The 139658-nt window shown below is 40.3% G+C and overlaps 14 protein-coding genes across 25 annotated transcripts in view; 7 read left to right on the forward strand and 7 right to left on the reverse strand.

Annotated features, from left to right (window-relative positions):
* znf367 (zinc finger protein 367) overlaps positions 1-884 on the forward strand; it is a 4783-nt gene extending 3899 nt beyond the window's left edge. The window contains exon 5 of the mRNA XM_069699582.1: positions 1-884. This exon is cut by the window's left edge and continues 1258 nt beyond it. The gene's annotated coding sequence lies outside the window, so the exon portion shown is untranslated.
* slc35d2 (solute carrier family 35 member D2) lies at positions 371-5924 on the reverse strand. Its single transcript, XM_069699581.1, has 12 exons — positions 5714-5924; positions 5534-5567; positions 5373-5459; positions 5198-5265; positions 5038-5109; positions 4642-4710; positions 4432-4534; positions 3733-3825; positions 3577-3644; positions 3364-3442; positions 2423-2505; positions 371-1313 (listed from the first exon to the last, which is right to left on the reverse strand). The coding sequence occupies exons 1-12, from the start codon at positions 5839-5841 to the stop codon at positions 1175-1177; spliced, it is 1023 nt and encodes a 340-aa protein (XP_069555682.1). The 5' UTR covers positions 5842-5924; the 3' UTR covers positions 371-1174.
* Positions 5925-12512: 6588 nt separating this feature from the next.
* On the reverse strand, positions 12513-13767 carry ccl27a (chemokine (C-C motif) ligand 27a). The gene is made up of 3 exons (XM_069699358.1): positions 13698-13767; positions 12921-13038; positions 12513-12653 (listed from the first exon to the last, which is right to left on the reverse strand). Exons 1-3 carry the CDS (start codon positions 13759-13761, stop codon positions 12542-12544), a joined length of 294 nt encoding a protein of 97 aa, XP_069555459.1. The 5' UTR covers positions 13762-13767; the 3' UTR covers positions 12513-12541.
* A 4396-nt stretch (positions 13768-18163) lies between these two features.
* On the reverse strand, positions 18164-21161 carry avp (arginine vasopressin). The gene is made up of 4 exons (XM_069699598.1): positions 21073-21161; positions 20489-20676; positions 19390-19594; positions 18164-19273 (listed from the first exon to the last, which is right to left on the reverse strand). Exons 2-4 carry the CDS (start codon positions 20672-20674, stop codon positions 19146-19148), a joined length of 519 nt encoding a protein of 172 aa, XP_069555699.1. The 5' UTR covers positions 20675-20676; positions 21073-21161; the 3' UTR covers positions 18164-19145.
* Position 21162: 1 nt separating this feature from the next.
* On the reverse strand, positions 21163-28995 carry ubox5 (U-box domain containing 5). 5 transcript variants are annotated; one of them, XM_069699593.1, is made up of 9 exons: positions 28881-28995; positions 27905-28032; positions 27715-27778; positions 26950-27051; positions 25000-25736; positions 24187-24800; positions 23901-24086; positions 22624-22885; positions 21163-21246 (listed from the first exon to the last, which is right to left on the reverse strand). In XM_069699593.1, the coding sequence occupies exons 3-8, from the start codon at positions 27766-27768 to the stop codon at positions 22665-22667; spliced, it is 1914 nt and encodes a 637-aa protein (XP_069555694.1). In that variant the 5' UTR covers positions 27769-27778; positions 27905-28032; positions 28881-28995; the 3' UTR covers positions 21163-21246; positions 22624-22664. The 5 variants fall into 5 exon arrangements, with proteins under 5 accessions (XP_069555694.1, XP_069555696.1, XP_069555697.1 ...); XM_069699595.1 differs by having other exon boundaries at positions 21173-21246; positions 22652-22885; XM_069699596.1 differs by lacking the exon at positions 21163-21246 and adding an exon at positions 22146-22530 and having other exon boundaries at positions 22652-22885.
* A 2331-nt stretch (positions 28996-31326) lies between these two features.
* On the reverse strand, positions 31327-43459 carry lzts3b (leucine zipper, putative tumor suppressor family member 3b). 5 transcript variants are annotated; one of them, XM_069699603.1, is made up of 8 exons: positions 43245-43459; positions 39309-40197; positions 38238-38708; positions 37998-38165; positions 37651-37779; positions 37036-37227; positions 35679-35909; positions 31327-34419 (listed from the first exon to the last, which is right to left on the reverse strand). In XM_069699603.1, exons 2-8 carry the CDS (start codon positions 40158-40160, stop codon positions 33352-33354), a joined length of 3111 nt encoding a protein of 1036 aa, XP_069555704.1. In that variant the 5' UTR covers positions 40161-40197; positions 43245-43459; the 3' UTR covers positions 31327-33351. The 5 variants fall into 5 exon arrangements, with proteins under 5 accessions (XP_069555704.1, XP_069555702.1, XP_069555703.1 ...); XM_069699601.1 differs by having other exon boundaries at positions 39309-40322; XM_069699602.1 differs by having other exon boundaries at positions 43203-43459.
* Positions 43460-46243: 2784 nt separating this feature from the next.
* Positions 46244-48112, forward strand: sprb (sepiapterin reductase b). Its single transcript, XM_069699344.1, is given in 6 exon segments — positions 46244-46342; positions 46438-46666; positions 46765-46870; positions 46872-47044; positions 47962-48027; positions 48030-48112. Coding segments are annotated over 6 exon segments (756 nt in total).
* Positions 48113-49414: 1302 nt separating this feature from the next.
* smyd1b (SET and MYND domain containing 1b) lies at positions 49415-58317 on the forward strand. 2 transcript variants are annotated; one of them, XM_069699606.1, is made up of 10 exons: positions 49415-49652; positions 51353-51529; positions 51896-52109; positions 52485-52615; positions 52806-52844; positions 53489-53684; positions 54532-54624; positions 54759-54922; positions 55068-55236; positions 55605-58317. In XM_069699606.1, the coding sequence occupies exons 1-10, from the start codon at positions 49531-49533 to the stop codon at positions 55767-55769; spliced, it is 1470 nt and encodes a 489-aa protein (XP_069555707.1). In that variant the 5' UTR covers positions 49415-49530; the 3' UTR covers positions 55770-58317. The 2 variants fall into 2 exon arrangements, with proteins under 2 accessions (XP_069555707.1, XP_069555706.1); XM_069699605.1 differs by lacking the exon at positions 52806-52844 and having other exon boundaries at positions 49441-49652.
* LOC138621491 (fatty acid-binding protein, liver-type-like) lies at positions 57004-57744 on the reverse strand. Its single transcript, XM_069699607.1, has 4 exons — positions 57678-57744; positions 57366-57538; positions 57138-57230; positions 57004-57054 (listed from the first exon to the last, which is right to left on the reverse strand). The coding sequence occupies exons 1-4, from the start codon at positions 57742-57744 to the stop codon at positions 57004-57006; spliced, it is 384 nt and encodes a 127-aa protein (XP_069555708.1).
* An 830-nt stretch (positions 58318-59147) lies between the features above and the next one.
* LOC138621372 (isotocin-neurophysin IT 1-like) lies at positions 59148-61130 on the reverse strand. 2 transcript variants are annotated; one of them, XM_069699361.1, is made up of 4 exons: positions 61051-61130; positions 60840-60964; positions 60161-60365; positions 59148-59394 (listed from the first exon to the last, which is right to left on the reverse strand). In XM_069699361.1, the coding sequence occupies exons 2-4, from the start codon at positions 60957-60959 to the stop codon at positions 59249-59251; spliced, it is 471 nt and encodes a 156-aa protein (XP_069555462.1). In that variant the 5' UTR covers positions 60960-60964; positions 61051-61130; the 3' UTR covers positions 59148-59248. The 2 variants fall into 2 exon arrangements, with proteins under 2 accessions (XP_069555462.1, XP_069555461.1); XM_069699360.1 differs by having other exon boundaries at positions 60840-60961; positions 61051-61115.
* A 1741-nt stretch (positions 61131-62871) lies between these two features.
* Positions 62872-72634, forward strand: znf366 (zinc finger protein 366). Of its 2 annotated transcripts, XM_069699609.1 has the most exons (8): positions 62872-62990; positions 65298-66320; positions 66401-66568; positions 67357-67507; positions 68090-68281; positions 70960-71134; positions 71216-71831; positions 71975-72634. In XM_069699609.1, the coding sequence occupies exons 2-7, from the start codon at positions 65305-65307 to the stop codon at positions 71809-71811; spliced, it is 2298 nt and encodes a 765-aa protein (XP_069555710.1). In that variant the 5' UTR covers positions 62872-62990; positions 65298-65304; the 3' UTR covers positions 71812-71831; positions 71975-72634. The 2 variants fall into 2 exon arrangements, with proteins under 2 accessions (XP_069555710.1, XP_069555709.1); XM_069699608.1 differs by having other exon boundaries at positions 71216-72634.
* A 3488-nt stretch (positions 72635-76122) lies between these two features.
* Positions 76123-87170, forward strand: mrps27 (mitochondrial ribosomal protein S27). The gene is made up of 11 exons (XM_069699610.1): positions 76123-76210; positions 76465-76542; positions 77644-77714; positions 77815-77873; positions 78501-78615; positions 79457-79535; positions 80665-80780; positions 80987-81089; positions 81206-81348; positions 84353-84514; positions 86704-87170. Exons 1-11 carry the CDS (start codon positions 76123-76125, stop codon positions 86950-86952), a joined length of 1263 nt encoding a protein of 420 aa, XP_069555711.1. The 3' UTR covers positions 86953-87170.
* An 11658-nt stretch (positions 87171-98828) lies between these two features.
* ptger4a (prostaglandin E receptor 4 (subtype EP4) a) lies at positions 98829-101574 on the forward strand. The gene is made up of 2 exons (XM_069699362.1): positions 98829-99611; positions 100000-101574. Exons 1-2 carry the CDS (start codon positions 98829-98831, stop codon positions 100567-100569), a joined length of 1353 nt encoding a protein of 450 aa, XP_069555463.1. The 3' UTR covers positions 100570-101574.
* A 13806-nt stretch (positions 101575-115380) lies between these two features.
* Positions 115381-139658, forward strand: part of loxhd1b (lipoxygenase homology PLAT domains 1b) — a 24819-nt gene continuing 541 nt past the window's right edge. Inside the window, exons 1-41 of the mRNA XM_069699346.1 lie at positions 115381-116050; positions 116791-116905; positions 117374-117454; positions 117631-117815; positions 117998-118096; positions 118229-118377; positions 120011-120134; positions 120480-120589; positions 121077-121217; positions 121308-121443; positions 121868-122028; positions 122106-122192; positions 122582-122717; positions 122820-122974; positions 124241-124401; positions 125593-125669; positions 125746-125942; positions 126388-126580; positions 127042-127202; positions 127317-127638; positions 128143-128294; positions 130094-130227; positions 130403-130548; positions 130725-130829; positions 130929-131057; positions 131133-131297; positions 132247-132428; positions 132502-132618; positions 132811-132973; positions 133647-133801; positions 133880-134089; positions 134198-134324; positions 135298-135506; positions 135750-135935; positions 136035-136162; positions 136947-137064; positions 137583-137760; positions 137979-138164; positions 138761-138931; positions 139071-139203; positions 139489-139644. Coding sequence (XP_069555447.1) covers positions 115381-116050; positions 116791-116905; positions 117374-117454; positions 117631-117815; positions 117998-118096; positions 118229-118377; positions 120011-120134; positions 120480-120589; positions 121077-121217; positions 121308-121443; positions 121868-122028; positions 122106-122192; positions 122582-122717; positions 122820-122974; positions 124241-124401; positions 125593-125669; positions 125746-125942; positions 126388-126580; positions 127042-127202; positions 127317-127638; positions 128143-128294; positions 130094-130227; positions 130403-130548; positions 130725-130829; positions 130929-131057; positions 131133-131297; positions 132247-132428; positions 132502-132618; positions 132811-132973; positions 133647-133801; positions 133880-134089; positions 134198-134324; positions 135298-135506; positions 135750-135935; positions 136035-136162; positions 136947-137064; positions 137583-137760; positions 137979-138164; positions 138761-138931; positions 139071-139203; positions 139489-139644 — 6710 coding nt within the window. The remainder of the gene's footprint in view (positions 116051-116790; positions 116906-117373; positions 117455-117630; positions 117816-117997; positions 118097-118228; positions 118378-120010; positions 120135-120479; positions 120590-121076; positions 121218-121307; positions 121444-121867; positions 122029-122105; positions 122193-122581; positions 122718-122819; positions 122975-124240; positions 124402-125592; positions 125670-125745; positions 125943-126387; positions 126581-127041; positions 127203-127316; positions 127639-128142; positions 128295-130093; positions 130228-130402; positions 130549-130724; positions 130830-130928; positions 131058-131132; positions 131298-132246; positions 132429-132501; positions 132619-132810; positions 132974-133646; positions 133802-133879; positions 134090-134197; positions 134325-135297; positions 135507-135749; positions 135936-136034; positions 136163-136946; positions 137065-137582; positions 137761-137978; positions 138165-138760; positions 138932-139070; positions 139204-139488; positions 139645-139658) is intronic.

Here is a 139658-nt window from a genome sequence, read left to right on the forward strand (position 1 = left end):
TAAAAGACTGCAGACCAGCTTTGACACCAGCGTGGCATCATACGAGCAGTGTGTGGCAATTCTATGTCATCTCATTTTAAAGTTTAAGTTATTTCTCCCTCTTTTTTTTTTTTTTTTCCTCCTCTTGGTAACATTTTTTTGTTTATGTGTTTTAAGCGCTGGAATTTGATACGGTGGAAAAGGGAAATTTGGTGACGAAAATGAGTAAAAACACCAAATTCATTCCAAATCTGTCTCGTAAATTTGGACATTACACTGATTTTGATTTAGCGTAACACCCGCCTATTAAATCTTGGATTAAGCTTGCAATGCATTGAAAATTGAGTTTTTTTTCGTGTCCAGGAATAAACTTAATTGTGTAGTGCCAAGGTTATTATTTTTTTTCTTTCTTTCTTTCTTTCTTTCTTTCTTTCTTTCTTTCTTTCTTTCTTTCTTTCTTTCTTTCTTTCTTTCTTTCTTTCTTTCTTCAAAGCAACACTACATCCTTCAACACTGTACGGAGCCCCTCATAGCTGCCCTGCCTCTGCTCGTTTAGAGGAAACCTGTCACTAGCTGCGATGTCTGAAAAAGATGAACAAATTATGGAGTTGTAGTCAAACTGGAAGGAAAACAAATTGATGATAATCAAAAAAGCCAAATGATTTATTTTACTCAATTATAGTATATTTGGAAGCATTGTTATTCCTTTGTCTATGTGTTTTGAGAAGATTATGGCATTTAATATATACATGTAGTGTTTGTTAGAATATTGAGTGTGCACAATTGACAGAGCTTTGAAGGTTTTCATTTTAGTTTCCCCCTCTGCTAACAACCTCCAACAGTTTTACATATTTGAGTGTATAGAGTGATCTTGCTTGCTTAGTAGACATTTTATTACACGTTTTTTTTAAAAAAAAAAAGTAAGATTTCTCTGACAGGCTGTCCACACTGTTCTATATTTGTTGATTTTCAATAAAACATTCACTGAACGTAACACACAGTTCATGGACACTTCTTGTTGAGTTTATTCATGTTTTGGAGGCGGAATTAAATAGACAGCACCAGTCGTGTTTTTAGGGAAATCAATTCATTGTTTTTAAAAGCACATAAAAAAATAAAAGCATAGAAGCAATTTTATGCTCCAATATGGAGCAGAACAACGCCATCAAGTGGTGAGAGTTGGAATATTGCCCCTCTAGTTGGCTGAGTACTTCCCTGTTGAATCCTGTGTAATGTGAATTTTCAGTTCTGGCGCTCCTTCTGCATTATTTCCAGATGATTTGTTGTTGTTATTGTTAAAGGTGAGATACGAGTACACGAGTCCACCTGACATACTGCAAAGCAAAAGACAAAAGCAACGGATTGTCAGGCCATGAAATATAACGGTGATTGTGGCAGAGTTCCCACAGGTCAGGGAATTAAAAAAACAAATTTCCAGACAGGGAAAGTCAGGGGATTTGATCATTTTTTAGGCCAAAAATGTTTGCATGTTTAAATTTCAGTTGCCATTCATGGAAATATAATATTTTCCATGTAGTCTTTTTTTTTGAAAGCATTACTTCATGTGTTTCCCGTATTGCACGAATGGTTTAATCTCCTTTCCCTTTGTCAGCAAGTGTCACTTCAGTAAATACGTGCCTTTTCTTGTACATGCTTACGAAGGCAAACATGCCAGGAAAATGTAAATTTCAAGAGCTTTGACTACAAAATTATGAAGTTAAAGACTGTGATAAAAATAGATAACAGAAAAGCTAAATGTAAAGTTTGTAAAACTACTACAGATCTATCAGATCACAGCCACATCAACCGTAAGAAGCATGCTGGCTTCTTACCGTTCCCATTTTAAAAGCTTTTTGCACAAGGGTCAGTGTGTTTATAAGGGTGCACAGGCCTGATGTGTGATCATAATTGTGCAGTGAAAAGTTTTGTACTAAAAAGGCCCGTGAGCTTGCAAATGGATGGGAATAAAATAATGTGGCTGTTTCTTTTCTGCCCGGTGGGCAGCAGCCGCAGCCTGTTTTTCTGTTCATTATTAGTCATGGAATTTGAGCTTTTTAGTCAGCGAAAATCAGGGAATTTGACTGAGAGTGGGAAGCACGTTGTTGCTACTGCAGACAGCTTTAGTTAAAAAAAAAAAAAAAATGCCTGCTATTACAAAAGCAGCGTGTGTATTTGATTCGCTGATAACAAATCTTATCTGTGAATCAGGATACTGTTGAGCTTGTGCATCACCGTTTTGTTCTGGATTGGAATTTAGGTCAGGAATGGCCTTTAATCTCAATTGACGCTCTTTTTGAAACGAGAAACATGAATATATTAAGAAATGTGTTTGATCACATCAAACTCTCTGTATTCAGGAACAGTTAATTACAACATTTAACAGAATGTGTTAGTTGTACACGGTTCAGCAGTTATATTAAAAAGCTGAGAGGGGAACTCTTACCAAATGCTGAGGCCTAGAAAGTTCATCCAAGAGAACAGGTAGTCTCCACCCACAAACAGGCCAACATAGGCTACTGCCACATTCTGGAGAAAATATGAATATTTGTGCACATTAGTGATTAATAATTATTTATATTATTAATATATTTTATTTTTTGGGGGAGATTTGCAGATTTCAATCAGTAGGGGATACAGGAAATTTGTAAACAATTTTAAAGATTCATGGGTTGATTTTAAACATATGAATCACTATGGCTGTTTTTCAAATGACACACTTATTTTCGTACACTAAAAAAATAGTGCTCTTACATGTTATTCTTACTTGTGTAGTACTCGCATTTTGACAGAACAGTGCTGCCCCAAATTGCACACTGTTGTTCTGCATTTGTCGGGGGAAAAAAATGTAGCATTTGAATGCATCACCCACCAACATATGGTGGCTGGCTTTAATTATTTTATCCAGAAATGTTTAGTTGTTTTTTTTATGTGTGTCGTCTGTTTAACGCATTCAATAAACACACTGGTGGCTTCTGTCCAACAGCAGTAAAGTGGTACTTAGTGAAGAATAAACACTTTTGTGCGGTGTTGTGCAACAGCTGCAGCTTCCTCAGATGCCTTGATTTGAAAATCTTTACGTTGTGGTCTTTGCTACTCCGCTACCTAACTCAAATGGCAACCGTTGAGTGTGAAAAGTGTCCAGAGTTTCACTCAGTTTGTGGACTGTTTTGAGTGCATCATCCTGGTACTTGTAGTGCACCGTTTCCCTACTTGACAGTGTGAACACTCAAAATAGTGAGTGTTGGTACATAAATATGCAATTTGAAATACAGCAATATGTCTCGTGATGTTTGAGTACAGATGCGCATGCAGGTTGCAACTTCCCAGAGATGTGCGCTGTGTGCTTATCGCTATGATATGATATACCTTTCAGTGAGATCTTACCTTTATTGCCCCCACTACCGTGGTAGTAAGCGCGGAGTTGTAATAGCTGCACAGGATTATGGAATACATCAACACAAACCTGAAAAAGACAGAAGTGAATCATATAACAAACTGCACAGGCTGAAGCCGTGATGTAAGACCTATGGGAATTCAACAGCTATCACATGGGTGTGACTGTAACTGAACATTTTGGATGAGAGTATTGCAACATACCCCATGAAGCAAGACATAAGGAAACAAACAACAAATGCGGGTTTCACCCAGTCCTCAAATGTGACTGCCTGTGGATGAAAACACATACGGTGGTCAGGTAGGGAAAGCTTAGAGAAACCCAGAGAGAACACACTCCATCACAGTTACTGTGTGTACCTGGTGTAAATCTCCAGTAAACACACTCGCCAAGAGAGTGGGGATGACAATGATGAGTGAATTGTAGAATAAGACACCATACTTCCCAAGGCCCTGAACAAAAAGAAAAAAGGTTCATATTAGATATGACAAATATGAACCTGCACAGCTACAGTAAACCTTCTAAAAAGCATGTTAACATTTGAAAGTATAATTAATTATTTACATGTTACTCCTACAAGTCAAATAAGTGAATATTTGTCAGGATATAAAGTCATAATAATTTTTACATTTTAAATTTTAAATATGTGGTTCAGAGAGTGAATCCAGCTGCTCTGCTGTTACAGCTGTGTATAAATTAAATGTATGGTAATGTGGCGATGCTGTGATCCTAGTTTGTTAAAAAAAAAAAAAAAAAAAAAAAAAAAAAAAAAAAAATCTGTTTATTTATAGAGTGGATGAACAATATTAAGGCCATCACTTTTGTTGACACCTCAGAAAGCTGAAGTTAAAAATCTAATGTCCAACTTCCTTAAACCACTTTTTAACATACAGTATACAGTACAAACATAAACCATAACTTAAACCTAAAGAATTTACGGTTGAGAAAACAAGTTAAATTCTCTTCTTTTTTTTGAAACCACACCTTCACAGAAATTTGGCTACAGTAGCAGTAACATCAAGCGTCTCCATTTGTACAGAACGTGCAGGGAACGCTACCTGATCGCCAAGTTTCTTCTTGGTGTACACGCCGCTGGCAGCAGTGAAGGCATCGTTGAGCAGGATGAAAGTGTAGCCCTCCACATCGAAGGCAAGGTCAGAACTAGGGGAGGTGATGGACATTGAGGGAAAGGTGTGTTATCTGCACTTTGTCAGGCAGTTCACAAACAAGTTCCAATAAAATAACAAATAAAAAATGTACATCTATACCTTGCTGCAACCATGGCACCGAAGACTATAGTCACCACGCTGTACACGAGGCGTTTTGGAAAGGTTTTTCTGAGGAGGGAAAACATTTAGATCAAAACTAAAAAAAAAAAAGTGGACAGGAAGTACCAAATAAGAACAACGCTTGGCAGTATTTGCCTTTAATAAATCACATCCTGTTCCTCTGTACCCTTCATCTTCCTCCTGCGCCTGCAGTGAACGCTCCTATCTGGTTTAATTCCACTGATACACAAAATAAACATCTCTCCATATGCCACAATATACAGATGTGTATATACATATACAGTTCATTCAGATCGGTTCAGTCAAGGGTATGTGAAGATGCAGAAAGTGTTTCAAAGCTTAAACAGCAACATAAAAACAAGAGATATGTCTTACCTTAGTATATACACTTCCAAGATCATTGTCATCAATATAGTGAACTTCCGTAACACAGTAAACATGGGTAAACTGGAAAACACAACATGTCTGAATGAGCACTGTGAAACTTTACAAGCTCTCAAATCTACTAAATTAGGTAACAGCTAAATGGTTAAACCTGAGTTTTTTGGTGCTTGCCAGTCCTGTTATATGGTTCCCGACATAGAGCAATGGAAGAGGGAAAATCTGGCAAGAGAATGAAAGTATGCAGTATTCTGAAAAAAATGCAACAAAATTTCGGGGGAAAAAAAAAAAACATAGAAATATTTGAATGGAAAAAAAGAAGTGCTTACTTTTATGAGAATACTTCTGTCAAAATCTTGAAACTGGACTGTTTTGGTTATTTTGCCCGCATAGAGGACAACAAGAGTGGTGATCATCTGAAAGGGACCATGAAATTAGTGTGTTTTTATGATTGAGGGAGAATAAAATATCCACACCTGGACAAACGTACCTGTCCAATTCCCAGACACAAGTAGGAGGGAAATCTGCAAAGTCAAAACACAAATGGATAAACGTGGCTCCATAAACGACTGATGTTTAGCCTTCCTGAGCTCCCTCTATGCTGGAGGGTCCTCCAATGACACTACATGAATGACTTGGTGACAAGCAAGACCAGCCAAACGCCACCCACCTGAAGCTCGTCAGCACGGTTTTGTTCACCACGGTAATAAGAAACGAGCTGGCTGCGTAAAACAGAGCAGAGAGCAACTTGAGCAGAGCCGAGTGTTCCGCACTTTCTCGACAGGCGTCGTCCGACATCGTTAGATATTAGAAAGGCATCTGTTAGAGTTGAAATCTTTTGTTTAAAGTGGAGTATTTCCTGGTTTAGAGGTTCTACTGGTGTTTCCTGTCAACCACTGGTGAGCAGCTAAAAGGGTGGGCGGTCCTCACCCTATTACATAATTCAGAAGGGGACGCTTGAGGTGTTTTACTTTTCTTTAAAGTGTCAAGCCCACTATCACTTAACGGCGAAACTAAAATAACATACATACGACATAAAGTACATCAATATAGAATGAACCATACTTTTTCCATTCAATGTGTTTGATATAGTTTATAGATGGAAATAAAACAGTTAAAAAAAAATATGGCTGGGGTTACTTATTTGGAACGCATTTTGGGGAATTTTACATCGTTTATTACGTAAAAGTAGCGAGATCAATGACGTAACATGTAAGTAACTCATAGCAAGTAAAACAGTGGCCTTTGAAATTATATAGAATACGGCGGAGGTCTTCAACAGGGGGGTCCGTGAAATTTTTAGTTGATTAGACAATTATTATTATTATTTTTTTCCAAAAATGTAAATGTCTTTAAATACACATTAACATGAATCCAACATGTTGTAGCGAATGGATAAATGGAGGCAGAAGATGTTATCTTTCAGTCAGAAATGCACACATTCAGGTTGTGGACCAGGTGGTTTTTAATTTTGGGGTACTTTAGTTTAAACTACAGCAAATTCCCCCTTATTAGCTTGTAGTATGTCTTCCCTACTAGTACATTTGTATGCAAAAACTTGCAGTTTAAACCTGCCAGTTTAATTGTTTTCCTTTGTTGAACAGAGTACCATTAAGTTGTCAAGGACTTGATTGAACTGTTCTGTAATGTGGCTGCAGTATAGAGTCGATAGCTATTCACAATATCAGTGCCATAACTTTTTGACTAAATGTGTCCAGTTTTTGTGGATGCTAAAATAAAGGCAGGCTCTCCCTGTAGGTAGTCTGTAGGGCAGTAAACTACAGAATACTGTTACCTGCTGCAGACATGCTTACCTTTGATTAAGTTTACATCTTGAGCTGTATATATACAGTATGTTTCTGTCATGTTTTGCTCTCCATTTCATATTGTGTGTACACTGATAAGACATAAAAACATAAAAACATCTGAGATAAGTGTCCTTAATTTACTGTACATCAAACAGCACTGTGGCCATTTAGGATTTGCATGTTTAGCACACATCATTAACTGACTACATTCTTTTAATACACAAAATGAAATAATACAGCAGCATTAAAGACCAAATCCAAACCTCTAAGTGACTCATTAGAGTGTATGTTTTTGAATGAAGAATACTGACTAAGAACAGGATGTCACATTCATATTCTATTCTATTCATGAAGTTACACCATGTATTATTTTGTAAAACATTTGTTCCCAGACTGCAGAGCTATCTGACAGCTATGCCAAGTTAAACATTGTCAGACAAAGAGCAGCCGTCACGCTTCAGTAAGCAAGTAGGCAAAGTATGTTCTCTTCTACATTGTGCTGTCTTCATAACTCTTCTGTTTGGATGACAAACTGCCTTATTTCAATCTAGTTTGTTTGCTCCAGGCAGAGTTCTCAATATGCTGTTAGCATTAGATCTGTAGGGAAAAAGTTGTACTGATATATTACATCTGTTGAGACAAACACTGTATGATGGTAAGAAAACACTTTGCTGAATTTTGTACATCACCCATAGTCATATTAAAAAATGGATATGCTTTATATAAGCTAAAAGTCAAACATCTTATACTTTATGTCTTTCTGTATAAAGCAGCTACTTTGCAAATGTGTGCGGATTTCTGTTGATCTTCAGTGCAGCAGCTGCTCGTATCAAGTGCTGTAACACTAGATTTAAAAACAGGATCGTGCACGTTTTTGGGAGTGTGTAAAGAGAAGGTACTGTATGCAGGATACACTTTGCAGGGTTATGAGGAGCTGCCTGATGAAAGTGTCAAGTGCATCATTTTCTAAAGTACACAAAAAGGGAAATACCATATTATTGCATGTGAAATTACAATTCTACTACCTGCATTCACATACCAAACTCCTCTCTAACTCAAAGGATGCTATGATCACACTACCTTCATACACATTTTTTATACACCTAAGTAAAGATTACCTAGTACAACGCCTAAGCAACAAGGTGAGAGTGCGCAGTATCTCACTAGGGTTATCAAGTGGGCACCTCCCTTCCTCGGTGTTTTGTCGACACACGTCAGGAAGGCTTAACAGCCAACCTGGTGTCCCAGAACTACTCTTTTTAATACTCGCATCCACCACCTCAGCTTTACCTACTTAACATATGGTCTAGGATGACTTCTGCATATATCTTGGCTCAAAGTCACAAGGTCATAACTGTCATTCAGGTGGTACTATGCTATTTGCTATTCTTCTAATTGCATGCACTGTTTATAAACACACTCTTCATGTTTGTTCAGTTTTCATCTCTATTTGCTGTGTGTTTCCACAAGATGGGGCTATAGCATCAGACGTGTGGCCCTCACAGTTTAAAATATAAATGTCTTGAACTGATACAGTGGCAGGTAATTACAAGGAAAGTTTTCCCCTTTGTTTTGATGTCTTCCAGTCAGACTTTCGACAGCACCACAGTACTGAAACTGCTGTTGTTAAGGTTTTTAACAACATCCACTTAAACACAGAGGGTGGCAGAATTTCAGTCTTTGTATTACTGGATCTCAGTGCTGCATTCGACACGGTCGACCATGACATACTACTAGACAGACTAAAAATCTGGGTGGGACTCTCTGGCACAGCACTAAACTGGTTTGAATCCTACTTGAAGGACTGAGAATACTTTGTGTCTGTAGCTAATTACACATCAGAGCGGACTAAAATGACGTGGTGTTCCCAGAGGTTCAATTCTGGAGCCTCTTCTGTTCAACATCTACATGCTTCCACTGGCTCAGATTATGGAAAGAAACAAAGTGTGTTATCATAATTATGCAGACGACACACAAATCTACATAACTATATCACCAGGGGACTATAATCCCATACAAGGGTTAGGTAAATGCACTGAACAAATCAACAACTGGATGTGCCAACATTTTCTTCAATTACACAAAGATAAAACAGAAGTAATTGTTTTTGGGGCCAAGGAAGAACGATTGAAAGTCAGCGCTCAGCTTCAATCACTGATGTTAAAAACCACAAACCGAGCCAGAAATCTCGGTGTAGTTATGGATTCAGACCTCAATCTGAACAGCCATATCAAGACAATTACAAAATCAGCCTACTATCACCTGAATAATATATCAAGGATTAGAGGATTTATGTCTCAACAGGATTTGGAAAAACTTGTCCATGCATTCATCTTCAGTAGACTCAACTATTGTAACGGTGTGTTTAAGGGTCCCTGTAAAAAGTTAATCAGAACGCTGCAGCTGATTCAGAACGCTGCAGCTCGAGTCCTCACTAAGACCAAGAAAGTGGATCACATCACTCCAGTTCTGAAGTCTTTACACTGGCTTCCTGTCCAACAAAGAATTGACTTTAAAATCCTGCTGTTGGTCTATAAAGCACTGAATGGTTTAGGGCCAAAATACATTTGTGATCTGCTGCGACCTTATGAACCATCCCGACCCCTCAGGTCGTCTGGGACGAATCTCCCATCTGTCCCCAGAGTCAGAACTAAACATGGAGAAGCAGCGTTCAGGTTTTCTGCTCCACATACAGTATCTGGAACAAACTCCCAGAAAGCTGCAGGTCTGCTGAGACCCTCAGCTGCTTCAAATCAAGATTGAAGACTTTTTTTGTTTGCTGCTGCCTTTACTTGAACCTGATTCAAGTATGTTGATCAATTTCCTGTATTTCTGCATTTTACTAGTATATTTTATTTCTTAAACTGCACTGCAACTTTTATTCAAATTTTTTTTTAAGCTTCTTTAATGTTTTGATGACTGTTTTTAATGTTTCAATCAATGTTCTTGATTGTTTTTACATTTCCTTTTCTTTTGCCTTATGTTTTGATGCTTTTAATGGTTTTATGTGAAGCACTTTGAATTGCCTTGTTGTTGAAATGTGCTATACAAATAAACTTGCCTTGCCTTTGGTTTTACTTTCATCTGTTTGATTATTTGTGCAAGTCTGCCCTGGTACATTCTTCATTTTATGGGGATATCTGCTGTTCTGATAATTTTTCGTTTCACATTAAACCGCTCCCTTGAGGCTCAGCTTTTCCACAAATTGATGGCTCCACTTTGAGCGAAATCAACCAGAGCCAAACCTTTCTGACAGTTTGAGTGCTGAGGACGAGTCAGTGCCTGGAGAATTATGAGAGTGGATTAAGTTGTGGGCAGGAGTTCAACAGTAAACAGCTGTGCCATGTTTTCGTGTGTGATACGGTAACTTTCAATGTCGCCCAGTATGACACCATGGTGTTTGTTTTCTCATTAGATTTTCTTACACTATTTCTCATGTCATGGAGCCTGATTGTCTTTTTAACTGTGTGGTTTTTATCAAGGAAATTAAAATAGTGCCGTGAAGGAGGGCTCACTGGTAAATGACTAGTTAGAGGCTGAAATTTCTTTACAGTTAGGATGCTTTGACTAGTGACCACTTAAGAAACCTGCTCTGACTTGACTATACTCGAAAGTATTTCTGAACGTTTAAGAGCCTGAGTGACTCAAGAGGCAGATAGATTTGCTGGAGGCTTTTCCCTTATTCCAGACAGTTGAAGTATTTGTCATTTTAACAGCTTAATTGATCTGTGTCTTGATTTATAAGAATTGATTTATAACGTTTGCTATTTAGTGACAGAAATTACAATATCGATTACATAAAAGTAAGAGAATAATGGTTCATGAATGGCAACTGGATGCAACAGCAACAGATACTGCCAGGGAAAGAATGAAAAGATTAAAATATGTTGCTTTTTTTCTGCATTTTTCACACACATAATGGCAGAATATTTTTTTTAAAACTTCACTTTTCTGCACTGTTTGAGGCTGGAGGATACACAAATTATTTTTGTTATTACTCAGTTTCTTTTAGTCTTGCTGGATTTAAATGTTGATTTTTTTTAATAACTTTAAAATACGAGACATATTGTATCATATACAGTATTTAGTGTTGGAGACCAACATTATGTCGATTTTTGAAGATATTTAGCCCACTTAAAAGTAAACATAAACAAAGAGTAAAAAGTTCTTTAAATGTACAACTTGTACAACTCAGGTAAAAACCTAAAATAACATAAAGATATCCAACAAAAGCCCTCGTGTACAAAGATGTCACTGAGTGGCACTAATGGTAAATGCCCTTAGGTTTTTCTGCCTCTTCGTCTCAGTTTTTAAATTTTTTTTTTTTTTTTTTATTGAATTGCTCAACTTGGAAACAGAACAAATAAATCAAATACATGAGCTCAGTGAAGCTTTTGAAAATGTTTGACAGCTGTTGCTGTGTAGCAGCTTGTCAGAGTTATAACGAGGAGGATCTGGGTTGTGATCATCAAAGAACAAGACCGAACAAGAAAAGTCAACTTTACTTTCACTTTTATAAAGAGCTAGAGTCACATTTTCAACACAATTTTTTCTTAGATTCCTCAAATATATAAAGGTCCATTTATTGTCATTTGCTTATTTGTCATCCAATAATTTTGGTCAAAGTCGTCTGTCTCAGTATCTCAATTTACATGACAAGATTTCTTATTACTGAATGCAAATTAAATGTAGTACCATTAAATGCCACAAAGTCCCAGATGAATGATCACGCAACCTGGTATCACAGCAAAGCTTGAAATTGACATGCCCACGCAATACAGCAAAACGTGAGAGCCACGCTTGTAAATATGTAGGCATGAGAGTTACACGTTTTCCTGTAGTGGACAAGCGTGTCTATTTATGCTTTGCCCGTGATACTGGGTTAGAGAATGATAATGTTATCGATACTGATTGCCATTTGTCACCCTCCCTCGGTTAGAGATTTCTGATTGAATTTCCTGCTGTATGGCCAACAATTAGTAAAGTCCTCAATGTCGACATTATTTTGACCTGCATGCCTTTCTAAAATGACTGAATATTTTTGGCCGACAGCAGGTTTTTATCCAAAATACAAACTGTGGCTCGATTGCCACCACTCTACATCTGCAGATGCACAGAAAACAACATAAAAGAAAAGTAACACTTTTTGACTGTATTAATGCAATGGTGGGAAATATTTGCATCATTGAATCAAGTAAAAATAGAAATACCATAAGATAAAAATACTCAATTACATGCAAAAACCCATGTGTAAAATAAAAGTATAGACATATTAGATGGGTTAACATGTAAGCAGTACATTCATGTTGTAGACATGTGAGGTGGATCTTATTTTCAACAGTTTCTTATAGTCTGTAACAATGCATCAAACTTTAATAAAGTCAACACATTATTTTTGAACATGAAATCTTCATCTGAAAAATAACCATACCCATCACATAACTGTATTGGAGTTAAGAGTTGATTTTCATTACATACATCTCACTGAAATACCAAATATTAGGCAGTATAAAATGGAAAGATATTGTGGAAATTTAAGTAAAATATAAGTACCCCTTAACTGTACTGACAATAAGTGCATTAATTGAGTAAAACAAAACATTGAGAATATGATACAACCCTTGAAAGCACCAGTTGTAGAAAACACAATACACCGATAACTGGAGGAGAGATTAATTTTATTCGACATCTCAGTAAAGCCTTTTCTGCTTGTTCTGTTTCATTTGCCTCTGAAGTCTCTTCAGGTCTCCCTTCACTTTAAGATGAGCACAAATGGGCTTCCTCAAGTGCTTTACGTACAGCCTGTGGATCCACAAAGAAAGAGGAATACATTTTAGTTTTACACAACAGCACAAATATAATGCATGCTTATGTAAACTTAAGGTGGTATCTGAAACTTTCTGACACCTGAAACCTATTCTTGGTGGAACAGTTTATTTTTGTGTCATTGCTACTGTAGATCTTTCATACTGTATATATACTGAGTGCTTGATCATAGGAAAGAATTGTTATGTTGAAACTCCAAAATTACTTTAAAGCTTTGGCTCATTGTTGAGTCTCACCACTTACTTTAGTGCAGGGATGTCACAGGCACCGCTGCCTTCCTGCACATCCCATTTGTGAACTTTCAGTAGTATTTGTCTGGAGATTTCCCTCTTTGTTGTGATGCAGCATCTTGGGATGCCAGCTGTAATATGAAAACAAAATCAAATGTAAGAATGATGAAAAGAAAATATAAAATAGCATAATATTGTAACTGACAAAAAAATATGTACTGGAATTTGTAATAGAGTAAATAGTGTCTCCATCAGTGCTTTCCATTATTTATAATTGTTTTCAAAGCAGCACAATACAAGCTTAGGAAAACAAGAAACCTGAACTGAGTTTAACAGATTTGTATTGCGCAATAGTGACTACAGAGCACACAAGAGTCAGTTGAAATTTGATGTGATGAAACAGGTTTTTGTCTGAATAATTTTAGTCTGTAAAATTAAAAAGCAGCTGGATAACATGAATAAACTGCTGCAGGTATCTTCATTCTGTGCTTTTCATACAACACATGACTGGTTAAACTTTTGAAGGCAAAATGAAATATCAGCAACTGTTTGCATCAGTTATATTTGTATTTCTTGGTACCACACACACACACACACACACACACACACAAAAGATGAGGTCAACACACCTCAGCATTTTACCCTCCAAAAACAATAAAAAAAATATGAATTTACACTCATTCAAGAGGATGTAAATTATTTATAATCAGATGAAACTGATTTAGCAAAAGTGCCTTCATAGTTTTAACATATGTAACAATGTATATGTCATTAAGAGTGGGGTCCTTACCTTCAGTGGAGGTGATGGCCAAAGCACACAGACAGACAATCACAAAGATACTTTTCAGATCCATGACGGCAGAGCAAGTGGAGGGAGGAAATCAGTCCCTGCTGTTTAAATACACACACACACACACACGCACACACGCACGCACACACACACACACACACATGTGCACCCAGATACAAGTGTTGAAAGTGTGTGAACATGAACCAGTAAGCATCTCTCTGAACATGAGATGTTGCTGAAAATAATGAAAGGTTTAAAGAAAAAGCGATGATGTGTTAAAGTAAAAGTATGTATTAAAATAAACGTCACTTTCACTTAGAACTCCGACTCCCATTTTAAACTGATAGTTCTGGATAAACATGTGGTACAAATATGTTCTATTCAGACAGGCTCCAACCTGTTTAACAGCCATTCTTTTACAGGAACTTATTTGACTGATAGAAGCTTAAAATGACAACCGCCACACCCACAGTCAGGAAAGCTTGGATCCAGGTGACCCTCTAATAGTTAAAGTCAAATTGAAACATAAACAAGGTCAAATTTGAGCTTAACTGAAGTGTACGCCACCTACATTTAAAGCCTGGAAACAGATTAGTGTGTGTGTGGCTAGTGCAAGGCTCTGTAATAATGTTTAGATGTTGAAAAGGAATTGATTTTTGTTGTTAATGTAACCCAGGTAATGTTCAGGAGCAGTGACGAGGATGAACCGTACCTGAGCACACAGGTGTCAGAAATCATCACCAGAGGTCCGTTCATACAGAGGGAAGGGAATCCATTTGACCCACAACCATTCTCAATTGTGGCGAACCCTGATGTTCCTAATGTTGGGCCGAACAGCTCTACACGTCCACCTGAGAGACCTAGTTATGAGCTGCAGTCAGACATTCCCATTGATAGCCGAGATAGTAGAACTCCAGAACATGTTGTTATTGACATCCCAGAATCTGAAGTGACACGTGTACAGATAATGTCGCAACAGAGCCTGTAGTTGAGGATACTGACAGTGGAGCACCAGAGTTTGAGTCAATAGGTTTGAGACGTTCTGGTAGGGAAAGGTGGCAACCCCGCAAATTAATTCATGATGAGTTAGACATGACAAGAAAAGCTTTTTTTTTAAATTTTTTTTTTAGGGATTCATCAAGTGACGACGAGCTGCTTCGTCTGCTATCCCGTCTGGATCTTCAGCGCTGCTCGTGGATGCTGCACCGTGTCAAGGGGCGGTAGGAACAAATTCCGAAAAACTTAAAGGATCCAATTTTATTTGCACTTTATTTTCTGAGTTTTTTTGGATTCAAACAAACAACCGAAAATCCGTTGGAAGACACTAATGGTGAAGTGTTGAACGGGACCTACTTTGATTGACAACTGTAAAGGACTAAAAGAGACTATTAAGATCTAACAACTGAATTATTTTGGGTTTAACAGAGTTCACAGGTTTATATCTGATTTGAGAGGGACATTATTTGTCATAATATGCAATTCCATGATTCTATATCCAATTTTGTTACATGGTGATCTAAGGTTAAGTGGAATTCATTTTTTTTGTTAAGATCTGAAGTTGGGTTAATGTGAGATTTAAAGGTATTGTTCAAGTGAGATGGTTTAATTAATTCTGCAAATAAATACCCTCATTAAGACTTGAATCATTGGTTGTGTGTGCTTTGTGGGCTCGAGGTCTCATTGCTCTCATATAGAGTTGCTACCACCAATCTCCTTACCGAACCTAGTAATTGAAACTAAGTGAACTGTAACCAAGATAATCTGAAAAATCTTGGCCTGAACTGTTAAAGAACCTCAGATACTGATATTACATAGATAGTAGGGCCAGGGTTAGCATCATAGATAACCTTTAAAAAAATGTCCCCTCGGGGATTAATAAAGTAACTACCTAACCTAGTAAAAGATTACGTGCTACAACACCAAGGGTTACATTAAGAAAAATCTGAGTTGTAGTTTGTAGTGATGATCACTGAATTTAAGCTCCTGAATCAGCAAACATCTGCTCTGCATGTATGCCATGAGTAAAAAAGGACACGTGCCTATTCTAGCTGAGTAGAAAACAATTACCATTAAGGGAAAATGAAATCTGCCATTGGGCGAAGGCAGGGTACACCCCGGACAGATTGCCAGTCCATCACAGGGCCAACACATAGAGACAGACGGAAACAAAGACCATTCACGCTCTCGTTCACACCTAAGGGCAATTTGTAGAACAACCAATTAACTTGAGGTGCATGTTTTTGGATGGTGGGACGAATCCGGAGTACCCGGAGAGAACCCACGCAGGTACAGGGAGAACATGGAAACTCCACACAGAAAGGTCCAGGCCCAGATTCAAACCCAGAACCTTTTCGCTGTGAGGCGACAATGCTAATCATTGCAACACTGTGCCACACATGTTGTGCAATTTAACAGAGCGTGCAAGAGCACAATATACTCATTGAAAAAAAATTCACCATGTTCCCTCGGCGAAATTTTTCTGGTCCCATAAATGACAAACTGACTAAGTGGGTGTTTCTTTCAAAACTGGGAATGTTTGTGATGCGGTAGCTGTAAAACCGACAAATGAAAACAGTCTTTATCACAATATGTTTACTTTTAACTTTTGAACATGCAACGCTTCACACCTGATCCCACACAAAGTCTTAGAATAACAAGACTTTGTGATTTCTGTTCTTTTGTGTTCCTCCAGTCAGGGGAGTGTGACAAAAACGTCACACTGTAGTTTGAAATTGCCTGACAATGTTTTTTTTAAAAGCACATTAAATCTGGTTGGTTTAGTCTTTAGAATAAGCTGCAGTCTGGTTTGACAATATTGGCTGCATTAGGAAAATACTGTTGCCATGAAGAAGAAGACAAAGAGTCTGTTGATGTTAGTACGTGAAAAGGGACTAACCAAAGTCAATAAGACACAACGTCTGGGAATTATAAGCATGCGTGATAAATTTTGTGCCCGTCCAATGCAAGCAGATTTTGAGACATTTTACAAGATGACTGAAAGATTTGACCTGCTGGAGGCACAAGAGGAAGGTTCTGAGGGATCACCAAAGTCATCAAGATTCACCCTTTAGGAACCTTGAATGTTTGTACAAAAGTCAGTTGCAATCCACCAGGTAGTTATTGAGATATTTTAGTCTGGACCAGAGAGGTTGACTGACCAACCAACTGACCGATCACTGCCTCACTGTATTTCCTCTATTTTGTTTCATTTCATAATGTGTGATATTTTTTCTTTGCATTTTGCAGAAATGATTGTGGGTGATTTTTGTTAAAGTTTTATAGGAGTCAGACAGAACGTGACGATAATATATAGTAATTGACTTTAAATGGTTAGTCAGACTATTTCTGGTCAATAATTGTAAGTGGAAAAAAGATTTGAATACACGATGTGATTATGCAGCCTGGTACTGTGCCCAAGTGTGTAATACAACAACCAGAATATACTGCGTCAATGTGACAGTTGGCCTTACCCGAGCGTAAAAAGTAGATGCGTAGATGCATGACCCAGATCATCAGTGTCATGTGACTGAAGTCATTTGAAAGCGTAGAGAAGTGCTAAACTCCATGTGGGAGGTGGTCCGGATAAAACACCAGGCAGAACAGGGATTACGATGTGGGAGATTTCTTTCAAAAGCCTTATGTTAAACCTGTCCAAGTAGTTTTTGTTGCCTGAACCAAAACACCTGGTCTTATCTTCACAAATGTAGCCATGTTTTAAATTCTTAAACCTAACATGGTTTTTCATGCCTACAGGTAAGGCAAAAAAAAAAAAAAAAAGCCCATACTCATTCCCAGGTGTCAAAAACTGTTGTTTTGTCACCGCTGTCGGTTTCTGTGGTGGAGCCTAAGACGTACGCACAAGGTACCTTCTATGTTATGCACTGTGAAGAGGCAAGCTGAAAAAGGTCATGTGACGCAGTATAAAAGTAGAGAAGTCCACATCGGAGGTTGGATCCATGATGAAGCAAAAGCTAAAGTATATGTCTTTTAAGGAACCAAAACCATAATGCTTTCCGAACAAAGCCCGCGCCCGGTTTTTGGTATGTAAATGCTAAGCACCATGCGTGTCCATATGAGACAGACAAGGGGCACGGCGCCTGAAGGAAAGCGGCGCCTTGTGCACCCGTGTTATACAAGGATAGCTTTCAAAAACGTCAGTATTTGACGCCCTGGAAATGAGAATATGTTGTGAGAAACCGTGACACTGGCACCCTGTGGTGGACTGGGTGGACTGGCACCCTGTGGTGGACTGGCGGGTGTATTACACGCTTTGATGTAATACCGGGTTGGATCACGTTTATATTCGTTCACAGTTTGCACCACCTCTGTCACCGGACCCAACATCATCCACAAACAAACATTTAAAGAGTGATAAGAGTGCAATGACGGATTTTTTTTTTTTTTTTTTTAAATAAAAGGTAACACAAGATGGTTGAGTAAGATTTACAACAAATTACTGAAAGATCCGAGAACAAAATTGTTTATGAGCAATCAAGCTATGTTAACCACATAACTGTTGGAATCTGGGAGGTCCTGCTTCTGTTTCCAGCTGGATCTGGACCACAGAAAAACAAACTGTCATCACGCACAGGTCTGGCAGCAACATCAGCTGTCAGTCATCACACACAAAATAATATGATAATTACAGTTTGCTGTTTGTCTTCTACACAAATTGGGCATGTTGTTACACACCAGTGGAAGATGTGTACTTGAAGGGGAAAGGTAAACTGACTCCAAATCAGCCCTGCAGGTACCACTGTTGCTTGTGCATCAACTGATGTGTGTGCTGGTCTGACTGTGTGATATCTCGGGTGTCAGAAGTGATTAAAAACTACATTCTTTCCACTCTGGCACACATGCAGATAACGATCAAGTGTCAACAGCGAATCATCAGTTAAATGTGTCATTAACTTGAACCTGGGCATCTCAAGAACAAACAACAGAAGCCGGTTTGGCGGTGATACATTCTGTATTCTCTTATTTTCAATATATAATATTTCTACTACACAAGAAGTTACTGCTCAAGCATCGTCATTCGTCCGTTTTACATCGATATCAGTAGCAACTTAATCTTCAATCTCTGACTTACGCGCAGCGTTTTCTGCTATAAGTCTAATTTTATTTATTTATAGCTAATTGGAGCTTTGAGGCGCCCCTTCGGAGAGAATAGAGTTCGTTTACAGTATGTGCATTAGTATATACATTTTTGAAGGGGGAACAAACTGTTTTAATACACATTACTAGGATTCTTTTTTCCCCCTCGGAATTAGTACTCAGTAAACAAGTGGAAGAGAAACAGAATTAGCACAGCAGGAGAGGTTAAGTTTGACTTGGCTGTTTTGTTTTTCGGCTAAGAGTTCAGATCTTGAGGCCTATACTGGAACAAGGATGGCCTTCATTTGTGTTGCCGCTCCAAGCCCGAGGAGCAGTGGGACCTCCGCACACGTACTAGTACTCATTCTGTCCTCTGGTGGCCGCATGCAGCAGACGCAGCAGCAGCTCTGTGGATGAGCTCCCGCGTGCTGGATCTGCGGCCTCCGGCTCCCCGAGGCAGTCAGAGTTCACCACACAGCTCTCTGAATACGGAGGAGAGGAAAGGCACTTCATTCACATTGTGATCACGGATTGAGTTCATACCACATTGCACCTGTTAACTCCCAGAAATATAACAAACTGTCAGACCGGACTGTACCCGAGTTGCAGCATAGCCCTGAAGCAGCGCAGCGTCCTCCCTCTGATCCGCAGGGTCTCCCTCCTGCCTGACAGGGGGTGAGCAGGTAGTTCTCCTCCAGACAGTGAGCTGTTTCCGGGGAGCCCATGAGGCAGCCGAGGCCCTCCCCGCAGCAGATACCGGGGCCGAAGCAGCGGCCCCTGTCCCCGGGGCCGCAAGACATGCACTGCAGGAGAAACGGATTCATTTAAGCGTTAATCAGACGTAATGTACATATTTTTTTTGGAAGATGGAACATAATGCATACTTTTTTTTTTGTATTTAAAAAAAGAAAAGAAAAGCACATTGCAAGAATTCTGGAAAAGCGTTTGTATTCAGAAGATACTTTCACTCTTTCCTCTCAGATTCAAACTACTCCGTGATCGGTGTAAGCGTGAAAACCGTATTTAGCTCACTGATCTCTAAATATTTCTGTTGTGATGACTTTGCTTCTACACCTGAAAATGTGAAAATTATTTGAAAACATGCGGTTTTAAATTATAAACTACAATACAGCAACTGATTATATACACACACAACCTACGTTTTTCTAAATATGTAAATCCAATGTTATGCCTTTTTCTGAAAAGAAATGCCCATTTGCTGGTTTTATTTTTTGGAAACTTTGTTATAAATGACTTACATCAAGGTCCTTATACTTTTTGTTCAAAATGTAAAGCCATTTCACTTAATTTGACAAAAAAAAAAAAATGATAAGCACCATAAAATAAGTACATATTGCCAATGGTTCCAAAACATGAAAAGGCAAATGGCTGTTGATATTCTCACCTCAAATCCAAAACCACAAAACCAATCATAGTTCATCTGATCTCACAACATTCACCCAGGCTACACTTGACTCACATTTCAAAGCGGCTTCAAATGAATTCACAGTTACAATTTATACATTCCTTATTCGCAAGGTTGAATTAGGCTACTTAATACGGGAGGCTGAAAACGGCGTGGAAATGTTTTGAATCCAAGACTTCCGAAAGGAAAACTTAAAACAATAATAAAAAAAAAAAAATAAATAAATCTAAAGAAGTCATGACACCCTGAGCAGAAAGGGTGACGTCCTCACCTGTCTGATCCCAGTCTCGGGCAGCGCTCGTTTCCCTCCTCGGGGGCAGTTCTGGATGTAGCAGGCGGAGGAGAGGGCGAGGAGTCCGAGGACGCACAGGGGGAACGAGGAGTGAGGCATTGCTGCTGGTTCGGAGCGGGCGTCTGGTGTGTGTCCTCCGCCGGTGTGACTGATGTCGCCGGTCATTCCTCGTTTTATAAGCACATGGACATGATTTGGACAAAGCGTTCGATTTCTGACGTCGAGTGTCGTACACCGTTATGCTCCGCGCGCGCACGCACGCACGCGCGGCCCGAAGGCCACCCGGCGTATGCGCGCAGCGCGTGCGCGAGAGGTCGCGGCAGATGTGGTTCTGCATCGGATCCGTGCCATCTAACAAATCAGGAAAACGGCAGCGGCAGCGAGAGATGCCTGTTCTGTATTCAGCGCTGCGCCGCGCGCATTTCTAATAACTTTTCAGAAGTTCAGCCTCCGCGGCGGATGACACACACACACACACACACACACACACACACACACACACACACCAAAAAAAAAAAAATGGCACATGAACAACTAATTGGGAGTTTATGAACAATAATTACCGCAATAAGCGCGATGATGAAGAACATTTGAGGGTGATCATGCTCAGTTTAGCCGTCATGTTAATTCATCACTGCACCGCAGACATTTCTGACTTTTTGTGGCATGAAGACAGCTGCGGTGGCATCACGACAACCTCCGGGTCACACAAATTATCCTCCTGACGTAACCTACAACTGATAATGAGCAAAAACAAGTTTAGCATTTCAAATAAACATATTTTCAGGTGATTATTCTGTTGGGCGGCTTGTTGCATGCTCAGGGTCGTGTTGCTGAGATTAGTTGTTGTGATGCTGATTAACAGGTTAAATGAAAAATGCAAAACTGAGCATCAAACGTGGCAGGTACCGGTGTCAGGGAGTTCTTTCATTTGCATCACGGCTTTCAAGCGTGAGCCCTCAATGTATGTATAACATGTGATCACGTTGAGCATTACTGTACCCCTGCACAATATGAAATAAAAAGTTGTATAAACATTACTGTTAAATGTTCACACTCGTAGTTACAGGGAACTCCTGATACCTGCGATATAGCTTTAAAATCAACAAAAAAAAAACGAAGTCAAGTAGCCGAAACTGAAGCCGTTGTCCTGATTTCACATACAGAACAACTGATTATGGTCTTTGCTCTTACTGAGCGGATACAGGATCATGACCTTGGTTAAGCTTAATGTTGTCAGGGAAACCAACACACAAATGGTGCAGTTTGTGAGCGTGAACCCAATGCATAGCGTTTGCCGGCCTGTCATCTTCTTTAACCCTTTTGTGTGCGATGACTGGTGCCCCTGAAGGTAATTAAGGTGAAAGTGTTAAGGAGGTTAAAAAAATAAAATAAATACAAAATAAAAAATAGGTGGGCAAGGATGCTCCGGAGGAGTTTCGCTTCTGTTGTGAAAAAAAAAAAAAAAAGCACATTTATTTCTTACTGTAATGCTTCTCCATAAACATGAGCGATAAACGCGTTAAATAAGTAAAAAGAACATGATGAGTTCACCTTCTTAAGGCAACCGAACAAAGCGAGGGTCGGGACAGGGCGAACATGACATCAGGAGCTCAGGTTTTATTTATTTATTTAAAATCACAATGACCACACAGCCTTGGGTCGCATCTGTTACTACTTAAAATTCTTGTGGGTTCTTGCTCTCAGCGCTGCTGTCCCCCAACATTTTCTTTGCGCATTGTCAAAGTGTGCACGAATCCGGCATCAGTACAAAGAGCGCAGAACTGAACCAAGGCCTCAACTACACTTGAGTGCTAGATGAAAAGGCTAAAGGAAGGGGGAGGAGAGGAGAACTGGAGTTTTCAATGTATGTATTTTTGCACTGTATTAGTAAAAGTCTTTGCTTCCAGCGATATCCCCTCTTCAGCTGCGGACATTACGGAGGCCCGCGTGATCTGATTTTGTGACGTCGTGGGTCCAAGAAAATTTCAAGAAGTATAATTCAGTCAGACTTGAGGTACCTTTAATGCATTAAAGAAAAAATGATACCAAAAAAAAAAAAAAAGAGGAATGAGGGATGATTAATATCACAGGAACGTTTGGAAAGAATTTACCGCCACAGCAGTTTTACGACAATCTGACCTTCTGCCATCTGTCAGTGATGCACACGTGTGACATGACTGCGCGGGGTAGAGCTTTGGCAGGTTGGACACAAGATGCGATCGGATGTTGACGTGGTGGCAGAGTCGAGTGGTTTTGCTTCTCTCTGCAGGCAGCCGCGGCAGAGCAGGTGACCGCAAGGTAGTCGGTAGATTGATGCTGCTGATGCGAAGTAAACCGAGACCGAGCGGGAACACGCAGAGCAGGTCTCCTCACCTGGCAAGCAAAGGTGAGGGTGAAGAAAACATAAAAGATTGACCAAAATCAATTGGAAATACTCATCCAGAGTTATACGGCGATTCATTTATTTTTGTGGTGCGTTTTAGCAGGTTTTTTTTGTGTTTTTTTTTGTTGCATTCATGGTGTAAATTAAGTTTTTGGTTTCTTGCATTTCCCAGAATGCCTAAATAATTTACCCACCTTTCCACTGATGTTTGTGACTGGTGGAGAAGCGATAATAACGGTCTATTAACAGAAACAAATACAGCCCGAGCTGAACGATGGTCTACTTAGGTCTTTAGTAGTAGTGTAAAAAATTACCACGCACATTTTTTTAAGCCTCGTGAAGTTTACAGTCCCGGTCAGAAAAGTTGGCACAGCTGAATTTTATTTCCAGGACTGTAATCTCTATTTTGTTAAAAGAAAGTGCAGCAGAGGTAGCGAATCCTCCAGAACTTAGACCGTTTATGAAGATGGACACCATGACGCTACTGGGAAATAGAAATATTTTTGGCTTCTCTTTTGAACGACGGAAGGAAGTGGTGACACGTCGTCAATCTAAACGGCGTCTATGATTCAGACCAAAACACAGCTCTGCATTAAAAAAAAAACATGCAAAGAGCTGAACTTGTTGCGCTTACATTTTTCCAACTTAGACGCCAGCTTTACACTTCAACACTACCTTAAAATATTTGCGCTTTAAGACGTTTTTTTTTGTATTTTATCAAAATAACTCATTCAATTATTCAGCACGCAGATGACCAGCAGGGACTTGGGTTATCCTGCAGAAGTAATCTGTGGATCTTTTTATGGAAACTTAAGATACTTCAGGATCACCCTTTGAATGCATTTCTGACTGCCATGAATCAAAAGTGACCACAGTCGACGTCCTTCTCAGAAGCCAGTCACAAACCCTTTAAAAAGTCACCTTCCTGGGAGTTATACATTTTGAAACGGACACTATTTTGAGTGCAATACTGCCTCAAGTACTTTAAAAGGGGACAGATCCTACCTGCGGACACGCTTGGAAAGCCTAAAGCCTGGCACTGCTGGGTGGTGTTCTGTGGTTCAGAGTCGGGAGTACCACGCCTCTGCTGCGACAAGTTTGAAGTGAAGGAGGGTCGGCCCTGCAGGGCGGAGAAGAGGGCCTCATCCAGACTCGCTGACAAACGCTGCTCATGAGAGCTGCAGCTGGAGACTGGCAATGTATGAAGGAGCAAACAGCAGAGAAGTCAGCGGGAGGGAACAGAAAAAAAAAATGTTTCAGACCTTGTTCTCACAGAACATGTTTTACTCACCAGAAACTGCTTCATTTCGTGGTCTTTTTGTTCGAGGTGATGGCTGCTCCTCAGCTGTCAACGCTTCTGGTGATTCTGTGGATATTTCACTCCGCTCTCGTTTCTTTCTTCCGTCCAAGTCTGATTTACTGTCTGTACTGAGAGGCTTGGTGTTAAATGTGTGATTCCCATGATATGATGAAGGACCTAATCCAGTATCTTCCATTTGCACAGTTCTGTTTGTGTTATGTTGAATAGCAGCGCTGCTCATTGAGCATCTGGTGAGGCAGGGAGAGTTCTGGGACTGCCCGTGTTGCTTGGAATCTATAAGTCTTGAGGCCCGCGGATTTTCTCCCCGGTCTTGTCTCCCCAACACCCCGTCCCTCCTCGGCATCCCTTTCTGCAGGAGCAACTGGTCAATGCGGCTTTTCAGTTGGGGGTTGGGAAGAGGCTGGGAGCCTGAAGTGAACGGGACGCCGGTGAAGGGGTCGTTTGGGGCTCGACCCCACGTGGCTTCCCTCTTCCGATACTCGTCCAGAGTGGCGTGGTCCACCGACACACCACTGGGCAGCAGCATCGGCAGCATCATCACCTCCTGTGTTATCGGGTCAAGGAATTCTTCTGGGATGGAGAAACTGCCAGTCAAACAGAGAGCAGGCACCCGTTTACTTTTATCGAATTATTCTACAATCCATTTTTTTTGACAATACTAATTTAAGAAGGAAGGAGGCCGAGACAAGAAAGCAACAGGTTGGTAAATAGCTCAAAAACATGTGACTTTACAAAACCAGAAATCAAGGACTTCAATCGATGCTTCATGAGTGCCGTACGTACCTCGAAGGTGTTGGTTCTGGTTGTGTGGTTTGTCTGACTGCAGGAGTGAAGAACGCAGGTCGTGGCAGCTGTCTTTCATTGGCCTTGTGGACTTCTTTAATCCTCTCCACCTCCTCTGCGGTGCAGCAGCGGGACGGTTGCCCCCACACAACCAAAGTCTTCAGCCCCAGACAAGACGCGGCACCGCCGTAAGGCACAGTCACGCGGAGCTGCGTCACAGCGCCGAGCGAGAACGCACCTCGGCTCCACAGCTCCTCTTGCCGACAGTTGGCCGGTTGCGGAGGAGGCGGTGAGGGGAACGGGGCCCGCGGACGAAGGTTTGAACGCGTGAAACAGACTTGGGTATCTTCGCTAAGTTCGCAACGAGCTACCAGTTTAAACTCTGGCTCGGGATTGCCGGGTTCAGTGTTTGGCTGACACTTGAACGCGTGGCCTCTTTGTTGAGGCTGACCTGGAGCCTCTCCTCCCCACCGTCGGGCCTGACGGCTCCACTGGTGGCCATTACTCTGCCGAGGTTCACCGTCACGCTTTCGAGGAGTTTCTCGGTTCTGTTCATTGCGGTTCTTCACCTGCATTTGATCCTTTTGCCGAGCCGGGTCGTGGCCGGTGGAAGGTGCCGGGTCACAGCTGGTGCTGATCTCCAGTTTCTTGCAAGCCTGTCCTCGGTCCATGCCCCAGGGCCAGAGCGCCACATCCACCCTGCACAGCTCCACCTGGAAGCCAAACGTCAACGTCACCTGAGACAAACGGAGTAAAAACGTGATTAGTTATCGTGATTAACGTATTACTAGGGTCCCAGAGATCCTCGCTGCCCCCTGTCGGAAAAGGACCTGGGACCTCCCGTATTGGGAACAGCACCTATTTAACATGCTGCGGCACCTCTTTTGTCACAATCAAATTTTGTGTAACAAAACAAGCAAGGTAATTTGGTCTGTCATTCATATCCAAGTGTCTTGTAAACCGCTTCTTTTCCTATTTTGGATGAATTTTAAAACAGATTTTTTTTTTTAAAAGAGAGAGAGAGCAAGAGAAAGACATCAATCCATCAGGTGATGAAGTGACAGCGCTGCGTGTTGTGTCACAATAGTGTCACACTATTATAGCCGACTGCTGAACGGGAGCGCAGGAGCTTGAAAGACAGAACACGTCACTTAGTTCAGTTTTTTAGCCTGGTGGCTTTTCTTGGTTGCAAAATCAACTTTTGGATTTAATTCCATTTTCACTCCACTTAACTTGAGACTTCCTGATTTACAAATTAGGTACTGATCTTACCTTTATGCAGAAACATATATTACAGATGTTTTTACTTTATTCCAGTTTAGTCAGAGAATAAACTTCAAGATTCTATATGACACAAAGCTTTGAACAGTTTTAGATCCAAAGTATTTATCGGATTTACTACTCGAATACGAACCCTCCAGACCTCTGAGGTCATTTGCTTTTGGACTACTGGTTGTTCCCAAAGTAAATATTAAACACTGTGAAGCTGCCTTCAGCTTCTATGCTGCTAGAATCTGAAACGAGAAGAGCTGAGAGTTGAGATCACGCTGACCTGTTTCTCTTGTATTCATTTTGTATTGTCTGGAGGAATGAAAGCTATACAAATACATTTTGCCCTTTATTGCCAACAAGAGCCACAATATTGTGCTTTAAGACTGCAATGCCTTTAATCTTCCAGTCATTTTCAGTAAAGATGACATTGAGTGTAGCTCAGTCTTTGTGAAAAAGGATAATCAGGAGCTTTCAGGCTACTGGTACATATCACTGAAAGGAAAATATGCCGATTGCTTTCTGGCAGAGATGACAAGAGCATATCATGTCTGTGTGATAAATATGAAGCTACAGACACGAGAGCAGTGTCGGTCTTCTTATTCTAGAGAGTTCTTTGAACTCTTGGCAAAAAAAAAAGAAAAAAAGCCCCTCTACTAAAACAAAACAGCGTCACCTTACCTGTACAGGTGGACGTAGGAAGTACTCAAGCTTGAAGCCCCGCCTCCGGAGAGCAGGGTCAGCTGACAGAAGGTTTGTGACATCATAGCCATCTGCACACAGCTGCAGATGACAAATAAATAAGTATTTATGGGCTTTAGTAAGAGCTTGATAATAAACACTGTAAGAAAGGGGATACGGCATATTGTTTTTATTAATTATTTTGGTTCGTTGATAGCAGACATGAAAACATCCAAAATGTCAGTGTACATGGCTGTAAAACCTCGCATGAAAGTTGATAATATAAAAGTTAAAAATAAGGCAGGGGGAGGTAAAAGTACATCATTTTCTTGAGGGAGTGACAGTACATCTTTTATCCCCTAACCGCTATGATCAGATTACAAAACGGCAATAAAAAGAACATAACAAGGACATTTGTGATTCAGTCTCCCACACACCACTTTGTCCTCTGCTTCATTATTTTCACATCGCTGTCCTCCATCTTGTGCTTTTCTGCGTCCGTGTACACCGTTTCTCGCTGCTCATTTCAAAACAAGGTGAATGGTACCTTGATACAAAACCACCCAAGTGTGGAAGTGAAGGTTTAAACTTGTTTTACGCCAGCGGTAATTGTTTTAGTAATTACCCGCGCCCTGCGTGTTTCAGCAGTTGTGCTCTATAACTATAAAAAAAAAAAAAATGTTGGGAAAGCCAAGAACACGCCAAACAGAAAACTGGCTTGAGGAAGGAACAGTTAAATCGAGAGGTGAATGAAATGCGTCGCACCTTGTTACAATGAGCTGTTGTTTGAAAGTGCGGCAGACAGAGATTCACGACCATGTTCTCCAACCTGCGAAGACATGAACTGATTTCAGAGATATGCACGTTCCCTTGCGTCACGTATGCCGAGATCATATTCAAGGCAAAGGCAAGCGAATACAGCTGTTCAGCACCGACACGGTCAAAACATGTTTACCGTCTTTACTACTGCAGCTCAAAAGACCTCCTAACAAAACGACCTTCAACAGACTGGCTGACCCCAAGTCACCTCCGATTTACAATGTTCAGCGGTGACTTCAGGAGGGTACGGACGCACTTTGTTACCTTGTGGGAAGTAATTATAGTGATTAAAAAAAAAGGGAACATGGTGACCTCCAAGCATGTTTGACAGCTGCAGAGTTAATTCAACAAACAGATCATCCACAAAAAAAGCCACCAAGGTTAGTTCTGGAAAAACTGCCTCCTCGATCGATTCGTCAATCAGCATTAAATTAACGACGCTGCAGATAAATAATGAACCAGTTTAGTAAAATGACAAACATTCGCTTAAATTGTAAGTATTCACCTCCCATCATTGTAAACTGAAAATGTTTGGGTTTGGCACTCTTGTGAAACTTTGGCTGAAATTGTGATGGGTGTGTTGTTGTTTTTTTTTTTTTAATGTGGCTTTAATCAAACATTAGCTATGACTCATATCATCATTTATCATTATAATAATTAAAACTGAGAACAAACAGTTGGCTGATTACTAGCTGACGGTCAGCCTGATCATTTTCATGGTAAAGCAGGTTTTTTTTTTTTAAATGGTGATAATTTGCTGCCGTCCTTTGTTCACTTTTGATAACCACGTAAGTATCTGAGAGTTTTAAACTTTTAAAAAGAGACAAATCAACCCGACTGCATCACCTTGATCCCGAGGAAGTTGTGATGACAAACTTTCTCTATTTTCTGACGTGTTTTGCACAAGATAATTAACTGATTGAGGAGGACAATAACTGTCAGATGAAAACACTCTTAAAGTTGAAGGCTCCAGGTAAACAACAAGTTACAAACATGAACACGAGTGTTTTCTTTTCCAGAGCTAAGAGGTAGCGATCAGTTGTATTCCTGTAGCTACAGACCGACAGTGTTAATATTACCTTTACAGTCTAAGACCATTTTAAAAAGCTTACCTTGCTTGGTCATTGACACGCTTGCCACCTTTGACTCTTTATTTTGCTCCTCTGACCAATTTTGGAAAGTTGCTAACTAGCTAGCTTCTTCTTCTTCTTCTTCTTCTTCTTCTTCTTCTTCTTCTTCTTCTTCTTCTTCTTCTTCTTCTTCTTCTTCTTCTTCTTCTTCTTCTTCTTCTTCTTCTTCTTCTTCTTCTTCTTCTTCTTCTTCTTCGTCCTCCTTCTTCTTCTTCTGTGATTTGATTTTTGCGGATCGCAACCAATTTGAAGAGGTGCATACCGCCACCTACCGTACCGGAGTGTGTAGGTTCAGCGTGATCGTTTCATAACTTTTTTAAATTATGATAATAATAATAATAATACTTAAAAAACCAAACAAAAAAACAATAGTGCCCTGCAGCAGTCACGGCATTCTTCATTGGTTGCAAGAATTCCCTCTAAACTCCATCTCCGTCCCAATTGACACATTTTCTCCTTCAAAATGTTCCTGTCTGTATTGTATCTACTACAATTTAGGACAACATGTCCACATCTTAAGCAACATTACCAATAGTGCACTTATCTGAGGCGATTTTTGCCATTAAATACAGAGTTGAGTTTAGTCCTATGTATGACCGAATAGCCTTGAGAATATGACCTCCTACTTGCCTGTGAAAGCCTTCATATTTATGGATTTCTGAATGTTCTAGAAATGTCTTCCTTTGATGTCAATGTCCCACTTCTTCTGCCATAAATTCCGTACTCCCTCTCTTATCAATGATTTAGCGTCCTCCTTTCCAAAAGGAACATTCAATATCTCCTCTTCTTTTAGTTTTAGTTCTCTCTTTGCAGTCATATCTGCTCTCTAATTGCCCTCCACACCTATATGAGCAGGAACCAAGCAAAAATGAACATTTATTCCAAGTCTTTGAAGTCTCAACATTATCGGAGCTATTTCCATCAATAAATCCTCTCTTATTGTTTGTTTTGACTTCAAGCTGTTTAAAGCTGCAGCAGAATCGGAACATGTGACCGCTGATCTCAGGCCTGACCTCTTCTGCTCATTGTAGTCCAAAGATTATTGCAATGATTTCAGCTGTTAAAACAGACAATCTGTCATTAATTCGTTTGCACATGATTAAATTCTGGTATGAATACCACTGATCCATCAGTATAAACCGGCATATAGTTACAATAATTATTGTTTATATATTCTTGAGTCCGATATCCAATATCACTCAAATTTCTTTCCATCCATTTTCTCCTCTGTTCCACAAGTGTTAAATCCACATTGTGGACTGGTAATATCCAACGGGAACATTTTTCCACATTACATTGGGCCCATACTCCAACCCATTTAGACCGTATTCTTTGGCCATTGTACTAATAGTCCAACCAAACCCTTTGCCTTTAAGTTGTGTTTATTCCCAACAATCACACAACAAATTTGATGCGGGAAGTTCCTCACCAGATCCCTTTAGCTTCACCCAAAATGCCAGAGCTAGTTTTGAATGTCTTAAACTTAATGACAATTCGTCAGCTTCTACCACTAATGCGTTGTTAGGGGTGGATTTAATTGCACCCATACTAAGTGTTAGATCTCTGAACTGAATTCTGTCTAATGTTTCTAATGTACTCTTGACTGCTGCTTCACTGATGATCCTTCACTGCCCTTTTTTTTTTGTTACTTCTGCATGTGCTTAAAAAGCAAGATGCACATCTCTGCTTTCCCTTACATTGCCCTGCAGTGTGTCCCGTTCTTTGACACTTCAATCATCTCAAAGGAGCTGGAATAAACATCTAAGGAAGCCGAGAAGGGACACCCTGCATATTTATAATTTCAAATTAGTCGACGCCCAACAGATGCAACAAGTGTTATATAAGCAAGAATAGCCTCAATCGAATTACTTGTCCGTTGATATTTATGTTTTCTGTATCACAGTACAGCTAAAATGTCTCTAACAAGCACATTTAATGTTTGGATTATTTGTATTTATATTTTACATTGCAGCTCATCCTTATGAGAAGCAAACACGCAGCCTGCAGCATTTCAAGAACGCCTCAGTCAGATGCATGGTGTTAAGAGGGAAGAACCCAGGCTTCTTTTGTTTGAGGGTTCTTACTGTTTACTCACTATTATACTTTTCAGGGATATAAATTCAGTGTGTATTATGTTTATTCTATAGCCTATATAACCAGTATCTTTGTCTTCTTTTTTTAAATTTTTTTTAAATTTTTATTTTTTATTTTTGTGTCTTCTTGCATCTAATCATCTTGGGACCCCTGAGATTTATTCCTTTTGAGAGTCCATAGCCTCATAAACCACTGAGAAAATACACCGTGCCGGGCATAATCCCATACTGCACTATTTCGAGGACTCCATTTATTTCTTCTGGTCAGTATATTCAAAGCTGGTTGCCAGAATCCAATCTTGAGGGAAAAGTGATTGGCTCACTGACAAAAAGTGTTGAATTATTCACATATCTTTATTAGTTCTGCTGAATTTTAACAAAGGGGTGGTTTTAATCAAGCCAGAGCAGTACTAGTAACATAAATGCAAACAATAGATTTTAAACATGTATAAAAATCAGTATCCTTTTGTTCTCTAAACAATGCAATACTGTAACTACATTTATCACCTACATCAAAAGGAACATCATTTGTGGACAGGGTTGCTATGATTGCACCATTATGGTAGACCAGGTAGGCTATCTACACAGTTAAAAAAAAAAAACACATAAAGGAAAGCTCAAATGGCACATATTTTCCTCTGTCAGTTCACCATAATATAATAACAGTAATAAAGATGATAATACTATGTAATACTTTAGAGATAAGTTAATATTCTTGAGCAAAATCTTTGTATGCTGGCATAAACAACACATATAAAAGCCATGATATTCACATCTGAGTCTACTGTACATCATAACTTGTGTGTAGGACATAGTGCAGTTGGTGTGAATGCTCCCTTTAAAGAGGCAGACTCTCCACTTTTCAGATATTTTTTTTCAACTTCCCTCTCACTTGCTTTGTCTAAATGAACTATACAGAAAAAAGTAAGAGTTTTTCAGGATATACACACTCTCTCTGTGAAATTTCATTCTCACAAGCTTTGATGTACATTTTACTGTACCTAAAAGAAAATCCCTTTGCTCTTCATATATCTTCACTTGCCGTATTGCCACTAGTCCCTCTATCCTCAATCTCATAAGCTGAAGCTTTTCATATGTATACACACATGCACACTCTCGCTTGCGCACTCTTTCACACACATTTACAATCTAGAACTATTATAAGTATTTCTTTCTAGTATATCATACATTCTATAAAATTGTTTTTTTTTTTTTTTTTACTTTGGGGATACTGACTGGTTTCGCACATTTCTTGGCTGTGAATGCACAAAGCGAATGACACAATTATCATAATAATCAAATTCAAATCGTGTGCTTCCATTCACATTCTCCTGGCAGTTCAATGAGAAGAAATTGAAGTTAGGAGTGCTGTGAAAGCTCCCTAGTGATCCCTAGTGTTCATTTTTAGACACCACAGAAAATCTGAAGTGAAGGCGAACCAGGTTCACCAATAGCTCGTTCTATATTCAGTTGGGGATGATTATCTGCTAAACATATCTATTTAAATTCAATTTGTAGAAAATATAAACTCTGTTGGTCTTAATAATGTGTTTAAATGGGCCATCCATGTTGGACCCTGTGCATGAAATGACTTGAAAACTGAATCAAGAATCAATCTGTGTGATGTTTGACGTCAATATCTGCTGGGATTTAAAAGAAATAGTCCAGCCGTAATGTTGTGTAACTGGTTTGCTGATATTCTAATTAAAGCACTGAAAATGGTAATTACTCTCTTCATTTTTTTTTTCATCTACTCCCAGCATTAATTATTTTCTTATACATGCTGGAAAGAATGGAGTAAGGCGCTCTCTGGCCAAAAATGCAAGTTAACATCACACACTCTGACCGCTAATTCTACTTTTACATAACCAGTGACACAGACTTACAATGAATAAATACCGCATTATATTCTTGTTGTTCATTTCTGACAATATCCCTGATTGCCTTGGTCCTTTTCTAGCAAGGGCATTAAATGACTCATGTATTAGTGCTGTAATCTAAACATTGTCATTTAACATCTTGTTTTTCTGCCATCCATCAGTGTGGCACACTTTTCAGTTACAGTGATGTAGTAATTTGCAACTAGTGAGAGAAAGGCTGCTGAGGAGGGTGAAAAATCATTGATAATGATGAGTGTAGTTCAACTTCCTGTTCAGATGACCTGCTTGTAACTGATAATGCTGCATTTTACAGTCGGCCTTGTTGCTGTTTAGAGTTGCTTTGAAAAATATGTCAGACTGTACTGACTTATTCTATTGTAGACTGAAATGTTTCTCTGCTGAATGCTGAAGTGGTTGTGGGTGAGAGGCCTTGTCACCGTGAGTGTAGTGAATTGGAGAATTTCCTTCATGGAGCTGTCTCTAGATCTCAGTTGACTCTATCCTCTCCAGGCGCGAGGGTCCCGCCCAGGGAGGGGCAAGCTGGTGGATGGATGCAGGGCCCTTTTGGTCTTCACAGGGTGGGGAGAGGGTGAGGGCAATGGGGCCAGAGAGGGAGGGGGGCGGCTGAGGAGCCAGAAGTGAGAGGACTGGCGGTGAAGGAGGAGAATTGGAGGAGGTTGGGGAGGTGGTGGTGGTTGTGGTAATAGTGGTGGTGGTGGAGGTTGTGGTTTGTTTGGCTCCCAGCTGGCTCATACGTTTTTCCAAAGCTTGGTTCTTCTGCAGCGTTTCCACGTAGCTGAGCTGCAGCTGTGCCTGGTATTTCAAAACCCGTTCCTTCTCGTCCTGCCAGGTGTGCCGTTCCTGGTCAAAGTTGAGAGCCTGACGTTCCCGTTGCTGCCGCTCCAGGCGTAACGCGGCCTGCAGCTGCTCCAGCTGCCTGCGCAGCTCCCCTGCTTCATCCCAGTGACCCTCCTGGACTCGCTGTGGCTGATGGGCATCCTGACGCAGTTGCGAATCCTGGCAGAGTTGGGACTCATGGCGTAGCTGAGCCTCTTGCCGCATTTGGGCCTCATGACGGAGCTGGGCCTCCTGACGGAGCTGTGCCTCTTGACGCAGCTGTGCTTCCTGGCGGATTTGGGCTTCATGGCGCAGGTGAGCCTCCTGGCGGAGTTGGGCCTCCGGTCGGATCTGGGCATCCTGACGCATCTGAATGTCCTGCTGCATGTGAGCATCTTGCCGCTGCTGCACGTCGCGCCACTGAGCTTCTTCGCGTTGCTGCCTCTCTTGTCTCTGAGCTTCCTGCCTCTGAGCTTTGGCTTCATCACTCTGAAGACTCAGCAGGGAGTCAGATGTCGGGGTGAGGGAGTTGGTTGAGGGCTCAGTTGGGTTTCGTGGGCAGTGGACAGCTCCCCACGGTGGCAACAGCCCTGCAGCAGCTAAGTTCGGGCTTATGACAACTTCTGCTCCTCTGCTCACTTCACTCAGAGCCCGTTTTAAACTCAGCACTTCTGCCTCAAACACACCCAGCTTTTCTCTGAGGATGGACACCTGTGGAAAGCAAAAGGTAGAGTCTCTCATCAAAAATCTGACATGATTTTATATCAGTTTATAACCGACAATATGGCATTTGATAAATGCATAAAGTGTTTTTAAAAAGAATGTTGATATAACCGTGCAGCCCTTTTAGTAATAGAATACCCAACATATAGACATTATATTCTTGTAAGCTTCTTATGGGCTCATTCAGCACAATGGACTTTTTTGTGTGCAGCTGTGATATATAATGTTGCCCAATCCCCAATTTGTCCCAGTCTCCTAGCCAATTTTTTAAAATCCCTCCAAAGGATTTTGAGGATTAAATGCTCAACAATCTAGATTTGGAGGTAAACATCACAATCCTGCAATCTCACTTGTTGTAAATTATTTTCTGACTGCTCTGGAGTGTCATCAACATTGTGTTGCACTTTGTGCAGACCCTAAAGCAATTGACCATACTCTGCTGCTGCACAAGATTTTCATCATAGGCCGAGAATACCGAGGTAAGTTTCATGCATTTTTGAGGGGAGATATGACGACTATTTTTAAACATCAGCTGAAGGAGAAGCACAAAATCTGTCTTGTTCTTGTTGTGCCAATGTGACTGTACATAAATACGTCTAATATACCATTTTTGGCTTATCGCATAGATCAGATCTAACTATGAGGCTTTAACATTAGTTTATTATTATTAAACTATTAGCATCAAATTCTGCTGACGGATTCTATCAGTAAATATATAAATACATCCAAGGTCAACAATATGAATTTTAATCTTTGACAGTGACTTTGGTGCTCCTAATAATGAAATAATTATAATACTGACTTGGGTGAATCTTAGCTTTCTGTAAAGAGACAGAGCTTGTTTTTCTGTGCACCTTAAATCAGGAAAGGAACCTAGTGCATCCCTCCATTTCCACTCTTTAGTGCTGGACTGGCGCTGGTTGAATTCCCTTGTAAACTCTTACAAATTACAACAAAATTAAAATAAAATGAAGTAGAGATTATACTAAACAAAAAAATGGAAATAAATCAAAATGAGTTTTAATCAGAGACACTTCAAGGTGCTTTTATATTTTTGATAGAGGGAACTGTTTGCACTACTGAGGAAGATCCTTAATAACAGTGGATGACTAAATATGTTTTTAATGTAAAAATATTAATAGATTGTTAACTTATGTAAATGAATTATCTTTTTGTGCTTTTATTTTATTTGTAATCCTTGGTGTTGAAAGTTCTGAGTATGAAGTTGCGTGTAATCGATAACCTACCTCAGACAGAGTCCTCCTCAGCTCTCCCTCACACTTCTCCAGCTCCAGACTTTTGGTGCTGTAGGAGTCCTTCAGGCCCAGCATGACCTCCTCGCGCTCCCTCAACTGAGCGTTGAGCTCCTTCAGCTGGCCTCTCAGGGCCACCATCTCTCCAGCTCGCTGGGTCACCTCGGCCTGACTCTCCCTCAGCTGCTGCTTCAGCAGGGAGATTTCTCCTGCTTTCTGACACACCTGCCACAGGAAGAATTAATTAAACAGTCAGTGTTTTTTCTTTTAGCATTCAATTACTTCCACTTTCTGGGATATAAATTGAAACCTAAAGTAACTGGCATCCCCTATGTTCTATTCCACACTTAACAGGGCAGACCATGCGTTTGATTGATTGAGTAACATTTTATTTGAAATAATACAACTAATAAAAATGCCATGGGCTAAAATACTGGGACTCTTAGCCCAGAGTACACTCTTTCTATAAAGGCTCAGTTGGATTCAATTCCAGACTAATAGCTAAACAGCCCACTGTTTTTGCTCATCCATTCACGGTGTTCAATGTTTTGGATCATTATGCGGATGAAGAAGCCATGACCTGCAACTGAGCCAGACCTATCGAACACTGGGCATAACGTTTTGCCGCAGAGTGCTACGTCAATATTCTGATTTCACTGCGTCCTGCATAGATTTAAAGCACCATATTCCAGACCCCATAACACATATGAGCCAGAGTGGGGATGGTGGACTGTACAGCTGATGTGACTCACCTAAAAGCTCTAATTTTGTTTTATCTGTTCAAAGGACACTGTGACTCGTCAATATGCATTTCAGAAAACTCAATTTTTGTACTTTTCTTTTTCAAGAATGGGATCTTTTTCCCTGGAGCCCAATGTCATTCAGAAACTGATGTATGTTATGACCAGGAACTTTTGTACCTTGATCTTGGAGGTCAGTTTTAATGTGTTGTGGAGTTTATCTTGGTTATATTTCCCACCATTTAAACTTCTGTTCTGTCTTCTGTTCAGTCTGTGATCAATGTTCCTCTTATGGCCTTCATGTCTGCAGATGTGGTCACGAGTACATCAAGCTGCTTGGAGAGGGCCTTTACCTTGAACACGCTTGGCAATTATTGTCCTTCTTACCTCCTTGGACAACTGTCTTATTATGTTTCTCTTCCAGTTTCAGTAGGAAGAGTATGATGGTGTAATTGTACCAACACTTTCAGCCACATCTGTACTTACACACATACGCAGCTTCACACACACCCGTCTTACTGACTGCTCATGTCGTCATTCTACCCTGATGTAACCCTAATACCATTTTACTGAACTAACACATAACAACAACTCGTATGCTCATATTTCACCTCCCACTTGGTCTCCTCCAGACGAGGCAAGATGTCAGCCTGTTCCTTCCTATAATCCAGGCACTTTCTCTCCAGCTCCTCCCTCTGAGCCAACAGAGCTGCCATCTCCTCCTGGAGCCTCCTCTTGTCCTGGGACAGACGGGATATCTGCGCCTGAAGGGCGGTCTGGGAGCGCTGAGCACGACGGGTAACCTGCAGACCAAATGCACATACACAGTATAAGGTTTCATGACATCTATGTATACGTGGAACGTATACACACAGATCCAGTGTTGTATATCAGGGATCGATTTAGTATGCTTTTCATATGATGCTGCATTTACTTGCATCTCAATTTCAGCATTAACCTCTCAAAACCTGGAAAAGATTCCACTCATCAAAGAGCAAGATGTGGCTTCTTCCAACGATAAAAAAAGCAAATACAGTGGATGTGATCAAAAAAAGTTAAATGTCTTTTAGACAAAAATTTGTATTGTTTATATCCATGTGTTTCTCATCAGCACTGCTTCTACAGGGAGAACTTTTGTGTAATATCATTTCATAAATTTGATTGATTTTAACAGGCGATCGAGGATTAAACATTAATCCTCGAATTGAAGTGTGTGATCAGATCACCTGCTGCAGGCGTGAAGCATAGTTTTGCCTCAGCTCGTCCATCTGTCGCTCCCAGACCCGTTGCTTCTCCTCAAACACCTGGATGATCGCTGCCTCACTTTGGTCCAGGTTTCTGCGCATGTGCTGCACCTAGTGGAAAGAAATAACAGGAATCAGGCCACAAAGCAGCCACCTAAATAGTTAAGTGCAGCAGAAATTTCGGAAACAGTCTCAATACCTGGGAAAATAGAAACAAACACATCTACATAGCTTCACCAGTAGTCATTTTTTTCAATTTGGGTGAACTGGCCCTTTAAATACTGGAAAAGTCCTTGAACTGAGTGCCTACAAACTGAGTGGCCTCTGACCTCTTGCTCTTTCTCCCACAAGCGGTCCTCGAGGTCCTGGATGATGTCATCAGAGGAGGGCGAGGGGCGTAGAGGTGCTGGAGCATCACTCAGGTGGCTCAGCCTCTGATAGGATGAGGAGCTCTTACCGGAGGAGGACCGGCCGCTGTCTGAGGCACTGAGCCCGTTCTGGAGGAAAGAACCGCATCAATACACATTCAAAATGATAAAAGTCAGGTGATAAAAGTCACCAAAGCGTACCTGGTAACCAGGCTTCTCCAGCTTGTCCAGGACTGCGGCGGCCCCAGCCATGCCCAACCTGTTGATGTGGCTGGTGGAAGCACTGAGGGGCCCCAGGACTGCTGGGGGACCGCAACCAGACCCTGAGCCTGTGTAGGTTGGCAGACTGGTCAGGGAGTTTCTCCCTGAATCGGACATCCCTCCCTGAACCACTTCAGTAGCATTTCCCCCTCCCTCACTCCTGATGACCCTCACTGGGCTGTCCTGGTCCAGGAGCAGGGCCTCTGGGACCTCTCCCGACTCTCCTCCTCCTCCATCCCTGCCTCTCCTGCCTACTCTGCCCTCACTGAACCCTTCACTCCTCGCCTCAGTCTTTCCCTCGCCCCCGGTCCCTCCTGCCTGGCCCACCAGGTTCTGCATGGAGTGGAAGCTCTTGGGAACCACCGGCTTGAAGGCAGAGGGACGAACAAGGCCTGAGTTGTTCTGCATCGCCTGCAACAGAGGTGGAAGAAAGAAGGAAGGAACGAAAGAAATACAGAGAGAAATACGAGATACATGAGCAGCAGCTCACAGACCAAAGTACACTGTAGTGAACGTTTCAGTGAGAAAAATTCAGCATTTTGACATGTTAAGCCTAACAAAAGAATATAGGAAATGCATTGTACATATTATGATGTATTTGTAGCTGCTTAAATTCTGAAGCTCTTGCAAACAGGTATGTCCCAAGAGGGAAACATGAATAACAGTTTTTGGTGGCAATTATCACTCCTCCTCTGCATATTTGCCATGTAAGAAGTGGGGAGCAAAGTATATAGTTCTCAATTTGTTCATACTAAAAGCCAATATTTGGCTTCAACAGTCTTTGATGTACAAATAAAGAGGGAATCTTTTCACAACAGATTAACACTGTTAAGGGCAAAAAAGGGTTTTGTAATATTTTTTAACGGCTTCAAGAGGTCAGAAAGAATTCAATTAAAGTTTTTAACAGAAATAAAGTCTTAGAATGAGAAAATAAACATAATTTTATGACAGTTTTTCACATTTTTTCACTATTCCCCTCATCTTCGGATCTCTTAGATTCATTTTACAAACCCCCTTTGAAGGTGGTGACCCCCAGGTCGGGGGCCACTGTCCTAAGTCTTGAAGTACCTGCTCCAGTTTTCCCGACACTGGCAGGATCTTGGGCGGGTTGTGGTTTGGAGGGTTGTGGCTGGCTGGATTGTTCTCGCTGTCGGTTCTGGCGGCTGCCATCTCTCTGTGGTGGTGTTGGTTCATGCCCACACCGTTCTTCTCACTTGCTCCTCGGCCCACAATGTTCCCACAGAGATCAAGACCTGCGGCCTGCATTTCCCTCTCTCTCTCTCTTTCCATCCTCTCGTTCTCCATCCTCTCTCTCTCTCGCTCCCTCTCCCTCTCTCTCTCGCGCTCCCTCTCTCTTTCTATCTTCTCCCTTTCAATTCTCTCCCTCTCCCTCTCCCTGGCTCTCTCCCGCTCCCTCTCCCTCTCCCGTTCCAGCCTCTCCCTCTCTACTCGTTCCCGTTCCCTTTCCCGGTTCCTCTCCCTCTCTCGCTCCCTCTCTAACCTCTCCCGGTCCCAGTCTCGATCCCGGTCCCTGTCTCTCCCCCTCTCCCGCTGCCTCTCCCTCTCCCACTCCCTCTCCCTCCTGCCCGCTCCGTTGCCACAGTCCAACTGGTTGTTATTGGACGGGCCTGTCATTGTACATTCAGTGTTGGTTGAGGAGGCTGTTTCGGTGGGCCGGTCAGTCCCAGTACAGGTCCCAGTTCCGATACTAACACTGCCTCGTTCATCGCTAGAAGCCGTCCCGTCTGATATAGTCGCCTGGGGGCGGGGAAGCCGCTCTGCGCTGCAGCTGCGGTCGGCAGGGCAACGGCGAGAGAGAGGAGGGGCTCGGGGCAGGGTGGTCCTCGTACCCACAGACTTCATGGCAAACTCCTGCTCTCCTGCCACCCCACTGCCAACACTGCCCATAGTGGGGGTCAAAGGTCAGGGATTAGAGGTTAGGAGTCAGGATTGGGGAGGGTCACAGATACATTTGGAAGTAGTGTGGGTCATCACAACCTAATGCAGGTAGTGGGGGCACACACACTAGAGGAACACAGAAAAACGAAAGGAGTTATACAATATTGTACTTGCATAAGGACTAGTTATACAATAACAGATGCAGAATAGATTCCAGCCCACATACAGGGGCAGCGTGGTCCTCCCACCATGATAAAAATGAAAAAAGGTCAGATAGATAAGTCTGGACAACTCTACAGTGAAGAGAAGTGTAAAAATAAGACTTTAATGATGAAGTCAAAGTATCACTCTGTTTATGGCATCTGTTCATTATGTATAGGCCTACACCTATAAGTGAGGATATGCCAAGTAATTGTGGACTTTTTATTATTGTGCATTGGTCAAGAGAAATGGGCTGAAGAGATTACTCAAACTGATCTGACATGAAAAAGACAAATTACACTGAATGTTGTGTCTGTTAGCATCGTTGAACTGGAGAAGGAGGGTATTTGTTTGTTTGGAGGTTTCTTTTGGCTTTTTATGGCCACAAACAAAGGAACATGTGCATAAAACAGGTCGAATACAATCAAAAACAACAGCCCTGTAATGAATACCATTTTTGTGAAGCTTACAAAGTTCAGTTTTCATTCACTCCTCTGTATTAAGTATTGAGGTGGGAACCCTTTACATCGCCACAAACTTGGTCTGCACATTTTATTAAGTAAAAATGGAAACATAGCATTATTATAATAAATATGTTTATGGTGAATTAGAAGTACCTGTCAGACCTCGCTTTAATTTACCAAAATTGTAATAATATTTGTAGTAGAGCACAGGTGTATAGTATTATAAAAATAACATTGTTTTAGTTGGGGTCTCTTGGAGCCCAATGTGTCATCTTTTGTTCCATAAATCTGAGACATGTCATTCGACAAAAATTATGTTTATGAAAAATTCTCTTACATAATGAAACTATGTTAAGTATGTTTTTTGGAGCAGTTTAATGTAGTCTCCAGGAACCAAACTGAATATGAGGGTTACTGCACATCTATAGTAACTTTTAAGGCAGTAGTTATTGGTGATGTACATTAAAGTGAAAGACAATCCACCACATAAATAACCCAAATTAAACACCACAATGTTTCGTCAACATCTGTGTAACACAGTCTCAGTATCAAAAGCTCTACTACTCAAAATAAATATTTATTGCAGGGCTGTGTAAATGTGAAGGAGGCTGCAATGTATTCCTGTTAATGTGGTTAGTATGCATTTAAATTGCCAGTTTATTGTACTTCAATGAACTTAATGCAATCTAATACAACAGTCTGGCAAGAAATTCTCATGAAGGTTAAACTCTTCCAGAGAGGTGTTAACTGAACTTTATATCATTGCAGAGGTTGTAGTTTCGGGTGATGTTGAACTGTACTGCTTTACACTCAAGGCTCTATTAGCATTTGGGGAAAGTGGGCGACTGCAGGCGAAATGCTGTCTGTGTGGACATTTTTGGTAATTTGATGAACTGCAATTTCATTTGGTAATACGCACCAATAAAACAGTGAAAACTGAAAGGTAAATACAGAATGTTTCTTGCATTTGATCTAATTAGGAGTTGACGTTACGTTCCATGGAGCATATTCATAAACAAATTTGTTGTTGATCAAATAACCACACTCTGACAGTTTACTGATATATTGGCTGCTTTCTGGGAATGTCAGCGTGGGAATTTGAACACAGGTCATGTGGCTTCCCCTGAGAAAGGTGTTTCTAATATTTAGTATAACCTTAATATAACGCTATGGACAAGATATTAGAAACACCTCTCGGGGGATGAATACAGTTGAGCAGCATCACAAATGACATACTAAACTTTAGTGTTGAATATAAACATCTCTGAAACTGTTTTAAGGAAGGATTCAATGCAGGATTGTATGAGTTATTTTCAGTTTGGTGTACCTAATAAACTGGAAAATAAGCGATATGAATTTCTCGTATTCAACTGTATTGCATTATACTGGGAGGTGTTTCAGGTATTTCATCAGGTGTCACAGTTCTATCAGTGAGAGTACACTAAATATTAGAAACACCTCTCAGTGGATGCCCTCGGGTTTTAAGGATATAGGATGTTGACCACATCTCCATCTAAGACCGGCTTGGGCCCCTACATTTTATGATATCTGCAATACTTTGTGTCCTTTTAGCCAGAAGTCAAAAAGCAACTCAACATCACCACAAACCACCAGCCTCAAAAATGACCACAAAACTGAATCATCATCTAAAACTGAATATATAACATTCATAAAAGTAGTATTAATTTCATCAAAATTCATTTGTGTACATTGTAACAAAATCTTTGCGTGTACACACATTTATGTGGAGAAATAAGAAATCTATAGCTACATATATGCTATTAGGTTTATATGGCTATGATCTGTAGCCATCAGCTACACTGAAATACAAGATATTTTGGAGCTTGGTCACAGCTAAATATTTACATCACGAAAATCACATTACCCTTGCTTAGATAGAGAGAGAGAGAGAGAGAGAGAGAGAGAGAGAGAGAGAGAGAGAGAGAGAGAGAGAGAGAGAGAGAGAGAGAGAGAGAGAGAGAGAGAGGCAGTCATGCCAGTGCACCTCCCCTTCTCAGCCCCTTTACTAGAGGTTTACTTCCACTTGGGTGAATAGTAGTAGTAGTAAAATACACTGCCTATCTATCTGCTGCTCTGCCTCAATCCCCTCCCCTCACGACTCCCTCTCTCTCCCTTTTCTCTGCATCCCTGGGCGGCAAGGGCGGCTTTAGCAGCATCCGCATCAAACCCTGAATCGACTGCGCTCCCTAACAATTACTCGCAAGGCCTGAGACAAAACACAATCGCACGACCCTCGCCGAATTGCACAGACAATGAATCTGGATTAAAATGCACAGTGTCAGGGACATTGACGACGTATCATGCAGTAGCTTTGATTTACCGATTGTAGCATCCTGGCGGTCCATCATCAAAGGCTACTCACTATTTTGCAGCTTGGCGGTGTGTAAGATGGCAGCTCCAATAAACAATATTGTCACAAGACAGCAACGTCAGTCCTGTCGGCCGGGCTCTGAATTATTCTGCGTTGGTGCCGTGGGTCGGTAATAGGGATGCTGTCTTCGACCGCTGTCAGCGTCGGATGCTGATGATGGAGTCGGTCGGTTGATACGCGCATCAGCTGAGAGACACACACCCACCTCTGGTCCCGCCCCTCCGGCTACATGATACAAACGCCCCCTTTTGGCATTCATCCAGTGCTCTCCCTCGGGAAAAGCCTATAGTCATATAGGCCTACTGTAAGGTCCCCCGGGTGGATGGACGGATGGATGGATGGATGGATGGATGGATGGATGGATGGATGGATGGATGGATGGATGGATGGATGGATGGATGGATGGATGGATGGATGGATGGATGGATGGAAGGATAGATGGATAAACGGAAGGATGGAAGGAAAGATGGAATGATGGATGGAAGGATAGATGGAATGATGGATGGATGGATGGATGGATGGACGGACGGATGGACAGATGGATGGATGGACGGACGGATGGACAGATGGACGGATGGACGGATGGATGGACAGATAAATGGATGGATGGATGGATGCATAGAAAACACAAGTCAAGTGTCAAAAACAAATTAATTAAAAGCAATAAATTGCCTTCTAGCTTAAACCCATATTAATTTATATTTGGCCACTTGGAGGCAGTAACTAGCTATAAACTAACTGTTTCCTTGTTTACCAGATAATCCCTAACTTTGTCTGTCTGTAATTGCTGCTGAGTGGGTAACATAATTTACTGACAGTTACTCAATGCTTATGAGAGCAGTGAAAAACAGTAAAGGTGAGGACTTGACAACCAAAACAATTAGCTTCAAAACACTTAAATCTTCTGAAGTTGAAGGGAATCACACACTGACTTAATATAAAAATATATGAAATGCAATATGTAAATACAAATGAATGTAGTGTTCAGGTATGAAAAGTGAAGCCAATATGGAAGTGCAACACCACAGACGGGCTGAATCCAGTATCCTCTGGACAGACTTGCTAGTATTTCTCAGTTTGCTCACACACAACAACGCACATGTATAGATTCCTTTTCTTTCACCGACTTTCACTCATGTCCAGTGGCCTTTCAATGTGGCACTTTTATCCCAGATTATATTTTGAATCCCTTAATCATAATTTAGTGTCTTTCAGGTAGAAACATCTGATGTCTCTCTGAATAGTCTTGGTTTAGATGTCTTATTACTGTGCTGTCCTTCAGTATTTGCATAGAAAAATGTGGTTTATGGTTGTTATAGCCCTTCTTCTGCTCAGGAAAATAAACACCAGGGTCCCTCAGCAGGACAGGAGAGGAGCGTTGGATCATCTAACTGAACAAGTTTATCAAATATTGTCCTAGATGTGCGTTGGAGACTTCTCGTAGCAGGTACAGCAAAGTTGTAAATAATAACAGTAATTGGTTGGTTTAATCTAGAGTGCCAATAAGATAACATGCAGCACATTACGGGGCCCTGACAGGAACAGGTGCTCATATACTGTTCCTGTCATTAACATAATTAGTTACACCTGTGCTCTTCCTATAGCAAAGTATCTTCTGTGACGGAAAAATACAGGAACTTTATGAGGCCAGCTAACTACGACTGCACCAACTCTGCATGAGCCAATATGTGATTGTCTGCTGAATTTAATCAACAAACTGATCAGTTTGTCAGGACAGTAATAGTACTGTGTGTCCTTTCATATGATGTATTCAGTTACTTACCAACCCAGCTTTCTATAATAATGTAGGGCTATGTATTTGAATCTTAGGCCTATGTAATCAATCATATCGGCTATAATACTGAAATTGCTTATCTCCAAAGAAGAAGCACCTTTTCTGTTACCTTAGCTGGATTGTCCATAAGAGGGCAGTGGTGTCTATTTGCTGGCTTACAACAAGTCTCACAGCTATAATACTGCTATGAGAGGAAAGGTAAGGAAAGGCACTGCCTTCAAGGATTTTCAGGCTCCCTGTGGCCACAAAGAGGCGCTATGGTTTCTTCCACTAAATTGGACCCTGGCTCTCTAAAAATCAGTTTGTTCCAAATCTTCAATAAATGTATGTTATGTGTACACAAAGAAATACTCAAAACTAAGCTTTTATGGAGAGCTACCTTTTTTTGGGGATCTGAACAGCCACCATTTCCTTCAGAAACAGATATAAGATTCAGTGGGTTTTTTAGAAATGAAATGAAATAGAAATATTCTAGCTGTTTTGAGGTTTATTTTAAAAAACTGTCAGCAACATTCAGCCTGACATGTTTCATTAGTATCGCTGGAAAATTGGGTATCTGCACTTGAATTTAAAGCTTTATTGATATGCCTCTGCATAGGCATCACATGTCACTCCCTCATCTAAAACAGTCAAAAGATCATTCAGAACCACTATTGCAGATACAGTGCTCTCCAAAAGTATGATAAGAGCAGAGTGAACATTTTCACATACTGAGTATGCTACTTATGTGCTATTTGCTTTTTAACAGTGTGAAATAAATGATTAAGCCATTGTCCAATTTTGTTTCTATACTTTATTAGAGTTTTGCAGTATTGCTGCATACTGTCTCTGTCATATTATGTGTTCATATCAAAGATGTTTTTTTTTGGGAGGGTTTTTGGCATATATTTCTATCAGTGTTGTTAGTTCTTTTACCATCTTCTGTGTTCACTGGTTTTCTTTTATTGTGTCTTAGCATCTTAGCAACTCAACTTGTGAGGGATTTAGATCTGCAGTCATCTGTGTATATTTCTAAGAACTGTCATTTTCTCTCAAGTCTCTTGACACTGTGAAATATAAGGTATGAAATGCATTAGTTCTTCCTGCTCATGATAGGTCATAAAAGCAGATCGGTGTTCAAATCCTTCTCACAAGCTGACAAAACCAGTGTACTGTCTTCACCATCAGTATTTTATCACCACAGAATTTTGACAATATGTCAGGCAACTACACTGAAAACTCCAGGACTCTGGGCCAGAGCATCTGTATCATCACAGGGGCCTCCAAAGGGTTGGGACGGGCGCTGGCACACCGAGTAAGTTTTACTTCCTTTAAAAAAAGAAAAAGAAAAAAAGAAAAAGAAAGAAAAATAGAAAGCAACAAACAAATACATGTCTTTTGTCCATCTAGGTGGCCCACTTGCTGAAGCCTGGCTCTGTCCTCCTGCTGGTGGCTCGCTCTGGGACTCTGCTTCAGGAACTGAAGAAAGAGCTGCAGAGCTTCACTGAGGAACATCAGCTGCTGGTTCATTGCATCACAGCCGATCTGAGCACAAAAGGAGAGGTGAATGAAATAGTGATGGTGGCAAGGCAGCAAGCCATAAACAAACTCGAGCATGTGCTTCTTATCAACAATGCTGGTGAGTCACAACTAGAAGAAACGCTTTGGTTTTAGATCTGCCTCATTCTTTGATGAAGTCCAATTTTACCCACGCATCTTCTTTCTCTCTGCCTCCAGCCTCTCTGGGTGACATTTCCAGTTTCTTTGTCAGTTTCACTGGCCCTGATGAGGTGAACACCTATCTGTCCCTCAAAGTTAGCTCACCTCTGGTGCTGACTGCAGGTATTTCCATGCAGACTAGGCCTGCGATGGACCGTGGTGAGTGTCTCATCTGTGTGCGCACTGGAGGCCCTTCCGTCCTGTGTGTTGTACTGCACTGCCAAAGCAGCCAGGAAGATGATGTTCGGCATGCTGGCTGAAGAGGAATCAAATGTGAAAGTCCTTAGCGACTCTCCAGGTATGAACAGCTCTTTGTACTGGACAGAAATATTAGTGCATGAGCACAGTTACACAGTGAGCAATGTTTCTTTTGCAAAACCTTGTGATGTCACAGTAAAGTTGACTTTTGACCTATTGGATATGAACATCAAGGTAACCTTCAACCACCAAAATCGAAACAGTTCCTCCTGGAGTCTGGGAGACATCTTGTTCCAGAGAATGCTACAGATGTGCAGACACATGAAGCTAAAACATAGTGCCGCCAGTCACAGCTGTTGCGCGGAAGCATTAAAATACACAGAACAAGTTGCAGAATGCCAGTTTTATATACTGTAATGCTTATGAAAGAAATCTGGGCTGGCAGCATATTTTTCATCTCAGAAAAAAATCCGTTGACAAAACAAAAAAGTCTCAGGTTCAGGTCCACTTACTCACTTTATCTGCAGGTTTCAACCATATCACTGTTCTCACCAGCAAAGGAATTTTGTAGAATTGTCATTAGACTGTCCAAACTTTTCATTTTTTTCTGAAACATTTTGGAACTAGTTTGAAATTAATTATAAGCAATAAATTTACAAAATGAATGTAATTGTAGTCAGTAAAAAGCTTATAGAGTATGTCGAAAATCACATTTACCTGCAAATAGACTTAGTTTGAGGTTCTGGTAACATTATTCCTTCACAGTAGTCAGCTGTAGTCTACATACTTGTGATTTGTTTTGGCGGTTGTGCTTTAAAATAAAGCAAGTCAATCTTAATTGAGTTTATATTGAAGAACTTTTGATTAAAGTTTGACAGTAGTCTAATTTTGAAACAAGAAAATAAAAGCCTAAAAGATTCGGTATGTCTTCATATTTTGCCACTGTATGTCATACAGAAGTAAAAAAGCAAACATGTAGTAACTTCTGAACACTTGGCTCTTTCTGGTTTCTGTCAGGTCCCATGGACACAGAGATGCAGGAGGACATTCTGAGGTTGACAGGTGTCAAGCATCATCTGTTCCCCTTCACGAGTCTGCAGCCAAACTGATGGAGTTGCTGCTGCACGACTTCCCCTCAGGGGCACACCTCAACTTCTTTAAAGTGTGAGGTCATTATATGTAAGAGTGAAGAATGAAGGTGTCCATCTACTGCAAATTACTACATGTCACTCTTTATTAAAAAAATGACCTGCAATACGTATGTTGGTAACATCTTTTGGCAGCCTTCTTGTAAATCAATAATAATCCAACCTACGCTCTCGGCCTCTGCTTTCAAGTGAGAAAGTTAACAGAAGGAACAAAAAGAACTCAGCGCAGTACCTAAAAAAAAGAGTAGTCCAAAGAGTAGTTTGGGAATGTCATCCCAGACAACAGATGTAAAACTCTGTATAGGCTACTGAAATACAGAGAGATTAGGAGGTTTTAAATCTTACCAGTGTTTCTGAGTTGTGCTGTTGAGTCCTTCTCTGATTCGTCACAATTGTAACCTAAACCATGATTTTTTTCCTAAGCCTACCCAAGTATGGTGCCTAAACCTAACCAAGCTGCGATTGTGTCATAATACCTTTTATTACCATGTTTATTATTGTTTCTATGACAATGAAGGTCTAGTGTACTGTCACTGAAGCTCCGGTGTCCCTTTTGCTGGTACTGTACAACAAATATATCAATGCGAACAGCTTACTGTTCCTCAACTAGTAGGTCCACAAGGCCTTTAACAACCCATATATTTGGAACAGATGTGCGATGTTAACCATCTATTCAATAGTCTGTTCGCAGGCAAACTGGGTGGCCTAACAAAAAAGTGTGGGTGAAAATGTGACAATGTGTGTATATATGTAAAGAGGAATCAAAACCAGGTATTCAAGTTGTACAGTTTGACCTTCTTTCTGGAGACCCTTAAGCTGCTCCCCCACACAGTGCATACAGTATTTTACAGTATTGTTGCTGTGTTATGTCACAACTTATGTTACAGTTAGAGAGAGTATGTTGGAGAAAGCACCAGAACAGACAAGAGCCAGTGAGATGGAGCAGCTGTCAAACTTCTCGCAGCTGTTCAACATCACCAGTGACTCCTGACAGACAGCCCCAACTGAGGGACAAAAATAACCCTCAGGGAGAGGGCGCCTACCAATTCATGACTGGGGGTGGGGGGATTTCTGCCAGTTAATAGGACAAAATTTATCTAAAAGAAAAATAGGACCAGAGAGAATGACAATGAATTTCAGTCATGTTACTTCCACAGCAGGTTGTTGGTTTTACTGAAAGGTCTGTCCTAAAGCGAGACATTTCATCTGTCAGTGGACGACAAATGACCACCAACCTATTTTCTGTGTCCATTGGTACAGTTCAAGAGGTGAACGGCTATTTTAGTACTTTGAGTGAGGAATGTGCAGTTGTCATTGAAGAACACAGAGGGCAAGGATTGGTCTACAAGTTCCTCAACTACTCTGTAACCACTATAACAATCTTCTCCGCTCAGGTCACCATTCAGTCAGCAGAGTCTCAGGAACCAGCACAGCTACTATGGAGAACGTGGCAATATTTGACTCACCTGGGAAGGGGAGGGGTTTGAAGGCTTCCAAGGAGTTTTGGACTGGAGACGTCATTTTTTCTGAAGCCAGTCTTTCAGCTGTTGTGTTTGACAGGTACGGTGAGGATGCAAGTTGTGGATGCTCAGTGGTGGGAAATGTGTTCAAATGTGGTTATAGTGAGGATATTTGGACAGTAACAATATATTCTCTGTCATTTTTTTCTCTGTTTAAAATTTAGACACAATATAATTTAAAAGGCCTTAAAGTCAGTTTTCACTGTTGTTTGTTTGTTTTAATGCTGAATTCTTACAGTATGATCATCATGTGGAGGTAATGTCATGCAGCCAGCTGTGCCTCCACTGGAATGACGCTAGCCATATCTGGAACAATCAGAAGCAAAAGTCTCCCTTTTGTCACATTTTGCTGTCAGTGTTGTTTGTGGTGAACTGTGTGATAAACAGGCCATTAAATGTGGAATATATATTAATAACAGGCAACCTTTAGTCTGTGTATCTTTTGGACAACAATTTTTAGGTTTATTACCTGCTCATAGGAGATTCAGTTTTTGGTGCATTTTGTGTCTTTGTTTGTCTGATTGTCAGCAGGAATTACAATAAAACTACCTGCCACATTTTCATGAAACTTGGTGGAAAGGTATAGCATGGTTCAAGGAGGAACAAATTACATTTGGGATGAAATCCAAATTGCAGGTTGAATCCACAAATTATTTTTTATTTTCATTAATGTTGCGAGAGCATTGGGCCTACTAGATAAGATTACATCTCAAAATCCAGCGTATGGCAGAAAACTTAAATAGTGACAAAACATAGGCCATACCAGGAATGTGATGCCTCTTTTCACAATCCTTATTAAGAAGCATCAGGAATCCACTGGGAGACATTTGTACTTAGTGAAACTTAATACAGCAAGCAGCCATCTTTGAGCACCACAGGTTTACTAGGAAAGAAATCCAGGCCTGGACTAATCCGCTGAAACCGAAAAACCTGTAGCAGTCTCTCATACTCCCTGAATGACAGGCATGCAGAGAGAGCCAGTGAAATGACAGACAGGGTCAGCTAAAACTTTATGGATTTTTGACTTTCCACTGGTCCACTGATAGGCGGTCCACTGGGATTTATAGCAGTATGACCAATGGCTAGTAGACCACCGTGGAGCACATTGGCATGATGGTTTCAGAATCTGAACAGATGCAATTGTAACATTGTCACAATTGTAAATACATTGTATATCTAGACATTCAATATAGTGGTTGCGATTGCACAGTTGTATATCATGGAAGAGTGGACAATTGGTCGAAGGTCTGGGTTGTCCGAGTGCCTTTCTGGTTTAAAATGTGTTTGTATATAACCTGATATGGAAAGACTTCAATGCCTTTCAATTAAACCTTCTCTCTCTCATAATTCTGGTAATAATTTCCTAAGAGATAATTATAGCTTTTACAACCGTTATCAACATGTATAAGAAAATAATCTCACCTCAAAATCCACCGAACAGTGTTTTTTTTTATTACTTCAACTCTCTGGTGAAGGCTTTGCATGCTGAGTAGTTTGTAATGATAAGGATAAACTTTCATGCTCATCCAAAAAATTGTCTTCAGAATGGTGGAAATACATATAACAAGGAGAAAATTAACTTTCTCTAACAGGGCATGCGGCCACCAGTTAGGTGAAGCCACCATACCTAACTCTTCCTTTGACAACCATTTAGGCTTTTGTTGTTGTCTACGGAACAGTACACTAAAATTTACAGATCGTAACATCTTTCCTTTCTCTGTGTCCCATTTGTTTCTGCAGTCTAGCAGAGCGTATTTGTCACAGCTGTTTCCGCACACAAAACAAGCTCCACAGGTGCGGCCAGTGCAAATTTGCCCATTATTGTGACCGAACTTGCCAGCGAGCTGGCTGGGCCGAACACAAGCAAGAATGCAGTGCTATCAAGGCCTACGGCAAAGTACCAAATGAGAACCTCCGGTAAGTCAAAACAAAAAGATCCTACACACCCAGAAAGAGACCAGCTTTCTCTATGTTTGGGTTTCCTTTGCTATTTTTCTAAATCCTAAAACAAGAGGCGTGTTTGTTGCAGTTTTGGTGGTGATTTTCAGGGGAGTTTGATCAAGAAAGCATGAAACACATGAGCCACATTTAATAAAGTAAATTATTTTTTAAATAGTTTTCTCTTCATTATTTTACTATAGGACAGCAAATGTGCAAAGGTTGCACCATGTTACACAGCAGTTATTATCAATTCTCCTTTCAGGTTGTCTAGAGATAATGTGTATCTGATTACACTGACTGCAGTCACATGTCTTCTTCCTCATTGTTCATTTGTGTGGTCAGCCTGGTGGCCCGCATCATGTGGCGCTTGGACAAGGAGGGGAGTGTGGTATCTGACATGCAGCTGATCACATTGGACGAGCTGGAGGACCACATTGCTGACATGCAGGAGGACGAAATGCAGGAGTTCAAAGTGGACATCCACAACTTCCTGGACTACTGGCCTCGTGCCAGCAAGCAGCACACACTCGACTTCGTCTCGCACCTTTTTGGAGTGGTGCGTCTGAATATGGGAATCAAACACCTCTCATTTGTTTACCATTTGGACACTTCAGGTGTAAAACTATAAGTTGTGTTCAAAAAGCCTGACCTTCCTCCCCAAGTACGACAGTTTAACCCACCAGACACCAAAACGAATGTGCCCGAAGTTAGCGGGCACTGAATTAGGACCCACTGTATTTGTTAAGTACTTTTCTATTAAGTTGTCTTTCTGGCAATTAATGAAGAGCCTGAAGAAAGCAGATAAAAAATATGGATCAAATTTAGTACAAAACCACACCTTTGTGTTATTGATGGTTTTTTTTTTTTTTTATTTTTCTACTTAAATTTAATGGCTCTGTATTCAGATCAAATGTTGCCCCTCTCCTCCCAGATCAACTGTAACGGCTTCACCGTGAGCGACCAGAGGGGACTTCAGGCAGTAGGAGTTGGTCTTTTTCCAAATTTGTGCCTCGTGAACCACAACTGCTGGCCAAATTGCACTGTCATCCTCAACCATGGCAAGTAAGTTAGAAGAAAAAAAAAGAGCTCCTCAGTGATATTTCTCCCTTCAACACATTGTTTGTATTCAGCTGCAACTAACTTGATCAAAAATGTTTAAAATGCTCAGAGTTTACATGCCGTTGTGTGTAGTGTGTTGTGAGTGTGTGTCAGATGTCATCTGGGGTAAAACTGCTTCCTGTTTGTCTTTCAGTCAATCTGCTGTGAATACTATGTTTCATTCTCAACGGAGGTGCGTTACCTCAACCTAAGCCTTTAAGTGTAATTCACTAGAGCACTATTGAGAACATTAAACGCTTCATAAACATATCTCACACATAACCGCCTCCATCCATCATGGAAAATAAAAGTCAATAGTGCCCTGTAGTTTGCACTGTAAGGTTGATGTGACTCAGTTTTCGCATCAATATGTCAACATTGAATGCTCTAACCTTTATTCATCTTATTTAGAGTAACAAAATGCTAGTGTATGGGATTTCTACCACTGAAAAAGCTAATTTATTTTTAAAGCACACATATTTATCTAACTCTTCGTCATGACCACACAAAGTTTTACTCGTGTGCTGCTGGTTTGTCACTTTGTGTGTCTGTCCATCATGCCACCACAGATTGCTATGTAAGACTGTAGCAGTAATTTCTATAAGTTCACCTCTAACATCATGTAACACCAAGTGAAAACATTTCCATGTAAATATCATTCTTTAATATTCACTAATGCCTCACTGCTTCAATCCTTCCACTGGACTGCCTGAACTGAAAGCCACACAATGGAACAGGGTTTCACCATCAATCAAAAACTATAAATGAAAAAGGAATTTAACAAATCTTTCTGCGTTTCCACACGTTTGCTCGCTTTTAACTGTTTCTCCCCTTCAGGATTGAGCTGCGTTCTTTGGGTAAAATCGCAGAAGGAGAGGAGCTGACAGTCTCTTATGTGGACTATATGAATTTGTCAGAGGAGCGACAGAGACTGCTGAAAGCACAGTACTTCTTCGACTGCACATGTGACCACTGCAAGAATCGAACCAAAGATGACATAAAGTTGGGGGGAAGGGAAATTGACGGAATAAAGGTTTGTGTCTGTGGTGTTACTGCACGAGGTTAAAAAAGACCCTCACTAACTATAATCAGTGGTGACACAGGTGATAAGGACGGACATGAAACATGAGAAGCAGGGGCCAACATGACTATTTTAAGCAAAAGATAACCCCCAAGTGGATTCAGACGTCTATGCATTCACACCGGCTTTTGAGCAACAGTTAGTGGGGAACAGAGTTCAGAAGAATGACTGATTTATTCAATAGCGTTGATTACTTCAAGGCTGTAACCGTATTTTAGAGTTTGTCAGGAATCATTTTCTGAATTATGTTAATAATAAACATTTAACTTCCAATACAAAACATGAGTCACTTTAAAAAAGTGTCGTAATTAAGAGAGCAGCTTGACATTACCTTTATCTGTCATGATAAACTACACTTTGGTCTGATTACCAGTCCCTATCTCTGTATATCTGGTTATCTCCTCTGCGAGTATATACATGTGTGTGTGTGTGTGTGTGTGTGTGTGTGTGTGTGTGTGTGTCACAAGTTATAATTAGCGAGTGTCAGGGACTATCAACAGGAAAAGGTTTAAGGAGTTTATTGATCAGTTTATCTTTCACCAACAAAAGGAATCTGACATATTGATTGAATCTGATAGATTTATCTGTCTAATAATTGCCATAACAGTGAAGGATTGTCTTTTAATTATGAGAGTAACTCTAATTTATTATTATCAGTCATGGACCGATTCACTTCAGCAAGTCAAAGGTCTTTTTAAGATAAAGATAATCAGGCCCAAAGCATGTCCTCTAAAACATATTACTGAGCATATTTCATGTTGTATTTCTTTGTCAGTGATTAATCTTTTCTACCTTTTAGCCCCCAGAGGAACAGGTGAAAGAGGCGACAGATTATTGCTTTGAAAAGCTGGAGAAGATGGACAATGCTCGATTAAAGGGCGACTACCATGAGGTATTGTATCAACAACATACAGCATAAAAATCTGACTAAGTAGCTTTAAAAACATGTTTCTAAACACACAAAACAACATTTTTTCCCCTCTGTCTTATACCGACACTCATTAACTTGATTTTCTTTCTCTTCAGGTGGTCAAAATCAGCAAGGAGTGCATCGAGAAGACGGAGCCCATTTTGGCCGACACCCATATCTACCTTCTGAGGATGTGGAGTACATTAAGTGAGGTGCAAGCTTACCTGCAGTACTTTGAGGACGCTGCAGAGTACTCCCGCAGAATGGTAGAAGGATACCTGTGAGTGCAAAGATTTTGTGAGCCGTGTCCTGAAATATAAATAACAGTGTTTTGCAGATCCTATTCTGATGATAAACACAAGTCTCCAGTGTGACAATCTGAATAAGGAGATACAGCAGTAAATCAAATCTCCTCCCTCTGACAGGAAGCTGTACCACCCGAACAATGCTGTTCTTGGTATGGCTGCCATGAGAGCAGGAGTGAACAACTGGCAGGCTGGGCTGATCGAGACTGGACACGGGATGGTCTGTAAGGCCTATGCCATTCTCATGGTCACACATGGCCCAACCCATCCTATCACTACGGACCTGGAGGTAAACACCGTATCATCTCACAACCTGCAAATGAAGAGTCATTAAGCTTTTATTTTATTTTATTTTTTTGACCAAAATTATAGTAGCAGTAAGTAGCTACCTTAGTTTGGATACAGATCAAAGTACTATTATATTACCTCGCCTCTGTTTTGCACCTGGATGCAGCCCTAAGCTATCTCGTGTAAAATCTCCTTGTGAGCACCACTGCCGTTAACTATTAGTTGTCATGCAGCATTCATTGATGTAAAATGAAGATCCCTGAACTGGCCCATTGACAAGAGTGCAATTCCTCCAATTTGTTACAAACTGTTGCAAATTCCAGGGTGGACATTTTGAACGCTGATGTTTCTGTCTCGATTTCTCCACAGGCGATGCGCCTGCAGACAGAGATGGAGCTGAGGATGTTCAAACAGAACGAGTATGTTTACCACAGTATGAGAGAGGCGGCTCTGAAAAACAAACCAATGAACATGATGCACGAGCCCAAGTCTATGGAGGAGGGAATCAAGAATCTCTTCCGCCGTAGGAAGTAGACACAGGACTGCAGTCGAGAGGGCTATTGTATCGTTTACTGTAAACCGTTTGAGTGTTGGTGTGAGAGTCCGCACATTTAGTCACATGACCACTTTCTGTATCAGTCATATTTTGCAGTTCCACTTTTCATTAAAAAGATGTCTTCACAAGCTTGTTATTTCTCCCAAGATACAGAAATTCATAACATGAGAAAACAGTCTCATGTATTTTTCCAAAATGCAGTGCAAGCGCTATACTATTGCTGTTCATTATGCTCCATGATGTTAAATAAACCAGCTCTCAGCAGGAACACTTTTGCTGTGCTCAAATGGGGTTGTATTTACCATGTACACAAGAGTCCAAATGACCAGCCCGTGTGGTACTCACAATGTCAGAACGTCAAAATTTCCAAATCTCAAGCTCATTAGCTGTAACACGTTTGCTGAGGTTTAGCAGAGGTCATGGAAGGTCGTTTCTCATGGGATGTTAAGCAATTTGTATTTTTAGTGACGTAGAGTTTTTGCTTCATAATTTAGATTATAGCCTACATCCGAGGAGAATGTTGCTCTTCCCAACAGCCTCATCTTTCCCCATTGTGCATTTCCTGCATTACATTACCCTCTTTTTAGCTTGCCAAATTGTTAGCCTCTGGCTTCTACACATTGTCCATTTTGCCATTGCCTAGCAAGTGTTTTTACAACTTGCCCACTTTTATGCCAAGTACACAACTTCCCCTGTTGTAACCATTAGCTCACTAGTCTATTTGAACACAGCACCTAAACTGAGATGAAACCAAGTCATGTTGGTGCTCATTTCGACAGCATATGGGTTACATTGTGTACCAGAGAAGTTATACATTTAATTCTTAAACGCAGAGTCAAGGCAACGTTTTGGACCCAGTTAAATCAACCAAAAACTGTAGTTGGGGATAGTCAGACTCAGAACACATTCAGACAACTTTAACAAATTGGATCATCTCAGAACCTTTATATGTACTGCACATAACTTTCAGTGATGTGACTACATGACTAGACTTTTGCCGAGACAAGTCAAGCCCAGCTTTAATAACACAAGTTGCCTGAGCCCATTTAAAAACCACCTGGTGCTCATTAGTTTTGGCTGTAATGAAAACTGATTTCAATTGATTTGCCATTCAACATCCAGTTTTAAAAACTTGCAAGTTTCAGTCAAAAGAAAACCATAAAGACAGTTGCTGCTTTACACATTTTTTTTTATTATCCCAAGTGCAGACATTTACATACGTTTGCTGGTCCTCTTGTATACAATGTCACCAAGCGTCAATGTCTGCAGAGACGACAACAACAGGATTATAAGAAGCTGCTCAAGTTACAAAAGGGGGTCAAGTTAAATGTGGTAGAAATACTCACATTGACAATAGTGTTCCCATCCACCAGTTCTGTGACTGACTCGATTCCCTTCAGGGAGACCTTCAGCTTGGCGCCTTCACGCATAACCACCGCCTTTAAGAAGACAATCAGGTTCAAAACTAGAACAGTTAAGATATCTTATGATAACTTATGAAAAGTGTGCAAGGGGCAAAATCTTAATATTTACTAGACTAGAGTTTATATAAACAGATTAGTGTCCTGGCCTACCTTGATCTTATCTCCAGTGACAGTCTCCAGCTCAGCCTCCTGTCCAATGGTGAAGCTGTTTACAAGGACTTGTGTGCCAGTTGTGACCGACACTTTGAAGTTATCGCCAGTCTCCTCAATCTCAGAGATGCTCTTGATGTCTTTGCCTTTCTGGATGAGCTCATCAGGCAGACCTAAGACATAAAACAAGTAGTCAAGAAAACATGAGGCTATGTCAAAGCATTTCAACCACAGGTTGTGATTCAATTGCAGTTCAGTGTTTAAAACCAAGCAAACAGTCATGAAACTTAACTAGAGAAGCACAACACTTACCAATGGCCTTCATGAAAGACTCAAAATTCTCCTGAGACTGCAGCTGGTATTTTCCAGAGAAAGACATGGTGACAGAATGTGACGATGAAGTCGGCGCTGGTTATCTGCCTCTTTTATACTCTCACACTGCAGCCGATCAATCATTAATCACAGGTGTCTCCAATTAAGGTGGCTCCAGCTCACTTCATCCAGCAGAGAGCACAAAAAAAAAATCAACCAGTGCAGATAAGGCCAGGCGGGGAGATAAAAGAGGTGCAGAGGGCTGAGTCTAAAGTTAACTAACCCCAGAGGAGAAAATAAGAAAAGGTGATACAACACTTTTAGGATTTGGATGCATAGAAATGTGTGTAAGGCTCTTGAAAGTCATGCACACTCGTATAAGATGACACTGCATGTTTTGCAGCCCAACAACTGCTGATGGATGTAATATTTGTCATGTTTCATGTTGATGCTTTCTTCCTCCCTTTCATCAACCCTAAACATTGATTTCTGTTCCTTCTTTTTCACTATTTTCCTTCACCTCTTCTCTTCTGCTTTTTTGGTCCACGTGACTTTTTCTGCATTTTATTCTCATCTTTATCAGTACATAGTTAATACAAAATAATAATAATAATAATAATAATAAAAATAAGATGCTAAATTGCTGAAATACTGTTTTTTTTGTTGTTGTAGTAAATTATTTATTTGAAAGTTTTAGCTCTTATATTTGTGCCATTTTTTTGGCTGTGGGTAAAATGTCTCCTGGAGCTTGTTGTCACTTCCGCAGTGTGAACTATAGTCTACATTTGATTATAAAGGTACTTTAATCAGATGATGTAATGTTTGATGATAAGCCTCCTAATAATTTAAACCAGTGCCATGTTAATAATCTCTCTTTGGTGTTTTAGAGTTTTAATTTGAGTGAATTTGTCAATCTTCTGTTTTTATAAACAATTTGCTTGCCGTTTGCAAGAACTGAACTGGAGCTTGAATGATTTAACTGTGGAGTTAAGAGAAAATGGATCAAAGGTGACTACTGTGCAAGATAATCATCCCAGATGTTGCAACAGTGATATTGTGTCACTGGAGTTGCCATGAAAACACAGTTGTCATGTGAGGATCCTTTGAATTTGCACAGAGGTCTATTACAGGATTATGCAAAGCTGAACATCTGAAAGATAAAGACGGCTGTGGGCTTTGTACATTCAATAGTGGAATAGAGTCTAGCACAGCGGCCTGATAAGGCTCCTGCTGACTTGTTCTTTACTGTATAGAGAAAAGGATTTAGAAGGTCTGAAATATTTTAGAAGTTTTACACACAAGATTCAATAAGGTGGCTGTGAAATACAAAACAACATTTCATACTCTCTCAAAACTTTTATTTCAGCATGCAGATATCTGGATGACCACTGTCAGTATTCATCCCTATTTTCATACATAAAAATATATTGACAAAGGCACTCTACAGAAGTACTCCAGGGGAAAGGGCAAAATCAGACTGATGGTGGCAAACAACAACTATATGAACTACAAGTCCCATTTTGTCCCTGCAGCTGGAGACGTTCCAGTGAGACCGTGGCGTCAGCAGCAGCTCATTGGTGGATTCGATGAGGAGAAGCGTGGCCAGCCAGCTGCAGGAGCCTGAGAATGATGTCACCGGGGTCGCTGCCCTCGAACTGGCCGACTTGATCGTCTCCTTCCTCTTCGATGAGGCAGGATTGGTCTGAGGTGCAGCTTTCTGTGGCACGGTTTACACAATAAGAAAAAGGGAGGTATTATTTCTGTCTGTTGTTGCAACTACACACTTTACAATATGTCGTTATCAGGCTTTGTGATCTGGGACAGTGAACCCTTTCAGAACAAAAGGGAAAATAAGAGTTCAACAGGACTGAAGTAGAGCAACTTTACATTTTAAATCTGTAATAGAGACCAAGCTTGTAATTCTGTCAGTATTAGTGAAATAACATTAAAACACATCCAAAGATATAGCAAAGAGTTTAGATAAAAACCTGCATTCTTACAACCACAGAAGCAGCAATTTATCCCATTAAACCTAGCAAACAAAGATAATAGAAAATCATATGAATCAAGTACATTTACTCAAATACTTGGACTTCACTTGAGTATTTTATTTTTGCACTACTATCTACAACTACTTCACTGTCCTCTGAGAGATATCTTGTCCTTTTTACTCCACTTCACTCATCTGACAGCTTGATACTGTTACTTTAAAAATTAATATTCAAAAGAGGATGCATTGTTATACAGAATACATGAATACATATCAAACCATCCAGTAATATATCAAATACCTAGAATCACCTCTACTATGGTCAACTACAACATTTAAGTCTTGCCATCGCTATGCAATATGTTTACATATTTGACAACAGATCTGGCTCTTGATACAGTACTTCTGTACTTTAAGGATGGATTTTGACAGAGTGGTCTAATTATTTGACTTAAGTAAAATACTACATATATGTACTTCAGTATTTCCAGACCTGCATCACAGCATAGTCCTGAAGCAGCGCAGCGTCCTCCCTCTGATCCGCAGGGTCTCCCTCCTGCCTGACAGGGGGTGAGCAGGTAGTTCTCCTCCAGACAGTGAGCTGTTTCTGGGGAGCCCATGAGGCAGCCGAGGCCCTCCCCGCAGCAGATAGTGGGGCCGAAGCAGCGTCCCCTGTCCCCGGGCCCACAAGACATGCACTAGAGCAGGAAATGGGTGAATATTCTTAGTCTTATTTGATATTTTACTACCATAGAACACTATAGAGCATTTTTAGGATGAGCTCACGAGGCTTTAAAGCTTTCTGAAGTGAATTTTCAATTTCTAAAAAAAAGAAAGAAGAAATCCTGTTTGAGCATGATGGTTTTGGCCCCAGACCTTACTTTACTCTTTCATTAGCACTTGCTGGGATGCAAATAAAGGAAGTTACTTCTATTACAGGGTTCTCTGTCCTGGATGGAGGATCCTTCATCTGTTACCCGAGATTTCCACCTTGTTCTCCATTTAAGTTTTCCCATATGTGAATCAAAGATAAATGGTAGACAGTGTTAACCCTTGGAGGCAAATTTGTGAAGTGTTACCTAAAAACTCTCCAGCAAACATGTTTTTTCTGATACTTGTGTCTGAACATACAGCTTTAATATGAGGTTTAAAGTTTGATAAGAGCAGCTCACCTTGCGCAGTGGTGCATCCATGATGGACCTCTTCCCACCAATAGGACAGTTAGAGATATAACACGCTGAACAGACAGACAGCAGGAAAAGCAGGCACACGGACACGGCAGCTCCAGTCATTTCTGCTGAGAGTGAAGGGACGACAGACAGGAGTCAGAAAAAAATACTTAGTAAGACTGACCACAGATGTTCACAAAGCAAATCTACTCACTCTTCACTTCAAGTTCTTGCTTCAGATGCTCCAAGGTGATTGAAGAGTTCTCTATCTCGTATGGTGCCGCTTACATGTCTTATATACTTCCAAAGCGTCTTTTGAGAGTGACACAGAAACCCAAAAACCACTTAGAAATCCTTAATGAAGCTGTTAGTTACCGTCACCGGCGGAGATGATGCTGACCACTGGGCAGGCCGGGTCAAAGGGCCGGGCAGCTGTCTGTGGCCTGGTTAGCTTCTCACTATTGAGGATCATTAGAGAAGGGCTGGAGGTGCATGACTGTGCATGTTAGAGATGGCAGGAAGGTCAGAGAGGTCAAGAGGAGCATGTAGAGATTAAATTATTCAAAGTGGACAAGAGGGTAGTACAACTTTGGTCGGGTTTTATTTATTTTTTTAAAAGGAGGAACATTTTAAGAACTTTCCTCTTATTAAGTATCTCTTCCTGTCAAGTCAGGTCTGCTTCTGAACTTGGGCCTGCTGAGTGGTCATGTTGGGCTCAGCAGGCCATGTTTCCTGTCTGGTTGTTTTGTAAACAAACACAAGCGATACACACAGATACACACACACCTACAAATTTCCCTTTCTATTAATAAAGTCCTTAATTCCTCACAGGAATTGACGCACACATTGTCCAGGTCTGAGGTTAATTGGCCTCATGAGCTAATTAACACAGCTAATGATTGGCCACAAACCATAACAGACAGTTTCACCATTTCATTGATATGAGCTCATTTACTGCAGCCGCCTCCTGGCACACTAAATGCCACCTCATCTCAATTAAAAAGAGTCGATAACATTGTCTTTGTTCACTAACTTCTGTGCCAAAACAGGGGAAGTTTGTTTTATACTTCACCCAGAGACAAATCATAAAACATAACTACAGTCCCCATAAGAAGACAAATAGGACAGTAAATTGGTGTAAACTGGAATCAAGTGTCACTCAGACAATGGGCCACTCTTGCCTCCTTGTGGCTGTGCTGACACATTTCATGCATTCATTTTTCATTGTCTGCTACTGTTTTCATCTGTCATGCAAGGAGGTGGACAACATTATTTAAAGATTTACTTTTTAGGTAAATACTTACTTATGCAATGTTATCAAATATAATACAAGAACATCACATAAAAAGGCACCATAAATTACCTTTTAGTGATTAGAAAGACAAACTGCTCATTATAATGCTTAGTTTTTATTATTTACTTCATATTTGTGTTGATCGTTCAGCTGAACTGCATCATATTACAAAATACTTATGTCACAGAGCTCAGCCCCTCAATGATAAAGACTGCATTTCACAAGTGACAATAAATTTGATCTATACTGGAACCTAAATTGAAATATCTTTAATGGAAATATTGTAGTGCTGTTCACAAGCTCAAAATCTTTTCATATTTCATAAAAAAAAGAAGATTTGATTATGTACACATGAAAACAGTTAATATTAACCAGCAGGTCCTGGAGCTGGATAAAGAGAATAGTTTTAACAGACAGATCATCTTCATCTTCCATCATATACAGTATGTCACTTTACAGCTGTTAAACACTTAAATTGCTTTGTTTTCTTGTGAAACATCAGATCTCGCCTCCTCACGTTCCTCCAAAAACTGTGCAAATCCCTATTTCATAGAGAAATGGAGATGTCTATCTAGTGTTTCCTTATTTTTCTGCAGGAAGGCACTCGGCTTGTTGACTTCCTCTCCCCTCCCTTCCTTCCTTCTCTCCGAAGGTACTCATCTGAAAAATGAGAACAAAGTGATTGTTCCTGTTCTCTTTCTTAAGTCACTTCAAATGCTATCCGTGGACGGGCGGCTCATTGTCAGGAGAGTTGCAGTGCGAGCAGGAGGAAGAGAGCGTAGGTACAGGTACAACAGCAACAGCTGCAGCAACCCTACAGCCACAGCATCACAGAAAACACACTGTGCTCCACTCATCTGGTAAGTTACACACATGCTGCTGCCTCACACAGCACACACTTACATGGCACCGACTGGCATGTGAGGAGGGGCTTCGCTTTTAATGGATTGTTTGGAATGCACGGTGTGGCACGTATAGGCTAGGGTCTGTGCACAGTGCAACTTAAGAAGTGAAGAGGAACAAAAGAACAGGATAATGTCCAGGAGAGCATTTGAAACTGGTTGAAAAAGAACATCAGGCTACATCTGGAAAGAGGCAGAATAACCTTCTGCATGTGGTTCATGCTTTCTATACATCGCTAATCACATTAAATATGTGTGTCATAGGGATGTAGTCAAATTATTTACAAATTTGAGTGTTAACTGACTATACATTTTCAAAGTACGTTTATGCAGAAGCAAAATGACTGATTTATTGATATAAATGTGCCTTTATGTCCAAATTAATTTATCTCCAAACCCTGCAACTTTCACAGCTCTTCATGTCATCCTCACATCTTTTCAACATGACTTTGCAAAGTTTGCATGTGTTAAGTGCTGAACAAGTTGATCGGTCAGTTGAGATCAAATTTGCTGTTCCAGTAATTATTCATTTTGGTAATATTTTTGCCAAAATATGGTTCAGTTGCAGCCTCTAAATTATGGGCATTCTTGAAAACATTATGATCCTAAATTGAATATCTTTAGGAATTAGATATATTTCCGTTGGGTTTTAAGAAATTGTAACAGGATTTTGGCACTATTTTCTCACCTTTTTAACAAAATGCATGATTAACCCACTATAAAAGTAATCTTGCCGCTTTATGTATGCCAAAATGTTTATTTTCTGTGTGTATTATTATAAAGGAGGAATCGTTGCAGCATCTACAAAAAAAACAGGGACATAGCCTGTAACAGGCAATAAAGTCAGGTCATGCTGCAGTGAATCGGTATAGATCTGAGTAGTTTCCCATTGATAAGCACTGTACTATTTACAGGAAAAAAAGAGATATGTACAGCATTGTTAAGCTCTATTTTAAAAATCATGCAGAAGTAAGACAGTTCCCCTCTGAGTATCAACATATTTTTCATCCATAACCATCTTTTACACATGTAAAATGCAGCAGAGATGCTATGTAAAGCTCTACAGCATCTTAGCGTCAGAGTTTTGTGGTTATCAGTTATTTAAATGACCTTTGACTTTAGGCCACACAAAGAGGTTAAAACATTACGTAGGACTATCAGTGGAGGAGAAAAGGGGAAGTTCTTCCTGGCTATCAGTGCAAAAAAAAAAAAAAAAAGATGAACATAGCAGAGAAAAAAAGATGGAGAAGCGAAAAGTGTGCAGGAGGTAGAGGTGAGCATTTCACAGATAACTTCCTAATTTCAGACAAGAAGGAAATCTGTGAGAAAGGAAGAAGTGAAAGGTTTCAGGTTGAACACCGAAAGGTGTGGGTGTCGACGTACATCTGTACATGAGCCCGGTTTCTTCCCTCCGAAGGAATCGTCAGTGACATATTTTCATGTCATAAATAGAAACCAGACTCAGGGGTCATTGGATGTACTTTTGGTAATTCTTTCTCCAATTGATATGCTCGTTTTTGAGCAAGCAGTCCTCAAGAAATGAACTTAAACACATTTTCAATAGTTTATTCTTCTACTCCACTGCATTTCACAGGGAAATATATATACATTTTTACTGTAGTATATGTATTTTTTATGATTAAGATTTAAAATAAAAATACATATGAAAGACGATATATTTAATTAAAAGGTTAAACCAGTGATTCCTCACCTTTTTTTTTTTTTAGCTTGTGACTTCTCACAAAAATCCAGTGTTGGGGAGGATCACATTCCCACCTCACTGTACATGAAAGATTCAAAATGAGGGACTTAAAAAAAAAAATCCTGCTTGTGCACTGATGCATCAGTATTAAAAAAAAAAAAATCTAAAGATGTGAAACCACAAATATGGTGACACATCAGTCCTTTGTTTTGGTACTTTAAGTACATTTTTCTGAAACTACTGTATTTTTACTGGAGTGCCAACTTTTAGAGTAGTTTTACATTTTGGTATTGATAATTTCCACTTAAAAAGAGTGCTCCACCAGTTGAGTGTTAAGAGTGATGCACTCCTATGACATTGTCAGGTTCACTATGGGAAGTTTACAGAAAAAAGGATCCAGGGTGGAGCAGATACTCTTTTAATATTGCAAGCATTTGTACTACTTCCTGTCTGTATAACATGACAGGTGTGTTATGCTAATAGAGGCTAATGTAGCCTCAAGCAGAGTATCTGAATCCTTCTTCCGTCTCTATAACAAATCCACTTCTTGTCTTTTGACGCAGAAAGAAGATGGAAAAAAACAGAGTAAAGTTCTCACCAAGAAGTCCTCCTCTCAGAGATGAGCCGAGACAAACTCCTCAGCGGAGTTTCTACCTAAGCCCAGCTCCACTCTATATCAAGACCCAGAAATTCTCCCCTTCCAGATATCCGAGCATATCACCCACCAGAAACACCTACAGTGCATTCAGCCCATCTGCTTTCCTTCCCATGTTTGGTCCCGCTTATACCCAAAAAGAAGGATCCCAAAAACGCAAAAGAACTCCTTTCAAAATGGACGCCCAGGGAGGTGACTCTCCCGGCAGAGAGGCAGAGGAGGCCGAAGAAAGCAGCAGCAATAAGACTGTGGACCTCTCCCACATCCCCTTCTCCATCCGACCTCGCCCCGTTCCCTCCCCGTCTCCAAAACCCATCCCTGGCATGATCGAGCTCAACAGACAGCAGCTTCATCACAGGTTACCTGGTATGAGTCTACCTACGCAGGTGAAACAGGAGCCCATCAGTCCTTCACCTGTTTGGCCCCCCTCTCCTCTCCTCCTCCACCCTCCCTACTACCCACCGCTGCACCACAGCCTTCTCCCATACCCCTACTTCATGCCCGGGCCCGTCATGCACTTCTCCCCTGGAGCTTTCTACCCCAGAGAGGACAGCCGCTCCAGTCATACCCGTGATGGAGCTCCTCGAAGTGGGACGACCAGCGCCGAGAAGCTCGGCCTTAATGTTCACGTTGATGACAGCTACTACGTGGACGTCGGCGGGGACCAGAAGCGGTGGAAGTGTCGGATGTGTGAAAAGTCCTACACCTCCAAGTACAACCTGGTCACACACATCCTGGGCCACAACGGCATCAAGCCACATGGGTGTCACCTGTGTGGGAAGTTGTTTAAGCAGCTGAGCCACCTGCACACACACCTGCTCACACACCAGGGCATGAGGCCCCACAAGTGCCAGGTGTGCCACAAGGCCTTCACCCAGACCAGCCACCTGAAGAGACATATGATGCAACACAGTGACGTGAAGCCATACAGGTAAACAACTTGTACCAGTTCATTTTGTCCACTTTTGATTGTAGTTTTTCGTCTCATACTCACTTTTTCTGCACCTCCAGCTGCAGTGTGTGCGGTCGAGGCTTCGCTTATCCCAGCGAGCTTCGCGCCCATGAGCTGAAGCATGAAAAAGGACAAGAAAACGTGTGTGTGGAGTGTGGACTGGACTTCCCCACACTGGCCCAGCTGAAGAGGCACCTGACCGTCCATCGTGGTCCCACCCTGTACAGGTGAACACAAAATCCGTCTTTCCCTCAAGTGCTTTTCGCGGCAGACATTTTAACTTGTCAGCAAAGGGAAAAGCACAGGGCTGCATTCAGTTTCGGAGATTTCCTGCTTTTGTGCAAGCTGGTTCACTGGGACCCTTAAGGAAACTCAACCATCACAAACACACATGTGCTTTTCCAACAATTACAAGTCAAAATTATTCTTTTAAGTTTTATGGCAGGTGGCATCCAGCGAAAGATGCTTTACCGCCAATACAGTAGTATTGGAGTATGGACCAGAGTTAACTATTCCCTTAAAAGTACCAATTGAGTGAACTAAATTCTTCTGCTCAATCCTGCTCCTTTCAAGTGCTGCAATACACTCCCTGCCCCTAAGGTTAATGCATCTTTTAAATTAATTTCGACAAATTAAAATGTCTGCCATGTCTATTCTTGTAGGTTTCTACAGCTAACAGACTTCATAACTGGAAAAACATAACTAACGTAAACCAAAAGTTATTGTTTTTACACTTTGTGTTTTACATCGATTAAACAAAGGAGATATTGCTAATTAGTTAGGTGGCAGTAGGGCATTTTAGTCAGATTGTTGGACAGAGACAGTTTTCCTGTTTCCCTCTGCTTCCGGTCTTTATGCTATGCTAACCAGCTGCTAACAGCAGCCTCAATTGTAGCCAACAAATAGGAGAGCAATATCAATTTTCTCATCTGACTCTCTGATAGAAAGTTTCCAAGGTGTCGAACAATCAGTTTAACATTTCAGTTTTCTATTTGTGTGCCTGTTGTTCCTGCAGGTGTGCAGAGTGCCAGAAGACCTTCCAGTATCCGAGTCAGCTTCAGAACCACATGATGAAACACAAAGACATCAGACCGTACATCTGCAGTGAGTGTGGGATGGAGTTCATCCAGTCACACCACCTGAAACAGCACACGCTCACTCACAAAGTAGGTTTAAAACAAAAAGAGAAATGGCACACCATCCTTTTATGTTTTGGAAAGGGTTGGACATGAAATTCGTTCTTTTTTGGCATCAAGTCAAGTTATCAATTTTGCTTTCACTATGAAGGCATTTATTCCCCGTGCACATTTTGGACACTGAAGATGACTGGCAGAATTTGGACACTAGCCTAACAGGTTGTTTTGGCAGCTGTCTCAAAGCAATTTCCCCAGAAAGTCTGAGCTCCTGAAACCACTTTTACCCTTCAACAACCAGTTTTCAGCTTTTATGTCCCCTTTAGTAGCTTTAGAGTTACAACAACCACCTGATTCCACACTGTTTGATAGATGTGCTATATAAGCTTGTCCCAGCTCTTTTATTGAAGCAAAACAAGTTCTTCTTGTTTTGTTGGACCATTGCCTCAAATGTAAATGTTTTGTACATCATTTTATACAGATATCAAAAGAATTCTGCCTGCCGTATTTGGTATTGCTGGAAACCTTTGGCTCTCTAATGGAGTCTGAAAAACATAAAACAAAGAATTTTAAGCAGAAGACTGACCTGTCTTTCTCACTTCTCTTGTCCTTCAGGGGGTTAAGGAGCACAAGTGTCGCATCTGTGGTCGTGAGTTCACCCTGCTGGCCAACATGAAGCGCCACGTCCTCATTCACACCAACATACGGGCCTACCAGTGTCACATGTGCTTTAAGAGTTTTGTCCAAAAACAAACTCTTAAGGCTCACATGATCGTGCACTCGGACATAAAGCCCTACAAATGCAAGGTTGGTAAAAATTTAGCATTTCAGATGTGCCTCTGGGTGGTCAATTCCTCTTTTGTTCACTGATCAAAGGAACAGTTCAACATTTTGAGAAATACTCTTATTCCCATTGTTACAAAGAGTTGGATGAAAGGAGAGATGCTGGTCTCATGTCTGTACAGTGATTAGACACTCTCCTCCCAAGAAAAATGATAACGAGTTTTTTCAACAAAAAACAACTGTTTAAATAAGAAAACCTTAGTGGCCATAGTAAGTGTGACTCAAGAAGTAAGTAAGTTGATGTTATAATAGAGCAACAACCTCTACAGAAGGAGGATATTCATACCACAAAATATTTGTACTTTAACAAGGAGGACTGCTTTTTCCCTTTCCTTTCTTTTACCCGTGACCCCAATCATCGCTCAACAAAGTCAGATCAGATCATGCCTCTACGTGTTGCTCTGAAGGGCAATTACTAATACTGTGTTTTGTGAATTAATCTACTGTACTTTATCTAATTGTGAAACTACAGCAAGTAACCATTAAGATAATCTCCAGGTGACAGTGAAAACCAGGGAAAACACCATGGCTCTGTCTGATGGTAATAAAATCCACTTAACAGCACATCTAAATCTCAATAATTTACATTATATTTCTCAAACCCAGTAAAATAATACACTGCTGTGTTACAGGGATTTATGTGGCAGATTTTGTTAACTTTGTCCAGCCCGGGATGATGCCAAAGTGTGTAATACATCCATTTGTCCACTAAAGGATCTGGTGTCAAAGTCACGTTTGACTCGTCTAGGCGCGAAAAGTACACACATTTATGACCAGCTCCTTCCGTGTCGAAGAAGGTCATTCGACAAAAGACAAAGAGTGATTAAGTTCGCTCAGGGATGAGGTCGGGGTTGGTGGCTCATTAAGTTTCACCCAGGAGACTTGTGCTGAAGAAAAAGCACTAACTTACATTACGTAACGTATGTAACTTAGGTAATGTACATAGCATTACTTACTTATAATAACCTTTTAAAACCCAAACCGTGATCTTTACCTCACTGTAACCAAGTTTGTGCCTAAATCTAAGGCAAATTACTTTTTATGCCGAGGCAAAATGTGACACCTACAGGATGTCCCTTAGTGGACTGATGGGTGTATTACATGCTTTGGTGTGATACTGGCTTGCTCTTATTAGAGCCAGGACAGCTGTTTCTCCTGTGCCCAGTCTTTGTGCTAAGCTAAGCTAACCAGCTGCTGCATCGTCCGGAGTGGTATCAATCTTCTCATCTTCCCTAGTTGAAAAGATATCCATTTAATATTCAGTCTTGTCAACCAAATCTTATTAATGGTTTATCACAATTCGACCAGTAATATTTAGTGGCAGTTGCTTTTAAAGATTTTCTGAAGAGTGTCTGTTTTGAACTTGGTGTTTGGTACGAGGACTGAGACGATGACCAGATAGCAGAGAGGCTTATGGGAGTGGGAGCCTCCTCGTCCATAGGAAGGATATCGCCGCACAAACTGCCTCTCTAACAATGGCCTCTCAGCCTCCCCAGAGAACAAGGCCCGCAAATAGATTTCATCTCGCTTTCTCTGCTGCTGGAGGGAGCTTCCTGTTTTCTCACGGTCCTCTTGGACAGTTTACAGTCCCTCTCTCCTCCTGAAGGAAAGGACCACCCTAATAAAAAAGAATGCAGAGGAAGGACAGCGCAGGAGTTGCCCTTCCCTGTTCTCCTCCTGGCCCTGTCTTAATGTTGCTTCCTGTCTCTCTCTTTCTGTTTTTCTTGTGTGTGTGTGTGTGACAGGGAGTGAGAGAAAGAGAGGAAAAGAGGAAAATAAGGATAGAGGGAGGAAGATAGGGTGTGTGTGTCTGTGTCTGTGTCTCTCTCTACATCTGAACATTCATTCATGATTACGTGTTGCTCTACAACTTGGCATTCTGAGAAAATTAGTCATCTAACAAAGGAGATCTGGCAGAGAAAGAAACATAACAGAGGGTTGGCCTATTGTTTTCTAATCCTGACTGTGTTTACTACAACCACTGCTGGAAGTAACAAAGTATAATTACTCAAGTACTGTACTTGATTGCAATTATGGGTCTTACAGCTGCTAATACACTTTGATTGCTCTGCATTTCAGGGCACAAATATTGTATTTAATTAGCTATGGTGACAGTGACTTGGCAAATTAAGATTTTACATACAATACGCCCTTTAAAATGTTTTGTTGTTGTAGATGAAGCTGTCCAGAAAGTGTATAAAGTATTTGATAATGGCATGAATGACTGTATCTTCTATCTATCTGTACCATATAAAATATTTTAACACTCCAATGAGGCCATTTTTGCATAACTCTTAACACTTTAAATACATTTTGCTAATTATACGTTTGAAATTCCACTCAAAGAAAAAGCTTAGTAAATGTATTTATTCACTTTTACTCAAGTGGAGCTGGTTAGCTTAGCTTTGCATTAAGACAGGAAACAGGGGGAAACCAGTAACCTGGTTCTGTTTAGTCACAAAAAGCACCTCTAAAGCTAAATAATTATCACTCATTTGTTTAATCTCGACAAAACCTGACAGGGTTATGTGTGACTGCGGACTGCAGCGGTTTCTCACATTGCTGTTTAATATTGTGTAAAAGTGGCTGGATTTTCCAATGACAGCTTACCTGATCATATACTTCCCTCTCTTGTATTTCAGCTTTGTGGGAAGGAGTTCAACAGGATGCACAACCTAATGGGCCACATGCATCTCCACTCAGACAGCAAACCCTTCAAGTGCCTCTACTGCCCGAGCAAGTTCACGCTGAAGGGAAACCTCACCAGACACATGAAGGTCAAACATGGTGTCATGGACAGAGGGCTGGACGAAAGATGTAAGGATGAACATATTGTAAATTTTGTGCATTTTTGCAATAGAAGTTGGCTGATCTAATTACTTTTGTCTTGTATTTCAGTGTTTCGGCAAAGAGGGCGGTTCTGCCTGTCCTCTCAAATGGGTCTCCTCACCCACTTCAGCCAGGAGGAGCCGTTTGACCTTTCCCAGAAACCCTCGGGCCTGCATCTCTCCCAGTCTGATGGCGAGAGCGTCCCGGGGAGCTCCTGTCAGGAGGAGGATGAGGAGAGTTTGTACAGAAGGAGCCAGTACAGCCCTGAAGTAGACCAGCACGAGCCAACAGGCGAAGACCAGTACATCCCTGAGCTGGAGGAGAGAGAGCAGGAGTCTCCTGATGAACTGAGGCCAGGCGAGACACAGAAACAACAGAAGTACCAGCAAACTTTAGAGGCATTTGAGAGGAAGGCAGCAGTAGAGGGACAACCTGTAGGTTGCAGGGGGAACCAATTGCACCTCTCACAGTCAGAGACGTCCTCTGAGTCTGATGCAGAGCAAGGAGAGGAGGCGTACCACCACAAAACAGTCCGTAGACAGTCATATGACTATGACTCTGTCTCTGAACTAGAAGATAACCCACAAGAGCCAGACGAGCCAGAACAGAGCAAAGAGCAGCTGGGTGGTTTTTATGAGGCTGTCGATGTAGAAGAGTCAAACTAGAACAGACTGGAAACATATTGGTGAGATATTCCATTGTTCACTCACACAAACACACAAGTGAATTTACGGGTCACAGGATAAGGAGGAAGACAAAGAATTAGAAAAATGAAAGGATGAGGAGATGCAGGTTTTAGGGAATGTTGATTTATTTTTTTCTTGACAGGAAGATGGAGAGGATGTTCAGGAGACACTCCCCCGAACAGAAAGGAAAATGTGTCGGTCTCTGAACACAACTGATTGTGGAGGATGTGGTCGAGCTCGACAAAGAAAGACGAACATATCATGTTTAATAACAAAAAAATATATAAATACAAAGCTGTGAAATATACTGCATATACAGAACATATCATACACTGTTTAATAATCAGTGACAGCGGGGTTTGTGTGTGGGAAAGTATGATTAAGATTTTGTAAATAAAATACAAAAATATATTTAACATTTTAGTTTTTTATAAATCATTTTGCAACGTTCTCTCAAATATGCAACTTTGTTTTAACTTTGACTCTCTAATCCAAGATATTAAAATCAAAAATGTGTTACTGTTCAATCCATTGTGCATGCCTCTGTTGTTGTTGTTGTTGTTTGTTTGTTTGTAGGACTTTGTTCTGTGTGTAATAATTTAGTTTTTGACAGAGTATCATCATGAAATTAACTGTGATTTAGTCTTTTATGTCTAATGTTTAGATTTTTCTATATAGGCTACATGATTTTATTTTTTTCATTTTTGGAAGGGATGTCTGTTTTCATTGTATTGCAGTGTAATGGCAATGATCTGCATATGATTCTGTGAAATAAATACAGAAATAAAAGCTCATGAACCAGTGCAGGATACCTGCAGTTTGTGTTTTTCGCTGCCTTCCAAACATCCCTGAGTCTTTTTGAGGCATATAAGCCCAGACTTCTAACTTTCACTCCTCTCCATCTGACACGCACACTTTACAAAACGAGAGATGATTGCCGTGAGTTCCGAGAAGCTTGCCTTTCTCCTCCTGCTTCTCTTTCAAAGCAGAGGAAGAGGAAGAGAAAACACCTCTCCCCTTCTCTCTTTTAGGTTGCGATCAAACAGCAGAGAAGGACACAGTGGGTGTCCCAGACAAAGGCTTCATATGTCTGTATGACTCAGAATAAAGCATTGTTTCTGCTTATTGCAGAAGCCCCACTGAAAATAGAAACACTAGTAGAATGACAGAATGCTTAAAAAGCTTAACAGCAGAATAAAACACAATATCACGGTGCACTGTGAGGGATAACTCACCTACTGTATATCCAACAATGATTGGACTAATAAGTAATTAAGAAAAAGGTCATTTAAAGTGTTGTTCAATCCACTCCGGGCCTACAGGGTTGCACCTCTTTTTATCGTGCCAGTGCAGGTAAACAGAGTCATTTCTTGTCAGATGAAATGCAGAACAGCAGCTTCTCCATTTTCACCAGCAACGACCACCGTCCCAAAGGGCGAAACTGCAAACAGTTTGAGGAAGTTCTCACATCCTCCTCTTCTTTCCTCTCCTCACCTACACATTTCAATCCCAGCAGCCACTGGCTTTAAGGGAAACCACAGAGAGTGGATGTATCACCATCTCCTGTCCAGAATCGGCTCCTCTCAGCAGCATCACATGGTGTTATAAAGATTTATATGCATGACTGATCACAGACACACTGAAAGAAAGGGATTCTATCACTACCGTGCGTTTTTAATGAACTGAAACCTAAGAGATGATGAGAATCCAGAAATGAACCCAGAAACACAGGAGAACAGGTAAAAACGTGTCTGACGGGAAAATAAATCTTGTAGAAAGAAACAGATGAGGTTCTGCTTTCCAATGAAAACTGAAAAACTCATCGGAACTACTGGGACCTGAAAAGATCGTGTCGCACTCTCAAAATGACTAAAAACACTTTATAAATCAGAGATGATCAAAATCAAAAACTTTGTGATTTATAATCAAAAGCCTTAAAGTCCAGGGTTAAATGTTATCGAATATTGACCATATAAGATCATGTTATGGCAGGTTTTGAAAAGGAGTGTATACCCGTTCATTTTACTAATGCATGAAAGCCACGGCCTTCTCCTCCTGTTTGCTAGATGTGAAGAATTCATGTGTTAAGTGATGTTCTTTCTTACCAAATTCCTTCCAGATCCACTGATTTAGAGACGGAACAATTTGTTGATCAATCATTGATGTGTTCACTACAATACATTAACTTTTGCCACGACTGACGGGTGCTACTCATCAGCTTCTTTATTTTAAACTTTTTTGTTCTGCGGATATTTGTTTTCATGATACAAGTATGAGACAGAAGTCTTCCAGATGAATTAAGTTATTGTTTTCTTCTGTTCAACCAGACTGTTAAATCATAAAATATTGAACCCCTTTTCTAATAAAATCACATCTACCTACAGAGCATGCTTGTGTGTGTGTTTTTTAATATTTTTTTTTTCATCTTGTTGTGTTTTATATTATTAAGGTAAAAGTGATGAATAAGTTCTTTTTCGACTTTTTAAAAGGCCTTCTTGGCAATATTCGTTAGATTTCACACGCAAGCATAATGCTCATTAACAATACATTCTGTATACGTGAAGGCAGTCTCATCTGCTCTTATTGTCTCAAAAATGTCTTGTCATCTTGTTCAGACACTTTTCATACAATGTAGTTTTTGTGTCACATGCCTTTGTCTTAACAACCTGCACCAATATCCTATGTCACTACATGGCTGTGAAATAAAAAGGGGAAGCTGACAGAGGACGCCTGCAACTGAGATCTGACAACAAATATCTTTGAATTTTTTTGCACTTCTGGACCGCAACCACAAACAGACGAGGACAGGGCTGTGACAACAAGTTTAAAAGAGGATTTTCGATCGACCACTTGTAATGCCGTTTGCATAATTAAAATGTTACACAAAACCAACAAAAGGACACAGGAGAGGAGCAAAAATCTCAACAACAGTATATTAGACTCCATATTGCATATGCTTGAAATGCTTGCTGTGCCTGTATAAATGTTTACTTCATTTGACTTCTCTCTAGTGCATCTCAGGTACGGGTTTCCTGTTTTGCTGGTCGGAGAGAAAATGAGATGGCGCTAAAATTCTTCCACGTTTTGTTCCACAAAACTGTCCCACCCTGGTCTCAACCTGTCACCTCCTTTGACCCACAGCCAAGGAGCTGACTATGTAAAGAAAGGGCCGTCCTCCTGCAGCACTTATTGAGAACAAAAACACTGGCTCACAAACAGGGAGGTGATAACAGGTCAGCTATTCACAGATGAATAAATACATATTTACACAACATTTTGACAAATGAATACAGCTTAGCTATATATTTATGTAGCTGTCCCGTAGCTTCCTGCTCTATTTTGAGGATGTGTTACTATTTTAGGGATTGTTTACAATCTTTTAAACATGAATGTATAAATTGTCCTGAAAAGCTTCAGGAATCATTCATCCATGATGCTGAGTAACTGAGAGGGACTTTTCATGGCTTTATAAACTGTGCCAAGGGGCAAAGTGTAACTACTGCACTTTTATTTATCCAGTCTGTCTGCTCCTTGTATAAACAGCGCCCTCTTTTGTCACATGTTCCTCCTTCTTAAGTGCTCTGCTCTCTTTTTTAATAGTCAAATGTGGTTGTTTTTTTTATGTTGACAAGGGCAATATTACCTTTATGTAGAATAACAATCAATGAATAAAAATCACAATTGATTAAAATGTAACAAGATGTAAAATATTACAGTTTATTAATAAGAAAATGTCTAAATTCAACATAGATAGATTTGACAACAAATTGATTCTGTAAAGGAGGTGTTGTAAAAATGTGAACCAGGCATAGACATGTTTTTGGTAGCTTCTGGAGGTTATTTTGAAAGTATAGATGTTGATTATTTTCTGTCCATGAACATACTTATTTATGGGTAAATATGCAGAGTTTTAGAAATAGGTAGCAAGTGTAAACTGATGTATGTCATGTGACGAGCCCCATAGTTTTTGATGCTGGAAGTGAATATATTCTATCATCTGCTAATCGTTGTTGGTAGATTTCAGATCACATAATCTGCTTTAAATCACATGGTTTGTCTTGCTTTGATTTGGTTGAATTATCTTCAATCTTTTTTTAAATGGACTTTAATTGCTGCAATATGAACCGCAATATTCAAATAAAGTTATAAAGGTATGTTTATTTTTATTTTATTCTGTGAATGGTTAGTAATATATTTTTTCGTTTTTTGTTTACCAGTTTTCGCTTTTGGTACAACCCACTGCAGCCGGTTTGAAAAATATATGAAATTCCCCCCGCCCTGGCTTTTGACATGGTATCGTCCAAGATGGCAGCGTCCGTGTTGAAACGATGTGTGACTGCAGCTCTCAAAGTTAAACGTTCGTCTCCGTCTCTTTCAGGTAGACACACTTCATAACAGGCAACGAGAAAACGACATCATGTTTGGATTTTATCTGTGCGCGCAACATGTATTTGCTCGGCTGCTCACTGTCCATTGTTGACCGTTTAGACGGGAGCGGCTGAACGTCCTCGTACACACACACACACACACACACACACACACACACACACACACACACACACACACACACACACACACACACACACGTGTAATACCCACCCACGTGACTCGGTTGACTGTTTGTCTTCACAGCCAGACGGTGGCTGCTGTCAGCGGATTACACGGACACCGACGTGTGGGAGGCGAGAGAGAGAGATCAGCAGAACCTGGGTGAGAGACGAGACGTCACACACATCACGAGACGTCACACACATCACGTCACACACACACACGTCACACACATCACGAGACGTCACAACGAGACGTCACACACATCACTTCTGACCAAAGGTCACATCACTCAGCTCAGGGTTATAGGACGTGTAGGGAATGAGATTGTATGAATACCGGGATGTGTTATTTTATACGATGACAATATTCCTAAAATTAGGTTTAAATAAATAAATGCAATACATTGCCTCGCTATCAGTAATCTCAGTATATTGTAATATATGCATCAAAACACCTGATTCTTACCAACACACAGCATTAAGAAAACGTGACTGTCATAGTTGCTCCATTGGTTGGCTCAATGCTGCAACTCCCGTGTATCTCTTCCACATTAGGTAGTTACTTTATTAATCCCCGAGGGGACATTTTTGAAATTTTAATAGCCTTTGTTTCAAATGAATGCACCTCCAGTGTGTCGGTCCTTTCACCCCCTGGAGGGATACCCGGTGGTTCTGTTGAAGGATACGAACTCTACGTCGCATCATTGCGATATCATGTGCCAGGGAACTCTCAACTGGTGGTTTGTGAAACCGATCACGTTTGTAGACAAATGACTGCGTCGGCACAAGTATTAAACCGTTTTCCATTACAGCCCCTCCTGGAATCCACAGCTACATGGGTGACAGATTTACACGCAGGTGACGTCTGACGTTACCGTGTGTGCACTTGAGCAACACCGGGTGGCAGCGCTGCGCTGCAGCCTCACGGTGCCCCAACAGCTGGGGACTGTTCAGTAGTGTGGACATTACATTACATCACATTACATTTCATTTGGATGTGATTTATGCACACAGCTTTCAATGGCTGAGTTGAAATAAACACGAGGAATACTGAAGTTCTGAAAAGTTTTCGATGGATCGCAGCTGATGATGCAACGTTTAAAAGACGCCATCGAATGCAGTTTAGTTGATGCTGCTCTATGACAGGCAGGTGTGTCAACACTGTCACGTTCACGCTGTAAAATATACTGCAAATAATGAGTGAGTGACATAGTAAACCATGTGACAGCATTGTTAATGTTTTTTTTTTTATAATTCACAGCTCTACTGGCCAACACTATGGACAGGACTTATGACAGGAATCTCCCCGTTAGCTCTCTGACTGTATCACGGGTAAGACTATATTTTATTTGTTTATTTAAAAACCTGAATTTTATGGCAGTGGGGACAAAGTTTTCAATAAGTATTTATATGTTTTCTGTTTGCGTTTCAGTTTGTTGACAACATATCATCTCGAGAGGAAGTTGATCAGGCGGAGTACTACCTTTACAAGTACGAGGAATCATTTTTGTTCCTGCATCAGTTTCTGCATTTTCATTTCTGTGTCAAATATCTGCTGCTTCCTTGCAGGTTTTTCTTTTTTCGTGGAAACAGACATATGTGTTTTTCTTGGAATGAATTTTCTGTTTGGTTTGTCTGTTTTGGTTTATTTCCAGTCACATGCTTTTCTTTGTTCTGGGTAAGTCCAGACTTTTCCTGTTTACTCCTTCCTCTGGAATCTGCACCCATTCTCGTGATTACAAGATTTAGTATGTTTTCCAATTGCACTCTTGTTCAGGGCGCATTGACTTTCATAATTGGGTGAGAAATAAAACCACAATCCCACTCTGGGAAGTTTCTGAAGAGTATTTATTATTTTTAGCAGATTCTGATGTTTTTGACGTGTTTGATGTTTTATGTTTGAATTATTGGTCCTGATTTTCTGGATGAAGCTGTCTAATTTGATGTTTACCCGTCCTGAGGTTCAGCGGCTCAAATGGTTTACCAAAGTCTCATCACGTGTCATCTCGTCTCTAACTTGCATCTTTTGTGTCATTTTATCTGTCATATTAATAAGGCAGAACTGTGATGGTTAAATCGGTAAAGAGACCTTGTGTTGTTGTTTTTTCATCCCTCAAGGTTTCGTCACAGTCCAAACTGTTGGTATCTGCGAGACTGGACCATTCACAGCTGGATCAGACAGTGTCTGAAATACAGGGCCAGAGAGAGGGCCCTGTACACACTTAAAAACAAGGTACACAACACATTATGTTCCTGTTATTTATTCTTTGGATGATGAACTAGATGTAGTAGTGCCTCCCATACAAAGGCTCTCCTTGAGCAGCCCGCTCAGGTAAATAATATCTTTTGTTTTCAGTGTTTCCCCGGGTTGAATGCTTTGAGAGGGTTGAATGGCCAGGATGGGAAAGAAGGAGGCGTTTGCTGTTGATTGTCTGGCCGTTGAGAAATTCATCTTTTGGCTTTTCTTGCACTTTAGAGTAACGTAACAAGTGCAGCTGTTGTCAAGTAACATTGTGTTCACTCCACCCGTGTGTAGCAGGGGCTGAGCCAAATTGAAATCCCTAATTTCAAAATAAAAGCCCTCGTTTCAAATTACGAGACTTCTCTGTTTGCAGCCACATAACACGCGTCTACGGATAGTCTGAATGTGAGCTGTTTAGGGGACCTGTGTAAATTATAGCAACAGAAACGAGCCTGGGTTACCCTCCCCCTCTGAGCCGCTGGATTCTCGGCATGAATATAGCGCCACACCACCCACCACCTCTGCTCTTGAATGAGTCATAGTATCAGAGCATCTCTGAATTATTCCAAAAGCTGAGACGTTAGCTTATCCATGATATGTTTACAGTGAGGCTCAGCGGCCTGTGCTCGTCAACATGGCTGCGTCTGTTGTTGTTTTGATAGATAAGAGGTCTCCGTGTCAGTGAAGCATTCAGAATCATCAGTTGTATTATCGTGTGTCTGATATACACCATCTTCACCAAATCACGAAGGGTAAACACTCGTAAAGTTCACGGACAGATGCTGTAAATAATCAGGTATTTGTACATGATGTATAATTTGTGTATGCGCAGGTCCAGTATGGAATATTCCCAGACGACTTCACCCTCAACCTGCTCATAGATTCTTACATTAAGGATGGAGACTTTAAAAGTAAGAACTTTTTAATTATGTTTTCAGTGATACACGTAGAAAAAAAATTCAGTTCACACAGAGTCAAATAAAATACAAAACCTCGCAGGTTTCCAAACACATTCTTTCAGCTAGAATTGAACTGAAACTGTCGAATCACAGCTTTGCTTGTTTGTAAAAGTCAGGTGAAGGGGAAGCCTGATTATATTTTCTGTAATAACATTAGAGAATAAACGAGTTGATGTTGCACTCGCATGTTGAAGTTTGGATTGTATTTGATAGGATGTTTCTTTAGTGCATATATTGTAAGTGTATAACTGAACTGCAACTCAAACCTGATATTGTTTAATTACTTTAGAGGATACATCTGGTGTGTCTGTAGCTCATATCTTTATCACTGGTTCACAGACTGTTAGTGTGACATAGCCTCACAGGTTACAGCCCTGCCAGATGAACTCAAGTATCCTGTAATGTTTTTTTTTATTGATTTGAGTTTATATAAAACTGGTTGTTGTTTAATGCTAGTGATGTTTGGTTTTCATTCAACTGAACTGTCAGTATTTTGACAGAGACAGAAGCTCAACATTGATCCGTTACTCTTAGTTTTTCGGCATTTATCACTTTTCGCTGAATATTTTATCTGTTTAAGAATTATTATCTTTTTTCCCACAATTTTGAGCTTTTACATCTCCTGTATTTTTAGGTATTCAGCAATTTATAATTACAGATACTGAAGTCAAACATTTATCTTTTACATCTTGCGTTTAATATGTGAATATGTTCCACTGGGACGCATGTTTATTTGTTACAATAAAAGTGGATGTGACAGTTTATTGAGGATCAATACCACACTGTTTTTTAATGAAATTTGGTTGCAGGAAAAACTTGTAATGGGGTTTGTTAAACAAAAAGGGATCAGTGTTGTAGCATGTTTCTGACTTTGCACTACCTGTTCTTTATCCTACTCTGCTGTCAAGTTTATGATCGATATGAAGAAACCCCTGAATTGTTGTTTAATGTGGCAATATCTGAAAAAAGCATTCACCACAGTAGCCTTGTAAATACAAATAAAGAATAAGATAAATTCTTTCTATGAGGAAAAAATGCGGCACTGATGATGTGACGTCATGTTTTTGCTGTAACTGTGCAGGTGCGTGCTCTGTGGTGGAAGAGGTGATGCTGCAGGAGGCCTTCGACCTTCCCTCCACACAGATCCTGTCTCTGTACGCTCTGGGCAGTTACCTAGCAACCAGACCACAACTCAATGTGAGTGAAACAGCAGCACTGCAGGTGTTAAGGACAGCAAATGGTCCCAGAATATCCTCATGCTTAGAAACACAGTACTTTACATTCTGAGGAGGTTTCATTAACAATGCAGTACATTTTATTTTGGAAAAACAGATGCCTGGAGCTCATTAGTGCGTGCACGTTTCAGCAGGACTAACAAACCACTTGTTCCTCGCTGCGCTCAGGTGTCAGAGGAGCGGGTTGTGGGAGCGTCCCTGCTCATCTCTGGACTGAAGCAAGACAACACTGTCGGCCTCAGCGCTCAGCTACTCGGCAACTCTCTCCTCGGTGCGGATTCGAGTTTGTTCCCCCACAGTGTTGTGTTACTTGTTTTTACTGCGATTGATTCGTCCGGCAGTCTTTCATTATGCTGCTCGTCTCATTTGTGCTCCTCCCTCTTCCAGGAAAAGTGGAGATTTTAAAGGGCATCCATGCCGTATTCAAAGGGATGCCTCTGTTCTGGGCTCGAGGGTACCTGGGCCGAGCGCTGGCTGTCATGGAGAGAGCGGCTGCTGCTCCCGGGGATGTCAAGCTCTCCAAAGACACAGTAAGAACATACACATGCACAGGAGGATTTCATTTTGTCTGAGTGTACTTGTCTTACAAAAGAGCATCATCAAATGGAAGAAAACTTTCCTGCAAAGATGCGAGTGCTGAAAACACTTTTTTACTATATAACTTTTTATAATTTACGCATACATTTTTGTGTTGAAGAGGATATGAGCTTTGACAGGCAAACGTGCAGTTCAGTGACTCTGCACAGCGTTTTAAATTGTTATTGACAAAAACCCGGGTGACTATTGAAGGAGTGACGGCCTTACTGTTATATCTAAGGTGTACTGATCCAGTCCCTGGATCTCCGTTGGGGTTAACACTGACCTCGCGCTGTCAGTTACATTAATGCATTCACCACGGGCTCAGTTTACAGTGTGACATTAATCCCTGCAGTTCATTCTGTCTCACACAACTTTTGATTAAAGATACTCTGAACTGAACCTTCAGAATCAGCAACGGAAGATAAAAAGATTCAAAGTGCACCTTCATGTTCTACTCATTTTTATGTGGTGGCTCATTTATTGTTAGCAGCTTCTGAAATACAAATCTCGTGTTTTTGATTTTGATTACCTTTTTAAATCCCTAAAGGAAATTGATGCACAATTTGAACCACAAAAAAGAAGAATTCACAGACACGGGTATAATTTTTTTTATCATGTATGATTAAAAAAACAGTGTGATGCTGTCCATATTCCAACTTGTTGATGTAATGACATGCAATTGTGCGGTGTTAAGGTCTGATGTAAGTTACATACATAAACAACATCTGAGGTTACTAAAAGCAGCTTTATTTTCCACAGAATCTGAGTCTCTGTGTGTTTGAATGTTTGAAGGCAAATGCTTCTGTTTATATTGACATGTGAAACTATAACACTTATTTTGTTGGAACTCGGTTATCGCAGAAATACACTGAAATATTGTGATATTATTTCAGGGCTAAAGCGCCCACCTCTACACTGGTGATAGCACACATTTACTTTCATACATGGAAGAAAAGAAAAAAAACAGGACAGTAACACAGTGCACTACCACAGAGGTTCCCAAACTATTCAGATCATGCACCACAGATGCCCGATGTGCAAATGCACGTACTGATCAAATTCCCCCAGCATCACTTCCCACTGCAGATACCAACAATTGCTTTTATATAATGAAATTCAACAACAACACAAGGCGTCTTTTTCAAAATCAAACAATACATTCATATTATTATTATTATTATTATTATTATCATCTCATCTCATTCCTATATACTCAGTGCACTCACTAAAATCCACAGGGGGAGGCGAGTAGAAACAGCTGTTTGCAGTTCTCTCGGCCCTGTTATGTCCAACGCTGCCACTTTCCTCTCCATTGTTTTTTTTGGGGTTTTTTTGTACCTTTCAATCTGACTGAGTTGAGCTAACATCAGCATTGTGCTATGACGGATGTGTGGTGAGATGTCAACTTCCATGGATAAGCAAATTTTATTTAAAAAATATTTTGCATTATCAACAGCTGATCTTTACATCATTGTACTCAGATGAATGCATATGTAATAACTGTTGTCTGTGATGACATGAAATTAAATGACAGTCTTTTGGACTTGGGCCAGTTGGAGTACAATTGTTAGGCCTTTCAGCGAGGCTCTTGTGTAGCGCTGGTGTTGAAGGTGCTACAAAAAAATGTAAAACACCAATCATTGCAGACAGCGTTACTCTCTGCATTCATTTGGACTTGTGTTAGCGACCTGTAGCCCAGCTCTGCCTTCCTATTGCTCCCAGCATTCGCTTTCATGGTGATGATAGTCTGGACACCCTGTTCGCATGATGGTTTGCTCAGCCACTCTGAAGGGCTAACCAATCAGCAACAATGGCGACAGTCACTAGCAAATGAAATGAAATCAAGCCGGAGCAAGAAAAATTGCTTCGTGTATCTTAAAATTTATTTTACAAAGTCTGCAATGATCATTTCCCGACATGGTGTTTCACTCTACTCCAATTGGAAGAGAGTCTCCGTTATTTACAGTTTATTGGGTTTTGGCACACACGTGTCATATTTTGGTTGATGCTGATGTGTTAAAGGTTGCTATTATAGTTTCTAATAGCTTTAGTAAGTTAACCCGAGGTTTACGCCTGTCATATTGCAACAACTTGAAACACTCCCCGAAGGAGCCTGACCAGACTGATATAGTCACCCAGTGAATTAAAGTCTGGGAACACCAGTCAAAGCAATCCTCTGCTCTCACTGCGGGTTTGACGTCAGACATATTTCCCAAAGTGTTAGTTTTTTGCTGTAAAATTATTCAGAAATAAACTTTGGATTAAAAATGAACATGCTAAACAGTGACTGTGGTTCAGAAAAACGTCATCATACACAGACTTTTTGTTACTTTCCAGATGAGCTCTCTGACGACGACAGCCTTTATTTGCCGAGATGAAACGCATGCTGTCATTTTGTGGTTATTTTTACATATACGCACACTTAAGCAGTCGGTTGTCGTGCCTCTGATGCGGCCTGCGCTGTCTAGTTTAATAGTTCAGCTTTGTCCACATCTAATGAGATTTTGAAAAGCCTGCAGCGCTGAGGATGTCTGTGAGGATCACTGCAGCAGGAACTAAAGCGCACGTATCAGACAGCGGCACAGCAATAACGTAGACGGCAACGATAACGCCGTAGGACAGAGAGGAAGTATTACATCTGAAATGACGGTGCTGGTGACTGCTGCCTCGGGTCACAGTTAATCCTACCTCTTCCTAACATTTAAGAGGTGAGTTGTCAAGGGAAAGTGTTCAGGCTCTCTCATCGTTACATGTCTGTTCCGAAATCATTCATTCAAGAAACTGTCTTCTTAAACGGTTTAAACTATTGAAGTCTTACTCGCATAATTTGATATGCAACAACGAGACTTTCCAGGCAGGAACGGCTGTTTGTCAACGTGGTTAATTATACTTATTTGTATCGTTAAAAATGATCGTCTTTCTGCATACATAACATTATCCTTGATCACTTTTCAGATAGACTACGTGAATGACTTGCTGCAGGAACTGTCCTCAACCTCGGACACCGACTCATCCGGGGAGGAGTCCGGAGATGAAGAGGGCAAGAAAGAAGATGCCCTCGATGAAGAAGATCGAGACGAGCAGGCGAAGCTGCCTCAGTATGTCAGCAGATTCAAGGTGGGTGTTTGTTGTGTACGGCAGGTGTGTTTGTCTTCGCTGTATCAGTTTAGATATAGATTCATTTTCATTGTTGGGGCCAACCATGGAACATGTGATAAGTGTTTCCTGTTACGTCTTGGGTTGTAACTCAGATTTTAGAGTCAAATCGGAGTGAGCAGCATACTGTTTTTTTTATTGTTTTAAATTGTTTTTTTGTTTTTTTTAACCTTTATCCAAAACTTGAACACACAATTAAGAAAGAGATTTGAAACTCTTCTATTTCTAGTCAATCTAATAAAAATGGTCTGGTGTGAAGAAGGGTTCACTTCAGTGATCTTTAAGATAGTAAAGGTGGATGATTATTATTTTCTTTTAACAATGATAAGTGATCTTTTGCAGTTTACAGCAGTGCTCATGCCTGTCAGCTCCTTCAGCTGGTTGGGCCATCTCCTCGATAATAATAATATAAAACCGTGATTAACAGGCAGGCTGCAGCCTTTTTCTGTTTATGATTCAATCTGACATCTCGCCAAAGCTCATAGTACACCTCTCAGTCCACTGCAGGACACCGGTCAGTGTCACGTTTTGCCTCTTCTAGGTGTGAAAAGTAAGGCGCCTCAGGTTTAGGCACCAAAACTACCTGTTAGGGTTGGGAAAAGATGGTTTGGATTAAAATAGGTAAATTTACACAAGTAACATTAAGCACATCACATGGGTTACTGAACACGTTACACAAGATTAGTACGTCATGTATGTATATATTTCCTGAAGAAATTGTATTTTCTTGATTCCTGTTGTTCTGGGTTTTGTACCCTCATGGTTGAAATGCACTTATTGTAAGTCGCTTTGGATAAAATACATTGGATAAATGTAATGTAATGTCACTTACTCACGTTACTTAAACAAAATCCACGTTCACTTTTATTTTCTTAATGGTTTGAACACCAGTCATCTGGGTGAAAGTCTTGTTTGTTCCATCCAACTACCCCAGACCTCCTCCCTACGCAGACTTTATCACTCTTTGTACTTGGTCACATGACATTACCTCCTAACTGGACAATAGTCGTCATATACGCATGTATTTTTCAGGCCTAAGTGAGGCAAAACATGACACTGACATGGTATCCTCTACTGGACTGACATGTATTCACGCTTTGGCGGGTTACCGGGCTGTAAGAATATATTTCTTTTCTCTGAGGAATTTTTTTTTTTTTTTTTTTTTTTAAATGGCCATGATTTATTTATGACTGACAAATGGTAACATTTATGGTTCTCTGATGGATGACTCCTGTCAATGAATTAAAAGAAGCTGCCTTAGTGTATTAACCACACTTCTAGCTCTCAAAGAAAGGTGTTTTGTGGAGTTTTCCTTTTTACCAGAGTTTGTTTACGTTCAGTTTTACTCGTTTAGATACACTTCGGTCCTCTGTGTCGTGTTGAAGGCTTTTCCTTCCTCATTAAACATTTACATTCACATTTTTCAAATTGCATTCTTCTTCGTTCCTGCTTTTGTTGGGGCAAGAGGGTTTGTGGCACGTTACCACCGCACCACCTGTACGTCAGCGAAATAGTGTGAAACCGTTAGCAGGAATGTGCATTTCATAGATGGTGTACATGAGCGTTCACATACTTTCCGGTGCGCCTACGTAGAACAAAGAAAACAGAAGCGTGCTCATAGAAAAATGGATCCATCGCGTTAATAGTGGTCAAGTTTCAGTGATCAAGTTTACCAGTCAGTAACAGTGTGGCCTTTTTCTAGCTACTTTAAACCAACTTAAAAAATGTTTAATGCTGTTTGCATTCATTTAAATAATGAACTTTATATTCGGTGTCTGACATAAACGATATACAAAGATAAACGGGTCCAAAACGTGCTGATAGAAATGTTCCTGCATATTTAGGTTTTTAAAAAGTCACGTGGCAGGTTTGATTGAACCTTTATTCTCAACTTCTCGAGGCAACAGAGCAGTAGCATTCTTTTAAAGCCTTTTATCGGCACTACTTTTTAAAATGTGGTCTGTGGTTGGATTGTGTCTACAAATGATCTCTTTTGTGGATTGAAGACTGTTTGCAGAGAAACTTGAGCATTTTAAGATGATTTAAATAGAGTTTGCTGGTTCAACAGTTTTTACCCCAACTCATTTAAATGCAGTGATGAGTTCACCGTTTGGTGCCTTCAACACTTTATTTCTTTCCCGCCTCTGCAGGAACTGAGCAGCCAGCTGGAGACTCAGGGTAAAGTGGACTCGGCCTCCTTCCAGGCTTTAGTGACCGCTCTGGCCCAGCAGAACCTGGCTGCTGCAGAGAAACCGGACCTGGAGGAGTACAAGAGCCGGGTGAAAGGCTGGGAGGCCGAGAATAGGCAGCTGATCCAGAGAGAAAAGGAGATGAGGGAGAAGGCTGAGCAGGATAAACAGGAGCGATTAGCTGCCGGGGCTGCAGCTCAGCAGGTGTAAAGACTCTGAAGATTGAGCTGAACGAAGAGCACTGAACTGTCCACTGAGGATGTGCGGTACAACTCTCAAATATCAACATTACATCTGCTCATTTCACCAGTTACTTTGTATGTATCAGGTATTGTGTGCCTGTGTGATAAGTGTTGCTCTTTTTTTGATAGAATAGGGGAAAATCTACATATACTGTCAAAATAAAATTGAAATCCATTTTAATTGTATCCAAATCTCACGTTTTCTGTTGTGAACTAATAGATGACATCATCATTCGACCGTTCACACACTTCAGTTGTTCAGCCCAACCGTTGCTGACTTCATGTAACCAAAAAGAGGTGTGTACGTGTGTGAGATTATTGAAAGGGGTATTGCACCGAAGAATTTGCTGATAGCCAATATCTAGAAAACCAAATTCTTCGCCTGGAAAGGAATTCATTTATGACCAGAAACCTTTCCGCTCACTAAGAAAAACATTAATCCTGCAGAATAGATCACGACAACCACACGAACAGACACAAAGTGCTCTTCAGTGTTTGTTAATAAGTCAACATAACACAGGAGTTGCAATATCAGCTAATACTTAAACAGCACTTTAGTAAAACCAGCACATGCTAGCTGGCAAATAAAGTCTGGGATGTTTGGAGTCTGCAGAAAGATAAGATAATGGATCTTTGGAGGAGAAAATGCCGTTGTGGTGGTGCACAGAATGCATTCATTCCACATTATGTTGTCCCTATTCAGTATTCAGGGCATGAGCTTGGGAAACAGCCCAGTATGCAGGCCAGGATGTATGAGCAGCACAAAACACCCAAACAAGAACCATTGTGATCCAGAGGCTCCTTAGTGACTGCTTTTCTGAGAGTAGCTCTGCACATAATCAGTGTTTTCTCTGTCATTTAATACTATTATTACATATTTAGTCTCCTTTAAATAGCATTCGAACATGGAGGTGATACTTCCAACCACCTCCTGAAACCGAGCCGGACAGCTTTTTACTTGACTGAAACAGCATTTGACAAGAAGCTCGGTGTAAATTCAAATGTTTTACTAAGAAGACAGTCACGCACTATAACTACACTACAACTGTGTTTTTACAAAGAGATTTGTCATATCTAAATATTTGCAACCAGTGACTAAATGCCAGATGGAGACTTTCGACAGACAGCAATGACTTGCAAGAGCTGGGATATTAATATACGGGTACTAGCTGAAATTAGGATGAGGACCATTTTGATCTTGTAATCTGCAGTTCAAAAATATTTCCAAAGTTGTAAACCTGTAAATTAAATCTTCATGAGGAGTGCAAGATTGTGCATGTGTAAAAAGGATTTGTGTGAAAAATGAGACTCTGTGGACAAATTTACAAGATGCTTGATAGAATATTCTGCATAAATACGACCTTAAAAAACATCAGCTTTTCCCACAGGTCGTTTACACAAATAGATAAAGAGCACCATGCTGAACAAATGAGGCAAAAATGCTTGGTTTATTTATTTATTGAGGAAAATGATCCAATACTACATATGTGAGTGGCAAAAGAATGTGAACCTCCTGGATTATCAGTTAATTTGAAGGTGAAAGAGTCGGGAGTTTTCAGTCAATCGGTCAGGTCACAAACTTTGCAGCTCAACTGTGTATCAGTGGTGAAGACGCTGTGAAACATCTGTGTTCAGATTCGAAGCGCTCAAAGTTCCTACTCGGTGTGTGTGTGGCGCCGAAGTTACAAGTATGACTTCTGACCCTGTATTTACACCTGAATCTGATTTGACAATGACGATCCAACCGCAAGGCAGAATACAATCACATGACTCATGGGTCCGTTACCTGCAGGCCCTGAAAGTTGTAATGATGTGTCTCATTGATGAGCGTGTTTAATAGCTCTTGAGCTACAATGCAGCGCTGTGCCACAGAGGAATAAGCTACACAAGCAATATTTGGTTGTAGAATTAGTTTATTTACTTTGAGACAAATATCGAATATTGGCAACTTGTGTTTTAACTGCGTAACATTTAGCCGTGTCGTCGTCGTCTTGGTTTTATCGATGGTGGTTTAAGGCAGCAAATTAACAATTCTGATTTTCTTGTTCTTGAAGTTTTGGTTTTGTCATTTGTTCATTTAAAGAAGAATCCAGGGAGAAAATTACCCAATTTGACTTATTTTTAACTTGTGTGCACACTTACACTTCACATTAGTAACAGTTATGTGGGAAACTGAATATCAATATGAAGCTGTATTTGCACTGCTGAAGTGTAATAACTATAAAGTAAAGAGCCACTGTCTTCACAGTCTGCTATAGAGTCGTTCATCTTCCACCTCATAGGTTCACTCCACAGGCTGAGGAAAACAATTTTGGTGATTCTTATCTCCCAGCGGTCAAACTTTAACTGTGAAAAAGCTGTAAACGATGAATTAGCTCTAATCTGCAACAAAGAAACGTGGGTCAGTTATCGCTCTGTCAGCTCCTCATCCTTAAACTCAGCATAAAATCGCTGGTGTAAAAGTAATGAGTGTTTACATTTGTCGCTGTTGTCACGGACGGTTTTGTCATCTCAGGTGTTTGAGCAAGACAAGTGTGCTAACAGCGCTGATGAAGTCATCCAGATGAGATGTCAGGAAGTTTCACCTTCACATCGTTGGCTTTCTGATGCCCAGTGACTTGTATGTGTTTTGTTGCAGGGGGAGGAGGGTGGCTTTAAGGTGTCATGGGTTATTTGAGATATGTAAATATTGCAGGATCTCAAAGAGAAAAGGGGGATGAATTAGACATTGTCATTGCGGAGCTGTAATACTGAACACCTGCTGCTGTACAAACCTTATATCTCTATTGGGGAGCATTATCGGCTGGCAGGAGGATTCACAAGAAAGCCAGCAGATTCACATTTCATCTTTTAGGTTTCGTATGTGCTATCTCTGAACATGATGTTCCTCTGAGTTCACCATTTCTCCCGTTAGCTCATTTCTAACCACACGTTGTGTTTTTATCTTCCCGTGGTTGCAGTTTTCCACATGTCACGTAAATATAAACTATGTAATGTTTTTTTTTTTCCTTCCTCTGATCTTTAGCTTAAGTCAACAACATTCACGTCCTGTTTTTGATTTGTAAGTGTGATTTATATCTGGTGTGGGAGACCACGGAGTGTCTGTGTCTTGCTGTGAGAAGCAGATTGCAGGATAAGATGCTGCTCTTGACCGGTCTACCCACAGTCCCCAGAGAAACCTGTTTATCAATCTTTCATTATTCATCAAGGTTAGCTGCTTCATATTTAACATTTTAAAGAGATAAGTGAAAACAAATAATGTTTAATTTATCAGTCTATGTGTTTAGAGGGTATGCACGGCTTTTATGTGTTCTGACACCAGGACATTGTTCACATATTGAATTCGTAAATTAGCGACATGTGCTGTGGTAATTGGAAATTGGATTTATCTGCTGTCTGGTTCATTTGCCTGTAATTTTTTTTCAGCTGTATAACCTTTTCAAGCAATTAAAATGCAGAAAGAGTTCAAAACCTGCAAAACACCAACTTTAATAAGCTAAACTACAGAACATGTTGTGCTCTTTATTTCTGGGTTGATTAGAGGTGTAATAATTGTGTAGTGTGTTAAACAAACAACGTAAAAAATTAAAAAATTTCCCCTCGGGGATTAATAAAGTATATACCTACCATACCTACCTACCTACCTAAAACCTCCTCTCAGTCATATATTTGTCAGTATCACATGTTATGATTATATATTACTTTACTTATCAGTACATTTTTTTCCCGTGTTCATATTCTGTGGAGTCTAAATAATCATATCTTAAAACTTAAACTGAACTTCAAAGTTTGACTTGATCTGAAATTTTAAATATTTATTGTTTTAATCACAGCAGTACTCGAGCTGCATGAACTCCTTATGTTTATTTAAACCAGATAACTCATGTTATCCCAGCACGTTGGACAATGCTCCAAAGACCTTCTTGTCTTCTTGTCGTCGGCAATTGTTGGCTTTCTCAGTCTCTAAGTGCCCATATAAGTGGGGTAGAGATCCGGGTATTGTGGAAGAAAAGTCCATGACAGTCAGCTGTCCTTGGTCTTCTTTGGTCTTACAGTAGTCCCTTCAAATATTTGAGGAGTGTTTGGGCTCATTGTCCTGCTGCAGTATGAATCATTTTCCACAAAGATGTAAACCAGAGGGTGGACCGTGTCTCTGAAAAGATTTGCGCTCCTTCTCCTCAGTCAGGGTGGAGTCCATCCCCAACTTGACCCCCAGACTTCAATATTCCCACCACCATGTTTCATTGTGGGTTTGTTTCTCTCTCTCTTTTGTCTTCTTACATACATCCTCCTGTTACTGCCATGAATCTCCAACTTTAAGACATCAGTAAACAGGACTTTATTTTCACTCAGTACTGTGAAATGCTCGTATGTCGTAGCCCACCCCAAGCATTTGGACCTTGTTTCCCCTCCTGACAAATGGTTTATAGACGGTCCTCCTCCTCTGAGACCACTTCCAGACAGCCGTCTTTAGACGGTAACTTTGCTGATTGGAGTCTTGTGTTCTTCATCTACGGTGAAGCTGCTTGATGTATTGATCTTCTGATGTGTGGTTAGTTTTGGTTTGCCTGATCGTGCTTTGGATACAACTGATCTTGTTTCTGCAAAGCGTTTTAGTAGCTCCATGCACTGGCTTTTTAGAAACCTTTAGTCCAGCCTGGCATATTTTTGGAGTTGCCAATATAAGTTGTTTTGTGCAACTTCTCGTTTCCCCGAATCTCTACATCTGAGAGAGTGCAAAGTTATCGTGACCCATACAACAGCAGCATTAATGGGAAACTGGAATTATATTTTAACAGCTCTGATACCAGAGTGTATACAGATAAGGCTTCAGTCAATGTGTTTGGGCAGCACATAAATAATGTCAGTGAGCCACATATCTGACAAAATGATGGTAAAAATAAATGTAAGTCAGTTAATCTTTAACTGCTAAATCATTGTTGCTACGAGCAACAGAGTGTTCAGATAAAACAGACAAAATAAAGAAAAAACATTGACAGACAGTCATATGAATAGAGCCGTAGGTTCCTGTTCTCAGTTACTTGCATTTCAATGAACTGAATCAGAAGCAGCACACAAACAGCATCCAGTGTGTCCAAAATTAATTCACCAACTCAGTGATTGGAATAGAAATGAGATGATTAAATGACATCCAGTGTTGCTCATTTTTTTTGGTTTTGCCCTTTGGCTGCAGGTTTGCACCGTTTTCCTTCGTTTATGCATCATCAGCAGTGTAACACCCTGCATGCTTTTTTCCATTCTGTTTTAATGGACAACTTTGGTCGACGGGCAATGAAGATTAGCAGTAAACAGCTCTAATGTGGCTCTGAATTTCTCTCCCTGCTAATCATTGCCAACATAATGTCGATGATTGTACAGCAACTCGCGGTGAAATAGGACTCCGTTTTTCCAGGGAATCTGGGTTGTTTGGGTTGATTAACACTTTTAGAGAAATTTTACATAATGTTGTTGTTTCACTGTTGCTGTAATGTTCTTTGTCCCTTTGACTTGAATGAGTTTGAGCCAGCTTTTGTGTTGTGGTAGGCTCTGCAGTCTTTCAACCTCAGCCGTTAGCTGCCCTCTATGGGTTTGATTTGGGCCATCTGAAGACTGTCAATCATTGTATGAAGACAGATGTTGACATATGACTGGTGTTTGAATATTGGATCCTTATTTTTCAGTAACTGTTTATCTTTTTAGGAGTTCTCAATAAATTTGACGACTTCATCGACAATCTAAACAAATGCCAGATTTTGATCGGATGTGAGCTGCACTTAATCTCACCAAGAAAACTAACTTTCTGTTTTCATGTTGGCACTTCAGTGCCAGTTTAAACAGTTTACATCTGATTATCTGCGCTGCTGCTTTGTTATGCTGAGTGACATCACTTACGGATGTTATCTATAAATCTACGAGACCCCAGAATAAACACAACCCAACTCTCTCTAAACTTTACATTTAAAATCAAGCTGCAAGGAAAAAAGACTCAAGGACAACAACCCGTGCACCTGGACTTATTCTCGGAGACGCTGGGAATCGTTAGTCGGATTTAAAGTTACTGTAAACTGTTCTGTTTGGAAGTTTAACCTCTAAAGGCCAAGGCTGTTTTGGGAAATTTTACCTGACAAAACATCCCCAGATTCAGGCAGTAACAGATCCACAACTGTAAGTTAAATGCCTGAGGCTCTATGGATAAGAGATACTTGGCAGAAGTTTGAGATAGAATAAGTCTCTTTGTCCTTATCACCAAGCCAGAGCGACATTGGAAAACTCCAACAAAAACATGTATTTTTACCTTTGCCTAGTCAAAACTGTAAATTACAGAGTAAATAACCAATATTATTCTAATTATTCTAATAATGCTCAGCTGCAAGTAGGAACAAATTTGATGCACAACAATCCTACATCCATTTTAATCATAGGTACGAGGCAGTCTCTTCACTGAATGTGCCACGCTCTGAAACCTTCAAATAATGGTGGCATTTTGCATTTTAATAACAGATACAGACTGGTCTCAGCAGAGGGACCTCCAGCATGGAAAGGGTTAAAGCTTAAAATAGCAATGTAGACAAAAATTGAAGGTCACTTTCATGAAAACAGCGGCTCTAGTCAGACATTTGTATTGAATTTACACACTGATCTTGAACTTTGTCTTTTGTTTGGCACTCCTCGATGTAGCAATACAGAATCAAACGATGCTCAAACCTTGACTTTGAAAGTTCATGTGACTTCAGAAACAAGTTAACACAACTTTAAAATAATAGTTTGACAATTGGGGAAATATGTTTAATGCCTTTTTGCCCAGAGTTTGACTGATTACTGATAATACTCTTGATTACAGCAGCTTAGTACTGCACAAAGACCTGGAGCTTCCCAAACCCTCTTCCAGTTTCCGAGCAACAGCACCTCTTTAAGATTTTGTTTCGTGTACAGATTAAACTACAAGATATGACCTGTTGAACAGTATTGAGCCTTAGAAATGCTGGTGGGTGGACTTGGACACAGCCAGGTTTACTGTTTGCTGCTCGGTGTAGCTAAATGTCCGACAGCCCATTTACCTCTCAGATTTCCAAGGTGCTCGACTTTTACTTGAAGCCAGAATGGATGATAAATATTGAAATTGCTCTGAGAAATTTAAATGTATGCACATTTAAATTCAAACTGGGCAAACACTGACAGCTAAAAAACAATCAGTTTTGTAAATGTAAATTGTTCTCAACAGTCTGTTTTGGCAGTTATGAAACGAGTGGGTGTGTAAGCATCCCTGCACACATACGGCAGAATTACACCTGGAATGAAGACAGTTTTCTTTGACCCATCCCATGAGCTACCGAATGTGTTTGTACATGTCCACAGAGATCGTGTTGCCCTACAGGTACCAGTTGTTTTTTCGAAACAAATAAGCCTGTGGCAAATTGTAATTTCAGGTACAACCCTACCATTAAACCAAAACACATCGTTGCAAGGGATCTCATCCAGATACGCCTCAATACTGTGGCGAATGTAGTCGCTACACACCTGTACGTGCACCACTGTTTTTTTTTTTTTATCTCGTGCTATAACTGTGTATATTCTAAGAAACAAAGTCAAACCCCCCCAACGGCTGTAAAATATGGACTGTTTTCTGCCAATTAGCAAAACCTTGAAGACAAAAGAACCTGTAGAGCCAACAAATCCTTTCCGCAACACAATGTAATTGTTCAGTACAGGAGTTACAGTAACGGAAGGAATCGTGTGTTTTGGAAGTGTTTTTTTTTTCCTTTGCTTTCTTGAGACCACAAAGTTTACCCAAAAAACAAACGACCAAACAGAGAGACCCAGTCGGCTGTGCAATTGTCTATCTATGATAAGTACGCTGGAGGCGTATTTACAGGAAAATCGATTCTTTCAGTGGTGCTGGTCGTCATTACTCTGAGTCGCACTGCAACCACGCTGCAGGTTATCTGACTTCGACAAACAAATCCAGGAAAAGCACATTCATGTGAAACCTAATCTCTCAAATCGAGTTAGAGCACATTCTGTAAGGCCCGAAACAAGACATACGTGTACAGAAACAAACAACAGGAGGCAGAAATCATATTTTATAAAGTGTGTGCGCACAGCGTTACATAACAGCTGTGTTTTTCAGAGGGCTGACGCCTTAAGGCCAATCACATATGTATCCAGTTTACATATGAATGAAATGCCTAAAAAAATATTTTCTGAAGGCTGCCCAACGCCCATAAATCGGAGAGGGCTTCCCGTTTTTCTGTGCTCAAATAAATGCCAGAAGGTGGCAACAAAGAAAACAAGAAGTGTGTTTTCAAAGTAAGCAGGGTCAGTAGTTGGATGACGTCAGGGGCTCAAGGTCTGGGTTCCTCAGCGTTCAGCATCCGTGACAGTCTAGTGACGGGGAGGAAACAGCCTGTGGTACACTGAAGTTTTTTTTTTTTTTACTTAAGCAGATTCAAATGTTGAAAATCCCAATGCGCAAACACCAAGCCCATGCAGCTACTTCATGATGAAACTGACAGCTCAGGTTTAAGTGCAGTATAAGTCTGCCCCCGCCTGCTGAGTAACACCACCCACCTGGGCATGGTGACGGCAGCGGCAGAGCTGTTTGTTTGGATTTGTCTCTAATCCATTTTTAACATCCTACAGTTTGATTTGTTTGAAAGGTTCAATTACAACAAAGTTGTGTATTGCTTGGAGGGCATGTCCTGATTGTAATGGAGATTGATTTTTTTTTGTTTTTTTTTTGGTAATTTTTAATGACAAAAGTAGCAACAAAAATGCGTGTGGGTTGGCCTTTTCATGCAACTGAGCAGTGTTGATTTCCAGGAGACTCTAAACGGGGCCATAAGACCTGCAGGCCAAGGTCAAGGGACCTTTGGAGTTAGCTGAGCCAGCATGAGCACAAGTAAGCTAGATCTACCCTCATGTTTACTAATAATGTCATTGGACCTCATTCACCAACCGTGATTAAGAAGAAATGTATTCTTAAATCCCATTTACGCAGATTTAAAAAAAATTCTGGCATTCACCGACATTTTCTAATTTGGGATTTTTTTTTTCCCTTGGGTAACATCACGCATCTGAGTGCCGACATGTTTATGCCAAATATATTTTTTGGGTGTTTTTTCTTCTGCAGTTGTAGTATTTAATCGACAGTGATATTTTTTTTAGATTTAAAATGTTGATAGTTATTTGTATTACTTTACAAAGCATCATGGTTTTGAACAATCACTACACTCACACTCCAACGACTGCACGACAGTTGTGTCTCTCAGGTTTGACAGCAATCCATTGCTTGTTAGGTAAACAGGATCTTGGTGCCGGTCTGGAGGTGCTGTTGCGGGAGCGTACAGTCTGTGAGCAGCTGGTTATTTTTACATAATTGGTTTTGAGCCGTCCTGCTGAGATGACGTCCAACTGAACGAGAAATCTCATCCCGTGCATCTTTTTTCATTATTTTACTTCCAGTATTTACGCTACGCTGTTAAATATGACAGCGCTCTTTCTGTTCACTTCCTGCAGCGGCACCTCCGCTTCAGAACTACTGTAGTTGTTTTATGGGCATCGGCAGGGCGTGTACCGATAATAATTAGAGGCAACTAGCACGCGCTTTCGAGGATTCATCACTATAAGAGCACAAGTGCGAACAAATCCGGGGCTTTAGAACACCTGGTGAATCTGATGTACTTTTTCTTAGGACATTTCTTGAGAACGAATTTATGAAAAATCTTAAAAAGATATTGGCGAATGAGGCCCATTGTTCCCAGAATATTTGTACCCAAACCAAAAAATAAATCTAACAATTGTATCATATTTTAACATAAACTCTGAAACTATTGTAACCGAACGTCCTGGGTTCGTGTAACGGGGCACTTATAAGAATATAAGAAGCGGAGTCGGGAAGCCCACGGCTTCTCTCTGTTGTTTGTCCTCGCTCTCTTGACCAGAGGCGGGAGTTGCCTTACCTCTACGGCAACCCTGAGGGGACACGTCATCTCTAATGCAAACAATAAACACGAGACGGTCTATTACACTATTTTTGACAAACTGAATGACGATATCCTACTAACAATGTAAACAGCATCCAGCTCACACTATAACGTGAACGTTGCATGCAGCTTTAATACAACAGATGCAGCTCACAGTTCACAAACATGGGTACATTTCAGGATACTAATGTTTTGACGACATGTTGCTCATATGAAGTTAACATCTGAAACACATGTAACACGTATCACAGCAAAGTGTGTAATAAACATGAAAACCCACTGGAGAGCATCATGTCAGTGTTTACAGCCTTGCCTAAAGAGGTGTTGGAAACATTGTGCTTAAGGGCAACAGAAACAAGGGGACAAGCATGTTATTAGGGTTGGGGTGGGGGTGGGGGGGGGGACACAAGTGAACACAAAAATACAAAAGTCTGGTAAACTCAGAAAATTACATTGTTTTACTGCAATACAGCCTTTGAAACCAGGAAAAGACAAGTTACACCATATCCCGATATTATGTATCCAAAAGACAATCGTCTCATATGATTAATATACTATTGGCATACAGCTCTCCCCTATGAAAAATTTATGAAAACCTGCAATTATGTGAGACCTCAACTTCTTCCTTTTAATTCTCTTGAAAAAGAATCAAATCTAAATGTTTAGATGGAGAAATTTCTGATTCCAGTTTTGTTTTGTTTTTGTTTTTGTTATTGATCAGGTTAACAACAGAAACATAATGAATTATTAGCAAATGATGCTCATATTTTTGAAAGATGTTTGACTTTTTGTTTAAATTAGCATGAAAGGTGCTGTAAGGTTATCAACATTAGACCTGACAATAATTGGTTAGACTCTGGCAGTATTTGACATTTTGTTCATTTTTATTCCTAATTATGAAACAAACAAAGATTGTGTCTTGATCCCAAATCAATCCTAATATGAGAGAATTGTTGGGAAATAAATGAAGCATAAGCTTTTACAGAATTTTTTTATTTTGCTGGTATGTCAAACCAGAATACTTTTTCTACTATTATATTATGTCCTAGATGAACTTTTTTATAATTGTAAATATACATTGCTCCTGCCCTTGGTTGCACTTGGTATGCTTTCTAAATATTATTTTATTTTTGTTTTGTTTCATTTCATGTTTCTGTTTTACAAAGAACTACTATGTCTAAAATATTGTAGCATAACTGTTATGACCATCAATTCCTCTGGATACAAGCCTCAACTTATTGTTGAAATAGACACAATTTTATTTTGTCATTTTAATATTTAATTATTTGCCTATTTTGAGAGCACAATGTACAGTCTCTGGCCTTCTTAGGGTTTCATTTTTGTTTATTTCCTCAAAATCACCTAACCATGCTCTCCAACATGGTTCAGGTTGGACACAAAATATGTCCAAGGCCTTTCCTGAACACAGTGAACAGCTGATGATGGCTGTGAAGTGAACTCAAGGGGAGGGACAGAGCCCTGCAGGAAGCTTGGAGGCTGAGCCTCATTTCAATGAAGTCACTGGTGTCTGATGTCTGCTTTTATCGCTCTGTTCTCATGAGTAAAGCCTGCTTGTGTCTTGCAGTTAGCTGATGATCTGATAGGGAAACAGCACTGAGCTGCCTGTAACCACAGCAGCAGACAGAGGATGCTGTGGAGGGGGCTGTGGAGTGGGCTGAAAGTTTTCAGATAACTTGGAAACAGCTTTTTTTTTTCTTTTCTTTTTTTTTCTTTTTTTTTTCTATTTTGACAATGTTGCTCAAACTTCTTTCAAGAGCAACTAAGTTTCCTGCTCTGGACTGGAAATACCGACATTAAGAAGAGTTGTTTCACTCGTCGTGAAGTGCGTTTGGACACAACAATGAATAACCACTCGATGACAGGGAGGACCATGGTCCCGACCATTCCATCCATTATGTTCATTTTCGGGGTGGTTGGAAATGTCATCGCCATCGTGGTTCTTTGTAAATCTCGCAAAGAACAGAAAGAGACGACGTTTTACACGCTGGTGTGCGGGCTGGCAATCACAGACCTCCTGGGCACGCTGCTGGCCAGTCCGGTCACCATCGCCATTTATGTGAAAGGATCGTGGCCCGGCGAGGACCCGCTGTGCCAGTACTTTGGATTCACCATGCTCTTCTTCTCTCTGGCAGGGCTCAGCATTATCTGTGCCATGTCGGTGGAGAGATACATTGCTATAAACCATGCCTACTTCTATAATGAATATGTGGACCAAAAACTGGCCGGCTTGACTCTCGTAGCGATCTACATCTCCAACGCGCTTTTCTGCGCTCTGCCGAGTGTGGGCTTCGGACAGGTGAAGAAACAATACCCGCAAACCTGGTGTTTTCTAGAGTGGAGGAGCAACAACACCAGCGATGCCACCTACTCCTACATGTATGCGGGTTTCAGCTCTTTGCTTATTCTCGCCACTGTTATATGTAACGTGCTGGTGTGTGTGGCTTTGATCCGGATGCACCGGCGCTTCGTGCGCAGGATGTCGCTAGGGACAGATCTGGGGCGCAACGTGGACCCGCGGAGGAGAGGACGCAGCTTTGGGCGTTTGGCCGGTGCAGAGATTCAGATGGTCATTCTGCTCATAGGCACATCGGCAGTGGTGCTCATCTGCGCCATCCCACTTGTAGTAAGTTATTTTTTTGTCTGCGCTGCCTCTAACCATTAGGCATGTTTTACGCACGTCTCTTTTACACTTAAATGCAGCTTTTGGGACATAGAACTATTTCGTCTTGTAAAGTGATCAAAATTTGAGTACATGATTTGAAAGCCACGTTAAGACTTAATGCACAGGTCTTATTACAGTTAGTTTTAAGCATGGAACAAATGTATTCATGCAATCTGATCTGAAGTGCATGATCAGAGAGAAAAGTTCCAACTCATCTCTTTTAAATGTGAATTACTTTCCCCTCCCTCTCATGTTTTCATAGTGGCCTCTTAACACACAGACACACACATGTACATCTAAACCTACACTACATCTATCCATTCAGTCACTATTTTATTCTCCCTTGCAGGCTCAGGTGTTTTTGAACCAGCTTTATAAAACTCCAGTGGAGCTGCAGCTTGACAAAAACCCTGATCTACGAGCGATACGCTTCGCCTCCTTCAACCCTATTCTTGACCCCTGGATCTACATCCTGCTCCGCAAGGCTGTTCTCCTCAAGCTCATTGAGAAAATCAAGTGTCTGTTTTGTAAAATGGGAGCAAGGAGGCAACAGAGACAAGGAAATTTCCACTGTATAGATGCTCATCAGCTCTCCTCCGTCATCTCGAACCGGGACTCTCACTCCTTGGTGTCCCATGACCTGCGAGATATAACCAACAGCTTCCAGACCTTCCTCTACCTGCCAGAGGGAATGGAGGTGTACACAGGAACCTGTCATAAGGCAGACAGGCTCTCTGGTTCACATCCTTCTTCAGGAAGAAACTCACAAGCTTCTTATTCATCTGAGAAGAGCAGAACTGAGGCTCAGACCCGAAAAGGGTCCAATGCAATCACAGAGCTTTCAGCTCCTCCCTGCCCAAAAGATCCTGCACTTCAGGTGACGTTGAGCACCGAGACAGTGGAGGAGAAATGCATCTGACTCGACTCTGAATCAGAAGAAAGTTCTCAGATTGAAGGTAGATTGTCTGCTGAATTCGTTCTCCACAATAGAGCTTTTAAACCTCTGAAAAAACAGGGGAAGGCACATAAAAATGACTCTTCAAGTGAAGTCGGACACATAAAGGGAAAAAGAGAGAAGTGCTGCGAGCTTTATCGCCCTGTTCTCTGTTTCAGCACCCAGCTACCTCAGAGATGACTATCTGTGACTTGTGTGAACAGATCTTATCATTTTGCCCAAGACAAGGATGTTAAACACAGATCCTTGATGGAAAAACTTATCCTTCCTAATTTGATCTACTTTGTTCAATCATTGTGGAAAACTTTAACGGCCAGTAATTTAAAATAATTGACTCAAGCTTGTGGTCAATATGATAAATGAAACATTGTGAATGTGATTCTTATGAGTAATCACTGGCATGTGTGCTGCCATTGTAAGAATTGATTCCTCTAACAAACTCCATTGTGCTGTGCTTATTGAGGGACATATTGTGTTAGTTCCATGACTAATGTACCCTACAGTTTTAAAATGTGGTGAACGCACATTTTTGTTCCTCGGCCCTGGAATACACGCAAATATGTCATCTCACATTATAAAAAGCTTAGTTTTCCACCTTACAGTGAGGGTACAAAGATTTCTCTGCCACAACAGACTAGGAATCTTGAACATAATTTCGGAGAAGGTGATGTAAATCAGTGAACAGATGGTGATTAATGTGGAGTATTAAGCTGTCAGCTTGAGAAAAATAATGTTCTAAATGATCATTGTTGTGTCAAACTTTTTTTGTAATAAAATTATTCTTCTCTAGGAGAAGGTTCTAGTTAATAAAACTCTAGAGGGGTTACCAGTCCAAAAGAAGTATTTGAGCAAAGTCCTAAATTTTTAGTTTGACCAGTACTCATGCTCATGCATTACTTTTCCAGGAATACAATCCAGGAAATCAGCACTCAATTTAATAAAGAACATTTTTACAAAAGTATATGTATCCTTTGGGGCTGTTACTAAGACTTTTCATTTGTAATCATTCTCAATTAATGTATTGTCTAAATGTGTGATATTGTAAAAAATAATAATAATAATAATAATGTCCATATATCAGCTTCCAGGAGTCCAATGTGACAACTTTAAATTGTTCCTAAGGTCCAAAAGTAAAATATATTCTGTTTCCATTATGGTGAAACTGAGAAAATCAGACAATACTGTAATTTAAGAAGCTGGTACCAGCAGGTATACGGCATTAGCGCTTGAAAATAAACAGCCCTCAAATGAATTAGACAAGAAAACCCAAGGTTATTTAATTCTAGGTCAAAATTGAAATCCTCAAATTTGTAAGAGTGCTTTTAATTTGTCAAATAAGAATATATATTTATCATAGTATCATCAGAACCGTTTTTGTGATCCTGTTCTTTGCTGCACTTTTCCTAAATGCCAGAATTTCCCTTTTTAGTGTCTTATAATATTTGTTGACACCTGCTGTTGCTGTCTCACATATACAGCATATAACAGACTAAACTTTTGAACTTGTTGTTGTCTTGGTTTCAGCAGCTTTGAAGCACACAGTCCGCCTCCTTTTCTTCCATTATTAAATGTTCTCCAATTGCAGCTTAATGTCAGGGATTCCATTTCTGGTTTCTCTTGTTGTGGATACATTTAGAAAAGCTTGTTTGTGTGCAGAAAGGCTGAGAATGATGCCCCTCGAGATTGTGCAGTATGATATTTGGTTGAAGTTAGAGTGGCCTATTAACAAGGTCTTTTAATTTATTTTTGATCTTTAAATTATGCACTTTATTTTGTATTTTGTTTAGATTTGAATCCATAATGAAATCTGTGGACATATAGCGGAAAATTGTTTTTCTATTTGTTGTTGTATCACTTTTGTAAACATGACTCATGAAATATGCCAAAACTGCGCACTGAGAACTGAGAATTTATGTGTGGTCAGGAATACAAATGTGTACATTTCATAATGCAGCTGTAAGTAAACTTCAGTGCTATTGTTTCACAGCAGACATAGCCTTTGACTTGTTATCATATGTTGTCACCATAAAGCGGAATTTCATAATTAGAGCACCAAGTTTCTCACACTCCCTTTTTTTCCTGATTAGATCTGGTGAGATCACCTCATGACCCCCATTAGCTCAGACAAACGACCCTGAGATTAGCATGCTGTCACTTTTCCAACGTTTACAGACAAATAAACAATATCTAACACACGGGTTAGGTTACTTAAAAAAACAACTCTTGATCTCAGTAACGTGTCAAATATCTATTTCCAGACACAGAGAAATAGAGACAAACAGTAAATCTTTGTTCTAATGGAGAAAAAAAAATTAAAATCAGGGTCTCAGGAAATAGACCTGGCCGAGAGAGCTTCTTCCCTGAAACAATAAACACAATCTAAGTCTCCAATTCAGTGCAATTGAGGTTAAACAAGCACTGCAGTGGCTTAGGCAAACACGTAGCCTAAAAGACAGTGTCAGAGTATCTTCCAGACTCTGGGAACAACACAAAGTAATCAAATTAAACTGAGAAAAATTGGATCTTACAGTAGCGGGTCACTGAGATGCATATGGAACAATTCATGAAACTTCTCTGCAATTTGATCGTCTTTGCTCCGAAGAGTCTGCAGCACTTAATTAAATGTATAAATGGACAACCGGTGACGCTGATATTTACCATCTGTGTGAACAAGTGTACACTGACATCCTGTACAAAAAAGCTGCACACTGACCTCACACAGGTTTAAACCTGTCCACTCTATATTTCAGCGGCAAATTGGGATTACGTTTTAGTTTTTTTTGTTTTTTGAAGGAGTGGGAGGGGGATCCTTAGTGATAAACAACTTGACAATGTATGCTGTTACAGAGCTGTCACGCTGCTTTACATCAGAGGGGTCCTTCAGTGATTCTCTGTTACCTCTGAGCTGATTGATAAACAGCAGAAAGCACCTGCTGCTCCACCACGTCTGCTGTCCCCGTCAGTTGAAGAAGACACAAAACAATCGCGGCCTGGACATATACCAGAACCGAACAGATGCGGGAGTCGATAAACATCTCGGAGCCTGCGCTTCATCCCTCCAGTGCTGTAGAAAATTGGAATGAAATGTAATCCAGAAGGAAAAGATGATCCCTGCGCTGTGTTTTTAGCACACACATTAGTGTGAAGAGCATCCTTTTTTTTTTTTTTCCATGTGACGTCCATGAAGCAATGAGCTCAGTGGTGGTAATATCCTATTAGAACAGTGAGGCCTTGTTTGGTGATGTATTTTAATGCTCAGCGGGCCATTTCACCCAAATTACTCCAATATATTTTCTCAGAGTTTTGTCTACTGTTGCCTGAAACAGGTTTGATTTGGATTATTTTTTCTGTAGGATTTAGTGCCAAAGGAAACTTCACAGTGAGGTCTCTGGATGGTCCACAGCAGCAGCTGCAGTAATTGTGGAAGGTGTTATATATATTTTTTAAAGGATATTCTTAACGTTATGAACTCCACAAACCCAATCCCATTTCCCTGATTGTATTAAAGGGACACTCAGCCTAATTTTACACATGAAGATCAGTTTAATTATCCTGCATTTGGAACACCACAGTGTTTTCTGGGCTCTGAAGTCATGTCTTGGATGGGCTCTCTTGGATGGGCTGTCTTGGCATGAGACACCAAATGTTTTACAGAGATGTTACAAATTAGACAGGTGGAATTTTAAAAGCATACGGCAGATGTTTACCACACCAGAAATGTCTGTTACCTGGATTGGCATAAATCCCTGTTAAATATCAGTTCAAAAATATTTACAGCAAAGTGTCTGTTATTGTAACAAAACATTGAACATACAAGCTAGATGACAGTGACAACTTCAGTGTACAATAGAAGTTGCTACAAATACCAAAGTGCTTTTTAGGAGGAGAAATCCAACCAAGAAGAGTGGGTAACAGCTAAAGATGATTTATTTTACAATCTGCAGATTAAATCATTTAATTTGTTGTGTCAGTTTTGGTTGAGTTCAACAGCTGCGTTGATGCTTTGGTGTTTTAAATTCACACCTTCGACTGGCTTCCTGTTCACTGCAGCGGCAGCACCTGGTGCTCATGGGTGCAGCTGTGTTCAGCCCTGTCTACCGTTCCAAAATGATGGAATCTCAGAAACAATGAACCAAAGCTGGTGGTCAGAACATAAAGCTAGATGATCGTTACATCATCTGAGTGAGTCCTGTGATGTTGTCGAAGGGAAAACATACCCCTCCCACTTCCAGGATCCTCATTTCCAGAGCTTGACCATAGAGATGAAAAGTCAGGATAGGTCAGTCCCTGCTGCCCTGATTTAAAATATCTGTCTCTGATAAATCCTCCGACTATAAGGAGGTGCAGTATCAAACTGCTGGCCAGCTCCTTTAAAGTAATAGCAGCCATCGCAGCAACTGGTCCGATGAAAAGTTTTTGCATGTTTAGACAACCTCAACATGACGGAGAACCCTAAAGAGTACACATCAGCTACAGTACAGTAGTAATGAACCATTGACAATGTGTATTGATTATTTTTTGGGTAAATTATAGCTTTCATTTTCACATCTCGGTACTAATCCAACAGTATCAGCGCTCAGTGCATCCCAGCCGAGCGTTCAGTCCAGTTGGAGACAGCAGTGTGAACGGCCCCTGGGCTCGATGTAGTCCCCATCCTGACTGTGTTTAATCCCACACAAATATACAGAATGAAGAAAGATTTATTTCAAAGGTTTTAAAGCAGAGTTATGTACACCAGCGAGTTCCCATGAAATCAGCAGCTAATTGGTAACTTTGATGTCCACCGTTATATAACACCCAAGCAAATAGGAAAATCTTCACCACATGAGATGACCTGTCAGACTACACAAACACCAATACAAATTTTTAAATAAACATTGTCTGTCATTAAGTATACTTCTAAATCCGTTTTAAAGTGGAGAGAAAAACAGTTGTGTGTTTTCAACAAAATAAAAGCCTTAATGTGTTTACTTGTCTGATGAAAAGTTTCTGCTGTGCAGTGTATTGTGTTTCTGAAGTAGACAAGTGTGTCCAATTATTTGAAAGTATTATACCATCTGGCAATAGTGCTGATGTGTGCATGTGTGTCATTGCAATGTGTGTGTGGGGGTGTATTCACAAGGGTCGTATTTATTGACGAATTTTCCAGAGTCCACAGAAGGTCATTTCTGCACGTTTAGAGTAATCGGTAATATCCATAAATTTTCAATTCCTATCAGTCATAGACCACCCAGGAACATTTGAGTTGCTTTTGAAAAAAAAAAAAACCTACATATTACAGAGGAAATTGGTTGCAGGGGGTGAAAATTAAACAGTAACAATTGAAATCTTTGAGTCATCTGACACTTTCTGTGGGTTCACATGTGACCAGTGATATCATCCCCTTATACTTAAAACCAAAAGCAACAAGAAGTCTACATATAAAACTATCATAAAGGGAAGGGATGCAAAAGGTAAAAAGATTAAGTCTGCAATTAGTTACATTTAAATAGAAGAATATAACCTTAAGGATCTGCTCTCATCAACACCAAATAGTGTTATTAGGGAGTTTAAAGGTGAGTGTTACAGTCTTCATTCATTCATTCTGGTTACTTGATCTCCATGCGCTAACTCTCTGGTCATTTCAGACCTACCACTCCCACCTTCCCTGCTGTCCTGCCAGTATGATCACCTGATGTTCCCCGCCTCCTTTCTCACCTGCAAGGTTGATCAAAAAGCTCTGAGACTGCTCCTGTTGTGCACTGCTCCTGTTGTGCCATGACGTGCATGGAGCAGGAGGAAGCTGCAACCTTTGTGAGTAAATATAAAAAATTTCGTAGCTTGAGCAACATCCCCACTTGAGGTACACACATTTTTGTGACCACTGGTCCGGGCACATCACCAATTTGACCAACTTGAAAAGTTTCGTGTCATATTTTCAGGGAACAGAAAGAAGTTTCAGGGAGCCAAATCTGGCGTGGAGGGGTGGAGGGGAGTGATGAGCGTGATGAGCGTGTTGTTGCAGGGGAGAAACTCACCCGTTTTATCAATGTGCAGTAAGAGGGCATTTCCATTTCTGATTATTAAACTTGTTTGATATTGATGTCAAACTCTAACTATAATGCCACAGAAAACAGAAAAAACATTGATTGATAAAGTTAATCATTTAAAGATGTCATCACATCAGAAAGGCACAATATAGAAGTTGTTTTTAATCTGGTCTCAGCACAAAATGTAATGGTAAACCGTTTCAGGTCCACAGAGAGGTGCTCTGACAGAGAGTCACGTGTCCACGCATACTGGAAGAGCAACATTTCCCAGCTCGAGCTTCTCTCCCTGCCAACTCCGGTGCTTCACTCAGTGATTCATGGAGCTCTCAGCAGATTTTTTTTCCTTTTTTTTTTTTACACGCACCTAATATGAGTATGTTTCTCCTTCATTTCTCAAATAATCATTAGCCGCTGCGATCACCTATTACACACTGAGTAGAATTTCCCCTCACTGTTCCTGTGCACCATGAATCATTTATTTCAAAACAGGTTAATTTTGACAGCAGAGCTTCACCAGATACTCTCTGTCTCTGTGCAGGAATCAGATTCATGTGTCTCTGAGGTTTTTCTAATAAATCGCTCTCTGAAACAGCGTTGATGGCTTAAACCTGCTCATATAATCATTTGTTTTCAAATTTCAGCACCTCATAACTCAAACCCAGTTGCTGGGTGTACTGAATTTCAAACCAATTTATTAATCACATACTGCATTACTTGGAAAGAAAATATCGTTATAAACCTGGTTTTACTTTAATTGTCGTCACCTATTGTCAGTGTTATTTTTATTGTTGTTTTCAACTGTTGATAATTTACCTCAAACAAAAAAATATGGTTCATAACAGTGTTAGACACAAACTCAAGTTTTACCTGAAAAAAAAAACCAGGTTTGTTGTTAGTTGTACACAATGATATGGTTCTGATATTTAGAACTGAAAAGGATGCTATAGTAGAAACAATCAGTAAAAAATATTGACATATGAAACATATAATTTGTTTAGGCGGTGCTCTGAAGTTACTCTTGTAATTGTAACACTATCTCTGAGTCACAGTTGGTACTTAATAGTTTTCTTCTCACCGGTACTGGGTAAAGTGACTTAATCAGGGTTATTTTGACTTAATTTGTAGTGTGAATGTTTCTTGGGATACTGTCATTCCTCCACAACTTCAGTTATGAGTCACTAGTTTCTTGCTGCTGCCACAATGATCATTTTTTTTTTCTGTTGACTGTTTGAAAACTGCCTGCATATTGTCAGTTGTGTCTCTGAGCATGAACGGCGTGCTTGGGAACTTCTGGTGAAGGCTGCAGTGTTCCTCCGAAACATGATTTAGTGGAGGGGTCATTTTAGCATATCAAGATACAACAACATGAACAGGCCATAAATCTGCTGCTTTATGTCAACCTGAAATGGTTTCTGAAATCCCTGACTTCAAAAGGAAAGAAATGAGTGAGAACAGTGCAGTTCTTGGTCTCTAATGAGTAAATTATTCTGAAAACACTCACTGTTAGGTGTGCTATTAATCATAATACAGGTGTATTTTTGCTTGTTTCTATGTGTGTGAGTGTGTTAAACAGCTCAGGTTTCGTCCTTCTTGTGAGTCTTGACTTCAGTTCTTTGCCCCTCACCAAAGGCAATGAGACACTGTCCTCATTTCCACTGCCCAGACCTGGGCCACTAATTGTTGGTGGTGTGGATCAACATGAGTGTTAAGTGCTTTACCAGCGACTGGGAACGGGGAACAAGTGCGCTTACTTGCACACACACGTATCAGATGTCGCCTCTACTTTTCAGCAGGCAAAAAAGCACCAAAGACATCACGATGTGAAAAAGTGCAGATGTGGAGTGAAGGAATCTGTTTCTGTTGAGCTCTGTCTCTTTGCATACACCACGCTAACACAGCAGAAATTTGCCCATTAAAGTGGGGCTTTCTATAATGGATTTCTTAAAGCTACTCCAGACATCATAACAATCTTTCAAACTGTCCAAAATGGACTGCACCTTTTTTTGCCAACTGTCCAGTTTATCACAGTTTACCGTCAACTCACCCCACATCCTTTTAATACTCTGTCACTAGCTGAAACAGGCTTCACAAGATAAACAGACTGACTGACGTGCTCTGGGCCGTGTTAATCTGAAAACGCACTAAATATCTTCCAGCTTTAAAATGACAGCAAACAAGTCTACAAATACAAGCGAAAGTTGGTATGAATATGTTCTGCCAGATTAAAGGTTTTTCTTTTCAACTGTTTCTGTATTTATCAGTGAGGATCATCAATGCTGCAAAAATAATAATTTAATAACTGTGACATTTACCCCAACAGATGGTTTTGATATATTGCTTACATTGTTATTCCTTAAATTACTCACTTTAATTGAGAACGATTTATGTTTATCTTACTATCATTTGTCTAACCAGATTTTTTTATCACCTAAAATTCTCCTTTTTAACTATTACATTGTGGACAAGGGGATGCATTATTCATTAATATAGTGGGGGAAGACCATATGTTTGCCTTTACCTATGGAAAAATCCATCATTCATTCACCTTTTCTCTGTCATCTCTCTTTATCTGACTCTCCTCACGGTGAGTTAAACCATCAAAATCTAGGACATATACGAACAGACAAATAGGTAGAGAAAAAATAAAATGTTGTCAGTTTCTGAAACAGCAACAGAACCTTTTGCTTTCATAAAACCTTCAACACTTTTTCTCTCTGTCTCTTTATGCCTAGTCTCCTGCCTGACACGCCCACCTCACCTGCTCTCAGTTCCCTTATCTGCTCACCTGCAGCTGCTCTGTAATCAGTATGTTCGGTTCCTCTCCCCCAGTCTGCCACGACTAGTTGCTGCATCATAAGTTGTTGTCTCTCTCAGCCTTAGTTTTTTTCTAGTGTTCTGTTTCTTAATCAGATTTTGTCCCTGTCTGGATATATAGATATAGATATAGATATAGATATATAGATATTTAATGTACTGTATATATACTGTATATACTGTGCATTTTATATTTTATATTTATATTTTTTATTTTATTGCTTTTCTATTATATTATTCTATTCTATTATTATTTTATTCTATTGTTTCTATTATTGCTCCTGTATGTATGCTGTTGTGGCGAAAAAATTTCCCCTCGGGGATTAATAAAGTATATACCTACCTACCTACCTATTGGACTCTTGTCTCTCGTTTGTCTCTGCTTTCAGTTCACCTGCCTCATCTTTGCATCTTTAGCAACTGTTTGTGAGTAGTTCTCTATTTAGTTCTCAACCTGCCTCAATGTCATACGTTTGGGTCAGCTCCCTTTTTAACTGTAACACCTTCACACCCAAACAACTGCGTTCAATAATATTGACTGGCTCTTATCAGTCAAAATAAGTGAACCTTTATTCAGGTTAAAGCTTAGTGGAGCTATTATGGGGTTAAATGTGCCTGTTAATAAAAACACAAATGTGGGATCATAATCTGGCCAACATAAACTGCAGCCCAAATCACTCTAAAATATAACGTGCAAGGAAATGTGATTTGCACCCAAAACACTATGAGTGTGCCGGGGCTTTAATTTCTATAGACAAAAAAACAATATATAGGACCAGACATATAAAATTAATTTCTCCAATGAATTTTTTATTTAACTCATACCCTCTCAGCCACAATTGCTACTATTTTTTTCAAGGCCACCTCAGGTGAGGAGACAAGTTGGCTTATTTTCTGGTTGACCATGAAGTTCCTGGTTTGATCTGTAGAACAGCAAGATAAATTGGGGTTGAGATGGTGACATGTGAGTGCTGACCTCCTCCTCATCACCACCTCTGGGTTGCGTTTCTGAAAATAGACCGTGCCTGTCATTTCCTGGACTCTCCGTCAGCTGCAGTAGCTGTTCAATGTTGGTTAAAACAAGTTTATAAAGTTGCTGTAAGTGTACATGCATATATAGCGCTTTGAATAGCTTCAGGGGGTTTACAGTCCATCAAATACACATCGTTGTTGGAGGGAGCAAGATTCGTGTTATTTGTGTTATCGCTGCTCGAAATTGTTCTACCGAGGGGCACGACTGGAGAAAGATTTGTCTTTTTGTGCCACCGAAGGGCAGTCAAGCAGTGCTGGTGCTTGAAACACCTTTTTAAACTTGGGTTCTCACTCTGTCACCTGTGGGCTACTGTAATAACACAAGCTGTGACCTCTTTCTCTGTTACATAACCACAACACAAACAGGTCACTGTAAGAAGGAACAAACCACCTTAGCCTCATCAAATAAATCAATATTTAGGTTTCACCACGACCTGATCCCCTTTGTCATATCATAATGTGACCACAATCATGGACTCTGAGGCTCTTGGCCGAGCAACATGACAGTGTGTTCTTCACGTATCCTGCTCTGACACTGTACTTCCTCTTCATTTCCTACTGTGCGTCCTCCGTGAACTGTCAGACCCTCCAGAGTGTTTGTTTTGAGAATATTTGCAGAGTGTCTTCTGTGTTGTGGAGCTGCTGCTATGTTATCATGAAGTTCCTTCTGTACAGAATAGAAAATAAACATTTATAGTTTGGGAAACCAATTACACTTATAATCTAAGGACTATGAAAGGATCTGGAGACTACATCACATACAGAAGCCATTTGAGATTCCCATTGGAATTTACATGGCTTATTGATGTTTATATCTCTAAAATAAATCATGCTCAGTCTGTTGATTTTTAAAACTGGTAATGAATCAGGGAGTTGCGGACATGAGGAGTAGAATGATGTTTATTTTCACCACCTTTTTTAAAGAGCCACAAGTCAAGTATATCAGACTCTGTCATGTTCATTAGATGGGATTTTATTATAACCCCTGCAGTTTAAATTGCTTAAAGGGTCACTGTATATGATTTTATGGATATCTATTAATGGAACACAATATTCATAATTAATTATGTTTTCATTAGAGTATAATCACCTGAAACTAAGAATTGTAGGTTTTTGGTTACCTAAGAAGGAGCTTTTCATATCTAGACTAAACGGGTCCTTGTCCATGGAGCACACCATGTTGCACATTTAATATTTTTCATGTTTTGCAGCCAACAAAGATCCTTGCATGTTGCAAGGACCGGATGAGGGAAGGGGTGTTCTCGTTGGTAGCAATCTGCAACCTCATCACTAGATGCCACTAAATCCTCCACACTGCTCCTTTTTAAGAAGTTAAACTACAACAATTTGAATTTAAGGAATAATACCAACAGTCATCATGCAACCTCTGCAAATTCCTTTAAGACACAGCAACAGAATAAATCATATTTTAGGCTCAGGGAAAATTGTAAAATGCTCTTGCTCTTTTGGTGCCCTTTATGTTGTTGAATTTTAATAAAGTGTCTAATTAAATCTAGCACATATCATTTTTTTAAATGATGCTAGTTATTTTGATAAGTTGATACAAGAATTTGTTCATTTTGCCTCCACACGCAGCCTTTTGTCTACATTGTTGCTTACCTTGGTTTTGAAAATATACCGTTTCCTATCTTTTTAACAAAGTTTTGTAAACCCCGTTTGTTTTATCATTTACTTCCAAACAGTAAACGGCTTTAACTTTTTATAACTGACTAACTGCAGCGGTGTTATATGTTGCCTCCCTTTCCGTCATGTTTGAAGTTGCTAATTGCTTTAAATGTTTTAAATTGTTTTTTCATGTAATTTAACAGCACTTTGAGGTGCATTTTGTTTGAGAGGTTCCACATCAATCAAATTTAATATGATTATCTAAAACTAATCGGTCCATTGTGCCTGAATTTAGTCCAGTCCTGCTTATTTAATTGACGACATCATCTAAGCAGAAAAGTCGGACAAAAAAGTATCACTATGAACATTTTTGCTTTTGGTTTCCCAGTGAACCAAAGCCAGGAGGACAAATATAATTCAAGTGGTATCAGTGGCCTTTGATTTGCTCCAGTGATAATAACTGTTTGAATCTATGTTCAAAGAAATGACTGATAAAGGCTGCGTCTAAACTCCAGCATTGGGGCCCCTGTGGACACACATGACAGCCGCTCTGCTCCTCTGTAGTCTAAACTGCTTCCTTCACTCTCGATGAATCTGAGAGACCTTGAAAAATTCATCAATTTACTCCAGTCGGCTTGTTTAGATTGTCACGACAAACTTGAAAGACTTGATGGAACTCCTTTTCCTGCATGCATCGCTGATATGCATCTCACAAACATTTCGATGTCCTTATGGTCCTATCATCAAGAAAGGTTACACAGCAGGGGCATCAGTTTGTTCTCTCTTCTCTCTCTTTATCACCAAAAGTGATTTGGGATTCATTATGCTTAGCCTCAGTTATTGTCATGTTATTTGACAGCTGTTTCTCCCGAGTGATTTGTGTTGTCAAAATAAGTCTGTAAAAACTGTTTAAGGATCACCTGAGAGGGAACTTTCTCATTTTGGATTCATCAGTATTGTATCACTGTAGAGAGGAGACAAGGGGAAACAGAAGGAGGAAGATGAGGACAAGGAAGAACATCCAGGCATTCATTGCAGCTGACCACATCATGCCAGGCAAAAATGTCTACTGTACAGCCAAAGGAAACATCAGCAAAAGACAAAGTGCCAGACAGAAAATAAATACAGGATGAAGCCTTTTTATTTCAATTTCCATATTTTTAACCCTCCTGTTCTGCAGCTTTGTTTCGACTGTTGTTGGCATTTTAAGGTTGTTATCTCTTTGGCACTGCTTGTGCCAAAACTAATTTTCTACGTAATGTTCACTTTTATGTTTGTAAAATGCTGTACATGAAGAGCTTCTTTCAATACATACAGTATCTGTTTTGCTGTCGTTTTGTGTAAATGGCATTGTTTCGATCAAATGTGTAACAACTGATGAAAAAAAAAAAAGACTTTGGGGAAAATCCATGAAAAAGGGAAACCAGCTGTTTCTTTTGATAAGTCTGTTACAGTTTGATAATACAACCAGGGCTCATCCTCCATTGAATTGATGTAATTGTGCAAACAAAATACACTTTGAACTCAAAACACAAGTGAAGGTGTTTCCATCTGCTGGCTACAATGAAAACTACACGTGAAAACAAAGCCAGCACATGCAGAGGCTGCTTTCTCTTTTGTACAGTAACCCATTTTTTCATTCATCTTAAAATGTTAAAAGCGGATAAACGATTTAGGTGGTTGGGGTGCAGCAAATGTGACTATGATAGTGTGTCCCGTTCTGCTGATTTTAGCTCTTTGTATTATCTACCATTATATAGCCTAATTATCTAATTGTGTTAAAGTGGAAAAGTGGGAGCTTGTGAAAAGGTGTTCATACTTAATTACTAAATGTGGACTATCCCCTCACAAAAACCATCAGAGACACCAACAGTTTCTCTGATAGAAGTAATAGTAGTAAAATAACAATTAATACACAGGACACTTAGATCCTAATCCTGAAACCTTTCCAAACATTAAGTTCTCATAGCAATCAATCATATTTTTCAGCTAAATAAATAATAAATAAATGAATACGAATTGAGAGTAGATGTAATGAAGCATTTCTAACATCAGTATAGCCATTGTTGCCTTTTCCTGCAGGAACTCAACCCCTTAACTCAATGTTCAAGGAAAAACTCAGACTGGTTTTAAACTTGGTTTCCTGCAATAGTTCATACATTTATTTATATTAAAGTTTATATTTTCACATTTGTCAACTTTCTGGACAAAAAGTAGGCTACGTCCTAAAAGTTGAACAAAAATGTGCCAGGTCCTGAGGATAGCTGCACACGGGGGGGAAATATAGCTCAATAGTCTTGAAGCATTTGTTTCAACCCAGACACAATTTTACCAATTCTAACGGACAGTAGTTTGGGGGAAAACAAGTGACTCTCGCCAAAGACTTCAATGTAAAATAGCTTTACAAAACCAATCCGTTTTAAAACACCGGATGAAAGTTACTTTAAAAATGACACAACGGCACTATGTCTACGGATTATTTTTCCACACTGCCTGCCAAAGAACACGCTGGATAGATAAACAAGTTTATATCTTTATATCGCCCTCTCTGGGGGAAAAGTTTACCTTACTTAACTCAAGTTTGCCCTGTTGCTGAACTCAAGCTTAACTTGCAGGCTTAACTCAAGTTTAACTCAGATGCTTATCTCAAGTTTAAGTGAAGTTTAAAAAAATAATGAGTTGCTGCAGCCTGAAATGAGATCATTAAAACAGTGAAATGCTGTTTACATGTGAATGCATCAGTAATAATACGTTAATGTTAGTCTCTGATTTATAATGGGAATTACTAGAGTATTGAGTACTTTTACTTTTGATCTTTAGGTACATTTCCTGATTACTTATAGGCTACTTGGCATTATTAATGCAGGACTTAGTTTTGTATGGAGTGTTTTATACTGTGGTAGTAGTAAAAACCTGAATACTTCATCCATAATTCCTGTACAGGTATTTTTATCGTGGTATTTTTTACTTACAGATGTAGAATGAATTTTATTTTAGCCACTCCCCATCTACAGAGAGGGTCTCCTCCTCTGATCAGGTGACTACACGTAGATTCAAATTTTTTAATGAGGTCAGAACATCTGCTGCTTCTGTAGGTCAGGATAGCCAGCAGAGAAGGGCTTCCCCAGCCACCTACCAAACAGCAAGCTGTAGGTTCTGACTCGGACCTGTCCTGCCAGCGGGTCGCTCCTGTGCAGTCACAGGTCAGTTTAATCAAGTTTCACCGGAACACGCAGGAATCGGTTACAGTTACAAGGTAGTAAATAAATTAAAGATGCCCACAAAAAAGAAAAAAACAAGACTGAAGGCAGAGGAAGAAACCAAAGATGTAGATGACGAAGACTCGGAGGATCAGGAACCAAAGCCCAAGAAGAACAGTAAGCAGGTGGGTGAGTCAAAGGATGCTGGAAGATTGAAGAAGAAGTTTAAGGATAGTAATGAAGAAGGATACAATGCTGACACATCAGGGCCTGATGTGACGAGCACCAAGAATAGAGGAAGAGATAAAGAAAAGGTCAAAAAGAAGAAGAAAAAAGCCAAAGAAGAAAGCTGGGATGAGGTGAGCAATGAGTCACAGAGTACTGATGATGAAGATAACAACAATGGCTCCAGGGGTAAAAAGAGAGGAGAAAAACTCCCTGATGTGATCGAGACCACCAGGAACGGCTCAAAGAAGTCCTCAGTCAAAGACAAGATGGGATCCAAGAAGAAAAAATCCAAAAAGGATAAAGAAATAGTAGCTGGGGAGGAAGAGGAAGGGAAAAAGAAAAAGAAAGATAAGAAAAAGAAAGGTTCGGAGAAAGGAGATAGTGATGAAGACACCAAAAAGACGAAAGGCAAGAAGAAAAAGGTGGAAAATTACGTTGAGATCTATGAGAGTGAGCTTCGCAACTACGAGCCAGAAAAAGTGGAGAACTACGAGGACGAGTATCACAAAAAGAAAGGTAAAATTTCTTTATCATAACTTTAACTATAGAGATGTCATGTTATTGATTTTAATTCAAAGGACATTTTATGTAATATGGATTTGATGAATAGAAATTTGACACCCAGAGGAGAGGTGAAACCTTGATTGCAGTTATGGGAGTCTGAGAGGCTCCGGCAGTCAAGTGTCTGTGCATTATCGTTCATTGTAACATTACACTGAGAGACGTAGTATCCATGTATCGTCTGTATGTTACCTTCAGCCTACCGCTATATGACACCTGTGCCTCAACTAATCTTTACACAGAGTGCTTTCACATCCATCACAGTCCTCTAAAGTTACTCTGTGATACTCTATATCAAATGTAAAACATCCCAATGTAAAGTCATAGTGAACTTCACAAACACACACATTTTCTCACGGATACACGGAAACAAACTGACCTCGTGCACTCCTTACACTGACCCTGAATTAAACTTTAAATGTTAGCACTTTTGATTTGGATTTCATTAAACCAAACCAAATTAAACCTTACATTTCCCAAATTGCTTCCTGCTGTTTATGTTTTCATGGAAGAAAGAATGTGTTCGTTTTTATGCGGACAGAAGCACTCAAACACACACAAGTGTATGCTGTATATCACCCCATTTGTTTACCACAGCAGCCTACAGTGCCAACATGCCTTTGTAACACACTTTTCTCCGCTTCACTCCTTTCTGAAACACGCCTCCATTTGTATGATATCATTAAATCCTCCAGTGTATGAGGTGGTGACCATCACGGGTGACGAGAGAGGAGCAGGCACCGATGCCAACGTGTTTGTCACTCTTTTCGGAGAATATGGCATCACTCCCAAAGTCCACCTGGCTAGCAAGTAAGTCCCCTTTGAAATATGATTGGAATTTAGATGCAAGCCTACCTGTACTTCAAATAAAGAGCAAATATTTAGCTTACCCAGGGGCCTCAGTTATGGCCTTTTTAATTGATATTTGCTTGAGCTGGTTTTTGAACTTGAACTAAAACTTTGTGTTTCTCTCCACTTCAACAGCACAGAAAAGAGGTATTTATATTCAATGGTTGTGAAAGAATGGCTGCTCAGTCTCACGGTTTGCTGTGATTTTGGTGGAAATCAGTTTGCATGACATGATTTGTTGCATGATTTTTGTCAAAAGTTTTCAAGGCTTTTTTGTTTCATTATGCACCGGTAGTCATTGTGGAATATATTTTTCTCGAATTACTTGGCTCTTTCTCGTTTCACTCTGCATTTATTTTGTAGTTTTGTTTAATGGTTTGAGGCTGAAGGTTTGAGGGGTTTTTTGTTTACCATTTTTTCTGATTTCAGGAGTCGCACAGCATTCGAAAAGGCCAAAACTGATGTTTTTAGAGTAAGAACTCACAATGTTGGACCTTTGAAAAAGATAAGGTACGTTACACTCGTCATATTCTTCCTCCCTCATACAGACTTTTCCAGTATTCAGTAAAACTGAAGCCAAATAATTGTGACTTTGGATCAGATTTACGCAAATTTATTTCCTTCCCCTGAATTGTTTTTGCAAGAATAGTTTGATTTATGTCGATGCTATTCTTCTGTCGCTCCAGGATTGAGCATGACAACACCGGCCTGAACCCCAGCTGGTTCCTGGACCGGGTGGTGGTGACGGATGTGATTCGGCCACACTTGAGGTTCTATTTTGCTTGTAACAACTGGCTCAGTAAGGTGGAGGGAGATGGCCTTTATATCAGAGACCTGCTGGGCAGCATGGACCCCATGGATATGCCCAAATGTGCGTATTCACAGACATGAGCCTTGAAGAAAGATCACTCCTCCACTGATTGATGAAGTGAATCAGCCCAAATGTTGTCAAAATAATCAGAAATTGCTTGTGGTTGACATTTATTGAGACTTTTTTGTATGAAGCTTGTTTTTAAACAGTTTTTTTTTACACATTTGGTCCTAATTTTCCAGATAATAAATATGTGGTGAGTGTTTTCACTGCAGACGTAAAAGGCAGTGGAACAGATGCAGATGTCTTTCTCAATGTCTTTGGGGAGTTTGGAGACACAGGTAAATAAGAGTGCAACAAGTAACAGATGGGTTAGTCACAACTATTTACCAAACTGAATACCAGTTTTAATGCAGTGCACTTGAATACATCTACAATTCTGCTGACAGACTTTACTAATTGTTTTATTTCAGGGGAGAGGCGACTGGACAATGATAAAAATAACTTTGAAAAGGGCCAGGAGGACAAGTTCACTATGGAGGCACCAAACTTGGGCAAAGTTCGGAAAGTCACCATCGGTCATAATAACAAAGGCTCCTCAGCAGGATGGTTTGTGGACAAGGTAGGAAAAAGACACACACACGAGTTATTTATTGTTTACAAGTATGTGTTCGTAAGTAAGTGAGGAACCTTCCTCAATTCTCAGGACAGGTTCTGAAGACCGACATGCATTAACTCTCATCTGTTACAAAAGTTGTTCCTTCACAGTTTTACTGAACGTTATCTTGAAACAAAACTCTGTCTTAGATTCTTTCTGTCATTCAGCTCAGCCTCTGCTGTGGTACTTAAGACATGTGATCCATTCATTTCCTGTCAGTCTTCTCATCTGAGACCGTATCCCTGCTCATACAACACATACAGTGTGCGCGGCCGAGAGATGAGTTCATTCAAACAGACACACACACACACACACACACACACACACACACACACACACACACACACACACACACACACACACACACACACACACACACACACACACACACACACACACACACACACACACACACACACACGGGACCCACGGGACCCACATGTCATCATCCTACCCTCTGTGTAAAGGGAAACCATGCCCCATTAAGGGATTACCTTACAACAAACAGATAGATGAGTCGGTAGATTTGTTTGTTACTGCAGCACAGACTGACACCAAAGATCAGCAGTGACAACAATAGGTTAATCATTCTCTGCTGGCATGTCACACAGGGTTTGTGCTGCACTCTAAGTTCATGTTAAAGGTTATTACACAGATCTGTTTTAGAGTAAATATTGTTTTTCAGAAAAAATATTTGAATGTAGTTTTCCTCTTTTCACTGTTGCTGAAAGCTCTTTTCTTATCTAAGCTTATATATCATATTCTATGTTCATAAATAAATAATAAAATAATTTTTTATACTCTTGACAACAAAACACAAAGTCAAAACAGTTCAGAAATTAAGCTGCAAATATATACTGCAATTATATCATTCATTTCAGAATGGCAACTCATAAAAAACAACTGCAGACACAATAAAAATTTAGATAAACCTGCAGCCATATGTATTTCTGGAGAGACCAGGGCTTCCAAGGCTAAACATTTACTGAATTATACGGAATATTAAAAGAATACAATTAATAGAATTATTTTGGGAACAATACAATGTAAAAAAAACAGCTCTTGGATCTACACTATATACTAAGGGTGATGAAATAAAAATGTTGATATTACACTCGCGCACAAACGCACAAAGCTAAAGATAAAGGTGTAACACAAGAAATCAACAAAAGGAGCAGTCTCATCACAGTGCTAATGCAGTACCCTCTCCTGGATTATGTTCTGGCCTGGGGCATGAAGAGAGACCACATTATGGTAGAGGGGAAGTGTGCTCACATATATGTTTATAAAAAATAAAAATACAGCCAACAATGAAAATTTCTTAAAAACCATAAAATACATATGATTAAAACAGCAGTCAGTGCTGCAAGACAAGAAGAGCTAAATGGATGTTGGATGACAATCTTACATGTTTTGCACCAACAGTAACCAAATGTGTTCAGTGAGCTGCCCGTGCTTTTAAGAAGATGAAGCTAAATGTGACCTATGTTGAGCACTATGTTACTAGAATGTAGAGGTTAAAGTGTAATGTTATCAGTGTGAACAATCATAATGAGTATTGTTTTAATCATGTTGATCATTTTTCCTTTTTCTGCAGGTAATTGTGGACGATCTGGGTAACAAAATAGTGTATGAATTTCCCATCAACCGCTGGTTTGCCATTGATGAGGATGATGGGAAGATCCAGAGGGACGTTTTGGTGGGAGGGACTCAGCCCACAGGTGAGAATAAAATGAGCTTTTAGGCCCTGGAAGAATTAAACTGCCTTTACATACACACAAGGACAACTTAGCTGTTTCTTACAAATTTTCCCTCATTTGGAAATAATTATCCTATTGCCTGGTCTAAAATATATTAAATAGCACTGCTAGTGCCAGGGAACAACAACTGCAGACACAGCGTGCCAAGAACACTGCCGTGTGGTCATTAATTCTTGGGTCAGACTGCTAATGTTTAGATCTGGGTGATCTTGTTCCTGCTCAGCTCTTTTGGAGTATGCGTGCTGTGAACCGTAGTGACCCACTGGCATTGCCTCTGATAGCCTGACATGTAACTGTATCCACCAGGTATTGTGTACAACGTCCAGATTGTGACAGGAAACATCCGAGGTGCCGGGACCAACTCCAAAATCCACATTGTGATGCACGGCACGAAAGGCATGAAGAACAGCGGCAAGGTAATGAGGAGATGAAAAAAAAATAGACAGGGCCACTTTCATGTGATGTACAAACTGATGACTGGAGGAGCAGCTTTTAGTTTTTATTCATATGAAATAGAGAAGGTTAAGGTCGAATGTTTGTTCTGGCATTCATCCTGGCAATTTTTGACTTTTTTTTTTGCTGTGGTGACATTTTTGATGCTAAATCGCTTTTGTCTTTTGTACTAAACTTACCTGAAAATAAAAACAAATTAAGATGCATCTTTTTCTTTGTTTAAACTTTGAGTCTTTGCACTATATGTGCAAACTACTTTTGTTTTTTTAATGTAGCATCATGTGCAGGATAACTGACACAAACCCAAACATGCTGCACATTGAAACACTCCTTTCAAACAAATTTGCCTCTCAGTTTCTGAAGTCAGACAACTGCCTATGAATTAAATTAAATCTACTGTGGACACATCTGACTGTGGATGGACCACAATTTCCTTTAACTTCTGTCCAGGTGTTTTTGGAGGGAGGAAAGTTTGAGCGAGGCTTGACAGACATCTTTAATGTTGAGATTGCCGCACTCCTCAGTCCCCTAAGCAGAGTCACCATCGGACATGACAACGGAGGAGTCAGTGCTGGGTGGTACTGCGAGAAGGTACATTGATATGCACACTTAGCATGCAAACACTACAGTCTGGGAATCTTCGGTCAAGTATAATTCAGCTGAATCAATGTTTTTTTGCAGGCCGTGCTGCACTGCCCCTTCACGGGGATAGAACAGACCTTCCCATGCAGTAAATGGCTGGATGAGAAGGAGGGAGACGGGCTGATAGAGAGGGAGCTCTATGAGATGGTCTCACTCAGGCAGAAGAGACAGAAGAGTGAGTTGAATGTAAATAATGATGGCTCATCAACAGCTGCATTAAACATGGTCTTTTTCACTTTTATCTTCTGAAACACTGAGCAAAATAATTCAGAGCTCATTCAGTAAGTATGTATCATACATTTGCATAATGACTCAGCAGGCAGTCTATCTTCATTCTGCTTTGTATGATTGCTTGTGAAATGAAGCTTTTAACAAGATGAAATGCCATTTCAGGGAGGAAAACTAGTCTAGAGCCTCTCATCACTAACTACTTGTGTAAACTTGAGGCTTCTGCTGGGGAAGAGCAACATTTGCCTCTTTGTCACAGCAACACACTAATGACGATGATGGTTATGATAATGATGGGGAAACCACTAATCTTATCTAAGGTATGCCACTCCTCCTTATCACAGATAATGATTAGATTTGGCTCTCCTCAGAGCATCCCTGGTCCTTGTGGATCTGGACATCCGACCTGCCCAGCTCAGGAACCGACGCAGATATCTCCTTCCAGGTGTACGGACAGAAGGGCAAGTCAGACGAGATCAGGATGGACAACCAAACTGACAATTTTGAACAGGGACAGGTTGATAGGTTTATGGTGAGTGTTCTATAATTCAATAACACACCCTGATGAGGCTGTGTAGTTAACTGTTTTTTATCCTGATGTGAACTCAGGTTGAGTTGCCTGATTTGGGAAAGTTGACCAAACTCCGGATCTGGCACGAGAAGAGGAATCCTTTTGCCGGATGGCATCTCAGCAAGGTGAAAATTTCTCAAATCTAGTAATCAGTTATATCGGTTACATTAACTTAGCTTGCAATAGTACAAATTCATAATATTTATGTCATTCCATAGAAATCCTAAACATCACACACATCCATATGTAGCTAAGCTAGATAACATTGAAACTGGATAAATACAATAGTGTAGTATCCTCAGCTACAGACAAACATGGCCATAAAACTTACGAATTTTGCTTAACACTTCAACTTTTTTGTTGTTGCTCCCTATCATTAAAACAAACAAAGAAGGAGGATCAGAGCATATTTATGAATTTCAGCCAGTGTTTAAACTTAAATAAAATGATTATAAAGACACCTCCTTACATATCAAACCAAACAAGCTGTCCAGCTTTGTCTTTCATCAATCAGGCAACTATGATGAAGACATTAACAAAGGAGAAGTATACATTTCCTTGTGAAAGATGGCTGGACACTAACGAAGACGATAACGAGGTTGTCAGGGAGCTAACTGCCATCGGAGACCTAATCGCTGAGCCGCTGCCCTGTATGTACAAGCACCTGTGTTCAACACAACCAACCAAAATCTGCTTTGCCAAATGTAGAGAAGAGTATAGATGATGTTGAATGATGTTATTCTGTTCTGCAGTGGTCAAATACAGAGTGACGGTCTGCACGGGGACTGTTGGCGGTAGCGGCACCGATGCGTCTGTTTTTCTGAACCTGATTGGAGACCAGGGAGACACCGGAGATCGGGAACTGGTCAACTGCAAAAACAACATCAACAAGTTTGAGAAAGGAAACGTGGGTGCATTCAGTACTCACTGGTAGATACAAATCTTGGTGAAATTCTAGGACAAAACACTCGATCATATGCTTCTTAGTTTTTGCTTCAAATTTTAAAAAAATCAAATGATTAATCTCCCTCAAATAATCAAGCATTAAACTTCCTCTTTTCACTCATACACACTGTCACACTGCCAGTCACTAATCATCATGGTGATTAACCCAGTCAGCTGCACTGGTAGTCTGCTGCTTCGTTTCTGGTGCTGATTGGGGATTTTACCCCAATTATCAGACATTAGCCCCTTATGGAGACATTAATCTAGCCTAATTTGAATAAACGAGAAGCCTTGCTTTTGTATCCCTCCTCCAACCAATTAAGTTGCAGTTGACATCCATGTTTATGCCAACTGATATTATATATTATATTTTCTGAAGACTTTGAAGGAATCCTTATGTGTTTGGCCAATAAAGCTGATTTACAGTAGATAATGCTTCAAATACGGATGTTGCTGCAGAGAAGCCGCGAATCCTAGAGTGTGGATGCTTCCCATACATTGTCAACCTGGTGGCACAGTAGATCTGTACAATGAGCACCGTTTCAAGGTGGACATCCAAAATTAGTGTCACCAGTTTAGCAGCTGACTGAAGTTCAATTGTGGTGACAATTCTCCTCTTCTGTTTCTGAGTTATGGCATCACGTTCACAAGAACTGGACAGACATGAGCTAATAGCAGCCTTGACCTTTGACCACCGGAATGTAATCAGTTCATCCTCGAGCCCAAATAAAATGTTTTGCCATATTTGAAGAAATTCCCTCAATGTCTTTCTGAAGTATGGAGTTCACAAAAATAGTATGGATGTGAGGTCACAGTGACATTTGACCAAGTGATTGTTTGTTCCAAATTTTAAGAAATACCATCAAGGCACTCTGAGATATGATGTTCACAACAATAGTGTCACTGTGACCTTTGAACTTTCATCCCCAAAACCTAATCAGGTCGTCCTTGGGACGTAGTGAACGTTTGTACCGAATTTAAAGGATTTCCATCACGGGGTTCTGAGATATTGCATTCACAAGAATAGGACGACCAACCTAAAAAAGGTTATGACGATCATCATCACGGAGGCATAAAACTATTTTATACTGATAAAAAGTCTAGTATTTGTCATACTGTATCTATAACTATCGGTGTTGTATCTGCTGATTCAGAAATATGTTGTTCTTCATCACATTCCTGCTGGATACTGACACTTTGTTACTTCCTGTGTCTTTTGTCCTTACAGTTGGATGAGTTTATAATCGAGGCAGTAGCCCTTGGACAGGTCCGCAGGGTGAGAATTGGACACAACGGCAAAGGTGGAGGCTGCGGGTGGTTTCTTGACAAAGTGCTTGTGAGAGAGGAGGGACAGGCTGAGGCCCATGCTGTAGAGTTCCCCTGTAACAGGTGCAGTAATACAGATGACATCATACACTCACTTAATCAGGAGCATCATTGTCATACAATGTAGTGTCTTCATTTACTCTCAAAACAGCCACAACTCTTGGTGGCTTGGATTCCCCAAGATGGTGGAAGTATTCCTTTGAGATCCTGCTCCATGTTGATATGATTGAATCACATAATTTCCACACATTAATCAGCTGCACATTGGTGCTGCGAATTTGCTGTAAAAGGTGATCCACTGAACTCGGACCTGATTGTGATTGTGATCGAGGAGGCCACTGAAGTGCTTTGAGGCTCACTGTTGTGTTTGAGGCCAGTTTGAGATTACTTTTGCTTCGTGACATGGTGCATTATCATGCTGGAAGTGGCCATTAGATAATGGATAAATTGTGGCCATCAAAAGATGCACATGGTCAGCAACAATGCTCGGGCTGTGGCAGTCAAACTGTCACTGATTGCTAATAAGGGACCCAAAGTGTTGCCAAGAAATCCTTCCCCACACCGTCACAGCAGCCTGCACTGTTGATACACGGCTGGTTGGCTCCATTGATTCATGCTGCTGATGCCAAATTCTGATGCCTGCCATCTGCTGCCTCAGCAAAAACCGAGATTCAGCAGATCAGACTGACTTTTTACAGCCTTTAACTGTCCAGTTTGGTGAACTTGCAGCCTCACATTTCTGCTATTGGCTGACATGAGTGGAGCCAAACATGGTCTTCTGCTGTTGTATTCAAACCCCCTCAAAGTCCTTCCTGAGATGCTCTTTGCTCCAGCTGTATAGAGTATTATCTGAGCTATTGTAGCCTTTCTGTATGCTGAAACCAGCCAGGTTCTTCTCTTCTGACCTCCCTAATCAACAAGGTTCAGCTTTGAATGGTGCGAAAAACAAAAAACACACAGTTCTAAGTAAACTCAAGAGACTGCTGTGCATGAAAATCTCTCGGTCACCAGGTTCAGGAATACTCAAACCAGCTCTAGAACCAACAATCATGGTACGTTCAGAGACACCGAGGTGAAATTTGTCCTCCTTTTTATCTATATCTGCAGGAATTTATGTATTACACTGCTGCTGCTCAAATGGCTGATTGGATAATTACATACAAAAAAACAGGTGTTTCTAACCAAGTGCTCTGCGAGTGTATAATCAACAGTTGTGCATAAGTAACAGATGAGATTTCAATCTATACTGTGCAGGTGGCTGGACCGCAACGAGGATGATGGACAGATCGTCAGAGAGTTAGTGCCGTTCTCAGATGGACAGTGTCTTTACAGTGAGTCAGAGGAAACTGGATTATTATTTGGCATTTAGATTTTGTTCTGAGACTTATGTTTGTTTCTGTGTTTCAGATGTCAACTATCACATCGCAGTGAAGACGGGTAACATCCCCGGGGGCAGTTCAGACTCCAATGTGTTTGTCAAGCTCTACGGAGAGAAAGGCGACACCAGTAAAATGATGCTGCTGGTCTCTGCCAACAACCTGGGCAACTATTTTGAGACGGGCCGCATCGACATCTTCACCGTGGAGACCTTTGATATCGGACAGGTTCTCTCTTTTGATGTTGACAGTACTATGAGAATCTGTAGTCAAAGATTTTGTAGTTCAATTAATTGTGGGGTCACCCATGTTAACAACATACTGTAGCTGTCAAGTACTTTGGACGAACCACACGATGTATACAGGGTTATTACATCCAGACAATCACATTATGGATCTTTAACTTCATCAGTGGTCTAGATAACTTGGCTTTGTACTGTGCATGAATTTGTAGCCTCAGATATGGTTTCCAGCATGTTTGTAGACACTGACAAATCAAGTAGAAAAACAGATTTTATTTTTTTTCATCACAGTGGATCCAAGCATGAAGGCTGCCTGTTTAAGAAAGAGACACAAGATTTACAGAAACATTTGTCTCATTTTTGAATTGTAACTTATCAGTAAATTTGTGCAGAATATCTTTAAATGTGTCATCTATTGAATCTTATTCCAGATCAACCGTCTGATGATTGGCCACACCAACTTTGGCATGCGTGCCGGCTGGTTCTTGGACAGTGTTCAGATTATGGTTCCCGTCCATGGAAAGCATTACATGTTCCCCAGCCACCGCTGGCTGTGCAAGGATGAGGCTGACGGCAAGACAGAGGTGGAGATTTACCCGAGCGAGATCCTGGACATGGAACAATGTAGGCAACACTCACACCATTTAAAGGAACATACACAGACTACATATACACACACAGTAACTGGTCCTGTATATTATGATAAGTGAATGTGTGTAGGTTATGTTCAATTCCAAGAACTTTATTCATATTCAGCGGACTGGTTTAAAAGTGTCTGAAGCAGGGCATAATAAAATGTTAGTATACTGTCTATTTAGCAAATCATCTAAAAAAAAATCTGTCATTTTAATCAAAATATAAAACTTCACTTACATATTGGGTTACTAATTTTGTCTAATTATTATTCCTTTCTTAGACCGTTGAGCACCTTGTACGTACTGCTTTTGAAAGATGTGTAAAGTCTTCATTCTTACATACACAGTTTCTTATGTATGTGCTTACAAGTGTGGTCACAAACATACTTACATGTAGTGTATGCATTAACTATAACACTGTCTAAAAATCATTTGTGTTTTTTGTTCCAGTGATTAACTATGAGGTAACAGTGGTGACTGGAGACAAGACGTTTGCTGGCACCAATGCTAAAGTGTTCATCCAGATCTACGGGGACAACGGGAAGACAGAGGTCATCACCCTCGAAAGCAGATCCAACAACTTTGAACGGAACACGACAGAAATATTCAAGGTATCAATGCTGGATTTGATGTTTTCAGTGGTTTCAAAATGCATCTCAGAACTTACATGTGGCTGCTAAAGAAAATGTGCAGATATTGAGAAGAAACTACCAACTGTTCCCCAGATAGAGGCCAAAGATGTGGGGAAGGTCTTCAAGATATGCATCGGTCACGACGGCTCTGGGATCGGATCTGGCTGGTTCCTGGAGACAGTGGACGTCAAACATCTGATCATGGCCATGGTGCCCAAAGAGAAGAAAAAGGAGGACAAGAAGAAGAGGAAGAAAAAGAAGAAAGACGAGGAAGATGAGGATGAGGAGGGAGGAGAGGAGATGCGGGAAGTGGTGCTGACTTATCATTTCCCCTGTTCACGCTGGCTGGCCAGAGGAGAGGAGGACAGCGAGCTGGTGGTGGAGCTGCTGCCTGAGGACGCAGAAGAGCTGGAAGGTATAAACATTTTTAATGAAGTCTTAATTTTCTGGCAGCTGAGCACCCAAAGAGTTTCCTTTTATCCAGTTGTTAGTCATTAAAAAAACTTAAATTAGCTACAGCTGTATCCACTGCGCTTTAGGCACGGTGTAACAAAACCATTAAAAGTAGGTTTTGTTAGTTGGGTTGTTTTAAGAGAAATTTGTCTTAAGTTGATAGAAACAGTAAATCAGCTTTTAACAATATAAAGCAGGTTAGCAGCTGTGTCCTGTAGTTTTTCCTGTTTTACAGTTAAAATGTAATACAGTATACCGTTTGCCTAAATTCCATATCAAGTCACATACACATTTTGTGTGGAGAATTGGTTATTTGCTTTATTCTTATTATTTTTGATATTTTAGGACACGTTTGTTTCTCGTTGTCAGTGTTGACGCTGCAGACACGCGTGGTTTGAATCAAGTTTCGTGGCCGACATAAAGGTTAAAGACATGTTAGTAATTCATCCCTTGTATTGTCTTGCAGTCAACACCTATGAAGTGTGTGTCTTCACTGGTGACATGCTGGGAGCTGGGACCGACGCCAACGTCTACATTAATATTTATGGCCAAAACGGAGACACCGGAGAGCGCTACCTGAAGAATTCTGACAACCTCAACAAATTTGAGCGAGGGCAGGTACAATGGATCCAACAAAGGAGTGATCACTGACTTTCTAAATCAATGAGATTAAAGGGGAGAGTCTGAGGATTTTTTAGGTTAGGTTAGGTTAGGTAGTTACTTTATTAATCCCTGAGGGGAATTTTTTTTCGCTACAGCAGCATACAGGAAGCAATAGATAACAATAGAATAATAGAAAGCAATAAAATAGCAGTAAAAATATAAAAATATAAAATGCACAGTATATACAATATATACAGTACAGTACATATCTATATATATTATATACAAACAACCAAGAACACAGACAACAGTGTTATTGTTGTGTGATGGATTTTGCCAGAGGTGAGTTATTGTACAGTCTTATTGCGGTCGGCAGGAATGATCTCCTGTATCTGTCCTTGTGACAGCGGAGCTGAAGGAGTCTTTTGGAGAAAGTGCTCCGCTGTCCCTGCAGCAGGTGGTGGAGAGGGTGGTCAGGATTATCCAATATGGATAATAGTTTGTTCAGCGTCCTCGTCTCCACCACCTTTTCCAGGCTGTCCAGTTTGTAGCCGATGATGGAGCCGGCCTTCTTAACCAGTTTGTTAAGTCTGTTGGTGTCACCGGCTCCAATGTTGCTCCCCCAGCACACCACAGCGAAGTACAATGCACTGGCCACAACAGACTGGTAGAACATCTCCAACATCTTGCATTAGATTTTAAAACTGGGTTATTTTACAAGTTGGAAACGTGCTGAGAAGCATGCGGTTCATGAACATACATTATTTATATTACACCACCTGATATTCATAAATAATTCTTACATGAACTTTCATCCGGGATCTTTACACACAATCCTGGAAAGGTATCTTGCTGAAAATTAACTAGGAGTTAGTCAAAGACTCGGGCACTTCCACGCAACATAAGCCGTGCACTGAGGTGTAGGTGGGAGTGTATTCTGGTAGGATTACAAGCTCTCTCCGGCAGGCAAGCCACTTGTGACCAAGAGCAGCTCTGAGGAGTGCTCTGAGTCATTGAACCCGTCCTACTTTTACTCATTACTTTATCCACACCTGTGAATTATTCATCCCGACACACCCGGCTCGGTGGGAACACAAAACTCACGACCAGACAATTAGGTTTTATTTTTAACCCACAGATCAAACGCGACACTAGTGTGTTGGCATGTACTAATGTGAATGCTTGCTTAGAAAAACAACCACACACTCTGTATTTAGTCCTGACAGAAATCAGTCAGCAAGAAAAACTATTAGGAGAGACCCTTTAAGAGGTGGAAATAAAAAGTCAAGATGGAAGGTTTATTGACCTTACAAGCAGCTGATGACAAAAACAATTTCACCACAAGTTTCTCTGAATGGTTATTCTGGAGTTTTCAATGGTATCGCCTCTTATTTTTCCCAAGTGTCTAGGAAAATTTGAAGATACACAGGAACATTTCCAGCCTAACTGGACAAACAAGCTGACCTTGTGTGGAGATTTTTATTTATTTATACCTTAATTCTACTGCATTTTTGAAGAAACATTTTTACAGATTCCAGTTATTCATACAAAAATATTATAAACACATAATATATGATGTACCGCAGCAGATGATACCACCCAACAGTATATATTGTAGTTAAAAATAAACTCTCGTAGTAAAACAATGTGAAAGTGTCCTCTTTATCCAAGATACTATATTTTTCTAATAATATGGGGGGGATTGTTTTACACTGTGATATTACTACTTTGAATCTCTGGATATTTCTTCCACAACTAGTTACCTGCCATCCCACCTTTAAAAAAAAAGTGTCTGTTGTTGCTGTATTTTGCAGGAGGATGTTTTCATCGTTACAGCTGTTGATTTGGGCCCCCTGAAGAAGCTACGAATCCGACATGACAACACCAACTCTTACTCCTCTTGGTACCTGGATCGAGTTGAGATAGTGGACACGAAGGATGATATAACGTAGGTGAAACCAACTGATTGTATCTGAAGCTGTTCTCAGTTATTTGATTAGAGAAGATGAGAGATCCCCCTGTACTCTTTAAAAATGAATCATGTCATGTAATTATGCATCTGATAGTGATGTAACAACATGTCATGTCCGAGTTGGTGTGCTGATCATTTCTCGGGCCTATAGATACTACTTCCCCTGTAACCGCTGGCTGGCAGTGGATGAGGACGATGGGCAGATCGCGAGAGAGCTGGTTCCTGTGGACGAGGCCTTCATGAGGAAGGATGAGGATGAGGAGGGGACTGGTGCCACGCTGGGGCTCGAGCAGAAATGTAACAGTTTTAAAGCTGGCTCATGTCTTAGAGGGGGACAGGATAAAAGAAAGCACTGTTTAAGTATTAATCTAAGTGCTGTGAAACACACAGGTGTAGACGGTAACAAGGAGGGACTCGTTTTTATTTGAAGATGAAACGTTTTTACGTATTGACTTGTTAAATGTATCTTGCAGCCATGTCTACTACATATACTCTGAAAATAAAAACTGGTGAAAAGAAGTATGCTGGGACGGACGCCAACGTCTTTGCCATTCTCTTTGGTGAAAATGACAACACAGGTGTGATAATTCAGCAATATCCTGGCATTATGATGGGGGGCCTCTTGCTGTCTGTTAACACAATAAAATCTGAATTAAAAATCTTAATGTCACTCTCAGGCATCATCAACCTCAAGGCTTGTAAAAACTATAAGAACAAGTTTGAACAGGGGATGATCAATGAGTTCATCGTGGAGGCAGTGGACTTGGGAGAACTGGAAAAGCTTCGAATCGGGCACGACAACTCAGGTTGGGAAAGAAAAGGCTCTAAAGAAAACAATAATCTGTCCACTTTATGAAACTGAATAGCATTTTTCTTCTCAGGGGGTTCATCTGGTTGGTTCTTGGATTGGGTCGAGATTGACGCCCCCTCACAGGGTCTGAGACTGCGCTTCCCATGTGGCCGCTGGTTGGATAAAGGAGAGGATGATGGTGCGATTGTAAGGGATCTCTATCCTGCTGAGTTACAGACTGAACTCTACATGCCATGTGAGTGAACAGCCGGGGAAGCAGTACTTCAATCTTGTGGCGCTGATTGAGAAACCGTCCCGTAGAAGTGCTTTATGTAAAATTTCACTGATAAAAGTGTGGAAGCATCAGCAGTAAAAATGGATTGAAAGCAGTCCATCTGAGGAACGGTGCTCGTGCTCTGACTGTGACCTGTGTTATTATGTTCATCATGGAAGGACTCTTCTTCACTCACACAGAAAACAGCTCAAATCACAACTCTGAAGTCATGTTGGCTTTTAACAGTAAAAAAAAAAAAATTATATTGTAGGTTATAACGTGAGGTCAAAGTCTGAACCAATGTTACCTACACACTCTACTTCTTCGTCACCTCTGACTCGTCAGGAAATCATTACAAACACTTCACTGTAAAACAACATTAACATACCTGAAAACGGGGAGAAATAATCACGAGAGTGATGTGGTGTTGTTTCCTCAATGAACGAATTTACTGGAATGAGGAGAACACCCTGAATTCCCGGGTTTACAGGCGAAGACAAAAGCAATCGATCTCAGGATAGCTGATCAGGTTACTTAGCGGATGATTGATAAAACAATAATGAATGAATTTTGAACACAAAAATAGATTAAATAAACAATGAATAAATCACTCGATATTTCAACCTATTTATGAATATAAATGGCCTCTTTTCAAAATGATAACAGATCATCAATATTTATACTTGTCACACATGTAATACTTGCCTCTAAAGTAGCCACAAAATCTTGTTCACATAAAATATGAACTTGTGCTCATACATTATTATCCTATGCCTCCAACCTTTTTGGGTTTCAGAAGTTCTTAAGTGCCAAACAGTGTTCAAGTGCTTGAATACCTGCAGTTTGTGACTTCTCACCTCTTTAAGTCGAAGCACGTTTCTGTTTTCTGGCTGAACTTTCATCAAACCAAGCTTCTCCTCTGACTTTTCAGTTGTACCTTATGAGATAAAGATCTACACCAGCGACGTGTTTGGAGCGGGAACAGACGCTGATGTGTTTATAGCGTTGTATGGACGTAAAGCTGTGTGCACGCAGCAGAAACACTTGTGCGTGAACAAGAGAGAGAGACGTCTGTACTTTGAGAGGGGAGCTGAGGACATGTTTATTGTGGAGGTGAGTGTGTGGATTTAGACTTTAGATCCTTGGAAACCGTCTGCCTGTTTGTAAATGAGTTTTCTTTTCACAGCTGGAAGACGTCGGTGATGTCATAGAGAAAATCAGGATAGGACACGACAACAAGGGCACAAACCCGGGATGGCACCTCGACAGAGTGGAGATCAGGCGACAGCTCAGGAAAGGAAAGGTAGTAAAAATACAACTTGAGAAGACACCTCATAGATAAGTGCATCATTAAGAATTTCTTTGTGTGTGGCCTCATTAAATTATCAACACGTTGATAGTTAAACATCTTTTGGCTCAAACATCTCTCAGAGATACTTTTCTTCCACGTTAGAGCAACACAGCTGAGCCCAGATTTGTCTGTATTAAATGGCAGGGTTCAGAGACGACCATTTTCCCATGTGAGTGCTGGCTGGCCAAGTCTGAGGATGATGGGGAGACAGTAAAGGAGCTCGTCCCCTCAGACATCATCACAGAGAAACTCCTCAGGGATGGGAAGCTTAAGACAACTGAAACTGAAGTGGAGGATGCTCTGGAAAGTAGGTTCACCCTGATTTCAGTGGTGGCATGTAGCTAAGTACATTTACTTAACTATTGTATTTAAGGACCATTTTGAGGTGATTGTACTTCCGTATTTTACCTAATACATTTTCTCCACTGCAAGTACATATAGGAAAGTTTTTAGCTTTTACTCTACTACGTGTATTTGCCAGTGACCTTTAGTCACTCGTGAATATCTTAAAAGCAAAACCTAAACTGACAGAGAACATTGGACATGATGCTTTGTTGTAAATTAAACTAATTAACAGTAATTAGAGAACTTAATACAGTCATACTTTTACTTGAAGTGGCTATAATACTTTTTTTTTTTTAATAACATTGCAAAAATGAGAACGAGAAAACAATTTGAAAGGGGTCGTTCATAGTGATGAACTTTCAGACTGAAATCATCGGCAGCTCCCCTCGGCTTTGTGGAGCTTTATACTGAGTTTCAGTAGAGCGAACAGTTCATAAACACAGTTTTGGGACATTATACTATATAAATTCACATACTGTTCGATTGGACCCTACAAAGTTCATATAAGCAGGAAAATTCCACTGCACACCTGGAAGTGTAAATTGTCTTTCATGTTGCAGTACATATTTAAAAATCTGCGAGCAAACAACGTGTACATCCACATAATTCACCGCTGAGTTTTTCTTTCATCACAGTTCACACGTACAAGGTGTCTGTGCGGACAGGTGACATGTACGGAGCAGGAACCGATGCCAATGTTTTTCTCACCATCTACGGAGACCTGGGGGACACAGGAGAGCGGAAACTTGCCAAATCTGAGAACAACAAGAACAAGTTTGAGAGAGGAGAGGTACGTGGAGAAGTGTGTGGTACGTTATGTCTCATTACTGTCGGTGTCCAAAGCTGTTCAATTCTCTTTGCTTTTTAGGTGGACAAGTTCGCTATTGAGGCTGTGGACCTGGGGCAGGTGTTTAAGATCCACATCCGTCATGACAATTCCATGATGGGAGCCGATTGGTACCTGGACCAGGTGGAGGTGCTGGATGTGGAAACGGAGGAGGTGTACATGTTCCTGTGTGAGCGCTGGCTGTCAACGAAGAAAGAGGACAAAATAATGGAGAGGAACTTCTTTGTTAAGGTTTGTTTGGTTATAGTTTGCGATAGTGCCATATTCCTTCGTGCCTTGTATTTGATTTTCTATGAGCTGCTGCTACAGTGAAATTTGTCTGTTGTGTGTATGGTTCAGGATTATGAGGGTGAAAGAAACACCGATCCAAATACCAAAAAGTTGGCTCAGGCTAAGCTCGGACTGGACAGAAATGCCAACAAGAAGAAAAAGAAGAAGAAGGTGGCAGTGGCCGAAGAGGGTCCAAGTAAGGCTGCAAAACTATTCCTCATGTTTCTCAAGGTGGAGTCTCAGTATGATGAGAACAATGTGCAAAGACAAACATTAGGGAACATTTTGAAAAAATTACTCGGCTCGTCAACATGATACCAGCAGGAAGACTCAATCAATTACTTAAGAAATAAATTAAAGTCAAAAGATGTATCTGTTCACAGATAGCTCTGAAGTTTGAACCCAATTAGCCAAAATTAAAGAAAAGGAACATTGTGGGAAATGTGTTCACAGAGTTATATGAGAAAATCGATAACAGCCTCATGTTATACACTGAATGTGAAGCTAAAGCCTACAGCAGGTTAGTTTAGTTCAGTATAAAGACTGGAAACAAGTATCATGGCTGATAGTATAACAAAACTGCCTACAAACAATGTAATATCTCATAATTAACACATTATATTTTGTTTTGTTTAATCTGATGGAAAAAAAAAACAACCTTGTAAATACAACAATTTGTGGTTTCACAGGGGATAATGAGTTGTATGTATCTAGGATTAGTTCTTATCCACTAGTAATAACTTTCTAAAGTCCCTGCTTTTTGCAGTCTCACAGTGCCACATGAAAAGGCATCTGTCTTCATACAGGTTAAACAAATGAGATTTAACATATATTAGTCCGTTTTAGTGGTGAGCTAAGCTGGCTGCTGGGAATAGCTTTATATTTATATGCATATAGACATACAGTAAGAGTGGTATCAATCCTCATCTAAATCTTGGAAAGATTAAGCATTTCTGAAAATGTCAAACTATTCCTTTAAGATAATCCTTAATACTGTTTCTGTCGAGGTTTGAAAGAGATCAAGAAAACGCATTCAGCCTGGAGATCGATGATGTTACTACTCTGAAGAAGTCCAAACTCTGTTCTTTTAAGAAGATCATAATTTGGACTGAACTTTAAATGGAAAAAAAAAAAACCCCATCTTTAACCAGTTCTTCTCTCGCTCCCAGTCATCCCCTATCACTTCACCCTGTCCACGGCGATCGACCGTGATGCCAGCACCACAGCCAGGGTCTACATCATCATCATAGGCCCCAGCGATGTCGAGACAGACCGACTGTGGCTTGACCTGCCGGAGGAAAAGAAATCGTTCAATGCCGGCACCATGGAGCACTTTGTGTGCTATGGAACTGACGTAGGAGAGATCAAGAGGGTGGAAGTGAGAATCTGGGATTGTCTCTGTGGCTGAATCTGTGAAACTGTCTCCTCTCTGCTGCCTCCTCAGATGCACTGATGTTAACATTTTAAATAAAGCCATTCTAACTCAGCAATAATTCATTCTAGCTCTGCCTTCTGGTACTTAGATCAAACAAAATCAAATGATATATCAATTCCCAGTTCTACCTTCCCCCTCTTTCTCTCTCTCTCTCTCTCTCTCTCTCTCCTCTCATCTCTTCTTCAGCTCGGCCATAACGGTGTCACACCAGAGAGCTGCTGGTTGGTGGATGAGCTGTCGGTTGCCGTGCCAACCAAAGGTATCAAGTACATCTTTCCATGTAAGTGCTGGCTGGCTAAAGACAGGGGAGACGGTCTGACTGCCAGACTGTTCAATGTGCTGGACTCCAGCACGATCAACATTATCCGCAAAGTGAGTCACCGCACTGAAAATATGATGTCTTGGAGAACATTCAGTTAAGGTGTTGCATAAAAACACAATTTGTCCCACTGTATCTACTGTATTTTTCAGGTTGTGTATTCAGCCACAGTTGTCACAGGTGACACTCAGTACGCAGGGACAGATACCAACATTTTCCTGACCGTGTACGGAGCCAACGGGAGCACAGAGGAAATGCTACTGCCTAAAAATGAGGATCGGTCAGTTCTCTAATTGTACTGATCACTTTTCAAGAAAGGAAAAGGGGAGGATTCAGAGGGGAACAATTAGCCTTGCTCTGTCCAACAAAATCCTCCCACCCGCACCTCTAAAGTTCACAAATTTTAATTAAATTTTTCATTTGTTTTGATCCGCAGAAAAGGAGAAGTGTAAAGAAAATAATTTCGCTGTTTGTGCCGGGCTATTTTTTTGGGCCCAAAGCAGTCATTTCCTTGGCCTCCAGTGGTTGACGTATGTCTCCTGAAAGTCGGTGCTCACAGCCAACCAATAGTCTGTCACATAAACCCCCATAAAATGTTTTTACACTTTTTTTATGCAAATTAAATAAACAAGATATCGCGTATTAATCATTGGTGTTACCATTGGAAAGAGCTACGGTAGCTTTTTTTTTACTGTCCATTATCATCCTGATGATAATAATCGACTTTATTTGTATAGCACCTTTAATACAAGAACAGCAGCTCAAAGTGCTTTACAGCAAGAAAATTACATTCAGTGGTTCACAAAAAACAGATATAAAGGAACATAAAAACATGCTAAAATTGTATCTAAATATATTATATAAATGCATAAGAACTGATCAAATTAACCACAAGACAACACATTAATAAAATTAAATAAAATAAATGTTAAAGTTGAGCTAAGCTAACATCTGAATCTAGCTACATAGTTAATGTAAAGACATCAGAGTGGAACTGATCTGACTCTGTTAGAAAGCAATTAAATGCAAACACTAATTCATACACACCATCTTGGTCTGTCCAGGTTTGAACGAGGCCAAGAGGACACGTTCAGCCTGGAGATAGATGACATCGCTCCTCTGAAGAAGATCAGACTTCGGATTGATGGCACTGGGAGTCGCCCCGACTGGTTTCTTGATCGGGTAACATAAAGACTGCGGGGGCTCCTGTCTGTGGCGGCCACATTTCTCTCATCAAGTATCATTACCATATAGCTGTGAAAAATGACAAAAATTCCTACTCAGGTCACAGAATCTGGTGCCAACAGTTTTAATTAGCCATTAAAAAAAAATTAAAAAAAAAAAAAAAATAGGTCACTGGCTTAAATTTCACTCAGTACATTAAGACTATGAAGGTAATTTATAAAAAAATCTGTTTTTCTCAAGTAGAGACAATTTTGTAATAATGTTGGTGTAGTTGTAACTTGTTTGATACTATCGGATTCACAAATAGAAGCTTATAGTTAAAATGACATGAACATTTATATTTAAAACAACATTGCAATTAAAAAAAAATGTTTTTAAATGTTCAGCCTTGAAGATTCCTAATGTTGGTCTGTTTCTGTTCAATCTTGTGCTGCAACAATGTCAAGTATAGGTTTGGCATTCAAACGCTTGTATCATCCCGATGGTGTGGTAAATGTCTCAATAAATGCATTTAGATCCTGATGCGGAACCTAACCACGGACGACGTGTATCTGTTCACCTACGAGAACTGGCTGTCCAAGACCAAAGGGCAGAAGAGGACGAAGGTGTGTGAGCTGGCGGCCGTGGTGGACGAGGAGGAGATGGTGGAGAAGACGACCTACATCATTCAAGTCCAGACCAGTGATGTCGGAGGTGGGTCACATTGGTTTTCTACAGTAATGGCTGTAATTAAAAGAGATGAAAATTAGAACAATGTCTTGTTAATCGTGTCTTGACCCCTCTCTCTGATTTTTCGGGACCTTTTTTTTTTATTTTTTTTGAATGACTAAATGAAACACAGGGTGTTTAAATGAAAAAAAATATAACTACTGATGTCCATCAGTGGTCATATAATCCTTTTGATATTCCAGGTGCTGGCACTGATGCCAACGTGTTTGTGATGGTGTTCGGGGAGTACGGGGACACTGGGACGCTGCCTCTGAAGGAGAGCACCAACAGGAACAAGTTTGAGCGAAAAGTGAAGGACGTGTTCAGGTTTCCCGACATGCTCAGTCTGGGCGAACTGTCCAAAGTCAGAGTGTGGCATGACAACAAAGGTGAGGAAGGAAGAAGCGCTTTGGTGTCAAAACAAGCAGCTACTTGGGGATCGTTGTGCTCAAAACAACAGGAAATCACTTTCTTTTCTTTTTTTCATTAGTTTTTATTTTTGCTAACATTGATGGTGACAAATTAGCTTTTTGTCTAAGACCTTTACAGATGTTTTTTTTTTTATATCTGAAACCAACTAGTCAAATATTAGAATTTCTGCAATCATTGATCGTTTTGTTGGTTTTTCTGTAAAGTTATTTGTGATCAATTTGATGTGGGACAAAGAATTGTATTCTGTTTGTAACTTTCTTTACTTGTTTTTCAAAGGAAAATTGTTCAACAACTAAATTTTTGTTAATATTTTAACTAATTTACTACCTAAAATAAAGATGAAATACCAGAGTCTATCTTGTTGTATAAAAGCGTGCAATCTGTACGAGGACATTATAGGAACATGTCTTCAAGACAAAGGAGATGCACAACATATTTTTATAATTAGACTGCTAGTTCTGGTGAAACACAAAAATTCAGACCATTACTTTGAAAAAGATTTATGGATAGAAGTAATAACACCAGCATGGACTGTTTGTTTTACTGTAAACAGGCCCATCTCCTGGATGGCACCTGGAGTGCATCGATGTGAAAGACGAGGCCATGGACCAGACCTTCAGGTTCCCCTGCGACCGCTGGTTGGCAAAAAATGAAGAGGACAGGCAGATTATGAGGGAGCTGGCTTGTGCCAACAATGACTCTATCGACCTCAGTGATAAAACCAGTTAGTAAAAATGGACGTCGGCGGACATAATTACAAGCTTTTTGTTCTGCAACAGTCAGAGACGAACAACTTGCAGCTAATTACAACCATTTGCCAGATGTGAAATGATTACAGTGTCTGTCTCTCTGCGTTGCCACAGAATATGAAATTGCCACTACAACTGCGAACACAGACAACGCGTCCACCACGGAAAACGCCTGGATCGTGTTGGAAGGAAGGAAAGCCCGTTCTAAGGAGTTTGTTCTGGAGAATAAGAAAAAGAAGTTCTCATGGTAGGTCTTTAAAGAGAGTCCGGGGCCTCGGCTCATGGTAAAACCCTGTTTTATGGCCTTACGTAACCTCTTCTCTTTCACGTTTTTTTTTAGGTTTTTTTTACCCACTTTTATCTTGTAGCTTCACTTTCTGTTCTCCAAGTCTCTGCTCTCAGGACACATAATCACATGAGGCACGCATAAGAGAAACTCTCAGGCAGACCACTGCATTTAACTGTTCGCTGTTCAGAATCAAAACCTGCAAAAACGTTACAAGTAGACGACACTCTTTTTGTTCTTTCACAGCGGTGCCACTGACGCGTTTGAGTTCTCGTCCAAGCACTTGGGGGAAATCGCCAGCATCTGCCTCGGACACATAACAAAAGACGGCAAGAAGGTGAAGAATGAAGCTTTCTGGCACGTTATGGAGGTGGTGGTGACAGAAAAGGAGCTGGGAAACAAGTAAGTGCAATCTC

Source organism: Brachyistius frenatus, unplaced genomic scaffold, assembly GCF_029030835.1.
Source record: "Brachyistius frenatus isolate BFR_SWC_R1_liver_20210118 unplaced genomic scaffold, ASM2903083v1 Contig_30, whole genome shotgun sequence".
NCBI lineage: Eukaryota > Metazoa > Chordata > Actinopteri > Embiotocidae > Brachyistius > Brachyistius frenatus.

What these genes read in the sequence shown, in the direction of transcription:
- znf366 (XM_069699608.1), top strand. Translation starts at nt 65,305, where the DNA reads ATGGAAAAAAACAGAGTAAAGTTCTCACCAAGAAGTCCTCCTCTCAGA. An exon ending in AGTGACGTGAAGCCATACAG is followed by an intron (nt 66,321 to 66,400) that starts GTAAACAACTTG and finishes CTGCACCTCCAG; the next exon opens with CTGCAGTGTGTGCGGTCGAG. An exon ending in CGTGGTCCCACCCTGTACAG is followed by an intron (nt 66,569 to 67,356) that starts GTGAACACAAAA and finishes TTGTTCCTGCAG; the next exon opens with GTGTGCAGAGTGCCAGAAGA.
- LOC138621372 (XM_069699361.1), bottom strand. Translation starts at nt 60,959, where the DNA reads ATGACTGGAGCTGCCGTGTCCGTGTGCCTGCTTTTCCTGCTGTCTGTC. An exon ending in TGGATGCACCACTGCGCAAG is followed by an intron (nt 60,366 to 60,839) that starts GTGAGCTGCTCT and finishes TTCCTGCTCTAG; the next exon opens with TGCATGTCTTGTGGGCCCGG. An exon ending in AGGACTATGCTGTGATGCAG is followed by an intron (nt 59,395 to 60,160) that starts GTCTGGAAATAC and finishes ACCGTGCCACAG; the next exon opens with AAAGCTGCACCTCAGACCAA.
- mrps27 (XM_069699610.1), top strand. Translation starts at nt 76,123, where the DNA reads ATGGTATCGTCCAAGATGGCAGCGTCCGTGTTGAAACGATGTGTGACT. An exon ending in GCTCTCTGACTGTATCACGG is followed by an intron (nt 77,715 to 77,814) that starts GTAAGACTATAT and finishes TTTGCGTTTCAG; the next exon opens with TTTGTTGACAACATATCATC. An exon ending in TAAGGATGGAGACTTTAAAA is followed by an intron (nt 79,536 to 80,664) that starts GTAAGAACTTTT and finishes GTAACTGTGCAG; the next exon opens with GTGCGTGCTCTGTGGTGGAA.
- slc35d2 (XM_069699581.1), bottom strand. Translation starts at nt 5,841, where the DNA reads ATGTCGGACGACGCCTGTCGAGAAAGTGCGGAACACTCGGCTCTGCTC. An exon ending in GGTGCCATGGTTGCAGCAAG is followed by an intron (nt 4,535 to 4,641) that starts GTATAGATGTAC and finishes CACCTCCCCTAG; the next exon opens with TTCTGACCTTGCCTTCGATG. An exon ending in CTTATGTCTTGCTTCATGGG is followed by an intron (nt 3,443 to 3,576) that starts GTATGTTGCAAT and finishes TGTCTTTTTCAG; the next exon opens with GTTTGTGTTGATGTATTCCA.
- lzts3b (XM_069699601.1), bottom strand. Translation starts at nt 40,205, where the DNA reads ATGGGCAGTGTTGGCAGTGGGGTGGCAGGAGAGCAGGAGTTTGCCATG. An exon ending in GGTCACCACCTTCAAAGGGG is followed by an intron (nt 38,709 to 39,308) that starts GTTTGTAAAATG and finishes CCTCTGTTGCAG; the next exon opens with GCGATGCAGAACAACTCAGG. An exon ending in TGAGGAGGACTCTGTCTGAG is followed by an intron (nt 34,420 to 35,678) that starts GTAGGTTATCGA and finishes TGCTTTCCACAG; the next exon opens with GTGTCCATCCTCAGAGAAAA.
- ccl27a (XM_069699358.1), bottom strand. Translation starts at nt 13,761, where the DNA reads ATGGATCTGAAAAGTATCTTTGTGATTGTCTGTCTGTGTGCTTTGGCC. An exon ending in GGCCATCACCTCCACTGAAG is followed by an intron (nt 13,039 to 13,697) that starts GTAAGGACCCCA and finishes TTCATATTACAG; the next exon opens with CTGGCATCCCAAGATGCTGC. An exon ending in TGTGACATCCCTGCACTAAA is followed by an intron (nt 12,654 to 12,920) that starts GTAAGTGGTGAG and finishes GTGGATCCACAG; the next exon opens with GCTGTACGTAAAGCACTTGA.
- smyd1b (XM_069699606.1), top strand. Translation starts at nt 49,531, where the DNA reads ATGGAGAACGTGGCAATATTTGACTCACCTGGGAAGGGGAGGGGTTTG. An exon ending in ATGTTTCATTCTCAACGGAG is followed by an intron (nt 52,845 to 53,488) that starts GTGCGTTACCTC and finishes TCTCCCCTTCAG; the next exon opens with GATTGAGCTGCGTTCTTTGG. An exon ending in GGGAAATTGACGGAATAAAG is followed by an intron (nt 53,685 to 54,531) that starts GTTTGTGTCTGT and finishes TCTACCTTTTAG; the next exon opens with CCCCCAGAGGAACAGGTGAA.
- ubox5 (XM_069699593.1), bottom strand. Translation starts at nt 27,768, where the DNA reads ATGGTCGTGAATCTCTGTCTGCCGCACTTTCAAACAACAGCTCATTGT. An exon ending in CCAGAACCAACACCTTCGAG is followed by an intron (nt 24,801 to 24,999) that starts GTACGTACGGCA and finishes TTTGACTGGCAG; the next exon opens with TTTCTCCATCCCAGAAGAAT. An exon ending in ACGAAATGAAGCAGTTTCTG is followed by an intron (nt 24,087 to 24,186) that starts GTGAGTAAAACA and finishes ATACATTGCCAG; the next exon opens with TCTCCAGCTGCAGCTCTCAT.
- avp (XM_069699598.1), bottom strand. Translation starts at nt 20,674, where the DNA reads ATGACCGGCGACATCAGTCACACCGGCGGAGGACACACACCAGACGCC. An exon ending in CCGAGACTGGGATCAGACAG is followed by an intron (nt 19,595 to 20,488) that starts GTGAGGACGTCA and finishes TTTCTCCTGCAG; the next exon opens with TGCATGTCTTGCGGCCCCGG. An exon ending in AGGGCTATGCTGCAACTCGG is followed by an intron (nt 19,274 to 19,389) that starts GTACAGTCCGGT and finishes CTCCGTATTCAG; the next exon opens with AGAGCTGTGTGGTGAACTCT.
- LOC138621491 (XM_069699607.1), bottom strand. Translation starts at nt 57,744, where the DNA reads ATGTCTTTCTCTGGAAAATACCAGCTGCAGTCTCAGGAGAATTTTGAG. An exon ending in TCACTGGAGATAAGATCAAG is followed by an intron (nt 57,231 to 57,365) that starts GTAGGCCAGGAC and finishes GTCTTCTTAAAG; the next exon opens with GCGGTGGTTATGCGTGAAGG. An exon ending in ATGGGAACACTATTGTCAAT is followed by an intron (nt 57,055 to 57,137) that starts GTGAGTATTTCT and finishes TCGTCTCTGCAG; the next exon opens with ACATTGACGCTTGGTGACAT.
- ptger4a (XM_069699362.1), top strand. Translation starts at nt 98,829, where the DNA reads ATGAATAACCACTCGATGACAGGGAGGACCATGGTCCCGACCATTCCA. An exon ending in TCTGCGCCATCCCACTTGTA is followed by an intron (nt 99,612 to 99,999) that starts GTAAGTTATTTT and finishes TCTCCCTTGCAG; the next exon opens with GCTCAGGTGTTTTTGAACCA.